Here is a 126886-nt window from a genome sequence, read left to right as displayed (position 1 = left end):
AGGATTGATGCCCAGAGTGGCTGAATTGGAGGTGGTGGAACCTTTCAGAGCTGAGTCCTGGTAGGAGGTCACTGAGTTGTTGTACACTTGAAGGGGACAGTGGAACCATGCCCTTTCCTCTTTCTCTCTTTTGCTTCCCTGCCAAGAGGTGAGCAATTTGCTCCACCACATGCTCCTGCCATGCTCCTGTGTCACCAAAGGCCCAAAGCACTGAGGCCAAAATGGTCATGGACAGAAATCTCCAAAACTGTGTGTCAGAATGGACCTTTCCTCTTTTAATTTTTCTCTAGCATTTGTTACACTAATGGAACGCAGGCTAATGCACTATGGATAGAGCCACAGAAAAGTGTTCTAAGTCCTCAGGTTGTAGCAACAAAGGCAGAGAGCCTGAAGGTTTCCACTCCCACCTTTGACCAAGCCACACAGTGTGTCAGTGGAAATGTGAGGAGACATTCTATGCTGACTCAATACCCAGTGCTCCCTCTTTTTCACCTATAAGTATTTTTAATGATAAAATAATGCCAAATATACACGATAGTACACAAAATATTATCATCAGTTCATAAGAGAGGAGAGAGAGAGAGAATCAACAATACAGTGATGAAACAGAAACAATACCATTCAGTCATGCATCCTCTCCTTTCCCCCATTGCCAATTGCCCCCCTCTCTCCATCTCTGTGTATATTCTTCTTGACCAAAATGTAAGAGGCTGTGCCAAGTGGATCTGAAACTCTCCTCTTGGATCATGCCACCACTCACTAAAGCCAACCATGGATAAGTTGGTGTCAATGGTTTCCTTTAATGAACTCTGGGAGCTCAGACAGATCCAGGGGGAGGAAGCAAAGGCCCAGTGTGCTATTTAGACTCTGAGCTTCTCTAATGAGAAGAGCTCATTCCATGCACATTTCAGCAATGCTTGATGAGAGAATATCCAGTTCTCCTATCCCATTTCAGAAAGTCTGATTCAAATGGTTTACGGAGAGGCCCAGGAAACGGTATTTTTTAAAAAGTTCCCAGGTGGTTCTAATGTGTACCCAGAGTTGAGAATTTAGTTAAAGGGTGAGTTGAAGGAGAGAATGCCCCACACATTTGTGACCAAACAGGGCATTTCCCAGGGCAGTCCCTAAATGGAACACTTTCCAACACATTTTCTATCTCAGCTTCTCTTGGGTAACTTTGATTTGCTACCACCTATGGGAGAATGGGAGACTTTCTACTCCAAAGTTCATGGTCCTATAGTAGTAGTTCATGGTCCATGGTACTAGCTATCAACAAGCAGTGAAAGGCATGGTAAGGTCATAAAGTATTCTTTAAATTACTTTAGGGTCCTTCTTCAAACTATTTTAAGAAATCAAATGGTGGCAGTTAATCTGTAGGAAAAAAAAGCAAGGGAGCTATTTGTAAAAAACATCAAGAAAAAAGGATTAATGGGACTAATTTTTGACAGAGTCCACTGAGGTTGATGCAAAGTTAGAACTTCTGGCTTTAAGAGTCTCCAATTGTCTGGGGAGGAAGACTCTTTTAGTAGTGCAGGTGCACTAAGGTAACTCCTGACCAGCTATTGACCCCACATTGACATGGGATTGACTTTTAGATGAAGCACCCCTAAATAGGATGCCACTATGACAGTTCTGGAGAGGACCAACTAAAGTCAAAAACTCCACCGCCTGACCTGAAGGAGGACTTGAACGCCTGACTGGGGAAGCTTGCTGAAGGAGGACCCCAGTTTTCAAGTCAACCATAAAACAGTAATAAATTTGGGGACAGCATTGTCTCCTTTGTTGTTCTCGGATATGGTCCACTCTTTCTCTTGAGAGTGCTCTCTGCTTGAGCCTCAATTTGCTTTTAATTTACTTTCACCTCACTTCTACTTTTAATAATAAGTTCTCTTGCATAACTTTTGGTGTATGATTTTAAATTTTCTTTTGTTGCAACACAAGAACTGAGGTTTGGCGTTTCAGCTCCCTCTTTCCTGTGACACTGAGGTGCGTAACTTTCCTTTCTCACTTCTCCACCAGCATATCTTAACACTCTCCGGGTATATCCAGATAAGAGTGAATCTCAGGACATTACCACCAAGTAGCTGCGTAATGCTAAACAAGTAACACAGCCTCTCTAAACCTGAGTTTCTTTATTCATAACACCAGGTAGCTAACAGATTGGTAGTTTTCATACTATGTTCTGAGAAGTTCTGACATTCTGCCAAGGGCATTGGTTTAAAAAATCCCTGGATCAAATGATCCAGCGGTCTTTACCAACATTCTGTAATTCTAAATTCTACAGGAATAGATTGATGCTACCACCAAAGTCTCACCATAACCATACGCTTTGAAGCCAAAGATTATATTTAGAGGGAACTGTAGAGTGAATGTTTATGTCCCTACAAAAATTCACATTGAAACCTAATTCCTAAAGCAATCATCTCTGGAGATGAGGTCTTTGGGAGTTGACTAAATAATGACAATGAATGGGCTTAGCATCCCTTTAAAAGACTTGCCCTTTTTGTCCTGTGAGGACTCAGCAAGAAGATGTCCATCTGTGAACTAGGATGTGGGCTCTTACAGGTGTCGAGTCTGCCAACCCCTTGATCTTGGACTTCCTAACCTCCAAACTTTGAGAAACAAATTTTGTTGTTTATATAAGCTACCTTGTCTAATAGTAGTTTTTTATAGCAGCCCAAATAGACTAAGACACCACTCCTGGTCTAAATCAGATATTATAAACTGACTGTCTACAAGCCAAATCCAACACAGACCTATTTTGCTTTTGCCCAAAGAGTGCTTTTTACTTTCCTTGATATCTTTCAAAGACTTTTGAAAATTGAAGCAGAAGGTAGTTTAAAATTAAAGTAGAAGTTAGTTCTGAAATACACAGAAACCAGAGATATCTGCCTCATTGAACCATTAATGTAAAAACACCTTTGCAACAACTCTGGTAAGATATAAAACAATATTGCCAATTGCTGGGACTATTGGCACATTACTGTAATCCCAGCAGCTCAGGAGTTGAAGCAGGAGGATTGTGAGTTCAAAGCCAGCCTTAGCAAGAGTTAGGCACTAAGCAGCTCAGTGAGATCCTGTCTCTAAATAAAATTTTAAAAGGGGGGGGTGGAGTTGGGGATGTGACTCAGTGGTCGAGTGCCCTTGTGTTCAAATCCTGGTACCAAAAACAAACAACAACAACAACAATTTAAAAAACAGCATTGCCACTTCAGAAGCTCCTCCTGGCCACCCCTCTTCATCATTCCTTCCTTTCTCTTCCTCAAAGGTAACCGCCATCTTGAGTTCTTACATCATAGATTAGCTTTGCCTCCTTTAAACAGTTATATAAAAGAAATAATCTAGTGCATATTTTTTGGATTTGTCTCTTTTGTTCAATAATATGTTAGTGAGATTCATATGTTTTTGGACATTTTTGTAGTTTATTTTCATTTCTTAATAGTATTACACTGTATTCGACTATATTACAATTAAAGATAGTGCACCATGAGCAAGTGGTGTTCCTCCCAGGGATGCAGGGTTGGTTCAACATATGGAAATCAATAAACATAATTCATCATATCAATAGACTTAAAAACAAGGATCATGTGATCATCTCAATAGATGCAGAAAAAGCATTTGGCAAAATACAGCACCCCTTCCTGTTCAAAACACTAGAAAAACTAGGAATAGCAGGAATGTTTCTCAACATCATAAAATCAATATATGCTAAACCCAAGGCCAGCATGATTCTAAACAGAGAAAAATTGAAAGCATTCCCTCTAAAAACTGGAACAAGACAAGGATGCTCTCTTTCACCACTTTTATTCAACATCAACCTTGAAACTCTAGCCAGAGCAATTAGACAAAAGAAAGAAATTAAAGGGATACAAATAGGTAAAGAAGAACTCAAACGATCACTATTTGCCAATGACATGATTCTATATTTAGAAGATCCAAAAAATTCCACCAAAAAACTTCTAGAACTAATAAATGAATTTAGCAAAGTTAGCAGGCTATAACATCAATACCCATAAATCACACACGTTCCTATACATCAGCAACAAATCCACTGAAAGAGAAGTTAGGAAATCTATCCCATTCATTAAAAAGGATATGTTAGTAAGATATCCCATATCCTTGAAAAAAATAAAATTCCTGGGAATCAATCTAACAAAAGAGGCAAAATTCCTCTACAATGAAAACTACAGAACACTAAAGAAAAAAATTGAAGAAAACCTTGGAAGATGGAAATATCTCCCTGCTCCTGGATAGGCAGAATGTATATTGTCAAAATGGCCATACTATCAAAAGCATTATACAGATTTAATGCAATTCCTATTAAAATCCCAATGACAGTCTTCATATAAATAGAAAAAACAATCATGAAATTCATTTGGAAAAATAAGAGACCCAGAATAAGCAAAGCAATCCTTAGCAAGAAAAGTGAAGCAGGAGGCATCACAATACCAGACCTAAAACTATACTACAGAGCTATAGTAACAAAATCAGCATGGTATTGAACCTACACAAATATAGTTTTCTAATAGCTAGACAAAGGTGCTAAAAAACATTCACTGTAGAAAAGATAGCCTCTTCAACAAATGATGCTGGGAAAAATTAAAAGCTACATATAACAAAATGAAATTAATTATCTCTTACCCTGAATGAAACTCAACTCAAAGTGGATCAAAGACTTAGGCACTAGATCGGAGACCCTACGCCTACTAGAATAAAAATAGTCCAAAAGCATCCACCATGTTTCCCTAGGATCTAACTCCCTTAATAAGATCCCTAAAGCACAAGAAGTAAAATCAAGAATCAATAAATGAGATGGTTTCAAACTAAAAAGCTTCTTCTCAGAAAAAGAAACTATCAATACCATGAAGAGAGAGCCTACAGATTGGGAGAAAATCTTTACCACGAACACCTCAGATAAATCATTAATCTCTAGGATATATAAAGAACTCAAAAACTTAACAACAACAACAAAAAACCAAAATAACCCAATCAATAAATGGGCTAAGGAACTGAACGGACACTTCACAGAAGAAGAAATACAATCGATCAACAAATATATGAAAAAGTGTTCTGCCGCAGCCTGGCTGGCTGGGCAAAATAACCTGGGGGTGACGAATAACTTGTATACGTTGATACAGCAGGAATGGGAGCCGTTTATTGTAGGACAGGAGCGGTATTTATACATTTCACACAGCTTATCTAATTAACATAAACTAGATACAGCAGTCAACCAATAAGGAATCTCCACACTTAATGACTCGCTTTTGTTACTTCACAAACCACTCCCTCTGGCATTTTGCCAGGCGCCATCCAGACTTGTTTACAGACTCTAACAGTGTTCAACATCTCTAGCAATTAAAGAAATGCAAAATTACTCTAAGATTTCATCTCACTTCAGTCAGAATAGCAATCATCAAGAATATAGGCAACAATAAATGTTGAAAAGGATGTGGGGAAAAAGGCACACTCATACATCGCTGGTGGGACTACAAATTGGTGCAACCACTCTGGAAAACAGTATGGAGATTCCTCAGAAAACTTGGAATGGAACCACAATTTGATCCAGCAATCCCACTCCTTGATTTGTACCCAAAGGATTTAAAATCAGCATACTACAGTGATGCAGCCACGTCAATGTTTATAGCAGCTTAATTCACAATAGCTAAGCTATGGAACCAACCTAGGTGCCCTTCAATAGATGAATGGATAAAGAAAATGTGGTGTATATATATTTAATAGAATATTACTCAGGTTTAAAGAAGAATGAAATTATGGCATTTACCTGTAAATGAATGGAGTTGGAGAATATCATGCTAAGTGAAATAATCGAGTCCTAAAAAACCAGAGGCTGAGTATTTTCTCTGATATGCAGAAGCTAATTCACAATATGGGGGTGGTGCTAGGGAAGAATAGTTTTACTTTAGATTAGGTAGAGGAGAATGAAGGGAGGGGATATGGGGATAGGAAGGATAGTAGAATGAAACAGACATTATTACCTTATATACATATATGACTGCATGATCCATGTGATTCTACAATATATATAATCAGAAAAATAAGAAATTATACTCCATTGATGTATTATTTATCCAAGTACATAAATGCACTCTGTTGACATGTATAGCTAATTAAAACAAATAAAACAACTTAAAAATAAAATATTACAATTTATTTAATCATGCAATTGTTACCAAAATCTTGGTCCTTGTCCCTGATACAAATTCATAACAATTTAATAATGAGGACATGGTTTTAAGAAAAAGGAAAGTTTTTTTTTTTTTTTTTTTTTTTTTTGCCTTGCTAGCAAAGGAGAAACACAGGGGACTCCAGTACTGGAGGCTGTGATTCTCACCATCAGGGAAAACATAGGGCTTTTAAAGGAGCTATTCAAAGGCTACATTCCAGGTGTGCTCTGACCTGGGGCTGGGGTGTTCCAGGTGCATCCTGATGGTGAGTTGAAATCCACTTGTTAATTTGGGAGATAGTCACTTCCTAGTTCTTCGGGTGGCATCTCCTTCCAATAAAGAACAGATAATTCAAGTTCAGGGAGGGGGAGAGGAAGAAGAGGAAAAGAAAAACATGTCTCTTTTAAAATAAGAAGCAAGGGCATTATTCAAAAGGTAAAGTGGAACACCATTACACTGTTATTGATTGACTTTCAGTTTGTTTCTACTACTTGGCTGTTATGAATAATGATGCCACAAACATTCTTGTACTTCTTTGGGGAGTCACACACCTACCCATTTTTGCTTCTGTAGCTTAAAGTGAAATTGTTTGGTCATATGGTGTGTGTGGTCTTCAACCCTCCTCCATTCAAAAGTGGGGGTGGAGAGGTAGGGGGCTAAATCCATGACCCTCATGTGTGAACTGCTTAGTGACTCACTTCTAATGAATAGAATAGCAGAAGTCACAGAGTGTTACTTCCAATACTAGGTCATAAAAAGCACGGTAGCTTCTCTTTTACATGCTCTGGAGGAAGCTAGTTGCCATGTCATGGGAACATTAGAGTAGTTATTTGGGGAGGTCCATGTTGTGAAAAACTAAGCCCTCCTGCCAATAGTCACATAGGTACACCATCTTGAGAGCCAATTTGCTAGCTGTAGTCAGGTATTCAGAAGTGCCGACATCTTGATTGCAAACTCATAAGACCATAAGACAAAAACCACCCAGCTAAACTGCTGTCACATTTCTGACATACACAAATGGTGAAAGAAATGTTTATTGTTTTCAATCACTAAGTCCTAGGATAATACATTATGCATGACCAATACATGACCAATATAGTATGCACATGTTCAGCCTTAGAAATGCCAAACATTTTTCTCAAACTAGTTATGTTTGAGATTTTTAGTTGTTTAACATACTTGATAACATTTGGAATCAACAGTCTTTTCAATAATAGCTCTTCTGGTGGGTGTATTTTAGCGCTGTGGTTTAATTTGCATTTCCCTGATGACTAATGAAGTTGAATGTTTTTTCATATAGTTGTTAGATTTTTGAACTTTTAGATATCCCTTTTGGGACTTTGGTGAATTCTTTTGTTTACTTGTCTATTCAGTTTTCTATTATTTAAATTTATAAGAATTTTTTATCCATCCTGGATATAGTAATTTTTTGTGGTTATAGATATTAAACTATCCCAATTTGAAACTTGCCTTTTTGTTCTCTTAATGATGTTCATTCATAAAAAGATATTTTTATTATTTATTTTAGTGACATTTAATATTTTATATTTTATATTGTTTGTTCTTGGTATATAAATATACAGTTGATTTTGTAAATTGATCTTATATCCAGACACCTCTTGTGTCTGATTATTTTTTGTTGATTTTTAGGACTTACATATGGAAAATTATGTAAATTCTGGTTTCATTTCAAAGATGTAGAGAGCTAGAAAGATTTGCTCATATTCTTACAACAAGAAAAACATGGACAAGCCAAAAACTAATGAAGTTTTTTGACCCCTTAAGAGAACTGAAGTCAGTTCTTTAAATAAAATCTGGCAAGACTCAGGTTCACATATGGAAAAACAGTTCTAGTATTTCATTACTTGGGGTAGATTCTTCCAGATGCCATATGTGAGGATGCCCTTAGGCCTGAGTCTAAGTAACTCCATTTTAAAAACTCCAGTTTGATGTAGTCTCACCAGGTACACACACAGAGCCCTCTAGTATAGCCTCAGACAAGTTGCTTCCCCTCACCCTGATAAACAGAGTGAAGCCCCTGAGAAGAGGGAAAGGCGAGAAGATCAGGGTGGAGACCACCAGAGCAGATGTTTCTGACCCCAGGGTAAATGACGTCAAGGAGAAATCCAGTGGTAACTGATAAGGATTGAAAGGGAGGTCAAAAAGCCCCCAAATTTAGTATAAATAATAGAGCTGATGAACAGGGATCAGGAAACAAGAATGCACTCGGCTGGAGAGCCTGACTTCCCATCACTTGTCATCATTCCTGAGCCTCTGCGTGATCCTCTATCACCTCATCTGGACCTTGGTGAGAGCTGCAACTTCTCCCTATGACCCTCTCCTCAATGGATCGTCCACTCCACGCCAGGAAAAAGCCTGCCTTGGTTCCAGACCTCATTACCTCGGTCTGAGTGAGTGTGCATCTGCTGGACTGAAAGCCTAGGACTTAAGACCTTTGAACTTAGCATGCAGAGGGAAGGTCTGTAATTAGCCTAAAGTGATTTAATGTGTTTTGCAGTGCTTAGAATTAATCTAGAATTGTTTGCTGTGAATTGATTATGTCAATTGCAGTGCCTAGCATTAAGGATTGTCGTTTTCTTGATTAAGAACCTATAGAATGAAATTGTACTGAGTAATTTGAGTGAATAAAGCATTCATTGAAAGGGGCAGAAGCCCGTGGACAGTCTTTATTTCTCTCCTCGACTGCATACGTCGCAATTTTGCCCCTTCGCAACACCATGTAAGCCAGTGTTTTAGGCAGCTTTTTTTTTTTTTTTCTGCTGTGACCCAAAGACCTGACAAGAACAGTTTTAAGAAGGAAAAGTTTATTTGGGAGTTCATGGTTTCAGAGGTCCTAGACCATAGATGGCCAACTGCATTCCTTGGGACTCAAGGTGAGGCAGAACATCATGGCAGAAGGATGTGGCAGAGGAAAGAAGCTGGGAAGGGGCAATAGGAAGCAGAGAGAGACTCCACTAGCCGGATACAAAACACATGCCTCAAAGGTCTGCTCCCAAAGACCCAGATCCTCCCGCCACTCCCCACCACCAAGTCAATCCCCCTCAGGGGATTAATGAACTGATTAGGTTAAACCTTTTATACCCCAATCATTTCACCCTTAAACTTTCTTGCATTGTCTATCACATGAGCTTTTAGGGAAGACCTACTATCTAAACCATATCAGCCAGTAACAATAATCAGCTAGAAAATTTTAATATATTGCTGAAGATTGAGTGTGGGCTAGTGCTATATAACAAACTCTTTGGAGTCAACACCTCCTTAAAGAGTTTTTCTGGAAGAATCCTACCAAGAACTCACAAGGGAAATTGGAAGAAATCCTGATAAAGTTTTTCTCACCACCCAGAAAATTTTGTTGGTTTGATGAGAGGCATAGCAATAAACCACCAAACCGGCCCACACTTATCTACCCGATTCCCCCATGGAATGGAATGCCTATTCCACAAGGACAATGGAAACAAAAATCATATCCTTAGGGCACTTGTCCAAACCCAGTCACTGGGGGAGGAACAGAGGGGACTATGTTTACCAATGGGAGAAAGGCAGGAATAAGTTCAAGGCTTAGCACTAAACATGGAAGAGGAACAGGAACACTGGTGAAGGCTTCCAAGAAGTGGGTTCATGGTGTCTGATTAAAATGGAAACCCAACCAGAACATCAGTGAACCTCTCCACCCCATCAGAAACACTCCAATACACTGTGACTAGACCATGTAGATGACTAGAGGTGTCTGGCGCACTTCCCTCTGCAAAAAAAAAAAAAAAAAATGAACGCCAACAAAGAAAAAATAACTCTTATTCTAACAGAGTATTTGAGGTAGAGCACCAAGTACAGTAGAGATGTGGAGAGACTCTGTGTGCTTAGTTCTGTCTTTGTAAGGCACATCTCCATGCTCTGCAGCATCTCTGAAACTCAGTAGGGAGAATTGCGAGAGATTCTTTCTGGGGAGCAGTACAAAGGGAAGATTTTAAAACAAAGCAGGGAAATATATAATCGAGTGGGAAGCAGACACTCAGAGGAACACTCTGGCAAACACCTCACCCTCCAACACAGGTATCACTGGGGAAATCTGAAGCCTGTGGTGCACTGAGGTTGACCATGGCAATGACAAATTTCAAAATCAACTCAACTTCCAACCAAATTAATGGAAATTCCTATATCTACTAAGGACCTCGCAGGAAAGATATACTCCTCTCCAAGCATAAAATATTTTTGCCTCAGCACTTAGTATCCGATTCAACCCTTCTGACTTGTAACAAAAAAAAAAAAAAAAAAGAGGTCTATAAAATGGCAAAAAAAAAAAAAAAACCACAAAATTCTGACAATACCAAGCATTTATCAGAAGCAGACACATATATGACAAAGATTTTGGAATTATCTGACAGGGAATTTAAATTATAATCAATATGTTAAAGGATGTAATGGAAAGGATAGACAGCAGGCAACTCTAAGAGGTAATTTCAGCAGAAAAATGTGAACTCTTACAATGAATCAAATGGAAATAGCTGTAGCTTGGATTTTGAATGTCCTGAAAAGGTCCATGTGTTGAAGGCTTGAACTGGAATCTCAGAAACTAGATAAAGATTAAAAAAAGAAAAGTTATATTTCTAACAAGACTGACAGAGTTTAAGAGGGGTTGGGAAAAATTACATGAAAAATGTCCACAATTTTACAACAAAACATATAAAAATATCCAATTTTCAAAAAATTTTCTCAAATGATAACCTACTCAGAACAGAAAACATAAAAGTTCATGTCTTACAACGCAGAAGGAGGATAGCAAAGTTGAAGACTAGCACTACCCAACTTCAAGATTTACCATAAAACTACAGTAATCCAGATAATGTGGTGTTGGTAAAAGAATAGACAAATAGACGTGAAACAGAATAGAAAGCCCATAAACAGACCCACACAAATATAGTTGACTGGTCTTTGACATAGGAGAAAGTGAAATACCAGAGAGAAAAGATTGTCTTTTCAAAAACAATACTGTAACAACTGAAAATACACATTCACAAAATGAATTTAGATATAGACTTCATGCCTTTCATAAAAATTGCCTCATACTCAAAATGGATCATAGACATCAATGTAAAATGCAAGACTTCTAGAAGATACAGGAGAAAATCTACATGGTCTTGGGCTTGTTGAGAAATGTTTAGGTACAACACCCCAGGGAAAATCCACAAAAGAAAGAATCAATGAGCTGTACTTTATTAAAATTAAAAAAAAAACTCTGCTCTATGAAAGACATTGTCCAGATAATGAAAAGAGAAGCTACAGACTAGGAGAGTATATGTGCAAAAGGTGAATTTCACAAAGTACTGTTGTGCAGAATATGTGAAGAACTCCTAGAATACAAGAAGAAAACGAAATGGGCCAAAGATCTGTCAATGTTTGCTTTACATATTTAGGTGCTCTAATGTTGGAAGCATATAAATTTATAATTGTTTTAATCTTTATAATAATAAAATTGACCCTTTTATCATTATAAAATGTTTTCTTTGCTTCCTTTGACAGTTTTTGTCTTAAAGTCTGCTATGGCCTGAATGTCCCTTCAAATATATGTGTTCAAAAGTAATCTTCACTGTGGTAGGTGAGTGTCTTATAAAAGGGATGGAAGGAAACACCTTGGGCCCTTTTTATTGTTTTACTTGTCAGCCACATGAGGACACAGTATTTCCTCCCGCTTTTGTCCCTGTTCTACCCTTTGTCTGCCTTCCATCAAGATATGGCAAGAAGACCTTCAGATGATTCCAAATGCTTATACCTTGATCCTGGGCTTTCTGATCTCCAGCAATCTCCAGAATCAATTTCTGTTCCTTATAAATTACTCAGTCTCAGGAAGTTTATTATCACAGCACAAATGGCCAAACACAGAGTCTATTTTATCTGTTATACCTATGGTCTCTCCTTTGGTTACCATTTACATGGAATATATTTTCCATACTTTCAGCCTGTTTATCCTTAAATCCAAAATTATTACAGACAGCATATAACTGGATCAAGTTTTTGTAATCCCTCAATCAGTCTATGTCCTTTATTTAAGCAGTTTAATCACAATCCTCCTGCCTCAGCCTCTCCAGCTGCTGGGATCATATGCATGCACCACCATGCTTGGCTCTTTATTTTCTTTGGTGTGTCTTCAGGTATTTTCATATATATATTCTATCTTTTGCTGAAATTCTCATTTGGTTTATGCACATTTTTCCTGAGATCACTGCACACCATTATGATAGTTATTTTGAAATCATTGTTAGCTAATCTATATACCTCTGTTTTTTAGGGTCAGTTTCTGGAAATTTATTTTGTTCCGTTGATTTGACCATTTCCCTTATTTATACATGTTTCTTATAGCTCTGTATCGTTATCTGTACATTTGAAGAAAACAACCACATCTCTAATCTTTACTGACTGGCCTTGTACAGGTAACGACTTTTACCTATCAGCCTGGCAAAAGACTGGTGGCGGGAGCAGAGAGTTGGGGGTGGGGTGGGGGCGGGGGTCTTTAAACCTTTCCTGTGGACATGTCTTCCCTCGACTCATGCAGATAGCTTCATAATTAAAGGGATTTGCTGTTTTTCTGTCTCAGTAGCTCATATCTCTGGATCCTTCTGGTGTCGTCTGCTATGCTGTGTGTCCTCTGATACAGTAACACACTGTTCATCTTTTCTGTTCTTGTAAGCTCTCAGTTATCTAGAGTATGGTACACCCATCTTGGATCACAGAGAAACCAGTTCCTTGACCAGCCCCTTGAAAAACCAGAATGTTGGACACATCCCCGACTCTTGCCTTCTGAGAGAGAGGCCACCAAGCTCTTTTGTACCACATGTCCTTTAGAGAAGCATAACACCCAGCCCTTTCCTTCAGGGGCCCCCAGGTATCTAGAGTATGCTAGGTCCTGCCAGTGCACCAAGACACCCAAAGAAACCAAACCTTTGAGCATCCCTTTATCCCCCTGAAACTCTGGAATATTGGATGCACACTCCAATCTTCCCTTCCCCTTGAGGGAAGGCCACTGGGCTCTACCTGCCTGTGTATGTATACCAAGGGCCTCTGGGTCAGTGGCACGTCACCCAGCTCTCCGCTCCAGTGGCCCCTACGCTAAGTCCCAGCACAATCTGAGACAGACAAGATAGAAGCAAATACCTCAGGCAGCTCTCCCAAGGAGTCAGAACTTTGGCTGTGTGGTCCTGTCTTCTTTCTTCCCTCAGGGAGAAGCCAGGAACTAGGAGTTTTCTCCTAACTGTGTGGTGCTGTGCTGAGGGGAAGGACCATGTGCTACCAAGTTCCCTGCTGGCTTTGATGTAGTTGGTCTTGTGCTCACCTGGTGTGGAGGAGCCTCTGAACTGCCTTCTGGATTTCTCACAGAGAGTTTATCTCTGTATTGTTGAGTCGGTGTCTCCGTGGGAGGGTGGAAGGACTGGGGTTTCCTATTCTACCATCTTGCTGACGTTTACTGTGGTTATGATTTGCATTTCCCTGATGACTAGTGGTTACAAACGTATTTTCGTGTGCTTATTGGCCATTTGTATATCTTCCTTGGAGAAATCACTATTCAAGTCCTTTGCCCCTTTTTATGCTGGGTTGTTGTTGTTGATTTGTAGGAGTTTTTTAAATATATTTTGGATATCAATCTCTAAACAGGTGTAGTTTTAAGCAAAGAGGTTTTGGGATACTTCGTTATGGATGACAAATGAATACTAAAAAATCATATACAAATACATTGATAATAATTGTTCACAATATAAAAATACTAAAAACTATACATTGTGTGACATTGAGGATAATTTTACTGTAGTGTATCTGCTTGGTGGACTATTAATATACTACCCAAAGTTTTATAATATGAGAAAAATGCTTATGCTATCTTAAGTGAAAAGTAGACTATACATTGATACTAAGAAACTGAAGAAAAATTCCATAGTTTTAATATTTATGACAAATTGAATTTATATGGATTCATGTTTGTTTTGTTTTTGTTATAGTATCTATTGTTATAAATATTTCTATATTTGTATTTACTTATTACTATGTTTATATTTATTAGTTATAAATATTGTTGTAAATATCAATATATTTACATTCCTGCTTTGCAATTGTTTGAAAGGTATACAATCCATTTTTAACTGTGTTTTTTTATCTTAATATTTAAAAAATATGCTTGAATGTAGATGAAATTATCAAAGTTAATTGCTTCTTCTCTTGGAATGGCCTACTCCCCATTCCCCATTCCCAGAGCATATTTTCATTTCATTAAATAAATCTTTTATTCTTTTTCTAAAAAAAAGGAAGAAGTCAAAGTTATCACAATAATTGCTCCATCTTTTAATTCGAACATTAACACTTCATTAACTTTACTTCTTTGCTCCAGTTAGCCATGATATCATGTTATTATTAAAAATAGTATAGATCATTTACTTCTAATAATTTTTCTTACTTGCATTCTGAATCAAATTTATAACAATTATCTAATCTTATCTCTTTATATTTAACTGCCTTTAAAGCTCAGCACTGGTTTTTATCAGCCATGCCTACTCTAAAACCCTTAGGCTCTCAGTTTTGATTCATTTCTTACTATTCTGCAATACATCTTTAAGTAATTGATTTCGGAAGAGTATCTTGGCTGTGGAATTTTTATTGTTTTCTTATCTACTTGATAGTATATTTCTGTTGATTTCACAAATAACTGGCATCTTATTTAGGATGGAAATGTTAACCTAAAACTCTCTAGGTACTGTTCTACCATTTTCTGAGATTGAGAAAAAGGCCACATCAGGGTTTTTTTTTTTTTTTTTTTTTTTTTTTAGCTTTCTCTCTCTCTCTTTGGAATTTTTAAAGTGTTCTCACTGATTTGTCTGGATAAGAATCCATTTCACAAACTTTGCTTTGATGTACTAAAATTTCAGTTTCTAAATGATGTCCCATTTAGTTCATATGAGGAAATTTCTTCTGCTATAGTTTCTGCTTGACGAATTCTGTGTTGCTACATCTAATTAATTTTCTAACGCTGCTTTTTATCAGGCTTCTATTCCAGAATATTCTTCCTCATCAAGATAATCTTTGGCCAGGGTAGGTCTGAGCTAATAGAAGTAGTCATTTGCCCTCCTTGGTTGTACAACCCTTGCAGGCTCAGTATGTCCTCCCTCATCTTAATGATGAAAATGTTCTCCAAGATGAGGCTACTAACACCCATCCACACTCAATTCATCACAGTTTTAGCCATTTTACCAAAACTTGTCTTTTTACTCTACTTAGTAGGTGCAAAGATTCCACCCCCCCCTTTTTTTCAATTTAATTTCTCAGTTTTTTAAGGGATTTTCAAGAGTGGGGATTTGGGGTCAGCCTCATCTAAACATCATGTCTGTACCCCCAAAACCACTGAATTATTTTATAAAAATATATTTAGACCTAGGTCAATGAAATTTTTTAAAAAGTAAGGAAAGGGTTAAATATCTTCCTCAAGTGTGGGCAAAGTCTGAAAAGAGGAACAGTTCCTCTGAAAGAAAGTTAACAGGCTATATGATCATTGCCGAGGAAGCCTCGCACAGGCGTGGAAGGCTGCTATTCGTATGCTAGAACTCAGAGCAGCACAGCCAGACAAAAAAGTGGGTTGATTTCCAGAACTTGGAACACAGCAGAAGCAGTCAAGATGGATCCCAGGTGGTAAGTGTGATAGAGCTTACCCTTTGCAGGGCCGTTAAGGGTTATGACCTCAGCAAAAGGCTGAGGTTGAGAACGGGACTCTGACAACCACCCTTCCTGCCTGAGAATGCTAATGTGTATTCAGGGCATGTCTAAGTTAAAGGCCCAAAGTGAAAATTCCTGGGTGGGAGAGCGCCCTGTAATGTGAAAAGTTAGCTAAAGCCCACAGAAGTCATTCTCTCCTTCTTGGAGCCTCTGCTCTAGGTTGATTCTTTTTTTCCCTTTTTTTCTGCAAGAGATCTTTGCCACATGAAGGTGAAAATTATTGAGATGCCAAAAACAGTTTATTGGCAGTCTTTTTTTTAATGATGAATTTTGGTCTTGTAATTTGTTTTACAAATATTGACTGTTTACAGACATTGATTTTAAGTCCAGAATGAGGAAAATTTTAAATGTCTACACAAATATGACAAATGAGAAGGACATGTTTTTGGTACATCATAGTCAATTTGGCCTAAGAGTGGAGGACTCACATGGAGAAGTAAAGGGAGAGAAGCCAAAGAAAAGGAAGGAGAAGAAGAGGTATCCTGGGTCCTAAGTATCTGTGGGCTCCCCGTTCATGGAGCCAACCACCTGAAGATGGGTATTGTAGTTAGACCCATGATGGTCGTGTCTGTACTGAACATGTATAGACTTTTTCTTTCTTGTCGTTATTCCCTAAATAATGCAGTATAACAACTATTTACGTAGTATTTGTGGTATACTAGGTATTTTAAGTAATACTGGGGTGATTTAAAGTATATGAGAGGATGTACATGAGTTATATGAAAATACTATGCCATTTCACATAAGAAACTTGAGTATTCAAGATTTTGGCATTCATAGAAGTCCTGGAACCATGGATACCAAGGGACGACTGTATAAGGAGAAAATACAAAATTCAGTTAATGAGTCACAATCAGGCCATGGGAGATCGGGAGATTCTGGGGAAGGTGGGGTAGTGGAAGGAGGCAGAGTAGTTGAATTAGTTTTCGTGTATGGAATATGAAAGATGTGCTGTGTACTTTACTAGTGCTGTTTCACTCAATTTTAATCTCCACGATGGCTTTTGGACAGATACTATTATCGTGCTGTTTTATAGATGAACTAAAAGTGGCTTAAAGAGGCTAAATAATTCACCCAGGGTCACACTGCTGCTAAGGGGTAGAGATGAGGTCTTTCTTGCTGAGCACCACAGGGCTTCTCCATGTTGCTGCAGGTTCCATTCCCATGGCAGGGACTCCCTGGTAGAAGTCACACCTCCCCTTCCTTTGCCTGGTGGCGGCTCCAGTCGTTACTATTCTCCAGTGGTTACTATTCTTCTTTGAAGTCTGTCATTTACCCAACACTTACTTACTGGTTTAGGAAACTGCCTTGCTGCATTTTTTTTTTTTTAATCAGAAGACTAGAATTTTATTTTCAAGCAAAGATTGCTTTTCTCTCTAGTGAAATCTTGAAATTTTATAGGCGCCTGTAAAAAATTCAGAACTTAGAATCTTTATGGAGCGACAAGAATGATGCTGCTTAATCCTAGCACTACCCCACAGAGGCTTATAGGAAAACAGGCCATTGTTTATCTGGTTCTTGTTAAGATTCTCTTTGTTTCAGTGCCTGAAAATTGGTTACGAACCAACAAGTAGCCAATAAACAACGTTAACTCTTATCAGAAATAAAAGGAATATAAATTAAAACAGGAAAAGATCTTTTTTTTTTCTTTATCAAAGTGGTAAATATAAAAAACAAAACAAACAAACAAACAAACAAACAAACAAAAGCAAGCAAGAATCCATGCTGGGGCTGGGGCTGGGGCCGGGGCTGGGGCTGGGGCTGGGGCTCAGTGGTAAAGCTCTTGCCTAGCATTTGTAAGGCACTGGGTTCAATCCTCAGCATCACATAAAAAACTAAATAGACAAACTAAAGGTATTGTGTCCATCTACAACTAAAAATACTTAAAAAAAAAAAAGAATCCTCCATGTTGCTGAGGAGAGAGGAATATTTATACTCTTATTGCCAACTGAAGTTTATATAATCTTACTGAGCAATAATCTAGTGAAATACATCAAAATCCTTTAAAAATGTATATATTCTTTAACAAAACACTTCCCTTTTGGAGAATTTATGCTAAGGATTTAATAATATGTGTCTGTAGAATTTTAGTGACATAGTTTTGTTTTTTGGTTTTTTGGCCATTGTTTCTAATAGGGAAAATCTTTGAAACAACTTACATACCTAAACATAGGTAAGTAGAACATCCATAATGGAACATCATGGAATCATTAAAATCCTGTATAGAACACTTTATAAAGTGTTAGCTTAAGGGGAAAGTAAGCAGAATGTATAGTGATACACCCAATGTTACTCAGAAATACAGATGGCTTTATTTTCTACTGTGTGCTTTTGAACTTGAAGGTTTTTAGGCAGAAAAATAAAATGAAATTTTTTTTTTTTTTTAAAAAGAAACCAAGCTAAGATGATTTTTTTACAACTATTTAGCTGTATATGATCATTCATAATCTGTGGGATTCCACTATAAGGCTTTAGTCTTTTGTGTTTAACTTTTTTCATGTCTTGACTCCTCTTCAAAAATATACTCACTCCAACCTTAACTCCTTCAGTTCTTTTAGGCCTATTTTGATAGCACATTATACTTGGAAGAGGACAGAGCACTCATTTCCTTATTTTACAGATGTGATTGTCTGGTGGTTAAGTGGCCATGCTTTGGAAAGACTGCTGGGGCTTGCAAACCAGCTCCCTTGCTTTCTAGTTGTGTGGCCTTGTAGAAGTTGCTCAACCATTGTAATGCTCAGTTTCTTGTCTCTAAAATGAAGATATAATTAATATGTCAGGTGGTGGTTGTGAGATTTTAATGTGATAATCCATATACTGATCTTAGAACTAGGTTCTGATAAACACTCGGTAACTATTGTTATTAATTATTTTTATTATTGTTGTTGTAAGGATTAAGAAACAGAAAGGAAGTGATTTGTCCAAGATTGCACAACTACTTAATGGCATTTCTAGGACTAGAATGCAGAAAGTTTCTTTACCAGCAAAAGTGTTCAGTATTGTCTGAGCCTGTCAGGGCAATCCCAAACTGGGTTCTCAGGGGACGACCTGAAACAGGTAGTGCTCAAGAATAAGGACAGCCTCCAGGGAGTAACTCTGATCACCATGGGAAGCTACATACTGGGAAGAAGGATGAAGTGAAAGAAGTCAAAGCCAAGTTGGGTTCAGGGACAAATGTGGAGCAAAGAGTATAAGAGAGAACAGGACTCAGAGACCAGTTATGGTGGCATCAGAGAGGAGAGGACTCATTTAAAAGATGTTCAAACACTAGACTTGACAGGATTTGTTTTTAACACATTTGGAGACTTGGGAGAACAAGAAGTGCCCAGAAGCATTCTTCATAAAATGGAAGACATAGGAAGTGGAGTGGGCTTGGGGCAAAGGAAGAGAGAGGGCAGAGGGTGTGTCCATTTTCTAACATGTCGAATTTAAGATGTCTGTAGAGCAGCTGAATGGAGGTATCCAAGTAGAAAGGAGATATTCAGGTGCAGAGTTCAAGAAAAAAATACAGACTAGGGTAGACATTAAGAGTCTTCAGTGTAAGTCCAGTTTATAGTTTAGATTATTGTGAGGATGACTTCCCCAGGGAGAGGGATGGTGAAATGAGAAGCCAAGATGGAAACTGGAAAATCTTGACAATTAAGGAGAGAGATGAGGCAGAAGAGCCTACAATGGAACTCAAGGAGGGGCTAGGGAGACTGGAGAAAACCAGGGAAAAAATGGTATTATGGAAACCAAGGGAGGATAAGGATGCAGGAAAGAAGAGGACGTATCCATGGGAAGACAAAGCAGATTTCCCCTTCTTTATTGAGCATACCAGCATCCAGGAGTAAGATCCACCCTAGTCAAGCTCATGTGACTATGGTTGAACTCTGTAAGCACCCCACCTCCAAAAGTGATCCTAACCTCTGAGGTAACCTCAGAATGTGATCATTTTGGGGTGGGGTGTTTACAGAGATAATCAAGTCAAAATGAGGTTGACAGGGTGGATCTTACTCCTGGATGACTGGTATGCTTAAAAGAAGGGGAAATTTGGACAAAGAAATATACATAGAGGGAAGACAAGATGGCCGCCTAGAAACCAAGGAGAGAGGCCGGGAACAGATTCCTCCCTCACAGCCTTCAGGAAAAAAAAAACAACAGAGCGGGTACCCCCATTTGGTACTTCTGGCTTCCAGGAGAAAAAAAAAAAAAAAAGTCTACTGTTTAAGCCATTCCGTTTGTGGTACTTTGTTACCCATAGCCAGAGCAAATTAATGCACTTGGTGAGAAAAATACAGCCAGAGAAACTGGATAAACACATCAGAGAGGTGGGAAGGGAACAAAGAAATGAAAAGAATTCGTTTACCTAAGTTAACAGGACAAACATATTTCACCAAGCGGAGGAGGGTAGTCACAGTGTCAGATTCTGCAGAAAGGTGAAGTAGGGAGAAGGACTGAAAATGTCAGTCCAGGGTCCCTCAGTGACCTTTGCGGCACTTCCAGTTGAGTGAGGGAGTGAACTTTAAAGAGCTGAGAACACAGAGACAGCTCAGATGGACCACGCCCGCCCGCAGAAATCTTGGTGGATAAATGGGGCCTGTTCCCTGGAGCCAACTCCTCTCCACTGTTCACTGTGAGCTGTGGGGAAATAACCTAGAGTCAGAGCAGACTCTAGAATCTTCTGTCCTGGAATCTTCTTAGTTTAAAAGCTCAGCAAAGGAGAGAAAGCTCATCACTTCTTTCTACCCAAAACAGCTTGGAAAGGATTTCAAGAACAAAAGGATTTTTGCAGCTGTCATTTGACATGTTGTGTTTTGGTTCTGAACGAGATTCCTTTCCAGGAAAGCTGTTATTTGAGGTCTCTCAGAGATGAAGATTTTGGTGTAAAGAAGAAAAAAAGGCCAAGTAGAATTTTATGATCACTTATAATTTATGTCAACCATCAAGAAAACACATACAGTAGAATTGGAGTAAAGAAGTGTTAAAACGTTTTCTTAGAAAGCTTTGAGTCAGAATAAATCTAAAATTTGCTTTCTGAAATATCAGGGAAATGATAAGACAAACAGCCCAAATTTTTCATCTCTATAATATTGGGGACCAAATTAATAAGACTTATTATACTAAACGATCTGATAAAAATGGATAAACATTTAGTTAAGTTAAACTAATTAATCAATGCCAGTCAGAAACTGGGAAAACTGGATAAAACTGAAATATTCAACTACACAAACTAATTCATCATCACCCCTATCTTACAAGTATTTTCAACCAACTAAACAAAAATATCTGATGAACTTGCTGATCTTTAAAGCACTGTGGTGAATATAGATGAAATAGTTGATGTTATTTTTATAGTCTTATTGGGAATAGAAACCAACAATTATGAAATGACAAAAGAAATTCAGTTTTAGTAACAGTTCAGTGATTTTTAACAAAGAATTATAAATTACAAAAAAGTTCATTTTCCCTAAATATTAAAGAAATGCTAATGTGAACACCAATGAGATACTTTCATTTATCAAATTAAACAGTAAAACAATCCAAATTAAAATGTGGGCAAAAGATATGTTTCCAAAGGCATTTCCTCAAAGAGGATATGCAAATAGAAAATTACCACATTCACAGATGGTCAACATCATTTACTATTATGGAAATGAAAATTAAAAGCATGCGAGATGTCAACATAGTTAAAATAATAAAAAGATAGCAATAACACTAATGCTGGCGGAATGCAGAGGAAATAGATTATGCATATATCACCACTGGGAATGTGCAATGTTATACCCACTCTGTAAAACAACACTGTCTTACAAAGGGAAACATGCACTTGCCATATGATCCTGCAATTACATTTTTAAGCATTTTCCCAGAGAAATGAACATGTATGTTCACACAAAAACTGGTACATGAATATTCATACCATTTTATTTATAGTAGTCAAAAACTGAAAACTGAAATGTCTTTCAGTGTGAATATTTAAACTATAGCACATACATATGATGAATACCAAGTAATGAAAAGGAGAGAACTATTTATATACACAAAAACTTGAATGAGTCTCCAAGGGATCATGTTAAACAAAAATGCCAATCCCCAATGGTTACATACTGCTTGATTTCATTTATATGACATTATTGAAATAGAAAAACATACTATAGAGACAGAAGATTGGAAGTTGCCATGGTTAGAGGGTAGTAGGGACAGTAGGGGTATAAGGCTATAAAAAGACAATGCAAGAAAAGCTTGGGGGTGTGGCATAGCTCTGTACCTCAATAGTGGCAGTCATTACATGTGATAGAATTGCATAAAACTACACACACACACACACACACACACACACACACAAATGCATGTAAAACTGGTAAAACCTGAATAAGTTCTGTGGATTATATCAATATCAATTCCTGTTTTTTGACATCCTATAACAGTTACGCAAGCTGCTACCACTGGGGGAACTGGGAAGGGTACTCGAGACTTCCCTATACATTTTTTTCATCTTCCTTTGAATATATAATTATTAAAAATTTTAAAAATGTAAAAATAATTTTAAAAATCCTAATGCTCATCTTTATTCAATATTAGAGACATGCCAATTGAAACATCAATAGGATATTTTCATTTATCAAATTAGCAATCACAGATTTGGGCGGTGGGTGGGTAGAGGTATTGATTCTAATGAGTAAATTATAAAAGGTAATTTGATATACTATGGGTTGTGGGGATATGAATGGGTATAACCTCTGTGGTGTGCAATTTGTTAACTTATATCTGAAGTCTTAAGATGCTTACACCAGAGGCACTCATTCTGGGAATTGCTTATTTCTCTCTGTTTTAGGGAATTTTCTTTTCAGTTCATTTAGCACCTTTGTTCCAGGCACCACGCTGCACAATAGAAAGACTTCAGAGATGAGTAAACAAATTTGTCCTCCTGAAGCTCACTTTAGTGGTAAACATATCAATGCAATACTTCTTTATTACAGTGAACTGTGCGTGCTTTCACGGGCACGTAAATGTAGCTGTTTCTGCTTGTCTGTAGGTCATGTCGTGTCTTAGATAAATGCACAGGATTAAAGGCTATTGGTGTCACATAATCAGCAGTTAATATACAGTTCTCTACTTATATACTAAGGTTGCCATTTTGGCAGAAGCATCCAACTCCCTGAACTTCAATGTCCTTCTCTGTAAAATGAGGATACCAGTACTTAACCAATGCCATGAGGGTTGTAAGAATTTATATGGATGTAATGTTTTGTGCAAATAAAACATTTTAGGACTCATGCTTTTTTCTTTAAAATATATCATTTCTTATGTTTTAAATTAAGTCTTAAATTTTTTTAGCTCTGCCTTTTCTGATCAATTCTAACAATAAAACCTGACCTATAATCTAGAGAATGCTATAATTGACCTCCTACTTATTGATAAGAGAAGGGCAGGCTAAATGCAGGTGAATAAGGTGAAAGCCAAACAACAAAGCCACCTGAACTGTAATTTATGTAAGATGGGGTACCAAAAACATTAAAACAAAATCCTGCACTGTAATTGGGTATATGAGGTTTGGAAAACTATGAGTTTTTTTTTCATAAAATTGTCTATTTTAACTTTTTAACTTCAAGTATTTATTCCTGCTTCTAATGTGTGAAGACTTTTTTGCACCTTTATTCAGCTTGGCTAACTGTTCAAATATGTACTTCTAATTTTAGTAGATATATAAATTGTCATTTTTCTTTATTCTACAAAATGTTTATATTTCTTTCCTTAATAATTTCACTACTATGGATCTAGCTCACCAAATAATAAAAGGTATTGAAACAAATGTGTGCACAAAAATGCTTACTACAGTGGTAGCTCAGTGGTAGAACACTTGCCTTGTACATGTGAGGCACTGGGTTTAATCCTCTGCACCACATAAAAATAAAGTAAAGGTATTGTGACCACCCATAACATATTAACATATATATATATATATATATATATATATATATATATATATATATATATATATAAATGCTTACTACAGCATTATTTAGTATAAGGAAAATAAGCATCAACCTAAATTTTAATCATAGGTAGATGGTTAAGTAAATTAAAAATGAAGTTTTAAGTGGCTTTGTAAAAACAAAAGACAACATAAGATTATGGAATTATAAAGAAAATATACAGAAACAAGATAGCAAGCAAATATGTCAGAACAGGTTGGTGGGATTATAAAAATGGGGTTCTTTGATAGGTGAGCATACATTGCCCTGCTAACATGGATGAAATCAAGGCAGAAAGCCATCTCGTGATAGCCTCTAAGCCAGGAGTGGCCAACATAGACTCTCAGAGAACGGAAGTGAGTGACATCAGTCTGTGGTTTCTGCCTGGTCCCATGACGTATAGACAGTGGAAGTGTTCCACCCTGCCAGTGAGGCCCATCCCCAGGCTGCTGGTCACCACACTGTTGCCCTCTATGTAAGGATGTGAGTCTGGACAGCTTAGCTTTATTTTCCAAGAGAAGTCAGAAAGGTAAACTTATTTAAACATATATTTTTTAAAAATCCCTAATTTTTATATAATGGCTCAATGTTCTAGAAGGGGCTGGTTTGCTTTAGGCTACAAGTTTTGCCTTAGCTTCTGTCAGTGCAATAGAGGGTCAAAAGAGAGTGAGGTAATTGTGGATGGACTAGGTTAGAAATATATTATATTAGGGCCCAGGCTATAGTGAGTCAGAACTAGAAAGGAAGAGGCCATGACTATATGCTCGTTAATTTATTCAGTTTAATGTTGGGAAAATGAAGATGAATCAGATAGAAATCCTATATAGAAGCTACAGCAGGGAAGAAGTAGCTGACATTTCTTACCATCTGGCAGGGATTATGGTATGTGGTATTACATCATTTAGTCTTCACAACTGCGGGAGGTAGGTACTATTATTGTCTCTGATTTCCCACAAGTGAAAACTGAGTCACATAGCTGATAACAGAGCCAGGATTCCAAACTCCAATCTAATTCCAAACCGAGGCTCTGAATAACCATGCTATCTATGTACTATGGGAGATCAGGGGAGCGAGCAATTGCATCTAGCAGCAGGAAAGATTGATGGATGAAGAGATTAGAACTTAGAGAGAAAGGTGTTGGGTCAGGGTCCAAAATAAGCTCTGGTAACCGAAGGACAAAGGCCAGTTCCAGGGAGGGAGCCAGTAGTCTTGAGCAGGAACAAAATCTGGAGCAGAGGTTGAACATTTTTAGTAGACTAAAAATATCCACAGAGAGTAGTCCAATAAAACAAAAGCCTTGAAATCTTTAGTTGCCAATATTTCAAAAATCTAGAGAATTCACACAATCTTGGATATCTAGAGATATCCTCTGGAGAACCAGAACACTGGGTAACAGGGCCCTCATTCCCACATGATAACAACTGGTGAACCTGGCAGAGGCTGCCTAACTTCTAGTAGGGAATAACTCTCCTCTTCCCCTATGGCTGGCTTCGCTCCTTTAGATGACCTGCCTGGACTCCACAGGACCTGAGGCTGACAGCCTTGCTCTCGAAAGTGAGGCAGCAACAGGTGAGAAGGAATCACCAGTGAACAAGGCAGGGGAGTGCTGGAGTCCATAGTGGAGGTGATGAGAAAGTCTGGACCTGGCCAGCTGCCTCCCTGAAGAAGTCAGCAGGTGAAGGATGGAAGGTGAAGGACATGGAGAGGCGAGACAGCAGGGAGTTGGAAGGTTCTGGAGGGCCTTGGGGAAAATATTTTCTTAGATGAAAGGAACTCTGGACAGGTTATTCATTTCTCTGAGCCTTGGTTTCTTTGACTATTAGCAAGTTGAATGGTTCCAAACTTTCAGAGGGTAAGGATTAAGTGACAAATGGAGGGATATCAAGCACATGGCCCAGAGTAGGATGGAGCACATGATGCTGTGATGGTCAGGAGCTTGTGTACATGTCATCCCTGCATCCTTAAAGTAACCACATGGGGGAAATATTATTTTCCCCATGGAAAAAGAAAGAAGGAAATTGATGTTCAGAGAGGTTTAGCAATATAAGGTCACACAATTAGTAAAAGGCAGGGCAAAGACACTTACTCAAACAGTACCAAACCATTCATCAGGCAGGTGAAAAAAAAGTACGTTGACATCTATCTGACATTCTCACATAGAAGTTAAGACAGATTCAATTCTATATCTTCTTAAGCTTGAGCTCGCTAGCTGTATGACCCTGAGCAAGTGGCCTAACCTTCCTGAAACTCAGTTTCCTCATCTGTAAAACTTTTTATATTGATCATTAAGATTAAATGAAGTAATGCATTTGTAATAGCCACAGTGCAGTAGTAGAGGGCCCACCTTGTAGCAATCCGTTTACAGATATTGGTTTCAAAAGGTGCATATGTACTGAGCCCCACTCTGGACCTGTTACTATGCCAGGTCCTAGGAAAGCAAAAGGGAATGAAATGTGCTTCCTGTCCTTGTGGACATCCGGACAGGACAGCCATCTGAGCAGTGAAATCTTAACAGAACAAGGAAACTGTTTTTAAATGGAAGAATAAACAGGGTAGTTTGGGAGTGAGGAAGAAGCAGGCAGGGTGAAAAAGAGGAGGGAAGGGTGGCAAGGAAGGCTTTACTGTGGCAGGGTCTGGATCTTGAAGAGTACAGATTTGCAGTTGAGAAGGCAAGGAAGGAGATTCAGGCAGAAGGAACACGTGTGCCAAGGTGAACGAGTCAAAAAGTTTTCAGAGATCCCTGGGAGGCAGGGTGGAGGTCAGGAATAGTGACCAGCCAGAGGGTGATCAGCGTAAGGTATGTGGGCTGGGTGATAAAAACAGAAGAGAAGGGGCTGGGGTTGTGGCTCAGAGGTAGAGCGCCCACCTAACACGTACAAGTTGCTGGGTTCGATCCTCAGCACCACCTAAAAATAAATAAAATAAAGATATTGTGTCCAACTACAACTAAAAAATAAATACATTTTTTAAAAAAGAGAGAAAAGTTAGATTCAAGTTGTGAAGGGCCTGGTGACCACTAAATTGTGGGGAGCAAGGAGTGGGTCTTTAGAGCAAGGAAGTTTCATAACCACACTCTTTTCAGAGAAAGATAATGAACTTCGATTCCCCCACCTCTCCCCTTAGTGCGTGTTATCATCCACCTATCAGAGAGAACATTCGGACTGGTGAATCTCCACAACACATACAACCACAAGAATGGGATCCTAATTAGAATAAGTTATACTCCATGTATGTGTAATATATCAAAATACACACTACTGTCATGTATATCAAAAAAGAACAAGTAATTAATTAAAAAAAGGAAAGATAATTAAGGAACCAGAAGGAGGCTGTTGAATAGTGAAGGTGAGAGGTGATCAAGACACCAAAACTGGCTGCCAAGGACTTGGAAGTGTGTATTGAGGGAGAAAGGCAAAGCAAGGGTGTCATGAACACCAGTCAAAGTGTGAGAATGGCCTGAGCCCTTCTTCCAGAGACCACAGTCATCCCACGGGACCAAAACAAAAACACAGAAAACCTCTTTTAAAAATAATCTCTTTTGTTTGCATGCAAATGGACCATGCACAGTGAAAGCCCAACTCAAATGCAATATTTCATCTCCAATTTATGAAACACGAAGATCAAATTGGTTTATGAGTGCTGCCCTTCTTAAAAATTCCAAAGGCTCACAAGAAAACTAGTCAAACAATGCAGGGCTTATATAAAAATGTTTCAGCCTTAAATAAGATTTTAGTAAAGCTCAAATTGAAGCACTTTTCCAAAGTCAGGAACAGGAAGAGCATCATCTCTTTTTACTGGAAAAATTTCTTTCAAGGAGCAACACCTCTCTGTGGTAGATCCTTAGAATCTTCCTTAAAGGAATGGGAAGGAGAGGAAGGGAATAGCAAAATTTATACCTCAATGATTTTGCACCACCAACTTGAGAACTGCAGATCCAGGTGGATGAATGCACATTTCAGGGGTCCACAAGTCTTAGGTACGTTGCTTCTGAGTCAAAGATGCCACAGGAAAGTGAGTCTCTGAGTGTGCGAGCCCCAACACTTGTTGTGAAATAGAAGCTTTAAAAAAATTCATCTTTTTTCTTTTTTAAAAATAAGCTTAGTCATATTGGTGTGTTCTGTATAACCTTGATCTGTTTTATTTTACTTTGCTGTGCACATTATATTGATACTCTTACATAAATATTTTGCATAAGGTGCTTTCACAGATCTCATGCTTCCCTAAATTTGAAATATGCTGCTATTTGTTAAAATGTGTTAGTTTTGTTATGTCTGAGATTGCCTCCTCTGCACACAGAGGGAAAAAAAGTATGGACTTAACTCTTCTAGCAACTTTTACATTTAAGATATTACCTCATTTTATTTCTTCTAAATGAGAGTATAAAGGAAATGACAGTTTCTCGGAATATGTAAGTGCATATCCCTTAAACCAACAGGCCACTTTAGAGTCAGGGCTCTAGCCTTTTGAATTTGGCTTTCAGGTTCCCAAGTCTCCCTACAGATTAAAAGGAGAGCGAACTTGGAATCAGATTTTATTTTGAGTTCTGAAAAGTGACATTGTAGATGTTGGTAGTCAGTTGATGGGTATAATTTTTAAACCTGCTGCACGTGTATTTCATTTGTCTTGGGAAGATTTTACATATTTTATTTGTAAAATAATAGGCCATATTTCACGTAAACTATCAGAGGAAATACTGAGATTGTAAGATTGTAAACACCTACTGAAGAGCTAGCATAGTAATTTCCCCTGCTGGTACCAGGGATTGAACCCAGGGCCTCACACATGCTGCGCTAGTGCTCCACCACAAGTTACACTCCAGACCTAACAGCTAGAATGTAGAATTATTAATTGCAGGGGAAGTGAAGGATGACTTAGTTCATCCTTGGCCCAGTCAGTTCTCTCTACTGTGCTATCTGTGACTTATGATTATGTAGGCACTGTGACCATTTCAAATATGAAATGAAGAAGAAACTGATACTTCCTGGAGAAGCCTGTTCCTGAGCCAGAGGTCCCCCAGAAACTTTTCTTAGTTGTGAACTACATGACATAGTTAGAATCTACCTCATACTCTTAAGACAACTGGTTACTCAAACATAAGAACATCATACCTAACTGAAGTTGCATATATTGAAAATCCCTTGGTGGCCAGTACCCTGACCTAATGAGATGGATCTCCTGCCCTCAACTACAGGCTCTTCTTTAGCTAATCCTGGATCCCTGTCTGGGGCCTATATTCAGTCAGGGCTTACTAAGCATTTGTTAAATGAATGAAGACAGATTAAAAAGTACAAATTTTAAATGGTGCAATGATCCATGGATTTTAAGTATATTTTTGGAAGATGGGAAATATTACTAAGATACAGAGATGGATAATAACAAAGAGGGACCATAAAATATGTGTCTTTATGTGTCACTAGAGTTTAGAGTTATTACCAGTTCCCAGGCAGCCCTGGCACCTGACCCCGCTCCTCTCATGAGGTGTTGGGATACACCGCAGGCAGGCAAGGTGGGAAGAGTGTTCTGCGTGTGGTCTTGTGGCTGTATCCTGTTCCCCTGTGTCCATGGGGTGAGTCACGGGTCCCTGGGTTCCCTATACTGCAATCCTTCTCTGGCTTAGCCTTGCTTCCATGAACTGTGGTCCAATTCTCCAATGGCTTCTTCAGTTCCCCCATGATGGCCCTTGTTCCATACACTGCACAGAGACTTCTGATTTTGGTTGTGGCCCAGCATGCCCCATGCCACTCTGCCATGTCTACACCAGACCACAGATCTCACTCCGATGCTGATCATAGGACAGTGGGCTCCTCACCTGCTGCAGTGGTTGTTACTAGTTGTAGGTCCCCCAGTCCATCTTTTCCCTCCTTCCCATTGCCTGTACCATGAAAGCAACTGCATGTCCAGAGTCCCTGGCACAGAGTCCCTGGCACAGCAGTACTTTTTCTAAAATGCATGCATCTTGATGACCATTTTTATCCTTTTGGCAATTTTCCCCTTAACCTACCTGCTAATACAAGAAACTGCAATCTTCAGTCCAGATCAATGCATTTTGCTGCTGAAGTTCAGGTATGTTTTCATTAAAGCCACCATGTGATTTTATTGTTGTTGTTGTTACTGGGTATTAAACCCAGGGGCACTCAACCAACGAGGCACATCCCCTGCTCAATTATTATTATTTTTTTATTTAAAAGATTTTGAGACATGGTCTTGCTAAGTTGCTTAGGACCTCCCTAAATTGCTGAGGCTGGCCTTGAACTTGAGATCTTCCTGCCTCAGTCTCCCAAGTTGCTGGGATTACTGTACCCAGCACTATTGTGTGATTTTTGAGAGAATGTGTAGACAAAGTGTTTCCATTCACTTGATAGAATCCTGCAAATACTTGTTGGTGTCCCTTGCCTTTCAGACTTTTCCTTTGAGGATCTCTAGAAAAACTGTGTCACTGAAGCCCAGGTTCCGTGTTCATAAACTGATAGAATACGAGCTAAGAAACAATACACCTTGCTTCTTTCTTAGCATGCATGAATGATGGGTATGAATTTGCATCATGAGAAAGTGAATACAAAAAGATCCCCCAGGGCAGCTAGGGAGACAGAAAAAGCCAATCTAGGATGAGCATGGCATCTGTGTGAGAGTGTGAGAGTGAGAGTCCCTCTCTGCCTCAGTGACATAAATACCAAGGCTGCAAGTTTGGGGCAAAGAAAAAGACTCAACCTTTAATTCTTAACTTATATAAATTTTGCTTTCAGTGTAGGATACCATAGCATCCCCCCTCAAAGATAAAAGAAACCCACTACATTTCTAAGAATGTTCCTCCAGAAAAATGGAACTGAAAGCTTTTTTTTTTTTTTTAATTGATCTGACCCTAAGAAAACAGTGGGGCTTTTTCTTTAATTTACCTAAGGAATTGACATAAAAAATCTATGGCTCTGCACCAAAAATATGCATAAAGTGTGAAAGCAGAGGGCAGTCCTTTTAAAAAGACTGGAGATTTTTCTAAACATTGTATGTGTGGCATTTAATTACAAGTGTGCACCATGGGGAAGTGAATCTTTGGACTGTGAAATTGATGCTAATTTTCTTTCCCAGCAGTTTAGGAACCCTCTAAAATGTCACATCATTAATTTAGTCGCTTTGCCAGGAATCAGTGCATGTGGTTAGAGTGTGTGTGTTTTTAAATTAATAGCCTTTATTTTTAGAACAGTTTTAGACTTACCAAAGGGGGAAAAATTGAGCTGATAGTACAGAGAATTCCCATCTACCCTCTACCAGGGCACAGTTTCCCCCATTTTTTTGCAAACTTGCATTAGTGTGGCGTATTTGTTCTGATTAATGAACCAATATTGATGTATAATTAAAGTCCATGCTGTATATTAAGGTTTCCTCTTTGGGTCATATAGTTCTATGGACTCTGACAAATGTATACCATGTACCCACCATCATACCATCATACTAAATAGTTTCACCACCCTAAAAATCCTCTGTGTTCCACCTGCTTATCCCTCCACATCTCCCTCCAAGCCCCTGGCAACCCCTGATCTTTTATTGTCTCCATGATGTTGCCTTTTCCAGAATATCATGTCACTGGAATCATACAATATGTGGCCTGTTCAGATTGGCTTCTTTCCTTAAACAATAAACACTTAAGTTTTCTCCACCCTTTTTCATGTCCTGATAGCTCACTTCCTTTCATCATTGAATAAGAGTCCATGTATGCATGTACATAGTTTGTCCATTCACCTATTGAAGAACATCTTAGTTGCTTCCAATTTTTTGGCAATTATGGACAAAGCTATTATAAACTTGTGTGTAGATGTTTGCAGTTATTTTCTTTTTAACTCAATTGAGTCAATGTACCTAGAAGTGTTCTTGCTGGCTTATGAAGTAGATGTTTGCTTAATTTTGTAGGAAACTGTAATTTTATCGTTTTGCACTTTTACTTTTACCAGCAATGAGTGAGAGCTCCTGTTGCTCCACATTCTCGGCAGCATTTGGTGCGGTCAGGTTTGGGGGTTTTAGCCATTCAAATAGATATGCAACTTTCCTCACCCTCACTCTCTTGAGTCCACTGTGGTCTGTGAAGTCTGGCAGCTCCTGACCTCATGCCATAGTGGGAAATGAGAATGTTTACAGAGACTGCCTAAACTGAAGGCACTGCCTCTCTGGGCATGAGCCATCGCCCTGAGGTTGTCACCCTCTGGGAGCACCAAGCAAGGGGTTCTGGAGTTCCCACTGCTTATAGGATCATACACTTCTCCACCTTCCTTCTTCTTGCATAAAACACAGGATACCCACATCATCTCCTCCATGGGCTTTCAAAAAAGCCCAGAGGAGCCTTTGACTTTGGATCTCTTCTGCTCACCCCCACCTGCACAAATCTGTTTCAAAGAAAGTTCAGAAAACAAACACTACAGAGAGTGGAAACTGTTTATCCTACACTGGAACTGCCACTTCCACCACGATCTAGAATACTTTTAGATGGCTCCCTAGCCACAGGCCACAGGCAGTCATTTAAACAGAGCAACGGACATATGGCTGAGAAGGGAAATTAGAGCTAAGTGCTGGATGATTCTAAATGCTCATGGGTGTCTGGCTCTGTCACACAGAGCAGATCCTGAAGGTGTGGGCGTGGCGTCAGGAGGGTGTGCGCCCTTTCCACCCACAGCTGGGTCTACTGCCCTAGGAGGCCTCTCCCTCTCCAGCTGCTTTTCCTTGCAGCCTTGGCCTTAGACATGAGAACATCCGGGGATGAGGCAGTGGAGGAAGAAGGCCAACACAGAAAGCAGCTTTCTGAGGTTACCAGCAACTTCCTCCTCACCAAGCACAAGGAACTGATCTTCATTCTGCGCCGCCTCCTGGCAGCCTTTGATGCTGGTGACTACCAGAGCTGCTGCATCCTGTCCGCCCCGGCTCTCGTGGCGCACAGGGCAGCCCTGGTGCTTCTGATTGGCTGATCGCTGGCCCCAAACACTGACACACAAACAAGAGTGGGTAAGGGGGCGGCCATCGGCTTAAAGCGTGAAAACAATCATGGTCAGCCGACCTCCTACAATTGTTTTAAGCTAAATGTGACCTCTGACTCATTGATGAATGTCATCTTGTCACTGCCTGCTCCAAGCTGCCGGAGCCCTCTCTGCTAGGAGGTATGTGGACTCACTCAGGGAGGAGGGTGCTGCTGGGAGGGTCCCTAGCCTGGTCTAGAGGACCTGGTTGAGCAGGGTCCTCGAGATCACATCCCACCGAACGGTGGAGGAGACTGCTGGTATTTAGCAGAGAGTGGATTTATAATATCTGCATTCTCCATATCTGGAAACTTTGACCTAAGAGGGTTCATGAGTATATTCTGGTAATTCTAAAAAACAGGACAGGGACAACTGGATGTTACTTATGGAGCTGGGGAGTTAGAAGTGGTAGATATGGGATTATTATAAAAAGGATCATGTTCCTATAACTCTCAGGTAGTGAGTCTCCGAGTCTGGCCAATGAGAAAGCAAAGCTCAAACATGCCTCCGTCAGAGATGACACAGAGGGGTCCCTGCTTGAAAGGCGAGAACAATAGTTTCCGAGGTCCTTTATATTCTTGCAGTGCTAAATCACAGCGTCAGTGAATTTCATGACACCACATGGTCCCTTATTTCTGGTGCTGGTCTTGCCACTCATCTCCCTCCTTTAACGTACTTCTATGTTACAGCCTTGGAAGAGGCCACTCACTGTAAACAGGAACTAAAGTAGGGATGTAGAAAAGGAAAAACTATAAAACAGCCTTTTAAAATAAAGAAAAAATAGCCTCTGGTGTGCCAGAATCTCAGGCACCATATATATATATATATATATCATCCTATTTAATCCTCATGGCAAGCTTATGAAATATTTAGGACAGTGTTACACCTGTGAGGAACCCAAGGCTCAGAGAGGTTAAATAACTTCCCTAAGAACACACAGGTATCAGTAGCCACAGTATGAACACTGGTCTCTGTGATTCTCAAACCCAGTTTGATATGCCCTTTGACTCATCTTTTTTTGTTTGTTTGTTTTGCAAATGATACTACTTTCTGTGATTCTTAGTATTAACATAAAACTTTCTTTTTAAATAAATTTAGTTAAAGTAAGTTAAGAGAAAAATACTATAAAAGCAATAGTCCAGATTTTACATGGATGTGAAGTGGTACTAGTAACTAGAATGACTAAAGTTTGGGAAATATAGCTTCAGATATTTTGATAGCAGCACTTTCAATTTAGCATATCTTGCATCTTGACTGTGTACAAGGAAAAGGAAGACACTTAAAAATAAGGGAAACATGAATGAATTCTCCTGTCCTCTGATAGGTGAATGATTTCATATTTTACAATAAGAAAACCACACGAACCCTTTCAACTAAAAGAAAATTGTGATTGTAAAACCCAGAGGAAACCCCCAGGTGGAGCCTATCCATATAAAGGGTGAAGTTTCCAAGATCTGCATGTAGAGTGGCTGAGGGGAAGTAAGGCCCAAGTGAGTCAGGACAAGGACCTGGGCAGCAGCCTGCGGGTTGGAGAGGCCCAGGATGGAACGTGAAGGGGCTTACAGACCCTGCTTGGGAAGAACTATCATCACCTCTTTAATGCTAAGGGGAAGATCTTTGTGGAAAGGTCAAAGAAAGAATTGGGAAAGACTCAAAAGAAAAAAGGAGACTAATAACGGAAAGCTAAACAGCTCATACTTGCTACCAGGTGATTTGCATAGAATATCTTATTTGTCTCTCATAACAATGCAGAAAGGAAAGCTATAACTAGTCCCATTTCACAGGACAGAAGATTGAGACTCCAAGGTGTCCAATAACTTGCCCTGTATCCAGTGGTCAAGCTAGAATCTGACCTGGGACCACCAGTTCCAAGCCCAGGGTCCTTCCCCGGTACCACATGTTTTGGCTGGGTGAGCTTCCTCAACCCGGCCACCAATAACCGACTTTCACTTTGTCACTTTTCATTTCTCTAGCTTTGCAGGCCACAGCTAGCCTCTAAAAAAAAAAGCAGGGGAGGCTTTCTCAGCAGGACTGCCTTGCTTCTTCTGAGCTCAAATGCTGCAGATCTCAGAGGCCCACAAATGCCGCAGATCTCAGAGGCCCACAAATGCCTACCATTGCCACCAGTACCACTGAGCATAGGGCTCTGCAGTCGCCGATGCTCCTGGGCAGATCATAATGATCCCTGTCTATAATTGAAGCCTATCCCTGCTGAAGCACTAGGTTCAGAGATCTGTACCGGGTATAAACCCACCTTTCTCACTTCTGCTTGTTACTAGTCCCAGAACTCAACATTTCCACCCTCTTCCAAGAATAGTGGACCAAAATAATAGAAGCATTCCAGATTCATACAATGCGGATTACATTAGGGTCATCGGACAATGATGGCTGCATATGGGACTTGGCTTCTAGCAGGATCCATGGAGAGGAATGAATGATTCAATCTCTGCTCTAATGGAAGACCATCTCCTGCATCCCTGGGGGCCAGATCCAGTGCCTGGCACGTGGCTGAGCTGAGCTGAGTCTTTTCCCGTGGGCTTTGAAGATTGCCCTCCTCTTCTCTACCACTCTGTCAGGGAAGGTGTCTGTCATGATTGTGGATGGGGCTGTCTTTGGGGGTTTCCTCAGGGCTTTACACTGCCTCTCTGTCCAAGGCTGCATTTGTAGTCATTCTCATCAGTGGAAATGCCCACCTGCCAGCAGAAGTTATCTGGAACCACGCAAGAACACTGGCCCGTCTGCGGTGTTGTTTCTCTCTAGTCAGTTCCCCTTTCTGTATTTGAGTTCTAGCCTCAGTCCTGAGATTATTCTTTCTCTACAAGAGGAGTCTTAGGAGGCCTGGGGAGCTGGCACTGACTCCTCCGAGTGTATTTTCAAAGCCTCGCTCCTGTGCTCTTCGGGAATGCTGCTGTGCTCATGTGTCTGTTCTCTGGGAGCTACGGTGGATGGGCATAAGTGACAGGTATGTTCTTTTGAAGCCCATGTGCCCGGGGAGCACAGCGTGAGAGAAGGCTGCATTGGGGCAGAGATGGGGCTGGTGGATGGCAAGGGGATGCATCAGAGGGCAGAAGACGTGCTTAAAACCTTTGGCCGTTGGGCTTAATTTGGAGACTAGCTACATTGGAGATGAGATATCAGAAAAATGAGTCTCTTCCAGCCAGATCCCTGTATGGGCTTTAGTGGGCCAAAAGACCGGATAAGCAGAAGAATGGAAGGTGCCACTTACCAAACAGCTGGCAGCTGCCCTTGACCTTGGAGTTCTGGGGGCTCCAAGCAGCTCTGCTCTGGGAGAACTGTCCAAGGATGTTGGCCCTGCCTGAGCCCCATGTACAATGGGAAATGTAGAGGAGGGAGGCAGTGTCACAACTTCTCTGTAATAGCCTCGGCTTTCCTGTCTGACCTTTCCTCCTCTGGTCCAGAAATGCTTATCCCCCCACCCCAGCTTCTTCCCTTCTAGCCGCCCCAACCCAATATTGAGACCAATAGGTCATTTGGAAAGAAATACTCTGGTCAAAAAAGAGCCCGGTCAGTGGTTTAACACAGTTGCACATACTGTGAACACATTTGCATTTGCAAATAGGCTTAAAATATCGCCTCCATTAATAGTGATTTAAGGTTCTGGAGAGACAGGTGAAAATAATTTTTGGCCAAGGGAACTTCCCACTCCTCTCAAATTGTAAAAACTAAGGAGATGGCCTGCTCCTCTTATGTCTAAATTCAATCTTGGGGCTAAGGTTCTGGACTGTAAATGGGTGTATTTATGTGGTCAAATTCACCATTCTGTATTATATTTGCTGAAGAGACCATGAGTGTTATCTTGTGAGCTGTCCAAAGTGTAATGGGTTTTCTGAATCTGTTATTATTCATATATTCAGAATATGTATATTGTGTGCTTACTATGTCCTAGGAACTGCGGGTTTTTTTAAAATATTTTTTTAGTTGCCAATGAACTTTATTTTATTTATTTATCTGCGGTGCTGAGAATCGAACCCAGTGCCTCACACATGGTAGGCAAGTGCTCTACCACTGAGCCACAACCCCAGTCCCACGAACCGGGTTTTCAACCAGGAACATAAATGATATAAGGAGACGCTGTGCTCTTGAAGTGGAAAATAATAAAAGCATACTGTAATCACATTAACACCACTGGGAGCAGCAGTGCTTTGAAGGAAAGGAAAGGCTCTGAGTCATGGTGCTGATTAATTACTGTCTTTATGTTTGATATTTTCACAACTCTTATTATCCCTGGATATTGGATGTCCCAACCTGGGTAGAAATGAGGATCAGGAGAAAATTATAAAAGAGAAAAAGGTGAGCCATGCCAGATTCTTTAGGAGAAAAATCAAGATGTGAACAATATGTTTCAAAAATCAGATACAAGTAGGAATTGAGGTTAGGGATCTCTGGGCTAGGGGATTGACGCTCTGAGGATACAGGAGAGAAAAGACAGAATTAAAACAACCTGGCTTAATGGGGGAGGCGCCTGGGCAGTTTTCCAGAATTTAGGCCGTTCACTTTTCATGACCAGGCAGATAAGAACATGTGAGGGGCGTAGGAAAGACAGGACCAGAGTCTGTGTGCACAACCCCTCATTGAACGCTACTCCATAGATTTGTTTCTGAACTGTTTGCACATTGGAGGGTACACAGGCTGCAGCTTGGGATATAGACAACATCTCAAATGTGTGTAGAGGAAGAAAATGTGTTTTCAGCACTATGCCTCTCTCCACCAAGGGCCCGGGACTTCATCCTCTTCCATCCAGGGATGTGATTCCTTTCTGAGTTCCTGAGTTCCATGTCTTATTTAGGTGAATTACCTTGAACTTAACTCCTTAGGGTTAATAACAAACAACAACGAAAAACCCAACCTGTTTCTCCCTTCTAACTCTAATTTGCATTTTAACAGGGGCTTTCAAAAAATGCCTGACCCCAAGGAATGAGTAATGTGGGAATTCCAAGTGTTAGATTAGGACTGGTACACAGATGGGGAGAAGGGGCTGTCCCTCAAACTGTGCCCTTAAAACAGTTAGCTTTTCTCTCTTTGACCTGGTTCTGGTTCTGAAATCAGAAAGGGGCTCCCTTAGAGGGCAGGATGGGCATAGCTACCTGTTAGTAAGTTCTCTGGGCCTGTTCCTGGCAGGCACAACCCCTTCCCAGGATGTGTACAGACCTGGATAGGCACCTATAAAATTTTGCATGATGTTTTTACTTTGGGCACTTATTGGCAAAAAAGGGAAAACTGATTTTGAAAACCATCAATATTTTAAAAAGGTAGTAAATTTTAACTCCAAAAAGTTATGATTCTAGATATACCTAAGAGAACTAGGTGTCTGTCTCAAACACAAACTTCTTGTTGGGGGACAGGAAAATCTAAAACTATTCGTATATGGTGCCCCCTCTTCTGAGCCAATGAGGGTAATGTACTTGTTTTCCCCGCGTTGGGTACTAGGGATTGAACTCAGGGGTACTTGACCACTGAGCCGCATCCCTAGATCTATTTTGTATTTTATTTAGAGATAGGGTCTCACTGAGTTGCTTAGTGCCTCGCTTTTGTTGAGGCTGGCTTTGAACTTTCAATCCTAATGCTTCAGCCTCCAGAGCCGCTGGGATTGCAGGCATGCGCTACCGCACCCAATGGGTAATGCACTCTTAATTTTAATACTTTAGTTACCACAGTATCAGAGGATGAGTAAAAGCCTCCTTTGGCTCCTTGTGGATCTGCTCAGATGTTTGCTTTTTGAATCAGTGCACATCCTTGTAACATGTACCATATTTGATGCTGCCCTCCTCATATCTGTGTGGAAATACTGTGCTTCCAAATGAACAAGGGCAAGAGCAGCTCCTGAAAGGAATCCAAGAGTTAGGTAAAAAAATTCTCCATAGGGCTGGGGATGTGGCTCAAGCGGTAGCGCGCTTGCCTGGCATGTATGTGGCCCAGGTTCGTTCCTCAGCACCACATACAAACAAAGATGTTGTGTCCGCTGAAAACTGAAAAATAATATTAAAAATAAAAAAAAATTCTCCATAGATGGAGGCTACAGAGGGATTTGCTCCAAGGAGAGATTGGAAACTGATCAGGTCTGGATTAGAGGGAGATAAAGCTGGTGAGGGAAGTGAAGCTCAGCAGGAATGATGTGTCTGTCCATAGCCAGCTATCCCTGGTGTCCACCAGACCATAAGTGTTCATGTTCTCAGTGAGACACCGCTCACTCATCTCCTCCTCATGCCCACTGCCTCTATGCTGGTCCTGCCTCTTCATCTCAGGACCACCAGCTTTACTGTTGGCTTTCTTGATCACTCTGATACCAGCCCTAACCTCTTTCCTTGGACCACTAGCTTATTTTCTTCAAACTTTCATTGCATTATTTTTATTTATTTATTTTCAGTTGTTGATGGGCCTATATTTCTATTTTTATTTATTTATCTATTTATTTATTTTATTTATGGTGCTGAGAATCAAACTCAGTGCCTCACACATGCCAGGCAAGCACTCTCCCACAGAGCCACAACCCCAGCTCATTGTTACATTATTATTATATTTTTAATATTTATTTTTTAGTTGTAGTTGGATGCAATGCCTTTATTTTATTTATTTTTTTAATGTGGTGCTGAGGATCGAACCCAGGGCCTCACACGTGCTAGGCAAGTGCTCTACTACAGAGCCACAACCCCAGCTCATCGTTACATTATTTTTTATACTTCCAAACTATTGATCCCCAATTCCCAATTTTCTCTCAAATCAGATATAAATCCTTTATCTGACTTTCCAGGCCCTGTTAAGCTCTTCTGATCTACTTTCAAAAAAATTAATTCCCTTTTATTTGTGCAAATTCAACCTCTCCTCCAGTTCAGTCAGCTTTTCTTAATTTCCCATGAAAAGGCTACAATCATTGCTGCATTTCCAAATGTCCCTAAACATGATTCTACTTGACCATATTCCAGAACCTTGCCAGAGTAGCAGAGAGGATTTTGAATGTTCCCAACGCAAAGACATGATAAAAGTTTAAGGAGATGTTTATGAAAATTATCCTGATCTGATCATTGCACGTTGTATAAATGTGTTAAAATATCACACTGTAGCCGATAGATATGTAAAATTATTATGTGTTGCTTAAATTTTTAAAAAATATATATAAAAGGGAAAAATGCGAAAGAATATTATACTAAGAAAGAACATGGAAACCACAGTTATGCCTGGCGTTCTCTGCGTAGGTGCGTGTATATCAAGAATGTGACTGAAAGGCTTAGCCAGTTCTACTCAATCAACATTTAAAAGAGTTGTTGGAAGCTTGCAGTGCTTTTCAAGGGCAGAGGCAGATGGCCATCACACCAAGTTCTAGGAAATTCATCATTGCTGATGTCACAGGAGAGCAACCCTTAGAGGAACCTGTTCAATGATGCAGTGGCCCAGGCTGAAACCCTCATGAGTACAAATATCAGAAGAAGTAGACTTAGTTAGAGCCGATACTGGGTACAACTTCATCCACTCTAACAGAAACTGACTACTGCAATCCCTCGCAGCCTGGCTCACTTTGTTCACGCCATCAGGGTACAGTTCTGAGACCAAGTCTGAGTCACCTGTCAAGGCCCAATTCAAATACCACCATCTTGTACCTTTCTGGGCCATAGGAGTGCTTGCTCTTCTCCATGTCATCTGAAGCCCTGGATCACTTATAGTCAGCTCAACAGACTATCTAGACAGGAAGGTCCTTTAAACATGCCATACTCTCTCCAATGCTAAAAAAAAAAAAAAAGAAAGAAAGAAAGAAAGAAAGAAAGAAAAAAGTTCAGGATGGGGACAGAGAGAGATGGAGTGCTTCCGTGTCTTCCTTTATTTTTCCTTTTTCCTGGAAATGATACTTTTGAATTTAAAAGTTATGGAGTTCAATTACATAACAAGAAATCCCTCCCCACAAAAGTATCTCTTCTGCATTGTACCCCACTTTTCCTTGAGCAGTGTTGATAATGGGGTGTTCATTACCTCCCAAGAAAATTGTGGCTCTCCATTAAAACTCTTCATCATCTGGAGCTGGACTCTGGCTCCTTATGACTTCCAGTGATTGGAACTGCTTGCCCTTCAGCAACAATGTGTGTGCTGTCCCCCAGGAGATCCCTTAAATGTTTTCAGAAGGCCACAGGGTGTTCACAGTCTTCTCTTCTTCAGGTTCATTACCCCGGTCTTTTTAATTGTTCCTCATTTGACATATTTCAATATTCCCTAGTGAACTGTGCTGCCCTTTCACTTGATAAACCCTAATTTTGTCAGTGTGATACCACAAGCGATGTGGTCTGATTAGCACAGAGTACAGAGAGCGAATTCTATGTTAAGACTGAATTAATTGGGCTGGGGTTTAGCTCAGTGGTAGAGCACTTGCCTAGCACGTGCAAGGCCCTGAGTTGGATCCCAGGCACTCCCTTCCAAAAAAGGACTGAATTAATTTTGGTTAGCTACATCATACTAATATTTATGTGATTCTTATATTTATTCTAGATAAGCTATTTCTCTAGCATCCACCTTTTCCATTTACATAATTGTTACTTTAAAACTTAAATACAGGTCTGTATACTTACCCTTATGATGTTAGTCTCTCTTTTTAGACTTTGTGAATACTAATTAGGCTGACCCAGTTTGGGCTCATTTTTGTGTCATCTGTATATTTGAAAATAGAAGTATAATTTCTGTTGCTTTTGTTTATAATTTTACTAAGTATATGAAAGTGAATATTAAAAATCACAGAGTCCTGTGGTACCCACTGAGGTATCAGTGTGTCAAGAATGATTCTTGGCACTCAATTGTTGAATGAATAAAGGAATCAGTCCATGAATCAACACTTTGTTCTCATCTCTTATATTTAATCCGTGCCATATTCTGTTAATTATAAACCTAATTATTTCTTCAAATACCAACTTCCCTCCATGTCTGCTATTACCATTCTAGACCAAACAGCTATGTTCATTAAGCAACTTCAGTGGCCAGCCCATTGGTCTTTCTGCATCTGGCTTCCCTACTATACATTTGCTATATAGTAACTAGAGTCATTTTTTCCAAAAGCAAAGCTGATTATGTCCATCTCTACTATAATTTCTTCTTCTCTCTCTTTTTTTCTTTTTTTGGCACTGAGGATTAAACCCAGGGTTGCTTTACCACTGAGTTACATTCCTCAAACCTTTTTATTTTCATTTTGAGTCAGCATCCTGTTACATTGCTTAGGGGCTCGCTTAGTTGCTGAGGCTGGCTTTAAACATTTTTTTAAAAATATTTTGTAGTTGTTGATGGACCTTTATTTTATTTTATTTTATTTAAATCAAACCCAGTGCCTCACACATTTATTAAAAAATCTCCTGGGCTGGGGGTGTGGCTCAAGTGGTAGCACGCTCACCTGGCATGTGTGCAGCCCGGGTTCGATCCTCAGCACCACATACAAACAAAGATGTTGTGTCCGCTGAAAACTAAAAAAAAAAAAAAAAAAAAAAAAAAATCCCTCTCTCTTCTCTCTCTCTCTCTCTCTCTCTCTCTCTCTCTCTTAAAAAAAAAAAAAAAGGCTCCTAATTGAGTTCTTACTTTAAAATGCTCTACCACTGAGCCACAACCCCAGCCCCAAGACTTTTAACTTTTGGTCCTCCTGCCTCAGCCTCCTGAACCACTGAGATTACAGGTGTGTGCCACCATGCCCATCTCTACTATAATTTCTTTAGTGGTTCACATTGCTCTCAGAATAAAGACCAAAATCCTTAACTGACCTATAAGACAAGTATGGCCAAGTTTTCCACCTTGTCTTCCACCTGCCTTCATCTTAGCCACAACCTTCTTATACCTTCTTTCATGTGCTCTCCTGCCTCACTACCTTTGTATATGCTATTTCCATTGCATAGAATCCCTTCTAGCCACACTCCCTAAAAACCCTTCATTTATTTAGCACCTATTCAATCTGTTTTATTTACCTACTTGGTGTATTAGGAATTCTCCCAAATACAGCAGCTTTAACAATGGATATTTACCCTCTCACAATGCTGTGGGTCAGAAATCTGAGCAGACCTCAGAGTGATTCTTCTACTCTTCGTGGCATCAAATGAGGTCACTTTATGGTAGCAAGCTAGTGGGTAGGTTGGCCTAGAGACACGCTGATTCAGTGGCCACCAGCCACAAGTAACTACTGATCTCTTGGAATGATCAAGAGATCCTGGGGCTGGGACTGTAGCTCAGTGGTAGAATGCTTGCCTGGCATGTATGAGGGCCTGTGTGCTATCCTCAGCACTACATATAAATAAATGTAATAAAAAGATCCATAAGATCCATTGACAACTAAAAAATATTTTTAAAAAGACTTAAGCTGAATTCCAAAGAAGCAATAACTTAACAACCTTCAAGGGAGTTAAGGAAGAGAGAAAACCCCAATTGAAAAAAAAAAAGAGAGAGAGAGAGAGAGAGAGAGAGAGAGCTCCTAATTGAGTTCTTACTTTAAAACTTTAAAATTTTGTAAGTATAAATTACCCACAAGATTTTTGAATATTCAGTATAAAAATTTTGAAGTGTTCATTAGTGATTTTTACATTGATTACTTGTTGAGATTGTATTTTAGATATACTTGATTAAATCAAATATAGTCTTAAAATGAATGTCACCTATTTTTTTTTTCATTTGTTCATCTGGTCTTATAGTTTAGAACATAAGGTGTCACCCAGAGGTTCCTATGTTAATGCAGGAATGTTTGGAGATGAATTGATTGGATGGTGAGAGTTATAACCTAACCAGTCTATCCTGGTTTGAATGGAGTAACTGGGTGGTAACTATAGGCAGTTGGGTCCCCTAGGGGCATGCCCTGGAAGGAATCATCTTCCCTGTGACTCCTTCCCCCTCTCTCTCTGTTTCTTGGCCATCATGAATGGAGCAGCACTCCTCTTCCACAACTTTCTGCCACCGTGTTCTACCCCACCTTGGGCCCAGAGAAATGGAGTGAGCCCACTATGGAATAAACCTTTGAAAGCGTGAGCCAAAATAACCTTTTTCTCCTCTAAGTTGCTCTTGTTGGTATTTTGATCACAGTGATGGAAAGCTGATAAACATAGGTGCCTACAAGAAATTTTCAAATTTCAATATGGCTCACGTGTGTGGCTTGCACTGTATCTCTATTGAACAGTGGTATAAAAGGCCAGATGGAAAATGTTTTCAGCTTTGCAAGCTGCATAGTTTTTTTACAGCTGCTCAACTCTGCCATTCTGAAAGCAGCAATAGATAATAATTAAATAAATGAGTCTGGCTCAACAAAACTTTCTTGTGTTTCAACATAACTTTATTTATAAAAATAGATGGAGACAGGCTGGGACTGTAACTCAGTGGCAGAATGCTTGCCTAGCATGGGTGAGGCACTGGGTTTGATCCTCGGCACCACATAAAAAAATAAGTAAATAAAACAAAGTTATAAAAATATGCATATATTTAAAAAATAGATGGAGCCAGGCGTGGTGGTACACGCCTGTAATCCCAGCAGCTCTGGAGACTGAGATAGGGGAATCTTGAATTCAAAGCCAGCCTCAGCAATGGCGAGGTGCTTAGCAACTCAGTGAGACCGGTCTCTACATAAAATACAAAATAAGGCTGGGGATATGACTCAGTGGTTGAGTGCCCCTGAGTTCAATCCCTGGTACCAAAAAAAAAAAAAAAAAACCACAGATGGGAGCCACATTTAGTCTGAGTATGCTGAGCCCTGATCTGGAGGATCCAAGGTTTTCTTCCAATCTGGTGGCTTGACAGAGATGTCTGGAAGGCTGGGCTCAGCTAGGACTCTGGACCCAAACTACACGTGGCCTCTTTGGCTCTGTGGTATCAGGGTAAAAGAACATTTTATATGGTGGGCTCAGATTCTAGGAAATAAGTCCAAAGAGAGGCAAGTACAAGTTTCAAAGCTTCTCATGACCTAGTTTCAGAAGTTCCAGGACATTCTTTTTATTTCATTCCTTTAGTCAAACAAGTCATGAGAGCCAGCTTGGGTTCAAGGAGACTTAGACTCCATCTCTTCATGGGAGGAATAGCAAAGAATATGTGTCCATCTTCAATCTATCAGTCATTCTCTGAATGTCAGTTAAAAGTAGTCCTATAACAGGTTCTCAGAGTACCAGGAACCTCTCTTTTTTAGCACTTACCATGGTAATAATTTTACATTCATTCATATGATCATTTGATCATTATCTTGCTCCTCTACTAAACTCTAAGCAACCACATGAAGACAAGTTCTTTCTGGTTTTGTGCATCATTGTATTCCAAGCTCTAAGCACAATGACTGGCTCAAGAAATGTTTGTGGGATGAACCCATAAATGAATGAATGAATGAACAAATGAGTGGTTAGTAACCGTCCTAGCATTGATTCCATTGATCCCACTTTTCTCCACATTGCTTTTTCAAGCCTATCATGAGACATTTGGTCAGAAGCCTCGTGAAAACTCAGATGGCTTTGCCTTCCCAGCAACCTTCTCATTTTGCAGTTCAGAAACTTTATTAAAAAAAAGGAAATAAGCCTGCTCTTTTCTGCCCAGTGCCTCAAAGATATTAATAGCTACTCTAAACATGTACCTTTGGGTTCTGGAGCTTACAGAAGTACTTCAGTGAAGCACGCCACACCCAGAGGCAAGTCAAGGCCTCAGGCAGCTGGAGTTCCTCCCGGTGTCCACTCTCCTTGCCCAGTTAATGTACAAGCTTGGCAAGCCTGACTGGTCCAGCCACAACTAGGTCTGCAAGAAGCAATAGTCCAGGCCCTGAGTGCTGCTGGGTTGAGGGCAGACCTGGTCCTTCCTCCAACGAGGTGTAGCATCTCCCATTTTGCTTGGAACAAGGAGGACTCTATAGGCCCCGGGGGGAGCTAAGTGTTCCCACTTCCACACTAGTCCTGGAGCTTGACTTGAGTTCCCTTGAGACATTCCATCTTTCTTTTTAGTACTGGATGAGGGGCCAAGGCCCACACACCTTGACATCATCACCAGAAACCTCTAGAACAAAACCACTCCTGAGTAAACTCAGTAAACATGTGCCTGAATGACTATCTGAATGAATACGCTTCCTGAGATACCAGCTCAACATTTCCCCTGGAACCCCGATTACCACTAATATTCTAGACAAAGTTGTGAAATAGGAAATGTCTTTCTCTGCTGCCCTCCAGCTTCTACCTGGGAACTCTTCTCTCGTTTCTTGTTTCACCACACCTGCACTCCCCTGTCCCACCCTATAGGTGGCCACCGTCACATGTGTCCCCTCGTCTGCTTTTGGCCTATATTAGATGCCCCCCTGCTCCTTCAGACCCAAGATATAAACCAGCCCCCTTCATTTTCCACTCCTTTTCTCTCGGGTACTCCTGTTTCCCCAGAACTCTTCTAGTTGTGCCTGAAGCCAAACCCACCTGGAAACATAATTAGCTGACGGAGTTAGAGCAGAGAAAAGCTCTCTCCACTGGGCAGATGGTGGGTGCTGTATGATATTTGTAGAATGAATGGCAGCTCAGGCCGGAAACCCCCATAATAAGAGGGGTAATTTTTGCCCCCGGCTCCCCCTAGCCCAGCCTGTCTCCCTGAGTGTCCCACTGTCATTCCAAGAGTCGCCACACTTGGCCCTGGGATGTGCTGCCCTCCTTTTATTCCAAGAGTGGATAGAATCTGAATCCATTCTGTTTGCTCCCACTACAAAGCTAAAACTGACTGAGATTTTTAAAGAAGCTGCACCAATGTTAAATAGAAGTCAGTGAGGTTGGGTCTGTTTAAGTCTCAACTCTCCACCGTTTGGTAGTTGCATGGCCTAAGGCAATTTCTTCTCACCTTGGCAAGAAAAACAGTAGTGTAATTAATCATTCACCTGACTCTTACTCATGTTCTGGGTCGGACTGGGCACACAAAGTGAGAGGAAACAGTGTGTGGCAGGTGCTCTTTGGTTTCTGGAATGAAACTTGACTCACTTGGGGGCTAGTCTGTTAAGGTTTTGAATAGTTCACCTGACAGAAGTCTCCTTTCAGAGAATCCCCCTGTAAATTCTTAGATTTTTTTAAGCTTCATGTAGTTTTACAAAGTAAACATATTTGTATAACAAAGGAATAGAATCAGCCTTGCTCAGGATACACCAATAATCAGTTTCTCCTATCATGATCCACAGAGGCGACCGAGATATTTTTATTTTTGTTTTTCTTTTTAGATATACTTTACAGTAATGTGTATTTAACATATTGTACATACATGGAGTATAACTTATTCTAATTAGGATCCCATTCTTGTGGTTGTACATGATGTGGAATTAGACTGGTCGCATATTCATATATGAACATAGGAAAGTTATGTCCAATTCATTCCACTGTCTTTACTATTTCTATTTCCCTCCTTTTCCTCATTCCCCTTTGTCTAATTCAATGAACTTCTGTTCTTCCCTCTCCGCTTTATTGTGTGTTAGCATCCACATATCAGAGAGAATATTCAACCTTTGGATTTGGGGGTTGGCTTATTTCCACTTAGCTTGATAGTCTCCAGTTCCATCCATTTACTGGCAAATACCATAATTTCAATTTTTTTATAGCTGAGTGATATTCTTTGTGTGTACATACCACATTTTCTTTATCCATTCATCTATTGAAGGGCACCTAGTTTTATTCCATAGTTTCACTATTGTGAATTGAGCTGCTATAAACATTGATATGGCTGCGTCACTACAATATGCTGATTTTAAGTTCTTTGGGTATATGCTGAGGAGTGAGATAATTGGGTAAAATAGTGTTCCATTCCAAGTTTTATGAGGAATCTCCATACTGCTTTCCATACTGCACCAATTTGAAGTCCCACCAGCAGTGTATGAGCATACATACCTTTTCCCCCACATCCTTGCCAATATTTACCATTATTTGTATTCTTGATAATTGCCATTCTGACTAGAATGAGAATGAAATCTTAGTGTAGTTGTAATTTACATTTCTCTAATTGCTAGAAAAATTAAACATTTTTTCATATATTTGTTGACCATTTATATTTCTTCTTCTGTGAAGTGTCTGTTCAGTTCCTTTGCCCATTTATTGATTTGGTTATTTGATTTTTTTTTCTGGTGTTTAAGTTTTTTGTGTTCTTTACATATCCTGGAGATTAATGCTCTATCTGAGGTGCAAGTGGCAAAGATTTTCTCCCATTCTGAGGCTCTCTCTTCAAGTTCTTGATTGTTTCTTTTGCTGTGAAGAAACTTTTTACTTTGATACCATCCCATTTATTGATTTTTGATTTTACTTCTTGCACTTCAGGAGTCTTGTTGAGGAAGTAATTTCCTAAGCTGACAAGGTGGAGAGTTGGGCCTACATTTTCTTCTAGTAGGTACAGAGTCTCTAGTCTCATGCCTAGGTTCTTGATCCCCTGTGAGCTGGGTTTTGTGCAGGGTGAGACATAGGGGTTCAATTTCATTCTGCTACACATGGATTTCCAGTTTTCTCAGCACCATTTGTTGAAGAGACTATCTTTTCTTCTTAGGTTGTTTCCTCTCCCATTCCCCTTTTTACAGCCCCCTCCCCCTTCAAGGGTATGAGTTTCCACTTCTTGGGACATCTGGAGAAAGCCATGACTTGTCGCTGTGGCTGGGGTTCATTTCTGAGGGAGCAGTGGCATTTCTGCCTTCCATGGTGCCAATAACACTGAAGGAAACAGCTTCCCAACCCAGACCCTCATGCGCTCGCTCTTGCTCTCTCTCTCTCTCTCTCTCTCTCTCACACACACACACACACACACACACACACAATGACTAGAGTTGAAAAATATTCTTCACACAGGACATTTATACTTATTTTTTAAAAATATTTATTTTTTAGTTATAGGTGGACACAATATCTTTATTTTACATTTATGTAGTGCTGAGGATCAAACCCAGTGCCTCACGCATGCTAGGTGAGGACTTTACCACTGAGCCACAACCCCAGCCCCATACTTAATTTTTTTTTAAAAAAGAGATCATGTCAACCTCAAGTATTTGAGTATCATATTTTAATAACATCACTGACAAACTCAGTATCCAAAGTTTTTCCAGAATCATGTGCCATTTACACAATCACCAGAGTGAAATTTCCTGTAAGGTCTGTCCCTGCTGGGCCAGGCCAGGATGTTGAAGGGGGTTATGATGGCTGTCCCCAAATCCTTTGAAAAGCTTTGACTAAAGAATGTTAGACTTACTCTGGGTAGTTTCAGAGGACAAAACCAGTATCAATGAAAGGAAGTAAAGGAAAGGCAGTCTCTACCCAGGGGAAGAGAGAGTTCCCAAATAGGGAAGTCCAAAATGATACTGACTTCCTTGTTAGGGCCAGTGCTTCTCCCTACTGACTTACATTTTGTCTAAGTCATAAAGATTTCCCACAGCCATATTTTTCATGTAATTATTTGAATTAAAGATGATTTATTAAATTTATGACAAAATATAATTTGAGTCTATGTCCCTGTTTAACATGTCATCCCAGAAGATTGTCTTAGGTTAAGCAGGCTGATTTTTAGTTTACAGACATGAGGGATTCCTATATTTAGGTGGGGACTTAGATTCAAAGGAGGCCCAGTCCTCAAATCCTATGTCAAATAGGATGCTGTTAGTGATTGAGCATGAGGAGATGCCCAGGAATCAATCTCACTGGCTCTGCCCTTGAGTGGTGTCAGTGTTAGTTTAACAGAGAGTGGCCCAAGGTTCAAAGCCCATTAAAATAACTGGAAGGGGTGGGGGATTGGGAACTAGCTACTGAGTTCATATGTTGAACTCCTGCTGTGTATTTCAGCAACAAAACATATTTGCAACATTGTCATAAAGTATTGATTTTCTAAATGTAAAAGAGTTCCTACAAATCAATAAGAAAAAAACCAAAGACTCAAATTGAAAGTGGACAAAATAAATGTATAGACAGCACATGATCACCTCTTGGCCTTTTGGCTTAGATCAAGTGTAGACAGCACATGAAACAGGACATTCTGCCTCTTATACATTTGAAAAAATGCCCAGATTCACATAAGAAACTCATTTTAAATGACAGTAAAAACCACCTCATGCCCATTGGTATTGCTGCTATTGAAAAAAATTTAAAAAGTGTGTTGGCAAAGATGTGGACAAAATATAACTCTGTGCACTATTGATGGGAATGTGAAATGGTGTGACTGCTGTGGAAAACTGTTTATTGGGTCCTCAGAAACTTAAAGATAATATTTCCATATGATCAGTAGTTCTACTTGTTGGTTTGTACCTAAAAGAAGTGAAAGAAGGGTCTGGAAGAGATATCTGTACACCCACATTCAGAGCAGCTGTTATTCACAACAGCCTAAAGGTGGAAGCAACTCAAGTGGCCATCAGCAGATGAATGTAGTATAGCATACATGGACTAGAATTCAGTCTTAAAAAATAAAGAAATTCTGACAGGATGGACCTTGAAGACAATATACCAAGTGAACAAAGCCAGTCGCAAAAAGACAGAGACTGTATAATACCATTAACACCTAATGTAGTCAAATTCATTGAGATAGAAGATGAAAGGGTGGTTTCCAGGGCCCTGGAGAAGGGGAGAATAGAGAGTCATTGAACAGAGTTACAGAATTGTAACTATACATTTTACATAGGTACAGAGTTAAAGTTCTGCAAAATTAAAAGACTTCTAGAGATGGATGTGATGGTTGCACAGTAATATGAATCTATTTAATGCCAATGTATATTTGAAAATTATTAAGACAGTAAATTTTGTGTTATGTATATTTTACAATAACAATAATTTTAAAAATCATAATGAGATGCCATTTTAACCTTTACTAATGGTAAAGATCACAAATTAGAAAACACAATATTGACTCAAAGAGTGTGAAAATAAGCACTCTTGTGTTTTGTTGATGGAAACATTAACATACAATCTTAAGGTAGGACAAATTTTCAATATGTGTAAAAACTAAAATCGCATTACTCTTTAACAAGTCAAGCAAGTCTACTGCAAAGAATATAGCACTCTCCTGCAATTGCAATGTGGCGTATAATTGCAACAAAGGATTGGAAATGATCTAAATGTTCCTTAGTGGGGGCTGGCAAAAAAAAGTATTGCCACATATGGTAGAATAATATGCAACATTAATGTGAGAATACTCATTACATACTGACACAGAACAATCTCCAGATGGTAAGTGTGCAAAATTATGTATAGAATGCTACTCTTGAGTTTAAAAATAAAAGGAGAATAGTTTATGGGGCTATGATTTTATTTTGCCTAAAATAACTCCAAATAGAGGCAAGAAACTGGTATCAGGTAACAATGGTCACTCTAGTTACACCTACAGAGAAAATCTAGATAATGATGCAACAGTTGAGAAACTTTCTTTCTACTGTTTCTCATCTTTTTTTTAAGTATTTATTTTTTAGTTATAGTTGGACACAATGCCTTTATTTTATTTATTTTTATGTGGTGCTGGGGATTGAGCCCAGGGCCTCGCTCATGCTTGGCAAGTGCGCTACCACTGAGCTACAACTCCAGCCTATCATCTTTACCTTTTAGATTTAGTACGATTTACAGATGTAATCTATTTTAAAACTTTAATTAAAAAAATAAAGATTATAGTCTAGAAAGAAATAAATATAACAGACACATTTAACCCAATGCCCTGCTCTGGGTGCTGTGGAGGCAGAGGGAAGGGTGCCTAGCACAGCCCATGGGATCAGGAGTGGCTTTAGACAATTTCCTCTATTGGATAAAGAATAGTCGTGTATCTTCTAAGTTACAGTTTGTTTTGTATGAACAAATCTGTGAATTAGTGGAAAGTCCTGTGGATTAATTCACCATTTAGGTTTTCCTTTTCACCTTGACTGTTAAAAAGTTACAAGCCAGCTAGGTGTGGTGACACATGCCTGTAATCCAGCAACCCAGGAGGATGAGATAGAGGATCACAAGTTCCAGGCCACCATGGTATCTTAGTGAGACCCTGTCTCAACATTTAAAAAATGAAAGAGGGTTGGGGATGTCTCTCAGTGTTAGAGCACCTCTGGGTTTGCTAAACTGGGTTTCCCAGTGTAGCAAAACAACAACAACAACAAAACAACAACAACAACAACTTAACTTTGAAAAAAGCTAAGAGCAAACTTATGCCCCACCAAATGCATGTTGGCAGATTCCTATGGTAAGCATTTAGCATTGGCTTTGTCCCAAGTTCCATTTTATATTCCTATATTTGGCTTTGTGTTAGCCAGCCTTGTGTCATGGTGACCAAAATACCCGACAAAAAACAACTTAGAGAAGGAAGAGTTTATTTGGGCTCATGATTTCAAAGGTCTCAGTCCATGACTGGTCGACTCTATTGCTCTGGGCCTAAGATGATGATGGAACTTGATTACAAATGGTTGGGCACAGAAAAGTTTCTCATGGTACCCAGGAGACAAGAGAGAGAATGCAAAGAGCCAGGGACAAAATATATCATCCCTAAGGCATCCCCAGTGACCTGCTTCCTCCAGCCATGCCCCACTTGCCTACAATTATCTCCCCACCCTCCCCCAGTAATACACTGCTTAGATTACAGATCTCATAATCTAATTGTTTTACCTCGAACGTTCCTGGATTAACACATGAGCTTTGCACGGGTGGATACCTCATATCCAAACCATAACAGGCTTGCTTTTCAACCTATTTCTAATGTTGGTTCTTTCTTTTTTCTGTGATTTCTGTGTAATCCACTTTACGCCCATTTTGGTATAAGGGTAAGAGGGTATGTGGAGAAGGAGGGAGAAAGGGAAAGAGATTATAAAGCCATGCATGTCATTCTCTTTGGCTCCATCGTGTAGAATGAGTGAAGTTATACTGTTGTGTTTCTCAGAGGGTGGTCCTTGGGCAACAGCATCCATCACCTGTGAGATTGTTAGACATAAGCATTCACAGGGTTCACCTCTACCTACTAAATCAAACTCTTTATGATAAAGCCTTGGAAACTGTTTTACATGCTATCTGGCTGATTTTGATGTACATTAAAAGTGAAAAACACAAGGAAACAAAAGAAAGATTGATTTTTAAATGTAACTACCCTCCCTGTGCCCCATTAGACCTGCTGTGTTGTTCAAAAGAAGTAATTCTAGCTACTATTATAAATAATCCCCACAATTTTATTACCTAACATAGTAAGTTTCCTTATGTTTTTTTTTCCAATATCACAGTCCAGTTTGGATCAGTTCTGGGTGAGGTATAGAGAGAACAGTTTTACTAATTTGTTCAGCTAAACAGTTCTACTCCATAGTAGAATTTGCCATTTTCTAGGACCTTGAATGATTCCTCTGAATTTCCTGCATCTAAGAAGCAGGAAGGAGGCTTTGATAGCCATGTCTGGAAGTAATGTTCATTTTTTTCTGTTCACAATTTCATTGGTTGGAACCCAGTCATGTGGCTAATATCAGGAGAGGCTGGGAAATATGGCCTATCTGTGGAACTAAGAGGAAAAGGAAATAGCTTTGGTGAGCACATAATCTTGTCTCTGCCACACCCAGGAACCCAAGTGAATCCCAGACTCCACTTCTAGGTCTGTTTTGGTGAACATTGGTTTCAGTTTCATTTTCTAACCAAGTTTTATCTTTTCTTTTTTAACCCTAGCACCATGGGACTGAGAATCACTCTGTTTGTGATGGCCTTCCTGCTTTCTGGTAAGAACCTTTTTACTGTGTGAAGTCCTAGAATCTTTCCACTATCTCCCAATGCATCTGACCACTGCAAGTCCAGGCCTGACACTTGGTGGGTCTTGTACCATGTACCAGGAGACTTTCCTGGAGGAGAAGGAAGTGTTATGACTGAGCCTGTAGCTCAGATAACAGCAGGCAGGCCTGGCCCGGGATGGAACCCTCCTCAAGCATGCATCTTCTTCCATTTCACCCTCAGGGGTCTGGATGCACAGAATAAGATGGACTGGGCTATACAGTGGCATCTGGCCATTGCACTGAGGCCCCGTCACTTGACTTCTGCTCCACACCTAATCCTTCTGGTCTTCTCTGTCTCCATTGATGGTACTCTTGGGTTCCTAGGGAATACCTGATGGACTTCCAAAAAGCCTCCTTCTGTTACACAGCATTGTGTTCCATGTCCCCTGCCTTCCCTTTTCCTCCTGTTCCTTTCCCCACCAGCCCGTGCCCATAGACAAGTAGTCCCACCTTACTATAGACCTTCGGTTATGTCAGCAGATTTACCACAAAGCTAATGAAGCTGATGCTTCAGGGCTCCCCACTCATACAAGTCCTTTCCGGTGGCATGACAGTGGCCATGGGCATTTTGCATTTGAATTATGCAACCTTTTTCCTTAATAACCTCCCAACCCCCCAGTTTTAGAAGCCTCAGACAATCCAGACCTTCCCTGTTTGCTGCTCTTTCTCAGTTTCAGTTTCTTCATCCTTGAACTGGGGTTAACAGAGGGTGCTTGCTGCACATCCTGTGACTCAGTGCCTTTTAGTTTCTCCAGGCCTGCCCCTTCCTGCTGTTCATTTTCTCCACCTGCAGCACTGAGGGGGAGGCCGTCCCAGTCATGGTGCGAGACAGAGGGGGCCAGTTTAGCCTGCCATTTGACACACAGGCCACCCCCTGGCTAACTGGCCCTGACTAACCAGCCCAGCCATAAAGTCACCTCCCCCACATTGCCACAAAACATGCCCTGGGCCACTGTCCCCATGCCTGCTGTGGGCCACAAAGGATTGGGATACCATGAAGAGATGCTCCCTCAAATTAATTGACTGCTAGCTGGGATCAACCTTTTGTGATTTTTGTTTTCTGCTTAGCAACTTGGGGCTTGCTGAGCTCATGTGTGTGAGGTTTATAAGGGTGCTAACTGATCACTCCACAGACACAGGTAATGACAACAGCTTCCACCAGGCTGTTGAACCCTGATGCAAACAAAAGACCACCAATTTTAAAACAAAAGACTCCAATTTTAAATCAAATTAAAGGAAGCTTGTATTGTGTACACAAAACAGAGAGCTGATCAGCAGCTGTCTCTCCCAATCCGGGCTAGAGATCAGCACCCCAACTTCCCAGGAACAAGGTTTTATAGCACAAAAAGTTGCAAAGGGGGGTATCTTGAGAACTTACAGATAACAGGATTTTGACAAGCATAATACAAAGGCAGATAGCAGGTTAATGATTTACATGGCATGATATTTCAAGGTAGGGAGTAAATTCAGATCCCAACATCAGAATTTATGAGGCACTGCTGAGGTTTCAGAGAGGATTGTCATCTGGTCAGGGAAAGCCAGACATGGGTGAGTTCAAGGCACAGGCAGGCATTCCAAACAAGTTTAGAAATTGCAGTAATTTATAGTAAAACCAAAATTAACTTTTCATGACTTTGTGATGAGATGGCTCCCAATCTTAAAATGGAATTAGGCTGGGTTCATCACAGGCCAGTGACCTGCTATCTTAGTTTTGGGGGTGGTGAAATAAATGTGTATGTGTGTGTGTGTGTGTGTGGAGGGGGGTGTCTTTGTGACAAGTGCCGTTCCAAGCATTTTTGTAAATATTATCTCATAACTTGCTGTTTAGTTTTTGTTATTATTCAATATTTTATTTACTGAAGCACAGAGAGGTTGTGTAATTTACCTAAGATCAACACAGACACTAAATGGCATAGCTTAGATTCACAGCCAGCAGTGTAGATGCTGCACCTGTTCCCTGAATGGTGACATTAGGCTACTTCTCATACCCCTTGCTAGAGAATCATCCATAATTGAGAAAATCTCCTCCTTGGGGACCTGAACAGTATTGGTGGACCAATGTCACTACTGCCTTATTCATATTCTCAAGTTCCCTGACAGCACATCCCCTGCCTTACCTGCAGCTAACACCTGAAGTGCCCCTAAAGCTTGGGTCCTAGTCCTTCTCATCACAGTGACCAGCCCAGCTCTTATGACCTGGGAGACAAGGAAGAAAAATACCCGGGAAACAAATTCTCAGAAAAGGCTCAAATGAGATGTCAGTTTCCCCATGAGCTTTCTGACTCTGCACATTGTAAGTGAGCAAGCAAAGCCAAGAAACCTTATCAAAACCACTCCCAGGTATCATTTTTGCCCTTGCCTTGCTTTGAAATTGCTTGGAAACTTTGTTAACTCCTAAAAAGAGTCTTATCAGTATTGAAACCTTAAAAATAACTTCTCCAAATGATACCTGTTTAGGTTTTATGGTGGGTTGAGAAGATGAGAGATGATCTTGGGGGCAATACAAATTTTAAGTGGAATAGGAAAACAGTGGCACCGATTAGAAAATAACATTGCCAGTGCTTTACAGTGTTATCTCCTTCCTCCCAGGGTGCACTTTTCATACTGGTCTAGTGGGTAGTGACCAAGCCCAGGGCAGGCATCCAATGAGAGACAGGAAATGCAAATGGCCCAGATAATCCACAGCAAAAATGCAGGGCTGAATAATTCATTTGATGACAAAGATTAAAACACTCCAGTGAAACTATTTTGTCCCCAATTGCATATTCTCCTGTGTCATAGAAATTGACACTTTATTTGCCAACCCTGCAGTTAAAATTAGATGAGAGTGTAAGACTGAAACGGGTAGGACGGGGCAGCCATGGCCTTGTAGAATCAGGTTATGCTTTGTGATTTGTATTTATAAAACTAAAGGGATTGCTAGGTGCCACTGCTAACCTCTGCTTCTGTTCTGGTATCTGAATAACACATTTAACCTGGAACCAGTGTGGTTTTGGAAAATAGAGTAGATTGAACATCTTGGGGAAGTATCTTTGTAATTTAACTTTTTTTTATTTTTAAGAGACAGGGTCTCTCTATGTTGCCCAGGCTGGCCACAAACTCCTGGGCTCAACAATCCTCCCGCCTCAACCCCGTAGCTGGAACTAGAGGAGCACTCTACATCATTTCTGACCCAGTTTGGCTTTTGACAGTTACTCTCCTCTTGTCTGGGGGTTCTCTTGGTCCTAGAGCTTCTGATTTCTCTTGAGTTACACCTCTGGTTCAAATAGTGTACCTGGAGTGGTAGTTGGAGTCTTTTTTATGTTTTATTTATTTTCATAAAGTTGGTTCAAACTTTCATTCACAACCTATGGAAAGGTCTACTGTTTGCTGCCCCCTGGATTTTTGCAGGTTCTTGTGTGGATGGTTGTGTGGAGATAACATTTCTATGGTTAGGTTGGATTCCCATGTCCTGCTGTTGTAGATGGTGGTCACTAAAACCAGGCCCTAGAAGCAAATTACCCGTTCAGACTTACTGTTCCTACAGAATTGGCCAGAGCCCAATGGCTGTATTGGAATCACTCCCTTGTGTCAAGACAGTATTTCAGGATCTTTTGAAATAAATGTACATTACACAGTAAGGAGTATCTTACCTCCAAATTAGTTGATCAATTTAATGGACTGTTTTTAGTAGTTTCCAGAGAGGATGAATGAACTGCCAGGCAAGTTAATCCACATTAAGAAGGATTAATACACATTAAAGGAAGATGATTGCCAAATAGGATGCAGGTAGCATTGTTTGAGAGGAAGAATAAAACTGGCAGAGAAAAGAAAGGCACCAATGCTGTCAGACTCCTTGAGAAAGAGCCAGAGTTTGAGACTCTGGTTCATTTTTCCTTTGTGAGAGAAAAAAATCTTAATACCACTTTCTTAACACATAAGCTGGGATTTTGGTGCCCTCAATATTATTGAGATTTATGGTGTCATAGGTCAACTTTACAATAATTTAAAGATATTAATTGGTTTTATTTTGTAACTCTAGAATCCAACAACACATTGTTCCATAAAATAGAGTAGGTTCTCTGAGGAGCTGAGCAAAAGAGATTTTTGGAGAAGGGCCAAAGCAAGCAGAAACAAAGAGCCGATTGGTCAAAGTTACTTTCCTTGAAAGGTGGGGGCAAGGAGACAGAACAATAGAAAATAAATAATTGGTTAACATCAGATTATTTTTTTGTAATGATTAAATGATGTATGAATTAAGGAGAGGGAACTTCACTTTCACACTGATTGGCCTGTTTGAGACATTTGGATGCCTCTCATTCTCCTGATTTCTTGGAAAGTCAAACAACAAGTTAGTTCTGGTTTGGTGGTGTGGAATTTTGGCATGGATGACTTCATTTTAATTTTTTTAACAATGAAAATGAAAACACTTGTAGCCCCTTCCTTTATGTCCAAGATCTTACCTTTGTAGTTGATCTATCCTACAGAGGTACACCTTTTTACATTTCCAAGCTATAAGATGAGATTCTGGGACCTCAAAATTAGTCAAACATTTTCCATATATTCTAAGAGCCCTTGCACATTCTTATGTCCATTCTTACTCTTTCTTTCATTCCCTCTTCCTAGATAGATAGATGTCTCTATTAAAAACCTTTTAAATACCCCCCCCCATTATTTAATAGTCACTTTTATGGTCTTTATTAGGGAAAAATCAGAGTAAAAATAATTATATATAATTGCAATCACCATATATGTGTAAATCCATGAATATGTTTCGTTCAATATAGTTTCATACATACTTTCTCAAGTTTCTACATACTCTTCATTTTTATAATGTTTGAAATTGCAATAGTCTTTTTAAATTCTTTTTTTTTAGTTGTAGATGGACACAATCTTTGTTTACTAATTTATTTTTATGTAATGCCGAGGGTCAAACGCAGTGCCTCACACGTGTGAGGCAAGTGCTCTACCACTGAGCTCCAGCTCCAGTCCACTGCAATAGTTTTTTGAATTAAAATGTTAACTTTGCTTTATTTTTTTTTAAGTGTGCGTCTTATTCATTTGGGTGTATTATCCCATTATCTTTTTTCATGGTTACTAAAGAGATTTTAGGATCATGATCATTGTTTTATAAATACTCTTCCTTCATTCTTATTATAAGTTTGGTATATATATATATAAAAACACACACACACACACACTTTGTGTTTATCAGGCTGTCTACAATGTTTCTAAGTATAGATTTATTTTCACTCTATTGCCACTATTTCAGGGTCTTTTGAAATATATGTACATTACACAGCAAGAGGGTCTTACCTCCTTACTTGTTTGGTACTTAAAAAATGCACTTTTGATCTGAGGACTCATGCCATTCTGCAGTTTTATAGATTCACAACTTCTATCTCTTTCAATATCACTTATTTACTATTTCTTCAATTTTCTTCTTCTAAAAACTATTAGAGCTCAGATTAATTCTTCAAGATTCAATCTATTCCTTCTTTCTTCTTTTTTTTAATCTTTCTATTTTCCTTTGGGGGAATTTCTCAGTACAATCTTCCAATTTATAATTTTCTTTTTTAATTGTATTTAATCTAGAGTTTATTCTGTTTGGTTTTGTTCTTAATCTGTATTTTTAACTTCCAAACTTGCTAACCCACATTCATAAAAATATTTTTTATTCTCTTTCAATGTTTTATAAATTTTTATATTTTATAATACACTACTTCATATTTCTTACAGAATTCTAAGCGTACACATTTTTAAATCTTTCAGAGTAAATTTAACTAAAAATTATGAATTTGGTGTCCATGGACATTGTTTCCTATCTATAATAATAATGTTAAAAATAAAGTTAAAAACTAAAATTAAATAACTAAAAATTTTAACTGACATACAAAAATTATACATAATTATAGAATACCATATGCTGCTTCAATACATTATACATACGTAATGTTCACATCAGGGTAAAAATATCAATCTTCTAAAAAATTCATCATTTAAACTTTATAGTGAAAACATTCACCATCTTTTCTCCTACCTGTTTAAAAATGTACAGTATATTTACATTATTTATAGTCACCTACTGTGCAACAGAACACCAGAGCTTATCTCCCTATCAAACTGTGACCTGGTACCCCTTGATCAACCTTTCCTTATCCTTCCTTCCCTCTATTTTGCCTAGCCTCTAGCAAGCACTTTTTCACTCTCAAAATTTATGAGATCAACTTAAAAATAAGTAACTCTTAAAGAATGATTATCAAAGATTACTACTAACTCAAATACTAACTCATTTAATCCTTAAAACAACCCTTGGATGCAGGGACCCATGATTGTTTCTGTTTTTTGGAAGAGCAAACTGAGAAATAGAGGAGTGAAGTAATTAGCCCAAGGTAACAGAGGTAGTGAGTAGTTGAACAGAGACTGAACTCATGCTGCCCAGAATCCACACTCTTAACTATAATGGCATAGTGACTTTGGCATCCTGTTTCAGAGTCATGTGGAATTCTATTGTATGGACGCATCATTATTTATTAAGCCATTTAACTTACTGCAAGTGTGTTCTTATAAACACATATCTGTATACATCCAGTTATGTGCATATTATCTTTTTGTAAAATGAATTCCTAGAAATTGAATTGCTAAGTCAAGCCTTTAGTCTATCATTGATTTTTTTTAACTTGTATCCATTTATTTATTTATTTATATTTTTTATGGTGCTGGAGATGGAACCCAGGGCCTTGTGCATGCGAGGCAACCACTCTACCAACTGAGCTATATCCCCAGCCCCAATCTATCATTAGTCTTATTACATATTACCATTTGACCTCCAACACACTTTATCAGTTTTACCAACAATGCATAAGAGAACCCATTTCTCCACACTCTCTTGAACAGTGGGTCTTACCAATGTTTTTAAATATGACCTATCGATTAGGCAAAAGCAATGTTATCTCATTGAGGTTTAAATTGCATCTCCCTGATTGTTATTGAGACATTTTCATTAATTTCTTCAATAAGTATTTACTAACTGCTTAATATTTGTAAGGAAGAGTTGTAGACACTTGAAATGCCACAGTGAGGAAAAAGGACAAATTCCCTGCTTTCGTGGGGCTTACTCTAGTGGCCATGTCAAGTGTGGGGCTGAGCTGGGAGAGAGAGGAGCTGTTAGGTGTCAGAGCAGCTGATTATATCAGCCAGAGGAGAATGAAAGAGTTGAGTTTTGAATCTCTTACTGTGATGGTGAAGCCAGAGGCTACATTAAAGAAAGGGCTGATTTCCCCTCTTTCATTTCCCCCATAGACGGGTACACCAGTCAGGGATCATGGGGACGGACATGGGTGTCATTTCATTGTTGAGACAGCCCCAAACCAAAGGATCTGACAGTTTTACAGATAGGAGGCAAGGGACCCAAGGGTGGGGAAAACCAAAAGAGGAAGATGGAAGATGATGGGGGAAGCCAGGAGTGGAAAATTCCTGGGTATTGAGTCAGAGTAGGGAAAATGCCTTGGAGGTTCCCCCTCCTCCCCACTGTGAGGAGGCCTTAGTAGAGGCACCTAAAGACGGCCTCTGTCCAAGGCCTTGGATAAAGAAACCCAGGAATAAATGCCTGGGCTAGGAGTGCCACCAGGTGAAAGAGCCTGACTGTCTAACTGAGACCCTGGCTGCAGCTCCCTTCAGAGGAGGCAGCGGCTGGGCACCGAGCCTGGTGTGGGAGGGGCAGCTTTCCCCTGAGGGCCATCAGATCAGCCTTTCTAATTGCCTATGGCTAGGCCTGGAAAACCACACCGAGGTTTGTTTGCTTTTATATATGATAATTTTATTTATGATATGTAATTGTGAGCAGTAGGATTTTAAAAGAATCTTTTGTTGCTGTCGGCCATTGGCTGGGAAACACATAGGTTCTTTGAACTCCTCAGGAGAAACAGACGATAGCCAAACAGACCATATAAGTACCCTGATAAAAAGAATGAATTATCCCAAGGAACAGTGACAGGGATACTGTCTTCAAAAGATGTTCAGAGAAATCATCCCATATGGTGACATTTGATAAGAGGCCTACAGAAAAGGAAGGGACAACCTTAAGACACAGGAAACAATCCGAGAAGACCTGAGACAGAGTGCGTCTGACCTCTGGAGGATTGTCAACAAAGCCTGTGTGGCCAGGGCAGAGTTAGTGAGGGAACAGGTCTGCAAAGCACCAGAGGCCAGACTGTATGAGGCCCTGTAGGCTATGGGAAGGACTTGGGAGATCGTCCTCAGTTCGATGGGAAGGGATTTGGATTTAATTTTCAGTGGGATGGAAAGTCACCAGAGGCTTTTGAACAATTATGCTTATATGTATGTATGTATATGTGTCCATATACATAGGCACAGACATAGATATAGGTATAGATATGTTGTGTTGGTTTTTTTTTTTTTTTTTTTTGGTACTGGAGATTGAGACCATGGGCACTCTTAACAGTGAGTTACACTGCTAGCTGTTTTTATTTATTTTCATTTTGAGACAGGGCCTCACTAAGAGGATGTCCTTGAACTTGTAATTCTCTTTCCTCAGCTTCCTGAGTATCTGGGATTTACAGGCATATGCCACCACACCCAGACAGAAATAAGTTTTTAAAGGGTTATCTTGGCTTGAGAAGCTAGACTTAGGGCAAAGATGGAAGCAGGGAGATCAGTTAAGAAGCAATTAGCAAGAACAAGTCAGGTCCTTCAATAAATTAAGGGGCACATGAAAGAAAGATGAGTAACAATAGAAATGAGAGACAGTGGGTGGTACTGTCTGATGGCATGTGCTTCCAAGGAACTGGGTTTTTCATCATACAATGATGTGTTTTACATGTTATATTGTAATTCATATACTTAGTAAATAATATTTCATGTAACATGGCATATGTTACGTATTTTATAAAATAAATATAAATATTCTATATGATGATATATAACTCTACAGAATTATGCATTTAATGTGTTTGTCTATGTAATTGAATGTGGGTGAGCAGGAAATCAGAGCAAGACTCTTCTTACCAGAAATACCATCTGGGTCATGAACATGCCTGGAAAACCATTCCTGGCCTAAAACAGAGAATGTCTTAGAGAAACACTTAAAAGATAATGTCCCCAAGGTCTCCAGATGAACACATAATCCTGTTCCTCTGATGGTTCCTTCTCTTTGCTTCATACAGAGCCGCCACCCTTCCCATAGCATATTGAAGTTCAGCTCAGGCTGTAGTACTTCTAGATCTTCTTAGCCACACCTACGCAGACCTTCTCTTGGGTATTTTCTACACATTCTTCTGATAATTATGGACATCAGTGGGTGAGGAAACCATGCATTGAGGTGGAGGAGAGGAAGATTTGAAGGGAGGAAAAGTATCTGTTGTAATCTAGAAGAAGGTATCCAGCAGGCAGCTGGAGATAGGCAACTGGAACTCTAGCAACAGTCATGGGCTGGAGATAAACGTCTATGAATTATTAACTTACACTTGGCACTTGAATCCATGGAAAGAGAGGAGAAAAAGTGAGAAATCCAACAGGCATTTGAACCAGGAAGTTGGAGATTGGGGAAGAAGAGAGAGTTTCAAGGAGAAATGCCCCCAACAGTGTTAAACATTCAGCAGTGTCATCAAATGGACTGAGGTCAGAAAACTGTACTGGGCTTGGCACTGATGGGAAGTTACTGGCACCTTTGTTGGGAAAGTTTCAGTAAAGATGTGGGGAGTAAAGGCAAATATTTCTGTTCACTTTTTCACGGAGTTTGACTATAAGGCAAAAAGAAACTAAAAACAGGAGCAGAGAGGAAGTGTTTGAAGTAACTGCTGTAAGAAGGAACAGGCCAGTGGGCAGGGTGGTTAGCCCGGGGGTCATTTTAATGAGTCTGGACTCCACAGATTTGCAATGTCAGCAGTCAGTACAATGAAATCATTTCCTTCAGGAGGGCTCAACCACTTGATTGTGAGAACAGATAGGTAGACTGAAAGTAGAGTATCCTCAGGATGAATTTTACAGAGACAGGGACACATTTATTAATTGCTGGCAAGGAATCATTGGAAAAAACATTGTTGTGCTGTCCAACATGATAGCCACTAGCCATATGTGCTTATTTAAATGTCCATTAGTTAAAACTAAGTAAGGTTAAAAATTCAGTTTCTCTCTCCAGTGCTGCAAAAAAATAAAAAATGAATCCAGTTTCTTAGTCACATTAGCAACATAGCAAATGCTTAAAAGTTGCAGTGGCTGGTAGTTACCGCATTGTTCAGCCAGGGAAAGAACATTTCCATCACCTTGGAAGTTTCTTTTGGAAAATGCTACAGGAGCGGATCTAGACTGGATAAACTTAGGTCTGGATGAAGAGGGAGAACACCAGCAGAGGGAGAAAGCAATAGTAATACTCAGAGGAAGAGGAGGTTGTGGACAGGTCCTCCCTGTTCTCCTGTATATGAAGGGGAGGACTCTAGGGATGGAGCTGCTGTAGATGATGAGGTTCAGGGTTATCATGGGAGTGGGGGCTGCTGAAAGAGTCTGTGGATAAAAACCTATGGGGTTGGCAAGGTGTTTTGTTGGTGGACACATCCATGATGAAAGCACCAAGTTTATGGCAAGAATTGGTGAAAAAGACCTTGTGTGTGATGCCCAAATCCTCACTGAGCAAGGAAATAGTGAGGATGATTAGTGACTAACGATAATAAGAGACGAACAACTCCAAATGGGGAGGTTGTTGCTCAAAGTCCCTGTGAAGTGAAAAAAAAACAAGCTGTGGTTAGGAGACAAATGGCTTCCGTTGGGTAGGACCAGATCCCAATAACAGAACGTAGGAGAAAATGTTTACTAAAGAAGTTAAGGATATAGAAGAATATATTACAGTGGTATGCAGTTTCCAGAGGGCCTAATAAAGCTTTGGAAGAAGTTTAGGAAATGAAGAGAAAATTCATGAGCACAGAAAAACATAGAGAGGACCCTTGAATGTGTCACCTACGTTTGGGCTGATGGCCAGGAAAACTGAAGTTCCCATGGGGGAACTGACATTAGCAGACTATGAGGTTTGTGTGTCATTCGCACAGTATATTGCTGAGAAGGTCCTTAAGTGTCCTAGGGAACAAACTGCTGATCAGGAAGATGTCCAGCTGAGTTCTTGATGCCCTAGCTCCTGACATCCTCACAGCAATCAGTTATGGCTAGACCATCTCTCTCACCCAAGTGCTGAAGAAGGGTGAGATTCTCAATGCTTTCCACCAGTGGAGTCCCAGTGGGTCCAGCTGCTAGAGGACCTATGCTCTGGGGTCCTAACAGTGGGTGCCTGAAGCTACTTAGGGAAAACAGACCTTGAGTCATATCTTCTCCATATGATCAGGAGGGGGTTAGCAAGATGCCTCATGTCTAGCTTTGAGTGATATCATGAAATCCAGTGGTTGGTGAGGAGCTGCAGAGTGGAACCTATGAAATACTTTCAGTTCCACTCAGAATGGACTAGAGTGATTTCCACCCCATGGTGTGGAGAGGGGATTTGAGGAGGAATAGATAGAAGTAAATCTGCCCTGTCTTCTTCTCTGATCCACTCTGAAGATGGAAACAGAGAACATCTACAGCAGCTTCTCAAATGGGAGTTTTTGTTATGATGCAGATTCTGACCCAGAGCTCTCTGGTGGGGACAGAGGTTCTGCACTTCTGACCTGGCCCAACACAGTGCCAATGGCCTGGTCCATAGATCACTCTTTCGGTTGATAGGCGAAGAGGAGAGCAATTTGATGGGGAGAAGAGAAAGTCCTGTATAACCTTTTGGAGAAAGGATTGCAGCAGAAAAGTTGGACTAGTCTATGAGTGGAGAGAGTAAGTGAGAAGGAGAAAAAGTACCGTGTGTGGGGATCTGTTGGATAAAACTCTGTAAATCAAGATAGAAGAAACTATAGATGAGATCCTTCCCAAGTCTGAAGGCACAATCAATAGCTGAGGCACAACATAAAATTGACCAATTAAAAGTTGCAACTGGGTCATCTGCCCTTTGTCATATAGCAAATTATACCAAAATCAGAATGTATTCCCCAGAGACAGTGCTGGAAGTTTCTACAGTAGGTGGCACTGTTGCATTATTAGTAAGAGCTCAGCAAAAGTGCCACAAAAGATCCAGGTTTGCTTTGCATGTAATCACCAAATTCAGTCACTCTTGCTGAGATCCTGTTTTCACTGTTCTGAGTACCTAGGTAGGTATCCCCTCCTTCACAGAGTTCTAGTGAGAGTAATATAATAGGCCATGATGTAAAATTTCCGCCTTAATGTCACCGTCCCTTTGCTGAAATCCTGAACGATGACTCTTTATTCAGAACCCACTCTGACTTCCTCCCCAAGGCAGCATCTAAGCAGGTCTCCTGCCCTGCACTTCCCTTCTCCCACTACTTCTTTGCCAAGTCTCAAGTAATTCTGTGACCCAGAAAGACCCTACAAAATCTGTGATAAAAAAAAAAAAAAAAAAACAAAACAAAAAAAAACAACCTGTGATCAATCACATTTAAGGAGTTGAGGGATACAAATCCTTCCCCATAGACCAATAATATGTCTATGTCCTGGGGGGACCAAAGCCTTTCCCTGCTCTCTCAGCACCTCCCCTGTGGATTGTGAGTTTCCAGGAGAAGTGTAACCTGGAAACAACAGGTCTGTGTCATCTGGGATTTCCCTAGTACTCCTAAAACACATGCTCACCTTCCCACCTGTCATTCACTCCCAGCATTTCACTCGTGTGTCTTAAATGGTCTCTGACCATCATAACCCCCAAACTACCCCCATTTCACCCAGTTCTCTTTCTGGTCCCTGAAAGAGCTTGGAGAGGTCACTGAGCATAGATACCTTGGCTAACTATTTGAGTCAAACTGTTTCTGTCCTGGGGAGAGCTGGTCATGGTGGGAGGTCTATAAAGGGAACTGTTTGAATTTTCAGAGATATTACTCAATGTGGCCCCCAACTAATGAAGCTTAATAAAAGGAGAAATAGCAAGCTGACTAGCAATATCAGCAATCCTTTCACCATAGTAGACCAAGAAACAAGGAGATAGGGTGGGGCAAGGAGGGCTTTGGGGGTGATATAGCAGTTATGGAGCCTGTTCCAGCTATAGTGATGAGAATTAATGTTCAGGCTGTGGGAAGTTAACAGGTAACTGAACCAACTGTCTGACTCTCAGGAATTCACAGTCACAGAACGGTACAACTAGACTCTTCTAACACTTAATCCCCCCACCCCCAGTTCTTTAAAGAGATGAGGAAACTGAGACTCATAAAGATTGCGGTTTGCACAAGGCCATGCATTCAGTTAACAGTGAAGCAAGAACCGAAGTCCTAATTGCCAGGTGTCCAGCATGGATGCAGAGTTTCAGATCTTTTTAATAAAGAGTTCTTCAATCATTGCTGATGAGATAGCACCTGATATCATATAAAAAGAAACGGAGGACTGGGGTTGTGGCTCAGTAGTAGAGTGATTGGCTGGCACATGTGAGGCACGAGATTTGATCCTCAGCACCACATAAATATAAATAAATAAAGGTATTGTGTCCATTTACAACTAAAAAAATTTTAAAAAGAAATGGAGTTGGTTGTTCTTTCCTCTTGTTTCTTCCTTTCCTAATCTCCACCTCTTCTTTTCCAGATGCTGCCTCCCTCAAGAGTCAGGCTTCTTTCAACGAGACTGCAGACTTGCCTTGCCAATTTATAAACTCTCAAAATATAAGTCTGGGGGAGCTTATAATATTTTGGCAGGACCAGCAAAAGTTGGTTTTGTATGAGCTATATTTAGGCAACGAAAAGCCTGACAATGTGGCTGCCAAGTATCTGGGCCGCACAAGCTTTGACCAGGACAATTGGACCATGCAACTTCACAATGTTCAGATCAAGGACAAGGGCTCCTATCAATGTATTGTCCATCACAAAGGACCCCAAGGAATTGTTCACCTATACCAGATGACTTCTGAGCTGTCAGTGTTTGGTATGTAGACCATGGGTGTTCAGATCCTCATCCTTGTCAGATAAGACTGCAAATGAGGAGAGAAACATTGGAGTTGGGAGCTCCATCGGCCCCAGGAAGGGATATCATGGAGAGAAGGCAGAAAACAGTCATTTCTGGGAAGTCCATTTAAAGGGAGCACAGGTTCTGGGAGTAGGGAACTGAAAGTCCCTACGTACTTTTATAGTTTGCTTCAGAAGAAGGAGCAGAAGGAATATTCTTTGGGGACAAAATAGAGCCTGCTGAACAAAAGTCATGTGGCCAAATGAAAATCATGGGTCATTGTGTCTAGCCAGAGCAGCCTGGAATCATTGCATTCATTTGCTCCTTTGGTCCAGGTTTTCCTATTCAGTAAATCTTGGCCTATAACTTCTAGTAACAGCTGACTGATTTGGGTTTTCGCCTCAACCTTTTATAAGTTGCTATGGATGATCTGCCGCACCAACCATAAGCCCAGTAGACAGAAGGGAAATAACTCAATTAAACATAACACACAAAGAGACAAACCTGCTGCTTTCACAAGACCTTGAAAAACCTAAATGTCACTACAGATTTTTAACAAATTGTCATACCATAAAATTAATGGTTTCTGTTCCATTACTTTCTGTTATATTACTGTACTTCTATTAATTTATAGATTCTGTATAGATTTGCAATCACCACTATATACAGGGTACAGAACATTTCCATCACCCTAAACAATTTCCCTTATGACATTCCTTTGTACATAAATCTAGTTTTGCATCCAGTAGTTTCATCATTTTGAAAGTGTCACATAAATGAAGCCATACATTATATAACCTTTTTAAGACTGGCTTCTCTTGTTGAGCATAATACCTTTGAGTTTTATCCAAGTTGTTGCAGGTATCAAAAATTTGTTCCTTTTTACTGCTGAGTCCCATTCTATTGTTCATCCATTCAACTATTGAAAGACATTGGGTCGTTTCCAGTTTGGGGCTGTCATGAATAGAGTTGTTATAAACATGCATTTATGGGTTTTTGCGTGAACATAAGTTCTCATTTCTCTAATGTAGATACTGAATCCAGATTAATTCTTGATGAAACAGGTAAAGGAAGATCAGCACCTATTTTGAAACCACAGAATAAAAACAGAGGCAAAAATTGACCATGAATGGGGAGCTGCTGCCCTGCAACCCTGTGTGATTCAAACTAGGCATCAGGGATCTCAGGACATTTAAATAAGTTCTAAATCAATGTTTTCAGAGTGTTACCAGGTACCACTGGAGAAGCATGTGATTTAGTTGTAAAACTTGTAAAAACAGTTTTGTTTTTTATTTCAACATGTATTAGAAGAACTATCACTTGTTTAACCTATGATTTCATTTGCTATTTAGACTAAATAAGGTCTGGCAATTCATCTCTACAGACCACATAAACTACAAACAGAATACTCAAGTAGTATGTTGATATAGCAAAAATTGGAAAAATGACATGTAAATGACTGCTATTTTAGAAATATACAATAAATTGTAAATTTATTTGAATTTATTTGTAGAACTTGAAAACTAGTTAGGAACTATAGAAGAAGAGCAAGAGATTTGGCAGTCAGAGGCCTACGTGTCAGGTCTGGGGACCACGTGCCTGTGGTCCTCATGAGCCATAAGAACAAGAATGGCAATCAAAGGCAAGAGAAACCCTGTATTTAGATCATGTGTTTTCCCTGTAAGTGGATGGAGTTGGCCTTCATCCTTTAGTATGTAATGAAGACATTGGACAGTTGAGCCAAAAAATCAGTATTCTGAATTTCTAAATCCAAAGCCCCCACCCATTCACCACTGTACTACTAGGGTTTCTAAATGAGACCAGAGCATGTCTACACCATGAAGTCGGTTAGTTTCTGGTGGGACTTTAGCTCAATCCCTTTCTGCTCTCCTATTCTGGTGACCTGGAATGTACCCCTTGGGAAACTTGGGTCCTACAAGCAGACCAGGTGTCCTGACAAAGACTCTACTCCCTGGAGTAATAGCTTAATTTTAAACCTTTGGTGAGTTCATTTCAGTCCCATCTCTCAGAGAGCATGCCCTTGATTTGGATATGCAGGAAGTAAGCATTCTTCCATAATAAACGGTTATTATATGGTCCTCCCCAAGGGCTAAGACCTATATTTTAGACACTTTGGGGTTCCCAGGTATGCCTTAATGAGTTCCCAGATCAGGCACTTAATTATTGACTGTTTTCTTATTTATGTATCTAAATTTAGACTATTTTTTCGTATCTCTATTCTGTTTCCAGCTAACTTCAGTGAACCTGAAATAAGGCCACTTTCCAATATAACAGGAGATTCTGGCATAAATTTGACCTGCTCATCTAGTCAAGGTCATCCACCACCTTTAAGGATGTATTTTGTTCTAGAAACCCAAAACTCAACTGTTGAGCATGATGGTGTCATGGTGATATCTCAGGATAATGAAACAGAACTGTACAACGTTTCTGCCAGTTTGTCCGTTCCGTTCCCCGATGACACGAGCAATGTCACTATCACCTGTTTCGTATGCACGGCCTCAGGGACGCTTAAGTCTCCACCGTTCAATACAGGTAAAGCTGCTTCCCTAGGCTATTTCTTTCACTAGGTATTATACACAAATGCTTGAGGCAAATCAGCCAATGTTCCCAGCTTGCTAGGAAACCTCCTACCAGGCCATTTTATGATAGTACTAGGGAAGATCAAAGTGGAGGGCTCCTGATGCATCTGAGTGATGCAGAGTCCAGGAGCCCGTGAACCTGTGGTGCACTTGAAGGAACAGGTGCTTACCCCTGAAACTGACCATCCTTTGGGCTATCCTTGAATGGAGGATTTTGAAGGTTTGGGCAGGAAATGCAGAAATTTCTCTAATTCTAACCTTAGAATTCTTCCTTTGATTAAAACACACACACACACACACACACAGAATGTTCATACATATAGTACTCATTAGGAATATAGAACTCTTCTAGACATTGTTTATTATGGGATAGAAACTAAAAGGTATGAGATGTCCTCCCTGTTCTTGAGGATCTTCCAATACAATAGAACCTGAACTCCATGGTGGGTACATATGGAAAACAGAATTCTAAAAAGATTGAATCAGAATCTAAATTATATTACATGGAAATATATGACTAAATTTAAAACAACCAATAATCAGTTTTAAGGGCACTCACGGACAGGCAAGGTATTTGGGGGTTAGGGAAGCCTTCCCAAAGAGGTGAGACCTTATAATACCATAAAAGATCCGTGGGCTTAATAAGTGTGGTGAGGAGAGGGGAGGGGATTCCAGATGACAGACTCTCAAATTAGTTGTGACTTCTTGCTTAGAAAAATTCGGAGATAGTTCCTAGGCTGAGCAGGTGAGAGGACCACAAGAATTAGCTGATCTGACATAAGGGCAAGAGATACACCAAAGAAACACAGAAATGCTTGTGGCATGTTCATGATGTACTCTAGGAACTGATCCAGCCGGAGGAAGGGCTTAAATTAAGCAGCACCCACTAATGGGAGCCTGATGTCTCAAAGTCCCAGCTTTGCCTCGGAGAGTACACATCTATATTTGAGGCCCCATTTTGAGGAACAGTAACTGCAAACTTCCCTCCCAGAATAAAGGCAATCTGCACCCACACTGTTCCCATCACGGTTTGATCTTAGCCTGACCTCTCCTCCCATTCATCTGCCTTCTGTTGGCCTTGGCCCTTTCTCTGGTCTGGCCCTTTGCTTTGGCCCCTCTGATGACTCCCACCTGACCCTTTGTTCCAATCCCTGGATTTGCTGCCTCCTTGCTCCTAGTATCTCGTTCAAACATAATTGGCCTCCAGACTTACTCTCAGGAACATCCCCAAGAGCTAGTCCCCACAAGCCACTTTTACAACAGTGTCGGTCCCTATCCTGGACTAATTTCTTCCACTCAGAGAGTTCAGCTTCTGAGAGTCCAGTAAAAGGTGGGTCACCCAGCCCATTCTGGTGGCTTTAACCGCAGCCTCTCTTATCCTGATAGAAGCCTCTCAAAGTTCTGGGTGAAGTTCAGTACCTTCCTATAGCTACCAGCTTCTCCATTCAAGACTTACCTTGGACCCTCCATGTGGCTCCTGTTTACAAAGAGCAGGGTCTTGCCACGATGGCCTTATTGTGGCTTAAAATTCTGCAGCTTCTCAACGGCTGCCCAAACTTTTCCAGGTACCGCCATCTTCAGAAATGTTTTAGTCCAGCTCTAACTGCCTTGGAAAGATAGGGTTTGTCTCTCTGGGTCCCTGTTCTATGGGTTGATCAGAGATAGGTTAGACCTTGAGCCAAGGAACTTTTTCAATGCCAACAGGTAGCAGTATCCATATTGAAAATAGAACCCCCTCTACTGGGACTGCCAACCAGGTTCAAGTGTAATAAACTGGGACATACTCAACAGGTATTAAATGTGGCCCTCAATGCTAACAACTTCTCTCCTTACTGTACCAGGCACAGGGCAAGTGTCCAAAAATTGTATTAAGCTAACGGGAGACCAGCTGATTCTATTTTTTTCTTGCGGTTTGGGATTAACTACAAGAACTGTTCCCCCAAGCTGCCTAAAAAGTGAGCCACTCAATTTTCTAGCCCAAAACCTATTTTTCAACTTCCCAGAAATGTAGGAGTTCCTATGCAAGGAAGTTAAGTCCTGACCTCCAGGGAACTGATTTTGACCCTGACTTCTCAGGCAGGAAAAAAAATATCAGCGGGGTTTTCTTGTACATAAAATTCATGTTGAGGAAGCCTGCTGTGACCTCAGTGGGAGAAATGACCACACAAATGTAAACTGGAGGTGGAGGGCCTGTGAGGAATGTTCTGTTTTTTTCCAGGTGAGAGGAGTCTAGAACCTGATGTAGAGATGCCAGTGGACAGGGGGATCCTGACAAGGGACTTCACATGGACGGGGGAGCAGGGCACTGTCTGAATGAATGCAATCAGAGCCTCAGCACAAATATTTTACCCAGATCCCTGTATCATGCCCCAGGTGACCCTCTCCTTTGAGATCATGGTCGGTGTCATCCCCACCTTGGGGAGGGGAAGGCTGCTCAGACCAAGCTCAGAGATGCTGGCTTGATTCTTAGGTAGCTACCAAGGCCCTGAGCCTGGGGATTCCTATGGCCTCATATTGTGGATTCCCGGCTCCTCTGGCTCCCTGGGCACTCGAGTCCTGGGGAAATGCTGGCAAGCACATAAAGAAAACAGCAGCAAATACAATCCTTTTATAAAAGAGTTGCTGGCTGATTGAAATGTGTGGTCATTTCTAGTTCTTTCAACGGACTCCCCGGCTCGTAAAGACCAAACATACCTGGCTGCCTTTGGACTCTTGATCATCTTGAGCATGATATTTGTGGTGGTGTTGTGTCTAAAAAAGCAGAAGCGGCGGCGGAGGCAGCAGCACCAGCAGACTGCCGGCTCTTCTGAAGGTGATTAGTGAGTATTTGTCATCTCTGCAGATGCCACCTTGCAGCTACTTCCCCATCAGCTGCCTCTGGAGCTCGTTGGCTGAGCCCAGACTGGCCAAAAAGTCAGTGACTTGTTGGAGGAAAAGGTTTTCCCTTGGGGTTTGGAGGGTCCACAGGACTCTGCAGGCTGATGGTGTTGCCCTGAACTTTTAGAAAAGGCAGCATTTTGAACTGAAGTCTAAACATGCACTTTGGGTTTCTAGCCAAAGCTGACTATTACTTGCTTTACCTCCCTCACTACCACTCACCTTATTGTGACAATAATTTTGATAAAGTGAAGTGGTGAAAACAATTGTAAACAGTGGAGGTTATGGACTTGGTCGTGTTCCAGCAAGAGTGTTTGCTAGATGACAAGACTTTGTTTTTTCATTTCTAAAGGTCTAGGCTTCCTATGAAATAAGTTAGATGCATTGTTCACCATTGACTTGCAAATAATATATTAATTTTTTACTGAATACAAAGTGCTACATATCTATTATCAAGTCTACCCCAAACAAAAACCATCTCAACTCCACTCCAGAGAAAAACATGGTTATGCAGACACCATTTTAGGCATTTTCTAGATTTTCCTATTTATAAATCTATGTTATTATTCATAATTGGGATAATATAATAAGGATTATTTTCACATGTTATATAATACCATCTGACCTGTTTTCTAACTTTGTTATGCCAAATGTAACAAGACAATTTTCAATGTCATAAATATCATTATACAGCATCATTTTAAAGAGTAGCAAGATATTCCATTATGTAGCTATGCCCTAATTTATTTACTGACCAACCCCATTTGTTGGATGCTTGGGTTCTTCTAATAGCTTTGCTACTACTATAAAACGCATAGCATGGAATAGCCTCCTCACTGATTTCTGTTGTCGTGTCTAATGAGGGCAAAATGGTGCCGGACTCTATAATAATTCCATGCCTATTTGTGGTTTGGGCTGGTCTGAGTAAGATAAGATTGGACTTTATATCCGTAATTGCCTCAGTAGTAGTTTGGTTGGTGTTGATAATGAAGATAATAATTTGTGATAGAAAGCACAAGAGGAGTAATGCTTTTGGCCAGCATTGTATTTGAGATTTCAGTGTACATATTTTAAGATCTATTTGGAAAATAGATGGATGACATTTAGGAAATAGATGGATGGCAGTAATTCATTTCATTCTGCTGTATTTTGAAAGGGGGAAATTAGGGGAGAAAGGCATGCCTTGAAGTAGAAGGATGACCATTAGAGAAGAGGGAGGGAACAAGAAAGAGAGAGAGAGAGAGAGAGAGAGAGAGAGGAGGGGAGGGGAGAGTGCATGGGGCAGGGGAAAGGGTGTTGGGGAGTGAAATTGATCAAATTATATTTTTATGTATGTAAAAATGTGACACAATGAAACTCCCTATTCTATATAATTGAAATGCACTAATTTAAAAACAAAAAAGAAATAAGAAGACACCTTAATAATGATAGCTTTGGGGTCTTTTGGCTAAGATCACGTACAGAGTTGCTTTCATAAAAAAAAAATTAAAAAGAAGGGGAAATTGAGGAATAATTTTCAAATATCAATAAACTACTACAAAGCTTTATAGCAGAGTCACTCAAACTATCAAAGTATGGAGTGAACTGAGCCATTTCTATGAAAAAAAATATGTGAAAGTATAATATTCAGAGCACAGACATTTCATGCATCTCCAGATTTTGACTTTTCAAGATGAAAGTTTTGAGCTTCTCTTTCTTTCAATCTCTTTCAATTTCATTCCATTTAGAATGACCCAAATATGCAGAAGCAATCTTCATCTTGGGAGTAAGCTATTTCCTAAATTTGCTTTCACGTTGAAATGATCAGTTTACAATTGAAACAAAAAAGAAGGGATTGAGAAAAAGAGACTAAGAATATTTCCCTGTAAGATACATAGAAAATTTTAGGACACTAGATAAGTGAGTTAAAAGAGGATGCATGTGTATGCAAGATAGAAATTGAAGGAGGGTTAAAGAAGCTATGTGTGTGCACATAAAATGGTCACTTTGTAAAAGGCAGAAGACATAACTGGGCATGCTTATAATGGCCCACGCCTGTAATCCCAGCAACTTGGGAAGTTGAGGCAGGAGGATTCCAAGTTCAAGGCCAGCCTTGGCAACTTAGTGAGACCCTGACTCAAAAATCTCAAAATAAAGATGATTGGGGATGTGGCTCAGTTGGTAGAGCGCTTTGAGTTCATTCCCTAGTGACACCCTCCCACCCACCCACACACACACACACACACACACACACACCCACACACACACAGAGGCAGAAAACAAGAGGCAATTGTGCATATGTTACCCTCAAGAAAGTGATAAAGATATTGGTAGGAAAAAGTTGTACAGTCAATTACATGTGCCAGCTAGTTTGGCAAAAAAAAAAAAAAAGAATTCTTGATACCTGTGGAGGGAGGCATGCCACATACAAACATCATGTAAGTACAAGATGTTTGTAAATTTGAGTTCTGTAGCCTTGGCAATATCTACCTTCACTTTGTGGCTACTTCTGGCATTGGCTTTGTGATAAGTAGAATATTGACCCTAACGTAAATGTCCACCTCCACCTCCTAAACCTTCGAACCTATAATATGCTATCTTACGTGACAAAGGGGATTGTGCATTGACAATTAAGGTACTGAGCCTGAAATGAGGAGATTAGCCTGAATTATCCAGGCAAATCTAATCTAATCACATGAGTCAGAGACCCCAGGTTTTGAACTTGGAGAAAGAAACCCATAAGCCAAGGAGGGTGGACCACCTGTAAAGGCTGAAAATGGCCTTCAGTGGTCAGTCAGCCAATAAGGAAATAGGGATATTAGCTGTACAGTCACAGGGATTTGAATTCTGTCAACAGACATGGAAGCAGTCATGATTCAACCACAGAGATGAAAGCCTATTGATAACTAGTAGGAATTTCTTCAAAAATGGAACTTCCCACTAATCTAACATTAAACCTTTTCTCAGAGGACATAGTCCTCAAACTAAGCATTAAAAGTCACATCCAGGGCTGGGGTTGTGGCTCAGTGGTAGAGCGCTTGCCTAGCACATGTGAGGCACTGGAGTTTAATCCCCAGTACCACATAAAACTAAATAAACAAAATAAAGGTATTGAGTTCATTGACAACTAAAAATATTTTTTTAAAAAAATGGTCACATCCAGATTTTGTTTGTTAATTTTCTATGCCTCAACTATACATATTTACCTTATTAGGCCATGTCAATAAATAAAAAAGAAATGCCAAGGTTATCCTAGTTGGTTTCTAATCCCTCCTTCCCCCTCCTCCTCCTCCTTTTTCTCCTTCTCTCTCTCTCTCTCTCTCTCTCTCTCTCTCTCTCTCTCTCTCTCTCTCTCTCTCTCTGTCAAATAGGACATATAAAGAACAAAAACCTGTAACTATGAGTTACTGTCTTTGTCCATCAGAGTTGCCCCCATTGGTTTACCCACTTGGGACTTGTTGGCTGAAGCCTGTGTATAATAGGACTAAGCAAAACCATCAGGGGTTACAACCAGCTCCCTGGAACAAACAGAAGAGTCTCATCTCTCTCAGCAATGATTTCTTAAAAGCCAAGTGTCTTTTACAAAATACATCACCTTTAGTCAACATTTAAACAGAAACCTTCACAGAGTTTAAAAACCGAAAGTTGATGATATCATCTCATTTGCCCTTCAAGATGCTAAATTGATAATCAAATCCAAAAGTATAGAAACAGATTTTTTTTATTGTCTGCTTTCATTTTTAAATAGGGGCTTTTTAAAAATACATGATTTTGTAATAGGTTTGAAAGAATAGTTTAATAATTCTGTGTTGGTCTACAGACATCTGAAATATATTCAGCTCTAAGCACCACTCTTATTTTTTCTTAGAAGTGTCAATGTTTTCAAGAGGAACTTTGAAAATAATAGAACCTAACCCAGATCTATAAAGTGTCTGGGAGCTCAGTAAAACAAGACAGAGCTCACGTGTCTTAGCTCCTTCTGTGTTGCTATAACAAAATACCCAAGACCAGATGCTTTATAAGAAGTTTATTTTGGCTCATGGTTTTGGAGGCTGAAAAGCTCAAGCTTTGGCAGCCACATCTGGTGAAGCAGATAGCCTCACATAAGGCAGGTACATGACAAAGTAGTGCATATGGAAGAGCACGTGCATAAGAGGAGACCAAGGGAAGGTGGCAGGCTTTGTAGCAACCTGCTCTTGCAGCAACCAACCCAGTTCTGTGAGACCTAACCCACTCCCATGAGATGGGCATTAATCTCTTCCAAGGGTAGTATATAACTACCTCCTAGTAGGCCTCACATCTTAACATTACTCCACCTCTCATGACCCGTACCCTGGACACTGGGATTCCAGCACATGGATCTTTAGAGGACAGACCCCATCCAAACCACAGCAACTGAAAATGTTGAGCTGAGAAAAAAACCCAAAAAGAAAGACGTGCTGCTTCAAATATCTGAAGAGCTGACACAGGATACAAAGATTACACTTACATGGGTGGCCCCAAAGGACATCTCAGTGAATGAAGGTTATAAGAAAGTCCAAGGAAACAAGAGACACTTTTCTAACAATTAAAAGTCTTAAAATTGTGTGGAAGAAATGGACTTCTGCATTCTTCCACAGATTCACTACTACAAGAACTGTCCTTCTGCCATGAAAAAATAGAAATCAGTAAAAATAAAAAAAAAAGTAACAGCTGGTTTCAGACCTTAGTCAACAGGCAGCAGGAAAAAAAAAAAAAATGTAGCCCGAGAGAAGGAAAGGTGAGAGGAGCCCTATGATTGCCCCCAATTTACTGCCTACGCTCCAGGCTGCTCTTAAGTAGGGGAAGTCCTGGTACCAAAACTAGAAAAGGACATTGCAAGAGGACTCAAACAACCCTGTGAGTACAGATGTCAAAATTCTTAACAAAATTATAACCCAAAATCTAGCAATATATTAAAAGCATGCTACACCAGAATCAAGAAAGGCTTATTCTAGGAACACAGAAAAGCTGAATATTCAAAACCAATGAATAAAATTCACCACATTAGCAGACTAAAAGAAAAACCATGTGATCATGTCAAGGAACACAGAACAAAGCTTTTGACAAAATTAATACTCATTCATAATTTTTAGACAGGAAGAAAAACTCTCATAAAAGTAGGAATTCAAGGGGAATCCTTCAACTTAACCAAGGACATCTACCAAAATTCTTCCCTTACCATGATATTTTCTGGTAAAGCCTGATTGCTTTCCCCCTGAGATTGGGACTAAGACAAGGACATTCACTCTCACTGCCTTTGTTCACTGGAGGAACTGGCCAGCACGCCAAGATTAAAAAGAACAAACAATGAAAGGCACACAGACTGGAAAGGAAGAAGAAAAATTGTCTTTTTTTTTTTTTTTGGCAGATAACATGACTGTGTTTGTAAAAACGCCTATGATCTATATCTGGGAGGAATATACCATGGATTGAACTCAGGGGCGCTCGACCACTAAGCCACATCCCCAGCCCTATTTTATATTTTATTTAGAGACAGGGTCTCACTGAGTTGCTTAACTCCTCGCTTTGAACTTGAGATTCTCCTGCCTCAGCCTCCCGAGCCGCTGGGATTACAGACATGCACCACCTCACCCAGCACCTATAATCTATTTAAAAGCTATAAGAGCTAATAAGTGAGTGTAGCAAAGTCACAGGATAAAGGTCAAGATACAAAATCAAGATCTATTGTATTTCTGTATAGTAACAGTGAACAATAAAACTCTGAAATAATGTTTAAATATAATTTACAGTAGCACCAGATAATATTAAAGTTTGGGAATAAATTTAAGAAAGAAAACACAAAACCCATATGCTGAAACAAATTTAATGAAATCAAGTATAAGACCTGTATACTGAAAGCCACAAAGCAGTATTATTGATGAAAATGAAAGCCAACCTAAATAAATGAAGATAGAAGCCACATTTACGGATCAGTAGACAAAATATTGTTAAGATATCAAGTGCCCCCAAATTGATTAATGGATTTAAAGCAATCTCAATCAAAATCTCGAAAGAATTTTTAGTAGAAATCAAAAAGCTGGTTCTAAAGTATATGGAAATTAAAAGAAGCTACATGGCCAAAGGAATTCTAAAAAATAAGAACAAAGATGAAAGACTTATGTCACCTAATTTTAAGATCTACTGTAGAGTTATATTAATTGAGACAATGTAATATTGTTTAAAACTAGACACCTCAATCAATGGAACAAAACAGAGTAAAAAAATAAATTCACATGGTTAACCAATTTGATACAGGTGCCAAGGTAACCCCATGAAGTGATGGTGTTGGGAGAATTAAAGAGCCACATGGGGAAATGTGAACATACAAAAAAATGACTGAATATGGATCATAAATGCAAATGTGAGAGCTAACATTTAAAAGACTTCTGAAAGTAAACATAGGAGAAAATCTTTGTGGCCTTTGATTAGGCAAATCTTCTAAGATAGTTCCCAGAAAACCCAAATCATATCATATAAAGATAAAATTTATAAATTGGACTTCATCAAAATTAAAAACAAATTTGGTCTTTTTTTGTTTTAACAGATACAACTTTTTTAATACCTTTATTTTATGTATTCACTTTTTGTGGTGTTGAGGATTGAACCCAGTGCCTTGCACATGCTAGGCAAGTGCTCTACTACTGAGCCACAACCCCAGCCCACATTTGGTCTTTGACTGTGTTAAGAAATCAGAAAGTGAAGGGGCTGGGGTTGTGGCTCAGCGGTAGAGCACTCACCTAGCACATGCGAGGTACTGGGTTCAATTCTCAGCACCACATAAAAATAAATAAATTTTAAAAAGTTAAAAAAAGAAAGAAAAGAAATACCCAATCTTTTAAAAAAAGAAATCAGAAAGTCAAGCACAGGCAGGGAGGAAACATAATGTTTGCAAAATACCTATCTGATAAAGAATGTATATCTAGAATATATAATTATATATTACTACTGATTAATAGGAGATAGTCCATCATTTAACAAAAGAACATATTCATACAATGAAAAAATTTTAAGCTATAGAAATAATGGGCTCCTGGTAATATGCAACAACACAGATGAATTTCTAAAGTATTCTTCTAAGTAAAGAAGCCAGGCACAATACTGTACATTATACAATCCCATTCATATTTATATCCTTTTTATCGAGATTCAAGAAAAAGCAGAACTAATGTGACATTAAGCAGATCAGTGGTTACTAGGGGAAAAGATATTGATTGAAAGAAGGCAGGAGGAAACTTATACAAATTTTTTTTTCATGATTTTGATTGGTTACGTAACTGCATACTTAAAAAACTCACCAAACCGAATGCTGAAAATTATTGAATTTTACTGTTCATTAATGTGAAACTGTCAATGAGAGGAAGTGTTCAAATGACTCTATTTGTAGTAAAAATTGAGTCACAAAACAAACAAGGCTATTGTTGAGAGGATTTCCGTGGTCCCTAAATTCCTCCAAGGGTGCCCAAGTGAACAACACTTAAGACTGTGCAATTCTGAGTGGGACAACAGTACGGAGACAACAATTAGGAAAACCTAGAGGAAATACATCCCAAACTGCATCTGCAGCTAAGTCTATACAAATAGTAATTATGGCTTGGGAGTTCTGACTGGCTACAGAATTCCATTAGGCCTGTGCATGCAACAGTGGGTACTATCTGTTTGGTGGCATCACTGGGCATCAACATCCGTTTAAGCATCAACATCTTACAAAGTCCTTTTCCTTCACCTTCTAAACTTGCTTGAAAAAAAAAGAATTGGAAATTCTTTTTTTTTTTTTTTTTTTGACCACGAAATGATTGTTAAAACAAAAGGTATTAACCCTTCCAGTGGTATTTTTTATTTCAGGAAGGATAGAGCTTTAATTGGAAAAAAAAAATCGATGTCCAACATTAACACTTAAAACACAGGGATCAAGAGAAGGTTTTTTGGATGCAAGGAGCTCCTTTCCTGTCCCTGTGAAATGGCCTCATTTCAGTAACCATCTCTTTCATGCATGAGGCCATCACAATGTCTGAGTCCTATGACTTTAAAATCCCTTCAAGTTTTTCCTGTTTTCATATGTATGAGGAATACAATTTCTAAGGTTGTTTTTGGTCTGTTTCAGAAACCATCAAAATGGAGAGTGAAGAGACCAAAGAAAGGTGAGTCCTGACCCTGCAGCAATTGCTGAAAGAGGTCTGATCCCCCGAGGGTCTATGGTTTGAATAGTCTGGAACCTGAGCCTGCTGAGACCTCTGCAAACAGGAGCTCACGGGGGAGGGAGAGGAAAGTGAGACTGGTCAGTCAAGCCACGGTCATGTAAAAATGAATACCCAGGGTTCTGATGAGGTGAGCATGGGCTGCGTCTTATTCACCATGGTAACTCAGCTCCTAGCACAGTGCCTGAGCTAGTGAATGCCCTGCATCTGTGGGATGAATAAAAGAAGAATTGAGGAATAATAATACGTTCTCTTCAGCCTCGGTGCCTTTGCATCTGCTGTGCCCTCTACTTGGAAGGTTCTTCTGCCACTGCTTCACCTCATTCTTCAGATCTTGCTCAAGCAGCACTTTCTTAAAGCCCTTCCCCAAACTAGATCATGTCCACCTGTTAGAGTGTCTTGTGGATCCCTGGACTTTTTCTTCAAAATGGCAGATTATACTCACCTATTTGTGAAATTATCTTATTAAACTCTATGAAGAAAACTAAATTAAACTCTACGGAGGGCAGAGACCTATCAGATAAGACCATCATTGCACCACCAGCACTTAGCACAGTGCCTGGCATATGGTAGGGGCCCAATCAGTATTTGTTAAATGAATGAAAGAATGCATGAAAGTTCCTGATTATAAATCCTTTCACAACATAATATAACCAGATTGTCTGGACTCCCATCCCTTTTGAGGAATTGGGCTCTCCAGAATAGCAAGACTCTGACTGCCTGGTCATAGGGTCAAGCAACCCTCGATCAAAAACCTGGCCACAGAGACAGGGTCATGACCCCCAGGGCACTGAAGCCACCAGAGTGCTCTGCACTAATCCAGTGATTCTAGCAGCAAGACTAATTGGGGAGCCAGGGTACAAGGTCCTGCCTGTCTTGTCAGACGCAGTTCAGAGATGGTCTAGAAGAGCCTATAATGAGAAGACAGCGGAGAATCAGCACAGGGCTGGGACAAGGCCAGACAGAAATGCAAGCTCAGCCGGACACAATGGCACACACCTGTGATCCCAGTGGCTCAGGGGCTGAGGCAGGAGGATCACTAGTTCAAAGCCAGCCTCAGCAAGGGCGAGGAGTTAAGCAACTCAGTGAGACCCTGTCTCTAAATAAAATACAAAATAGGACTGGGGATGTGGCTCAGTGGTCGAGTGCCCCTGAGTTCAATCCCTGGTACTCCCCCATGCAAAAAAGAAAAAAAAAAAATCCAAGATAACCGTTGAAGGAGGCAATGATGACGATGTAGACCAGGGTTCTTTTCTCCCACCTTCTCCATCTCTCTCTTCAATAATTTGTTTCTATTCATTGTTATTACGATGGTCCCCTTTGTCTGCCTTATCACTGAAACCTAGAAAAATAAAGTGGTATTACATGAAATCTCACCCAATCCTCTTTTTTTTTTCTTCTATTTTTCCAGAGTGGAAATCCATGAACCTGAACAAAATGATGAAGAAGTTCAGTGTATTGTTCACTATTCAAAGACATCTTCAGGCAACCATGATGCTACACACTTTTAATTAAAGCACAAATTCCATATAAATATTCATGTCCCTTTTGCTCTGTAAGTTTTGGGGCAGCCTTTTTTGATTCCTTGCTGGAGATGAGAGAACATGACCCTTAACTAATGGGGGCTCCAAGACTCCTTCTGAGTGAAATACCCTCCCTAGAATATCAGCTCTGTTCCCGGTGCCAGGAAGCAGATTGGAATTTTCTATCTGCTCCTTTTACTTTCAGAGCGCACTCACGGGCTGAGCCCACCTGAATGACTCCTTGCCTGGAAATAATGTCTAGGACCAGCGCCTCCGACTTCAGATCGGATCCCTTTCTTAGTTTTACCAAATTTGTTTTTATAGGGAACTCCTAGTTCTGAGAACAGTTACTTTTATCTGCCTCCAAACTCTAAGGTGGTGCCTCATTTCATTCTCTGAACTTGGAACTGAACAACTACCTCTTCCACCGGAGTAGGAGTTATGTATCTTACAACTTTCTCGTGTTCGTGTTAATATTTTAAGATATAAAGAAACAAATACTGTGAGAATGTAATTAGCATGTTCTGAAGAAAAGCCCACCACTTGTAAGGAATGCTTTCCCCCTTCAGGATGGTAGAGAATACAAGGACCTAGTTAGAGTACAGGCCACAGTGAGGGGAGCACCTCCATTTTGGGAAATCAGGAAAGATGAAGAGAAACTAGTTCTGGATCCTGGAGCCGTTTCTGTCTGGCTTGCCGCTGTTATTGGGAGGATTCACCTGCCCAATAAGCAATTAAGCAAGTGTTGGCAGAGAGCATTGAGGAAGCAGAGAAATGCTGCGTCTCATGAGCCCTATTTTCTCTGGAATAAAAAAATGACTCAGATGCAAGAGAGACCACCATGCTCTTGGGAAAACAACAAAAGATTTCAACCAACAAGATACACATGAAATAAATGGTTTATCGGGTTCTTTGAGAAGTCTCAAAGAAGCCACAGATGGACAGTCTGTCCAAATGGACTTAGACAAACAGAAGTTTCCCTGGTGGTCAGTGAGGGATTTTGATGATAGCCGAGTTATTGTGAAGTTTCATCGGATTGGAAGCAGAGCTGGGGAGGAGAGCGCTCACCTGGATGACATGAGTGGACAAGGCCAGGACTCTTCCAACCCATGGTCAAGAGAGAGGAGCTGGAGTGGAAGTAGGAAGGCCAGGCTGCAATCCTTAGCCGGTGGACGTCCTGAGGGATATGAATGGCCCACAGCAGGGCTAGCCAACTGAGGACCATTTGTGTTGGAAACAGTGACTGGAAAACTGGATACAAGCAAGAGAGAACCCAGCAGAAATGAGTTGGAAAGCCTGGCTGTAACGGTGGCATAGCAAAGGAGGGACCAGCCTCAGTCCAAACCCAAAGGGATCTTTAGGAGGCCCAAGTCTTACAAAATTGTTCTTTATATTTTCCATAAAAGGCTGTGGAGGGTTGTGGACTGCTACCAGAGTCAGGCTGATCCTTGGGATATTACCATCCGTGCATCCTGCCCCTGCCTGCCCCTAGCTGGTTGGTTTCTAGTATGTTTTGTATAAAGTAGTTATCAATAAAGAGTTTTGGTGCAATTATTTAAGCCTGCATCTTCTATAATACCCAAGACTTGTAGCCCGATGTCCCCCTGGGTCCTCTTATGCACTTCCTTTCCCCAGCATCTTTGTAGCTGGACGTCTTCGGCTCCTTCTCTCTTCCCCCTAACCGTTGCAGAAGGGGAGCTTACGGACCCCTACATATTTATCTCAGTGGTGGAACTTTGAAAAACAAGTGAGAGAGGTTGTTTCTGAGGACAACTAGGAAATTCCGAATAAGAAGGATACCTGCTTTTACGTTTGTAACCTTTCACACTCAGTAATTTTTAAATGATGTGCTCACATGTACGTTAAACAACTGTTTAATATAAAGCTATTTCCTGAAAATACTCTGACTATAAAATCATGGTTATAAAAGCATACACAGACATAGAACTGTAACATGTGAGAAGGGCCAGGAAGTTTCTGAAAGAAAGAAAACTAGACTCTGTGAGGGCAGGGATATGACGGGCTTTATCAGTGGATCCCAGGCAACAAAGGCAGTGCTTCAAAACATATTTGTTTAAAGATTGAATGAAACATGGACACGCCCTTTGGTGAAGGCATCACTCCTCTATATACTAAATTCTCCAGGCCTGCTGAGTTACAAGTGTGGGGGAAAGAAAGAAAGAAAAAAAAAAAAAGAGAGAGAGAAAGTTGAATGGGGTCATCGGTTATAATAGCACCTAGTTTGGTGACTGCGTGTTTACCGTACCGTGTGCCAGCTGCTCTTCTAAACCTTTGAACTCATTATGCCTTTTAATCCTCACAGCCACCCTGAGAGGTCGGACATGGGATGGCCAACCCATTTTGCTGAAGAAGAAAGCTAAGCTCAGAGATGTCCAAGTAGTTTATCCCAATGTGGTTCACTTAGTAAGTGGGGAAAGTTAGAAAGTAGAGCTGGGGAAATTGGGAGTCACTCCCCCATCCCCACACCCCACTGTATTTCTCGGCCTCTCTAGCTATGACAGTTGTGTACAGGTTGAACGTCTCCACTGCATCTTGCACTGTACCACCTCAGCCCCTTCTTTTCTCGGGCCCCTATTTACTCCTTGCAAGAACACAGTCGTCGCTCACTACCCGGCTGTCCTACCCTGCCAAACGAACAGGAGTCAATAGTGGAAAAAGCTCTCCCTCCCATTCCTTTCGCTGAGCCACACCACCCTGACCTCCAGCTTCTTTGTCTTTCCATAGACACACTCTGCCTATGTGTGTGCATGTGTCTGTGTATTCTCCTTATTTGAGCAAATTTGTTTTTTCCTACACCAGAGTCTAAGAAAATCAAAAGTCTCTTGCTAGGATCATTAAGAGAGACACCAGGTTTCACGGTAACACTTCATATTAAAAACATACAGCTATATTTTATCAGTTTTCAGTCTTGCCCATATGCTAGCAACTTGTGGGGGGGGTCCTAAAAGTGAGGTTCTGATGCAGCCACATCAATGTTTATAGAAGCTAAATTCATAATAGATAAACTATAGAACCAACCTAGGTGCCCTTCAATAGATGAATGGGTAAAGAAAATGTGGTAAAGGTACATAATGGAATATTATTCAGCCATAAAGAAGAATGAAATTATGGCATTTGCCAGTAAATGGTTGAAACTGGAGACTATCATGATAAATGAAATAAGCCAATCCCTAAAAACCAAAAGCCAAATGTTCTCTCTGATATGCAGATGCTAACTCACATTAAGCAGTGGGAAGGGAAGAATATCCAATGAAGTGTATTGGATATGACAAAGGGGAATGAAGGGAAGGGAGAGGGAATGGGAATAGGAAAGACAGTAGAATGAATTGGACATAATTTTCCCATGCTCATATATGAATACACGACAAGTAAAACTCCACATCAGGTACGACCACCCCCAAATGGGAAATTGTACTCCATGTATGTATAATATGTCAAAATATATTCTACTGTCATATGTAACTACAAAGAACAAATAAAATCTTTCTTGTTAAAAGTGAGGTCCCATTGTCCATCTGTTCACTCCAGGAAGAGATACAGACAGACATGGAGTCCTGCACCATCCTTAGACACAAATTTCCAAGCCTGCTCCAATCTGAACAAATAACACCCTCAGTCTGGTGAACAGCTGCCATTCTGAACTGGATCTTCTATCTCCTATGCTCCATTTAATGGTCTTTCTTAATTTACTCCCTGCCTTGAGGGAACATATCCTCTAGAAGTCTTCTTAGAAAGAATAGAGGAGAAGTAAATTTAATGAGATTTGGGGAACCTGAGCATGTCTTTATCCTACTTTCCCACTTTATTAATAATTCGGCTTGCTATAGAATTTGGGGTTGGGAATAATTTTCAATATCTATATCTTCCAGTGTTGCTATGGAGCAATCTTCAAATATTCTGACTCCTTTTTATGTGTTTGATTTTAGGAACTTCTCTCCGGTGTTTTTGAAATTTTGTCATAAAATGTCTTCTCATCAATTGTGATTAACACTTAGGTGACCTTTTCTACCTGGAAACTCGGGTCCTTTCCTCTGTGGAATTTTCCTGAATTACTTCCTTGATCATTTTCTCCTCTCTGTTTCTCTAATCTCTCACATTAGAATGTTGGATTCCTGGATGTTAAGTCTCTTCACTTGAGTCTCCTGTTTTCTTATCTTTCTTGCCTGTTGTTTGTCTTTTTGTCTTTTGTTCTGTTTCGTAAAGATTTCCTCGACTTTGTCTTTCAAACTTTCTTTTGAATTTTTAATTTCTGCTACCATGTTTTATTTCTGCTACCATGTTGTTGTTCTATGAATATTTCTTTTTACAAGGAGGCTGTTTTTAATGACTGCAATATCATCCCGTAACTCTCTAAGGATATCAATATAGGGCATTTGTTTTAAAGTTTTATTTTCCAAGTTGTTCCTTCTTGTGATCTATATCATTCATATTAAAAGATTCCTCAGATATTTGATGATCCTTGATTGACTGTTCATGCTTAAAAGTGGGGGAATTAAATTTTTTTTATTTGTTCTTTTTAGATGTACATGACAGTAAAGTGTATTTTGATATATTGTACGTACATGGAGTATAACTTGTTTTAGTTAGGATCCCATTCTTGCAGATGTACATGGTATGGAGTTTCATTGGTCATGCAGGAATTAAAATTTTGTTTGGAGGATCTGAATGGATGGATGAACTTATCAACTTCAGCTTCACTGTAAGGGGATCTGGGGTGGTCCTTTGTTGGGAAACCATCTCGTCATCTTTTCCATTGGGCTGGTGTTTTTTCACTCTTGTTTGGAAGGTAGAAGTCTGGCTTCCAGAATTTGGGTGCCAAGTGAGGAAAGAGGGGTGCAGGAGTTAGGTGGGGGTGGGGCGCCTGCCATCTTTGTGCATTAGTGTATGTAATCCATGTGTCTTCAGCATGGCAATCCCATCCTCAAATGTGTGAGATGTTGCCCAATTCAAGCTCTCTGCTTTATCTGCTCCAGAAAACAATATTCCATATTTCTGCTGGGGTTAGAGAAGGAAATTGCCCAGTGGTAGTATGAAATAGGAGCTTTGGCTCTAATTGCCATTCAAACAACTGTCACCTATTCTCCTTATTTTAGCCCTTATTCTTCTCCCAACCTTAACTCTAAATTGTCTCCAGTTCTGCCATTCCTGAGTCTTCTAGGCATCCTGGGCTGTCAACTGGGTTGTTTTCTAGGAATTCCCACTTAGGATTTCAAACACTTGTCACTACCATTGCTTTTCCTATTCTTGAACTTGCTAATTTTTGCCATTTAAATTAAAAAATAATTTTTCCTTAGTTTTAGCAGAATTTTAGAGGATAATGAAATTGGATGTGTGTATTTAATCTTCCATCTTATCTGAATTAATTTTAGAACTCTACCATGAGCTACCTTCAACCTAAAACTCAAAATCATCAACTTCAACTTTAGTCAGCTCCTTACCAATCTTATTTTACCTTCTGTTTCTATTGGGAAACCATGAACCTGACAGATTTAATTAATAATCATTCTCCAAATATAGCTTGTATTATCTTCACTGATGATCTTCTGTATCTCCAGAATCCCTCACTCTCAATTAATTACATTCTTGCTCATTTTTAAGCACAGCTTAAGCACATCCACCTCTATCAGGGCATATACCTCACTACTACCATGTCTGCATACAGTTGACACCATATCCTTGGGTCACAATACATCTTCTAACAGTAATTAGTGTCTGTCCCAATACTCCTCTATCCCACTTAAAGCCATACAGAAAAGTTTCAGGTTTCCCAGAAGCAAGTATTTTTGTGTTGTACACAGAATTAATCCTAAATCTCTTGGTCTGGGTAGTTTCATGTTATATGTTCCAAATTTTTTCCAAGTATCCTGGTATCTGACCACCAGTTGCTGCCTGTCCTTGTTGCCTATGGTAACCCCAACACTTAGACCTGATAACCAGCTCTTCCTCCCAAGTTACAACCTTGGCTTCCCACTCTAAGTATGACTTGGATTTAGAAACAACAATCAAACAAAAATACTGCATTTGGCCATCTAGGATGATTCTCCTATAGGACCTATCTCATCCTCCAGGACCCATTATTTCAGAGCATTCACATCGACCAAGAGGCGGGATGGTAGAGCAGGTGTGGCTGTCTACATAGAAGCCAAAGGTGTGCCATGCATCGACCCCTCCATTTTAGTAGACATCTTTATTAACTAAAGCAAAACCTCTCATTTTATGACATCATATACTTTAGAACTTAAAAGGAGTCAAACAGTCCTTGACCCTCCCAAGAGCTGAGGATGGGGTACCACAGGGATTGGGAAGCAAGGTCTAGAGAGATGGGGAGTGGAAGACAGGCTCACTCAGAGATTGGCATGCACAACGGTGTGTGGAGTTTGGCAAAGTTAATCCAGAATAGAAAAGGAAAAACATCAGAGAGGAATGAAAATTTACGGGAGATGCTTTTGGAGAGAGGGACCATAGGAACTTTCTGTACTTGATCTGAATGAGAGGGAAGAAATCTTAAAACATGATGTTGGGAAGGCTGGATAATTGGGGCACAGTTGGCAAAATGGAAATAGTATTATAAATCACAGACTTCCATTGTAGAGTAAAAAGATCCTTTTCTCTGTCATAGACTCAACACAAGGTTAGGGGAGAGATTAACTTCAGGCATGAGTGACCAGAGGCATAGATACAGACCAGGAAACAGAGGCTAGTAGCTTCATATTACAGGCTGCCAAATAATTAAAACTCTTTCTTAAATTTGTATTTTGTGGGCCATAACATAGGCCTGGAGCTTATCATTAAAACATGCCAGAGTATAGTGACTATGCCGGGTGGTAACACAAACTAGTTACATGCTGTTTCTACCAGTCCACCTTCCACTTTTTAACTGCACACATCAAGTATTTGCCCTCAGGCTTCGGGCCACTTAAGAACATTTGAGCTATGTCCACTCAGTGGCAGAACATTGAGTCCATTTCATTTGAAAAAAATAAAAATAAAAAGCCAAGCAAATCCGTTCTTTCACATTTTCTATTTTTACCGGTTTACTGTTTTCTCCTCCAATTTTTTATGCATTTGTTGAACTCTCAGACTTACAGTCCTAGAGTGATATTTGAGTCTCTTATTATCAAATCACAAAGAAAGAAAAGAAGGAAGGCTTCCTTTAATGTCAAAAAATAAATTCTGTTCCTGTGTCCAAACCAGCCATGCATATTAACATGTGCAAATGTCCTTACGGTTTAAAGAATCTTGACTAGAGAAAAAAGTATTGGAGCAAGAGTTAAAGAAGCAGATCAATAAGAATTTTAAGAATTTTTGTTCTCTCTGAGGAATTGCTGATTTACAAAAATTACTAGAAATGGTTTGTTTTCAACAAGAAATATAAGTAAGATATCAGGAAAATATTGATTTTTTTTTTTTTTTTTTTTGGTATTAAGTGCTGGAAACAATCAATAACTCTTCCCAAACCTGCATAAGAGAGTGGCCTTGCATCATTGTCCACTCTTGTCATCATTCACATTTACTGAGCACAGTGTGTCTCCAAGCACTGTGTGCTCAATAAACAGGTTAAATACATTATCTTGGGAAGATAAAAGAAGAGATGTATCATCTTGCAAATCTAAGAAATCGTTTTGAGAAGAGGGAACCAAAAGAAAGTAGGCTAAGTCAAATATTGTAAGAATTTAGGGAAAAGCTAGAGTGTGACTCAGTGGTAGAGTGTTCACCTGGCCTGCTTAGGCCGAAGGTTTGATCCCCAGAACTGCAAGAAAAAGTCTTGTTTGTTTGTTTGTTTGTTTAATCTTACAGAAGAAGAAACATTATGAGAGCAGCAGAACAGTGAACCTCTGTTTCGTCATCTTAGGGCAGGATGAGGAAGTACAATTCATGACAAAGGCCTGATAACACAGCTCAGATAAGCCATCATGTGGAGAGAAACAGGGTCCAGAAGCAGGGGATAGTAGGAATCATTAACCCTAAAGAATGAGAGAATCCAGGCATGTTGGATAGAGGGATCACAGAACTGATGTCCAGGGTGGGTAAGCAGATTTTGAGGAAACCAGAATATCAGTTCAGTGTCTGTGTCTTGTGTCACCTGAACAAGGCGCCAGTCCTAAGAGAGGAGATCCGTGACAGGGATCACAGTGGGGTTGTGAAGAGCCTGTTTCCAGCTGCACCTGAAACCCTGTTGCTGGACTTTTTAGTATGTGAGCCAATACCTTGTTTTTCACTTACTGTCCCTCTTCTCTCCTCCCACCCTGTTTTCACTCCATAAGTTAGTTGTATTCCTCAAGTCGGGCACTGCATTCCACACAACAAAAAATGTCCGGAGTGATGTACAAGTCTTGGCCTGCCTATTTCTGAAGGCATAGTGAATACTTTCAGGCCACTCTCTTTTGCTCTCTACAATTTCGTTCTTGGCTCAGGTTTTCTTTTCATGTTGTCCTCCTTCTCTCCCATTACTGGCAGATTCCTCCATGCAGCTGGGAAAGATGGCCACAGATAGCTCCAGCTGATGCTGTCCAGAGCCTCCTCTCTGTTAGCTCCAACCGAAGCATCCTTGAGAGGATGCTGGTTGGGCTTGGCTTGAATCACAAGTTCATCCTGGAAGCAAGCATCCTGGCCAGAGATTTTTTACCTTATTAAATAGACCCACGCATTGCTCTCCCATGATCTGGCAAAAAATCCTAGGGAAATAGAGTCAACCTTAAATACATGGAATGGGGGAAAGATGCTCTAATGAATATTGTTAGTCTCCCCCATCCCAGGTGCCGTTTACCTGGCCAATACACCATCCCCAGATGTTTGAATGACTGGTAACCCAAAGCTGTCTTCTCTTTGGGACTTGGTTTTGGTCAAACAGCAACCTCCTCTCTTAATTCTATCTTTATTTAAAATCTGATTTTGTTCATCATAATTTTTGGATTTTGGATTATGATTATTCATAACTGAGTTTTTGGGGGCACCCCCTTAAAACTTTACCCTTCTCACCTCATCCTGGTCCTAGCTCTGGCTAAAAAGCTATACTCCAGTCCTTCATCACATCTCTGGGGACAGCCAATGATTAACTAGGGGTTCAAAAGGTCACCATCCTTGCCTCAAGGTAAAGCTAACTCTGTAGCCAAATTAGTGTTCAAGAGCTCCCTGCGGGATCAGGCTTCAAGTTAGTCTCCAGATAGGAACACATTCTTGCTGGTTTTATCCATGCCAGATGACTGCCTGCCTTCCTTATTCTCTTTTCCTGAGAAAATTCTGCATAATAACTTGCATAAGATTCCCTGCCTCAAGCTCTGCTTCTAAGGGCACCTCCCTGAGCCTTAATACCAGGCAGTGTCCTACAAAAAGATACTGAGAGTGGGATTTTGTAGTTGGATGACCAGCTGGATGACAATAAGACCAGCTGTTGATACTGGATGCTGTGTGCTGTGGTTGGAATGTATGTGTCCCTCCATGATTCATATGCTGAAAACCTAATACCCAATGAGATAGCATTGGAGATGGAGTCTTTTAGAAAGTGATCCAATCAAGAATGTTCTGCTCTCATGAGCGGGATTAGTGTTCTTTTAAAATAGATAGAAGGGAGTGCTCTAGTCCCCTTTGCTCTTCTGCCATATAAGGACAGCAACACGGCCTTTTATCAGACATTGAATCTGATGGTGGCTTTATCTTGGACTTCCTAGCTTTCAGAACTGCTAGCAAAAAAAAAAAAATCTGTTGTTTATGAATTACCCAGCCTAAGATGTTTTGTTGTAGCAGCAAGAGCAGACTAAGACATCATGATTACTAAAACATTTAGTGAGCTATAAGGAGACACAGGTATAAGAGAATGGACTAACGGATACAATATCCTAAGCCAGTAGTTCCAGGGTCCTGCATATTAAAGTTGCCTGGGACTCTCTTAAAGCACCTGTGTCCAGTCACATCTAAGACTAATTACTTGATGATCTCTGGGGGTAGGACACAGGCACAGTATGTTTAGGTGTTCTTAGGTAACACCTATGTGATGACAAGTTTAGAAACTACTGGCTCTGGCAATTGAGTGTGGAGGAAAGAGGTTACAAAGAAGGCTATGGAATTGGAGAGCTTTTGGTAATCGTACTTAGTCTTCATAGAGAGAAAAATCACAGATTCAGATGAATCAACAACTTGAAGCAACGTGTGAGAATCTCCTTAACAGCATTTAAAGACTCATTTCCTACAGCCGGAGAGAAGTTATGGCTGAAGATTGGGCCAAAGATTTATTGAGGATTTTCAGTGGCCTGAACCTCTAGATCTGCAGAAGTGACTGACTCTTTCTTAATATAGGATGGGGCCCTTCCATTGCCTGAGGACTAGAGAGGGGTGTCCAGTGAGGCAGTGCCCTGCAAATATGTTACAGATAGCATGCAGAATGCCAAGTTAAATTCCGATTTTAGATAAACAATGAGTCATTTTTTTAGCACCTTAGTCTCCTGTATTTTTATTTGCTAAGTCTGGTGACTTTATAGATAAGACAATGCTTACCCTCTTCATCATCTTCCCCCACCTCCCATCTGGCCACCAAAGCTTTGTAAAGATCAAGTGGCAGTGAAATCTGATTGGGGAAGTATGAAGCTTGCTAGAGAGAGAGAGGGAGACAATGCCAAAGAAGCTGTAGGCTGGCTCACACACAGTGGCAAGAACTGAGGAAACATGGCTGGGATTGAATCCTGGGGATGCTGGACCAAGAGACGAACAATAAAAATATGAATAACACTTGGCAAGCATCCTAGGTCATATTCAGATACACTGCTGAGGTGGCTCCTGGAAGACAGAAAACATCATGGCCCGTGGTAAATGAAATAGAGATGCCAGAACTGCTATGGCAACTGGAGGTAAGGTTGGGAAGGTTTCCAGAAATTGGAAAGTGAGAAGAAGCCTACTATATGAAATGGAAAACCCATCACTATGTGTTTCAGGAGGACCTGACCTGAAAGATCCTCCATTAACCAAGGCGGTGAAATGGAAAAGAACCAAAGGAACACCATTTTGTTCTGACCTGACTTTATTTTATGCTTGCTTAAAATGTTTTCTTTTCAGCCCGCTGACAGCTGTATCTATGTCGACAGTACAGTAGGACCTTCCCATGTCCCTGACTATGGCCCTGATGTGTAGGAAAAATGACTCTGAAATGTATCATCAAAACAATTCTCTCATGTAATCAAACTGTATGTCTCAACAAGGTCTTTTCTGACCTACATCTGACTCAATTGTCCTTGTGGTCTTTGTGGTTTTTACCTTTACAAACTGTATTAGTCAGGGTTCTCTAGAGGAACAGAATCAACAGGAAGTATAATTATAAAAAGGGGATTTATTAGGTTGGCTTATGAGACCAGAAGCTGGATAGTCCACAATGGTCGTCTGCAAGCTGGAGAACAGGAAGAAACAGTAGCCGCACAGTCCAAGAGGCTGAAGCCTCAGAACAAGAGGGATCAATGGTGTTACCCTAGTCTGAGACCAAAGGCTTCTGGAAACTCACAGGAGAATCATTGGCAGAGTCCACTTTGGAAGAGTGAAGAAGTGAGAGTCTGATATCCTCAGACAATCGCAGCAGCAATCAAGAAACATTCAATAAGAATCTGGCTTGCATCTGCTGCTGCTTCCCTGTTCTTTCAACTTTTATTCCATCCGAGTCAGCATCCTATTGGATGGTGCTGCCCATGCTTAGGGAGGGTCTCTATTTCAGTTGGCTATCTCACTTGCCAATTCCTAAACATACCCTCATCAACATACCCAGAAGCCTCTTAACCATTGGCATCTCTTAATTCAATCAAGTTGACAATTCAAATTAACCATTACATAAACAATTGCATAAACATTACACTCCCAAAATTCAAGTGCTGAGAGTTCTTTGAGGCACTTGCCTGCTCCCACCTACTCGCCTGGCATGCTCTTTAAAGGACTTTTTCCCCTTTCAATTTGGCTCAATGTGTGTGGTGGTCTGTAATTCTTGATCACTCTGTAACAGTGGTAAGAAATGTGCTGGTGAGCCAGAGCAGTGGCAAATGCCTATAATCCTAGCAGCTCAGCAGCCTGAGGCAGGAGGATCATGAGTTCAAAGCCAGCCTCAGCAACTTTTCGAGGCACTAAGCAAATCATAAAACATAAAGTGGCTGGGAATGTGGCTCAGTGGTTGAGTGTCCCTGAGTTCAATCCCTGGTACACATCCCTCCCCCTAAAAAAAAAAAAGAAAAAAAGAAGAAAGAAATGTGCTGGTGAGAGGAAAACAAGCATTTCTGGAAGTCTAGTAAATATGTGCTCTCTCTAAGCAGAATGAGAGTGAAAGGTGCTGTTACGGATTAATAGGGATGGCAAAATCCTGGAACATCAGGGGCCAGGGGAAGCACCTAAGCATCAAAGATGTTGCTTATAATTAGTGTGATGGGCAGCAAGTTGGAACAGCAGCCAGGAGCCCCAACCTGCAGAAATGCATAGAGAAGTCTTGTAGAATATGGTATTTCTAGGGGCAACATGGATAGCCATCAGAGCCCTATTTAATATATATAATCAAAAAGGATCAAGATTGGAAAAGAAAGGTAACAAATCCATCATTCCCCTGAGAGGTAACCTTAACCCTGCCTTTGTGATAATTCTTTTCTTGTTTGATTTGTTTAACAGCCTATGTGTGCACCCTGAACAATATAATTTGTCCCAGTTTCTAAATTTTATATAAATGAAAGCGTACTATGTTTTCTTCTGTAACTATTTTTCTTCACTCAAGATCTGTTTGTGAGATTCACAAGACTGTTGTATGTGCCTATAGGATCTTCCTTTTTCACTACTCCATGTCATTTCCATTCTACGAATATCCTATAGGAAGCCAGCTTCATGGGGCATTCCATCAGGACAGTCACATAGGGCTGCACACTCAGAAGGGCCTGTTCTTGGTTTCATAATTTTATCTTTGACTTTGTGTTTTATAAAGGAAGTCTGCTGGAACAATGCAATATATGCTGGGGGCTTGGAGTCTCTAGAATCCCACCTCCTGGGATTGGTCCTGTCATCCAGGGCCTCCTTCTCTATGCCCCTCCCAGAAACTGCTGCCACCATCCACCATTCTGGGTGAAGGTTTAGAAAGGGACAGGATGGTGAGCTGCATTATCTCGGGAGGGGAGAAATCCCTTCTCCAGACTGGCAGTACCATGGTGCATTCAGAGGTGACATTGGGTGGGGGGCAAGACTCTTACTCAAAATTTTGCTCTATATGTGTAATATGAAATGAATTGCACTCTGCCATCATGTATAACAAATTAGAAAAAAATAAATAATTTAACTTAAAAAAAAGAAACTGTAGTTTGTGATCTTTTGTGACTAGCCTCTTTCACTCAATGTGATTGAAAATTCACTCATTCTGGATGGATAATTGAATTTTTCTCCAGTCTTACACACAAGCCCTGGTGGACATGTACACAAATGTGCCTAAAATTGCTGGATCACAGGATATACTTAATTTTCGTCCTATTAGATAAAGCCAAAGTATTTTCCAAAGTGATGACAATTTAAATTTCCACCACGACGTATGACAACTACCACTGCTCCGTATCCATAATGAACTCTGGGCATTGTCAGAGTAATTTTTTCCAAGCTAATGGTTGCATGATAGTATTTCATTTGTAGTTTTAATTTTAATTTCCCTAATTCCACCCTTTCATAGGCCAATTTGCTGAATAAATTTTCTCAATTATAAAACACCTGTTAAGTCTTTGCTCCGTTTTTTGTTTTTGCTTTGTTTTTTAGTTTGGTTTGGGTTTTTGGGGGTTTTTGTTTGTTTGTTTGTTTTTAGGTTCATAGGTGTTTATACATTCTGATTACTAAGTGCTTTGTCAATTGTATGTTTCATATATCCTCTCCCACTCTATAGCTTGTCTTCTTATATTTTTTATTCCTTGTGTCATCAGGTTAACAGAAATTCTTCTTTTTATTCAAAAGTATCAATCTTTTCATTGATAATCAGTGCTTCTAATGTCTTGCTGAAGAAACCAGTTGCTACACCCGAAACTACAAAGATAATCTCTTATATTATCCTCTAAAATATTTTTGTTTTTTCCTTTCATATTTAACTGTCACCTATTGTGTAGGTATGAAGTAAATGTCCCAAGGAGTTTTATTTTTCAATACATATACCCAATTTCCCAAGCACTGTTTATAAACTCCTATCACCTTTCCTATACTGCTCCAACATGCTTTTTCTATCTTACGTCACATTGCATATATACATCATGTTAGTCAGATTTCCGTTACTGTGACAAAAAAAAACCTGAGAAAATCAACTTAAAGGAGAAGAGATTTATTTTCACTTACAATGTCAGTTCATGGTCCCTTGGTCATGTCGCCTTTGCCCATGACAAAGCAGTATATTATGGCAGTGAGTGCGTGGTGGAGGAAAATGCTCACCTCTTATAGCAGGGAAGCAAGAAAGGAAGAGGTGGGATGGGGGTCCCAATACCTCCTTCAAGGGCACACCCCCAATGACCTTAACTTGCTTCCACTAGGTCCCACTTCTTAAAGGTTCTACATCCTCCCAATAGCAACACAGCTGGGGACCAAGCCTTCAGCAAATGAACCTTTGTAGACATTTACAATTCAGACCATAGCATGCAGAGAGTTATTCGGGGGCTGCCCATTTTGTCCATTTTATCTACTTTCTATTCTTTTTTTTAAAATATTTTTTTAGTAGTAATTGGACATAATACCTTTATTTTTTATTTATTTTTATGTGATGCTGAGGATCGAACCCAGGGCCTCAAATGTGCTAGGCGAGCGCTCTACCACTGAGTCTCAACCCCAGCCCCTACTTTCTATTCTTATGCCCAAACTACACCATCTAGGACTTACTAAAACGTCTTAAATTCTAGTTGAGCAACTCTTCTCACTTTGTACCTCAGCCATCAATAGTTTCATGTATATTTATAATCAGCATAACAAATTCCAAAAATAGATCTTTTTGAAATTTGGCTGCTGTTGTGTTACATCTATCAATCGATTTTTCTGAATTGGCATCTTTTTACACTGTCATGTCTTCCATCCTATGAGTGTGGTAGAACTCTCCAATCAGGTAAGTCTTCTTTAATGTCTTTCAATAAAGTGCTAAAATTTTCACTGTGGTGATCATGTTTCTCTGCTGATAGATTTAGTTCTTGGCACCTGATGTGATATTTTGAGATTTATTTCATGTCATTTCTTGGGTAATACAAGACCCACAGAACATTTCAATACCATTTAAACCTCTAACAATTCACTTTTTTTGTGTGTGTGTCACCATGACACATTGCTATTGTTTTATATAGTCAAATTTCCTTTAGATTTACACACATACTTAAAACTTTGACTATTTTTTTCTTTTCACAATGCAGTCTTTACCTCTGGGATCATTTATATCTGAAACACACTCATTCGAATTTCTTTTGGCGAAGGTCTGCTATTGGAAAACCTCTCTCTATCTTTGTTTGTTTATCCATGTTCTTCATCAATATAAAATTTCATGTTGGCAACTATTTTCTCAGTGTATTAAAGATTATTCTATCTCCTTTTAGCATTCTGTGTTATGTTTAGAAGTCAACTGACAAGATGTTACTTCTTTGAAAGCAAACTTGTCTTTTTTTATCTCTGACTTTGAAAATCCTTTCTTTGTCCTTAGAGTTCTGAAGTTTCATTATGATGTGTCTAGGTATGGATTTGTTTTTATATCCATTACTCTATTTCATTAAGACTCTTGAGTCAGTGTTTGGGTGTCTTTTTCTCTTTCCAGTGAACAACCAGCTAACATCTCTTTCTATATTATTTCTCTTTCCTGCACAACACTGTTAAATTATTTAGAACTTCCAAATGCTATCCTCCTTTTCTCTTAATTCCTTATCTATACTCCCCAGAATTTTTCTTTCAACTTTTTTCTGTCCCATCTTTTAATTCATTATATTTGTCTACATCTAATTTTCTATTAAACATTTCCACTGAGGTTTCTATTTTAATCATTAGTTTTTCATTGGTTCTTTTCAAATATTTTTAGTTTTCTGTAGATATTTCTTAAGTCTATTTAATCTACTATAACAAAATACCATAAACTAAGTGATTTTTAAACAACAACAACAAAAAATTCTCACAGTTCTGGAAGCTGGGAAATCCAAGATTGAGGTGCTAACAGATTCAATATATGAAAAGGACCTGCTTCCTCGCTCACAGGTGGTCATCTTTTCAATATGTCCTCACGTGGTGCAAGGGACAAAGGGATTCTCGGATAGCCCCCCTTTTTAGTTTATTTTGACACATTCATAAATGCATATAACATAGTTTTCTCCATTTCAGTGCCCAGTACTGTCCCCTTCCTTCTACCCCTCCCTCCCCCATCCCCCTTCCTCTTCTCTATTGAACTTCCATTTAGTTGGTTAGTTAGTTTAATTGGCATATTCCAGCCTCATATAAAATTGAAATGAATTGTGATATAGTCCTACATGCACTTTACATCTCTGATCAACTTCATTCCCCAGGTCTTCCCCTTTGCCTCCCCTCTTCCCTCTCCTGGGGTCCCCTGTTTCTGCTCTACTGCTCTCCCTTCTATTTTTGTGAGACCCCCTTTTTTTTATTCCTTTTTTCATTCTAGCTTCCACATGAGAGAGAAAACATTTGACTCTGGGCTGAGTCTGGCTTATTTTGCTTAGCATGATGTTGTCCAGTTCCATTCATAAACCAGTAAGACATAATTTCACTCTTTTTTCTTTAATTTGTTCTAATCAGTTATACATGACAGCAGAACTTTACGGCTGGGTCAAACTCCATTCTGTGTATATACCACGTTCATCTATTGATGAGCCCCAATCCCGTTCATGCGTCTGCTTCCCTCAGGACTAATCATCTCCTAAAGACCCCCACAAAATGTGATCACATGAACTTGGGAGTGGAGAGAAAGCATTCCGTCTGTAGCAAGATGTTTTCAAACATAACTATTTTATCACCAGGAAAGATAATGTCAATATCCCAAATCTCTGTGCATTGGTTTCTATATGCCTTGTTTGTTTTGGGACATGGTTTTCTTTGACTTTGTAATGATCATTGTTCTTGAATTTGTAGAACTACTTATGACCTAAAATGAAAATGTCTTTCTCTATAAAGGATTTTTTTTATTGAAAAAAACTTTATTCAAGTTCATGGCCAGGTGATCCAAGGGACATGAACTCAAGCTGAAAATTCACTTGAGATAGATCATTTCTGGTCCTCTTTTTCCCGAAGGCAAAATCTTCAAGTACATACTTTGATTATGTTAATGTTTTTTTACCTTCTATTTATGTCTGTTATGATTTCACTAATATGAATAAGCCATATATTCTTATCTGTCAGTGTGTGTATTTCTCAAAAAGCAAGATTTCTGTGACAATTTTTGTAGGAAACACAACATCTGAGTTCATAAAACCCCAAATTATCTTTAGCTTGCCGAGAAACTTCCTAAAAGACTCAGTTTATTTCTTTATATATGCAAGGAAAAATCTTCAGGACTCCTGAGTAAAAAGACAAATTAGCCCATATTAAAGTATTAAAAGACAAAAAGCCCATATTATTTAAATCTAAAAAGTTAGTTTAACCCTTTAGAATATGTAGAAATGCCACATTTCTATGTCACTTACTGTATTAATTTCCACAGAAGTGGTAGCTTAGTACATGGAAAACTACTCTCTCGGTTCTGAAGGCTGTAAGTCTGAGTCAGCAGGGCTACACTTCCCCTAGGGTTCTGGAGGACAGTCCTTCCTCGTCTCACCTAGATCTTGGTGGACCCAGATATTCCTTTGCCTATGGCTGTGTTGATCCAATTTCCCCCTCCATCTTCACATGGCCTTCTCCTCTGTGGCTATCTTCCCCCTATCACTTGTCAGGACATTGGCCATGAGAATTAAGGCTCACCGCAGAAAATCCAAAATGATCCCACCTCCTAAAGATTTAATCTCTTCATTGTACTTTGCAAAAGCTCTTTTCCAACTATTACATTCACATGTTCTTGGGGTTAGGACTTGCCCATATGTTTTTGGGGGCCACCATTTAACTCACTGCACTTACTATCTTACTTCTCCAGGGATTGAACCCCTTTTTTCCTTGAAGCTGTTTCTGAGGAAGGACATCACTTACTGAATTTAGGTTATTTCCAGTAGACACCAAAACTCATACCCACTATTTGCAGATGAAAATGAAATGGTGAGATCTGTGAAATAATTTTGTCATATTGGTTTCTATTCACATTGTTCATTTATCTAATGGCTGCATGGCAATTTTTACATGATTCTTTGTGTAAAAAGAACCATTCTTTGTGGTTCCAATAGAAGAGATAGATTTTATTTTATTCATTTTTATGTTTTAACTTATTTTTTAAATTACAAAAATATTTGGTGGCTTATAAAAATGTCTTGAAATATTGTACAAAATCTTTTAGTATAGGTAAAGAAATAAAAGGAAAATTTAAGCAGGCAAAATAAAATGGAATCAAAATAAAAATCCACAATGTTCATGCAAATGAAAAAAAAAATAGGTGCTAGAGGAAGGCTGCAATTTGAACCTGAGTTTCAAAGCTGGTAACGAGAAGTAAAAAACATGACCAGGTAAAGGATTGTCTGTGTCTATAAACCATGATACACACACACAAAAAAAAAGTTTCCTAAGATTTTGAAAAGAAAATATCATGAGGTATTATCAGATAGTGTCATCAACAATATCTCAGTAGTAAATACAATCATGAATTTTATGGCTTCAATAGAAAACAATGACACAAACTGAAGCAATTTTATATAGATGAATAATGTGATCCAGAAATTAAGGGCTCTGGTGGTCAAACTAGAACCAAGGATAAGATACTATCTGGAGAATAGTTTGCATGTCTTCTGTGCAGTGTTCTGAGAACATTAATCTCTCAAAATCAAACTTTCAATCATGATTCATGGAGAACTCATGGTTCTATTTTATCATAAATTTGTAATACATTTGGATATTCAACCAAACAAAGGAGCTAAAGTTACCATCCTCTTAAAAAGTTCAGGACTCTGGTCAAAACCCACACTTCCAGATGTGGATATCCTGCCTCCACATGGACCCGGGCCAATACAATGCTTGTGGCAGAGAGCTATGTATTTTTTAAATCATTTAATGCTATAAATAATGCATGAAAGTTTTCTTGAAAAAAAGATGAAACATTACAGAGAAATCAAAAGTTCTCTTTGACAACCATTACCCTCAATCCCTGTCTTATTTCCAGTCATAATTGCAGTTGGCAATTTAGTGGGTGTACTAGTTCATTATTTCTTGCATTTGCATGTAGGTATATATGCAAAGTATGTAGTGTGTATAATGGTTTTTGTACAAATATTCTACATAAAAAAACACAGCATTTCTATTTGCTTTTTCCTCCACTCAACAGTGTATTCTGGATTTCTAGCCATGTCCATACCTATAAATCCACTTCATTCCACTTTATTCCCCCATTGATTAATACTAGTTAGAATACTAGTTAAAATACCAACATTTTTAATGGCAATCCTCATATATGCTTTTTTGGCCCACAAGCAAGCATTTCTCTACCATTAGGTTTTTAAAATTTTTTTTAAATTTCTTCATTTTTAGTTATATCCTTAGGTTTTGAGAAGTGGAATTATCAGGTGGAATTTTAACTTTTTTACAGGCACTGCCAAATTTTCCTCTGTATTAGTCAACTTTCCATTAATATAACAAAATGCCTGAAATAACAACCTGTAAAGAGGAAAGATTGATGGTTTCAGAGGTTTCACTCTATGGTTGATTAGTCCCATTGCTTTGGGCCTGTGGTGAGGCAGCACATCATGGCAGCGAGAGTGTAGTGGGGCAGAGTTGCTCATCTCTTGGCCAGAAGCAGAAAACATAGGAATAAGAGGGGACAGGCTCCCACTGTCTCCTTCAAGGGCATTCTCCTAAAGGTCGGAAGACCACCCACTACATACTTCTTAAAGGTTCCAATAACCCAACATGGGCGTTTGAGGGACACTTAAGATTCAAACTATAGCACCCTCCAAAATGGTTGCACCAATTTACACTTCATGATCATATCCGTTTTCTCAGGTCCTCAGCAATGCTGGACACTATCCATCTTTTAATATTTTTATAACCCAAGGATGAAAATACCATCTTCTTGCTTGAATCTGCAGTTCCCTGATGATCAGTGGAGCTTTTAAAATTCATTCTCAGTGAACATTGATGTTACCTCTCCCACCGAGTTCTCTTAATAATTCCTTTCTCTTTCACTTACTAACATGTGAGAATCATTTTATACATATATGACACAAATCATTTGCCTCTTATACATATTTTAATTATTTTGTTTTGTCCTTTAAATTTGTGGCACCATGTAACATACTAAGGTTTTTCCTCTCAGTGTAGTCAAATTATCAGTCTTTGCCTTTATTTCCTTTTAGTATCTTATTGGAAAAGTATCTGTCTAGAGAATACACATTTTTTTTTTTTTTGCACAGAAGTCAGAAGCTGCCTATAAGTTCCTTATTGATTCTCTCTCCCCTCCTGATCATTTCCATCCACCCTACAGTATGCAGGACACGTCTTGTGGGACATAATCCCTGGTTCTTCACAGGAATAAACAGTTTCCATTCATTAATTTATTCAATTAATTCTTATTGAGTACTTCCCCAGGGCCTGGCACAGTACTCAGCCCTGATATACAGCAGTGGATAAAGGAGGCAAGACCCTTTATGGATTCTAGTGGAACAAAAATACATTGAACAAGTAAGTAAATGTGAATACCCATTGCACATTAGTAAGTAGGGGAGAAGAGGGGCAGGGAGCTGTGAGAGAGAGTGGGTGCTGCCTAGCTCACCTCCAGGACAGCTCTCCTCACACGGCATTCTGTCTGATCCCTGTGACCTTCACACCTTGGCCACCAACACATTGGTCTTGACACCTTTCTTCTCGGAGCCATCTTCCCCAACAGGGACAGATCCGGATTTGCCCACATTCCTTGTCCCTGGGGTGGCCTGCTGACTTAGCATGATGTGAGTCACTCTTGCTCTGAGAAATGAAGTTCTGAGAAAACTGAGCCAACCAACAGGTGACAGAAAAATAAAACTCCTAACGTAAGGGATTTGGAGCACGTAGGGGTGGAAAAATCACTCTGGAGTTGTCAGATGAACCTGATTCAGATAAAATATACTGTGCTTGGATGAACAAACAGATAGTGAAGTAAATAAGAGTACATTTTGAGTACTGCTTGGAACCGTGACACGTAAACACCTCCTATCCCTTGAGAAAGGGCCTCAGGTAATAATACAGATCTTGTCACAAAACCAAACCTAGATATATGAAAAAAAAAGAGAATACTGAATCAATGAATCCACATTTCCCCTCTCACCATCATCTGATAAATAAGCCATCATACCCTCAAGGTTCATGATCTTAAAAGAAACCCTAAAATGGCAAGAGAGGGCTTCCCACTGTCTTTCTCACGTGAGGGGCCTGGCATCTACAGTCAAATCTCTGCTCCACCAACTGAGTGATTGTGGGCAGGTTGTTTAAGGTCACTCATTCTGTCTCAGTTTCGTCCTGTGTACTCTGCAAATAATAATAAGTTTTCTAGAGTATGAATGCTTATTATATGATAGGCATTATAATTTTATGATTTATTGTTTTTGGCACCCAGCTTATTGCTTAGCACAAAAGTTAAGTGGTCCCTAAATATTTCATTGTTTGGTTAAAGTAGTGAGGGTGCTCTCAACTTTCAGAGAAATGGGGGCTGGTCACTGTGGCCCACAGATTCTCTCAGAGGGCTAGGATGTGTTTTGCAAACACTAACCCTGGACTAAAAGACATTAAGAAAGCCAAGTCCTGCTGAGGCCTCCAAGCATAGAAAAGAAAGAAAAGAAAGGAGTCCCTCCATTAACCTGGCCCTACTTATCTTCCACCTTCCAAGGCAAACAACAACTTGGATATTTTTTTTAAATATATATATATATATATTTAAAACTGTATATATATATATATACACACATTTGTTTATTTGACATTTGTTTATTTATTTATTTTTAAGTGACATTTGTTTATTTATTTATTTTTAAGTGATGCTGAGGATGGAATCCAGTGCCTCGAACGTGCTAGATGAGTGCTCTACCTCTGAGTCACAACCCCAGCCCTTGCAATTTGGATATTTGTTGTTTAAAAATACTGAGAATGCTTATGAACATTTCTTGGTCAAGTTTAACTAAAAGGAAAATTCAAGCCAACTACAGAGCCTTTACTACCTGCCCAATATATAAGGTTGCATGGCATTAGCTTTATCCAGCAAGGCATTGACCTGGTGCCAGGTCCTACCTCCAAACCCAGAGCTCTCTTTCCCAAGCAGAGCTCGATCCCACAACTCAGAGTCTCAAATCTTGACTTTCCCAACAAAACAATCATTTCTATTCCATCCTCTGCTTCTCCTCCCCATGCAAAATGCCAAATAAGGAGCTGTGTCAGATGACAGCATGGGGCCTGCTCTGAGGGCCACCATGTCTGACTGCTACCCTGAGTGGACAGTGGTCACTTTAGCTCTGCTGGTGAACTCTAGGCCACTATGTCTGACTGCTACCCTGAGTGGACAGTGGTCACTTTAGTTCTGCTGGTGAACTCTGCTGGGATAGAAAGGAACTCACAATGAAATGCAGTCAGAGTGTGACAGGGAATGAAAAGGGATTCTCTGGGAAGAAGGACATTCTGCAGGTTTCTCTACCTGCAAGGGTAAAGTTCATTCTAGAAAACATGACATTTATGATACACTCAATCCACAGATCATCTAAAACCCAAGGAAACTGGCTTTCTACCACAAAGAAAAATGAGGTCAATATTTTTTTTCCTCAAAACTACCTAAGCAACTATTTAGAAAGGAAGTTTGAAACATATAATTATAGTTTTCTTAGTAATCAGCCATCAACAACTTTACAAACCAAGGAGTTAAGGCCAGAAACAAAGAAATCCACCCAGATATGAGCTTTTTGCATCACTGTTAAGGTTAATATTGTGATAATAAAAAAGTTAATCCTGGTTTCACAGCTGTGGGGTAAGATGAAAAGCAATAATAATAATAGTTTATATCCTGAAAGCTGAAGACAAGGCCCCCTAATCCCAGACTGCCTCATCCTGATGAATAAGGAAGTTGTGCTTATTAACAGGAGTTTAATAAGATTGTTTCTTTAAATATCCTGAAGACACTGTTCGCTTTCCTCACCAGCAGCAAACTGTGGTGGGCAGCTCAGGGTCATTTCCTGTCCTGTCCTTGAGCCTGTGGGCATGGCTGGCCAGGGCACAGAGTCATACGACTCATCTTTCTTCACCACATGGATATGAGGGCAGCACCATTTGCAGGAAGACATAATTTTGTTTTATTTTGACTAATGTGGTTCTGGGACAGCAGGAGGCTAAGGCTGGAGAATTTGATTTCCTGTCTTGCCTGGGGAAATGGGCTCAGCAGGGACCCCCCTTTAGTCTCAGAAGGTACCTCTTACCAAGATGGCTGACTGGAGGCCCACCTGGCCACAGCAGAGAGCCCAAACCCTTCTGGCCCAAGCCAGAGTACAGTGCCCTTGGAAGCCCTGCCAACCACAGTGGGCACGAGTGAATCAAACTACCCATATTTCCTTAGTTTAACGATGGCATATAACTTTTTTTCACTGAGAGGGGAAAAAAACACATCACCATTTTGACAGTTGCACCAAAATCCCACTGAAGGGAGAGAACAACTAGTCAGCAAGAGTAATGTACATACATTTTGATCCTCTTTTTCACAGTTATTTTCAAACCTCCACCCACTCCCTGCCCTACTCCTCACATTCCTAAGTGTTCAGTAATAGTCTAGTAGAGTCATGCATTGTTTAACAACAGGAATACAGACTGAGAAATGCACCTAGGTGATTTTGTCACTGTGCAAACATCATAGAGCATACAGTACTTAACACTCATGGTGTTGCCCACTACACACCCAGTACATATGGAATAGTCTATTGTTCCTAAGCTATGAACCTATACAGAATGTTACTGCACTAAATATTGTAGGCAATCACCTACTTACTGTAGGTATTTGTGTATATAAACATTTCTGAACATAGAATAGGTACAGTAAAATACTAGGTGATGTGATTTTTTTCAGTTCCAATATAATTTATGGGTCCATCAACAGCGAGTCTTGACCTAAATTTCCCTAAGTGCTGCATGACTGCATGTACAACACCTTGTATTCCTGAAACCTTGGGGAATAAAGGAGGAAGGATGCTGCCTGTGCAAAGTGAGACACAGGAGAGAAAGCACAATAGCTGAAGATGCTCAAAGAAATAGTAGAAGCCAGGAAACAGTAGAAAGGAAGGCTTCCTGCAGGGTAGGCAAATCCAGAGAGAGTGGCCACCAGAGAAATCCTGCTGAGCAGGCAGATGGGGGCAGACAGCCTTGGTGCGGTCCATGGAAAGCGGCTTCCCAGGTGGTAGATATTTGCGTTCAATGAATATTTGCTCAATACATTCGCAACAATACTTCCTATATAATCTTGTACCCTGGCTTCTTGTGCAAAATACAATCTCAGAAGCACTTTCTATGTTAAATAATACATTATCTTCATAAATATTCTTTTCAGTGGTGTCACAATAGTCCACAGAGACAACTTGTCATGATTAATTTAACATTCTATTAGACTTTTAAATAAATTCAAATTTTTAACTATTAAAGAAATTGATGCTATGAACATCTTTAAGCAAGAAGGTTGGTTTTTTTTTTCAATTATAGTTAGGATTATTTCCTCATAATAAGTTACCAGCAATGGTGGTAGGACTGTGAATTGGTGCAATTACTGTGGAAAGCAGTATGGAGATTCCTCAGAAAACTTGGAACAGAATCACCATTTGACCCAGCTCCCATTCCTTGGTTTATACCCAAAGTACTTAAAGTCAGTACACTATAGTGATGCTGCCACATGAATGTTTATAGCAGCTCAAATCACAATAACTAAATTATGAAACTGAGATGCCCTTCAACAGATGAATGGATAAAGAAATTGTGGTATATATATATATATATATACATACACACACAATTGAATATTACTAAGCCTTAAGGAAGAATGAAATTATGGCATTTGCTAGTAAATAGGTGGAACTGGAGAATATCATGTGAAGTAAAATAAGGCAATCCCAGAGAACTAAGGGCCAGTGTTTTCTCTGATATGCAGATTCTAATTCATAAAAAGGGAAGGAGCAGCTAGGGAAGAATAGAGGTACTTTGGGTTAGGCAGAGGGGAGTGAAGGAAAAAGAGGGGGTTTGGAGGTAGGTAAAATGAGTCAGACACTATTACCCTATGTGCATATGAGTACATGACCATTGTGATTCTACATCATGTACAACTAGAAGAATGGGAAGTTATTCTCCATTTTATAAAATATGTCAAAATGCATTCTACTGTCATGTATAACTAATTAGAGCAAGTAAAAATTTAAAAATAAAAACAAATTTAAAAAGAAAAAAAAATTACCAACAATGGAATTTACCAGGTTACAAAGTATGGAGTTTTTGAACTTTTAATAAATATTGATAAAATGGTTTCTACTTCCAGCAATCCTGATGGGAAGCCCAGTTTCTCTGCACAAAGAAAGTTCCCTATTAAATACCACTTATTCTCCAGAGGGAGATGTTCTTAGGACTAAAGGAGTTTTCCCCTGTATTTTTTACTGGTGCATTATAGTTGTATACAATGGTGTGATTTGCTGTTACATTTTTGTATATGCACCCAATATAACAATATAGTTTGGCCAAGATCATTCACCAGTTTTTCCCTTACCCTCCCCTCCTCCCCCACCCCTGTCCCCTTCCTCTACTCTATTCCACCACCACTCCCCTCCCCCTGCCAATTTCCTTTTCCTTTTTCCTCTCTAGCTTCCATGTATAAAAGAAAACATATGACCCTTGACTCTCTGAGTTTCGCCTATTTTGCTTAACATAATGTTCTCAAGTGCCATCCATTTTCCTGCACATGACATAATTTCATTCTTTTCTTTATTTGTTCCTTTTAGATATACATGACAGTAGAGTCTGTTTTGACATATTTATACAAACATGGAGTATTTCTTATTCTAATTGGGATCCCAGTCTTGTGGTTGTACATGATGTGAAGATTCATTGTGGTGTATTCATATAGGTACATGGGAAAGTTGTGTCAGATTTATTCCACTGTCTTTCCTATTCCTATCATAATTTCATTCTTTATGACTGAATAAACTCCATTGTGTACATATAGCATATTTTATTTATTCATTCATCTGTTGATGGACACTTACACTGGATCCATAGTTTGGCTATTATGAATTGTGCTGCTATAAACATGGGTATGCCTGTATCACAATGGTATGATGACTTTAAGCCTTTAGAATAAATACTCAAGAGTGGTATAGCTGGGTAGTAGAGTGGTTACACTCCTGGTCTTTTGAGGAAACTCCACACTGATTTACATAGTGGTTGCACTAATTTATAATCCCACCAACAGTGTAAAAGTGTTCCTTTTTCTCCACATCTTCTCCAGATTTATTATTATTTGTATTCTTGATGACTGCCATTCTAATTGGAGTAAGATAAAATCTTAATGTAGTTTTGATTTGCATTTTCCTAATTACTAAAAATATTAAACATTTTTTCATATATTTGTTAGCCATTTGTATTCTTTTGAAAAGTGTCTATTTAATTCATTTGCCCATTTGTCAATTGGGTTTCTTTTGCATGTGTGTTAAGGTTTCTTTTTTTTTTTTTTTTAGTTTTTGATATATTCCAGATATGATTTATCTGTCATAAGAGTAGCTAGGGAAGATTTTCTCCCATTTTTAGGTTCTCTCTTCACATTCTTAATTGTTTCTTTGCTTTGCAGAAGATTTTTAATTCGATGCCAGTCCATTTATTAACTTTTGGCATTATTATCTAAGCCTTAGAGGTCTTACTAAGAAAGTTGTTGCCTTACTCCTGTATTTCGGAGCATTGACTCTATGTTTTATACTAGGAGTTGCATAGTTTCTGATCTAATTCATAGGTCTTTGATCTATTTTGAGTTCACTTTTGTGCAGGGTGAGAGATAAGAATCTTATCTCATTCGTCTATATCTGTACGATCAATTTTATCAGCACCATTTGTTTAAAAAGGCTGTCTTTTCTTCGATGTATGCTTGTGGCACCTTTGTCAAGATCTGTGGAGGTCCCTGGGTCTTCTATTCTATACCATTGGTCTACTTGTCTGCTTTTATGGTAGTATCTTCCAGTATTCGTTACTATAACTCTGTAGTATAATTTGAAGTCCAATATTGTGATGCCCCCAGCAATTGCTTTTTTGGCTTAGAATTGTTTTTGGTTTTTCTGGATCTGTTATCCTTCCAAATGAATTTTGGTACTATTTTATCTAGTTTTGTGAAGAATGGCATTGATATTTTGATGGGGATTGCACTGAATCATTGTTTTTGGTAGTATGGCCATTTTAATATTAATTCTGCCTATCCATGAACATGAGAGGTCTTTCCATTTTCTTGTGTCTTTTTCAATTTCTTTCTTCAATATTGTATTGAAGTTTTAATTGTAGAGGTCATTCACCTCCTTGATTAGATTTAATCCTAGGTTTTGCTTTGTTTTGTTGGCTATTGTGAATGGGATGGTTTTCCTGATTTCTTTCTCAACAGATTCATCATTGGTGTATAGAAAAGCTATTGATTTTTGCATGTTGCTTTTGTAACTTACTTTTCTGAATTTGTTTGTTAGCTCTAGCAGTCTTTGATGGAGCTTTTTGGATCTTCTAAATTTGATCAGATAATTTTCAAACAGTGATAATTTGACTTCTATGACTGAAGGTTTTTAGAGGTTACACTTTTATGGTGAAATTACTACATCACTAAGTTAAAGTATGTATATTTGAGTTTTTAGCAGATACTGTCAAATTGCTTTCCATCTAGCCATGAAAACTTCATCAAACCATGAAACTTCATCTACCATCAAAACTTCATCAAACATGCCTGGAAGTATTTATTTCTCCACACTGTCTCAACTGTGAGTATTATCATACTTAAAATAATTTTTTTGTCAATCTGATGCCCAAATATCTTATGCTTATTTTATTTTACATTTTCCACAATTGCTAGAGAAGCCAAAAGTTTTTTTTTATTGTCAACTATTTATAGTTTTCATCTATGAATTGCCTGTTTGTGTATCTTGCCCATTATTCTTCTAAGAGTGTTCATATTTTATTTATTGATTTGTGTTGGAGCACAAATTCAACTTCAGGCAGTATAACCCAAATGTGGAAAATCGGAACTGAGATTTACCTGAACTGAATGAGATTACATCTCTACCACCATGCAGCATGAGGCCCTGAAACACAAATTAAATTCACTTATAGAAAAATTTCTGAAGTTGCATTTTCATTTTTACACATGAGTTTGTAAAACTTCCCCCAAGGCCTACTTCACAGTTAACGTGTTGTACACAGAGTTGGTGGCTGTCATGTGTTCTTGATGTATTGTGCCTTCTATCCAGGTAAAATATTTATTTTTTTACATATGATAGTTTTAGACTTGAATTCAGTCTATTATTAACATATCTTTCTTTTTATAAGTATTTATCAAGTATATATTTTATTCCCTTGATATTAAATCTCCCATGTCACTTTATTTTTGGTGGGTCTTTTATATATATATATATATATATATATATATATATATATATATATATATATATATATATATATATGGATTTCTTCACATTTGCGATTTCCTGCCTTTTAATTATTTATTATGATTGGTGACATGTTGGCTGTATCCCAGTGATATTTTTTTATGTTGTCCATTTACTATATTTGATTGTTTGGTCTTGTTTTTCTATTTCCTGGTTCTGTTGCTTGATCAGGTTTTCTTTGTTCACTTTTATTTTCCTTTAGTGGCCTTAGAAAGCCATGTCCTAGCTCTCCTTTATTGCCACCATAAAGACAGATGAAGAACATTTGCAAATTGCTCCTTTTAGCTCTGTTCCATCTCTCTGACAGTCCCCAGGAGCTCCTCCAACACGTCCTCCTTCTCCAAAGTGGAAAAGGAGGTGGCTTGAGAGAAAACATGGAAACAAACAGGGAATCAGAGGGAAGAAAGGGAAGCAGAGATCAAAAGAGGGCGTATGTCCCCTGTGGCACCCTGTCCCAGTCCCACCAGTTCCTAAGAAGCTTCATTTGATGTCATGACTGGAGTTGGGAAGGGGAATGAATATCATCATGGAATCAAAAGCTGGAGGCTCCAGAGAGATGTTTGGACTTGAAGACTCTGTCTCTTTTAAAAGTGACTTTTGTCTGTCCTAAGATTTTGCCAGTTCAGCTAAATGCAGGACTCCATCGTGTGTTTTCTCTCATATTTTCATGCATATAGTTATCCCTCCCCCACCTTTTCCTATGGAAAAGGAAAGGAATAACTTCTACAAAACTAATTTCTAACAGGCTATCGATGCTGAGTCAGGAGAGACTAGGGGAAGGAATGGAAAGAGGACAATAGAGCTCAAAGTGAAAGAGTTTAGCTACGGAACAACCCTAGCTAGTAAGCGTGAGGGCGGAATCTCTGTTGGGTTGGGGCAAAGAGAGGAAAACTGAATTTCTTCCACTCACATGCCTAGGCAGTTGTTTACCAGTGACAGCAAAGGCAAAACTATTTTAGATCTATCTTCACCTCTATCTTCTCACTTAAGTAAAATATTCTTTTCAACAGAAAAGGGTAGTGTTGACATCAAAAAGAAAGTCTGAAGGCGTATGGAGAAATAATAAAGAATCTCAGGGAATTTTATTCTAAGGAAGAATATGATCTAATATTCCCTGTAAGTACACTAAGAAACAGTGAAGAATGGATAAAGAAGACAAATACCTACTCTCAAATGAGGGCCAATGAATGGATTCAGAACACACACACACACACACACACACACACACACACAAACAAAAACCAAATAAGTTAGTATTGATTTCAAGTAAAAAAAAAAATTCTAAAATTGAGGCGGGGTGGGGGGATTAAATTCAGGGGCACTAGACCACTGAATCACATCCCCAGCCCTTTTTTGTATTTTATTTAGAGATGGGGTCTCACTGAGTTGCTTAGCACCTCACTTTTGCTGAGGCTGGCCTTGAACTCACAATCCTCCTGCCTCAGCCTTCTGAGCCACTGGGATAACAGTAGTATGCCAACACACCTGGTTAAATTGAGCAATTTTCAAAAAGTATTTAGGATAAAAAGCTGTACTGAGGTTGAACCAAACTAATGTCCTTCCTTTTCTTTCCTGCCCCCCGCTAGAATTACTGGGTATATAATGGGAAGGCTGTTGTATGTATTAAATTCCTTGGGTAAGCAAGTCTTTTATGATAGGAATGTTACTTGGAGGGATAAATGAGAATCATGAATACTATGGTTAGTGATTTTTGCAGCTGGTTGAATAGGTATATCTAAAGAGAAGTGGTGAAGAGATTGGTGTTTACTTAGAAGGATCCTTGAGTAAAAGGTTTCAGGGCCTCGTCTTTAGTTTCTAGATTTTAGGTTAGTTGAATAACATTTTCTTAGTCACCCAGGAGTTAATTTATGACATGATTGAGAATTGAGATGAACTCAGTGAACTGGAATGCTAGGTTAAAATTCAGCAGGAGCAGAGCCAAGCTTTGTGGGGGCCTAAAACTTATAGAATTTTAAGGGTCTTCTTTAAACAAAAAGAATACAATATTATGAATGTCAAAAAAAAAACCCATCAAAAGTACAAAGGTGAATTTTAGCATGAGAAAGAAGTTACCAGGGCCTTGAAGTTAGGTCCTTTATTCAGAGAAGCTTACTTTAAAATATTTCATGATTATAATCTGGCTTCCCCTCCCCACCTAAAGCACCTACACCTCTCAGCATCTCCCAAGGTTCAAAGGTGCCTACAACTGAGGCACCCTGAAGCTTAAGCTTTATTAGCTTCAGAGGATAATCACCTCTGGAAAAAGTTTGGCACTTATGCTAAATGTTTAAATTTTATTTTTGAAATATAAGAGAAAAAAAAGCATGACTTTGAGAGATTTGTGTAAAAAAAAAGTGTTTAGGGATTTTGTCTGGTCACAATCTTACTGTGATGTTGTAACATAGCAAATAAAAGCAAGCCAGTTCAGGAGGGTAATATTCTGATTTTGATATAGGTATTGTTCAAATTGGTTCTTGGAACTCAGATTGAAAGAGAACACTGGCAATCCATAGCCCCATGCAGAGAAAGCAGGCAACGAGAGTCTCTAAGCAAGAGTCTTCTTGAGGAGACCAAGATGGTGGCGTAGGAGGTGGTTACAGATCCCACCTCCTCCATAGCAGGAGAAAAGTTATTCAGGTAGGTGACAGAGGGTAGGCATGGAAAGACAATATCAGGCTATCAGAGACTTAGAGAAACTCAGACATTCTGGTTCTTAGAACAGAAAGCAAGAAAGAATTTATTAATCCAGAACCAGCCAAGTCTGAGAGGAGGGGTGATAAATAGAGAAAGAAAAAAAAGGATGGGCGGGGGGCGGGGGGGGGTGAAGAGAAAGAGAAAGCTGACAAGTTGCCTCAGAAACAGCAACAGAAAAGAAATACAGACTGAATTAAGCTGGGACCGAAGCTGCAAAGTGAGCTGAGGCATAAGAAGTGTTCATTAGTGGAGAACCCTGGGCAGCCACTTTGTGAATCCTGCCTCATGAGAAACTGGAGCTCTTGGCTTTGGGGAGGGAGGAAACTCAAGAGCCACCTCAGGCACCAACAAGGAGACTGATTCTGTATTGTTTATGAGAAAGGAAGTGGGATTTGCAAGGAATAGATTTCAGCTCAATATAAGTCCATTCAAATCCATAAATATTTATGGTGCCTATGATATTCCAGGAACTGTTTGGGGCATTGGAGATAAAGGAGTGACCAAGGGGACAAAAACTTCTCAAGAGTTTACATTCTTGCAAGAGAGACAAACAACAACACATAAATATATCAAGTAAATTCTTGATATATAAAAAAAAAAATTCTCTAACTTTATTCTTCTTTAGGATTATCTGGGCTCCCCTAGGCCCTTTGTATCTTCATATGTTTCTTTAGAATCAGATTGTACACACACGCACATGCCGAACACAAACACACACACACACACACACACACACACCACTAACTTTGGGGAGAATTACATTGAATCTATAAATGGATTTTGGAGAATATGGCCATCCTTAATCTTTAGAATCAACCACGTCAGCTCTTTCTTATCCATCAAACAGTAAGGTGATAATAAATCCCAAGAAGAAAAATACACCAAGGCACAAGCAATGATCAATTAACAATAAAATTTTATAGGATGCCAAATATAATTGCATCCAAAAGCACCAAATACCTAAGAATAAATCTAGCAAAATATGAACGAGACTTGTAAAGAGAAAAATAGAAAGTCACTAGTGAGAGAAATTAGAGAATACTCAAATAGAAGATTATGTTATGTTTATAGAAATGAAGATCTAATGATTACAAGGCTGTCTGTTTCTCCTAAATTTATCTACAGATTCTCCTAAGATTTAGAAAGTGATGCATATATGTGATGTGTGTGTGTGTGTGTGTGTGTGCACGCACACACTATTGACAAGCTGATTCTAAAGATGTATGTAAATTTTTTTTTTTTTAAGAGAGAGTGAGAGAGGGAGAGAGAGAGAGAGAATTTTTTTTTTTAATATTTATTTTCTAGTTTTCGGCGGACACAACATCTTTGTTTGTATGTGGTGTTGAGGATCCAACCCGGGCCGCACGCATGCCAGGCGAGCGCGCTATCGCTTGAGCCACATGCCCAGCCCCTGTATGTAAAAATTTAAAATGGGGACTTCTACTTATGAAAAGTCACTATTAAGATAGCGAATGGAAAACAAAGAATTGGAAAAGATATTTGCAATAACTATAGTTGACAAGGATCCTTCACCTAGAAAGAACACTTAGAAAGAACACTTACATATTGATAAGAAAAGAAGAGATCACCTTATTGTTTACAGAGTGGGGAAGGAAGACGGATGAGGACAGGCATTTCATTAAAGAGACTATTGGGGCTGGGGCTGCGGTTCAGTGGTAGAAAGCTCGCCTAGCACGTGCGAGGTGCTGGGTTTGATCCTGAGCACTACAAAAAATAAATAAATAAATAAAGATATTGTGTCCAACTACAATTAAAAAATTTTTTTAGAAAAAGAGACTATCCAAATAGACAATAAACATAAAAATACTCAATTTCACTGGTCAATAGGGAAATGTAAATTAAAACTGCAATAAGATACCACTTCATACCCATCAGAATAATAAATAATCTTAAAAAGATTAAGATTAAGTCTTGGTGAAGAGATGGATAAATAAAAACTCTCATTTTCTGCTGGTATAAATATAAATTGATAGGACCACTTTGGAAAATTCTTTGGCCATATTCCAGTAATTCTACTCCTACATCTTACCAAACAGAAACTTAAGGACATATACACCAAGGAACATAACAAGATTATTATACAGAAAATTATTCACAATGACTCAAAACCAAAAGCAACATGAATGTCTATAAGTAGTAAAATGGATCAATAAATTGTGATATTGTCATGTAATAGAATATTACACAACATAGAAAAGGGAAATCTACCATATGATGTAGTTGGATCTCATAAACATTGTTGAATCAAAGAAGCTAGACACCAAAATAGTATTTAATAAATAATTTCTTTAACATAAATAATTTGTGATGTTGTAAGTCAGAATAATGGTTACTCTCTGGGGGTCTTACAAAATGAAAATGAATATAAAGAGGGTCTCTATAGTATTGTTCAAGATTTCTAAATATATGTTGATTTCAATAAAATTGATTAATTAAAACAAAACAAAACAAAAAATAGGCACCTATGTGAGTTACTAAGCGCAATCTGAGAGCAGTTAGGGGGTACCTGTGAGAGGGCAGGAAAACCCTGAAGTAATGACAGGAGACTAGGAACCCAGAGGAAAGGCAGCCAACGATAAGCTCACAGTAGCTGAGTTCCCTGTGTGTTTTTTAAAAGAGACTGTCTAATATTCACTTCTAAGTTGTTTGCTGTGCTGTGATTTTCCCTAACCGCTCTGTGACCCCATCCACAACCCAAATTTATTGGTCTCAAACCATCAGTAAAATTTACAACACCCTTAAAACAAAAACAAAACCAGCAAACCAGGGTAAGGAACTTGTGATAGAATTGGATAAAAGAAAAGCTACATCATTAGAGGACAGGAATCCCAGAGGAATGCCTCTCTGAAGAGAGTGAAGAAGTGAAGGGGAAGAGGGTTGCAGACTGAGATGAGGCAAGGCAAGGACTCCAGGGCAGGATGCACTGGGCACGCTCAGAAATCAGCAGGAAACCACTATGTGCAGCCAGGAAGGTTTGGAAGAGGAAATCAGAGAACAGTGGGGGCCACCTGCTGCTGGCCTTAATGGGCCATGGATCTTATGGGATCTTACTCTGAGTGAGATGGAGGCCATAAGACACATGATAGGGTTTTATGCAGAGAAAGATCTAATACAAGCTAGGTTTGAAATGTATTATTCCAGTTGCTTTGGGAAGAATAGCCTGTAGGGCGGCAAAGGGAGAGCAGCTGGGAGGTTTGCTAAGACAGAGCCAGTGCTGGCTTGGATGGGCCTGCCATGGTGGAGGTGGGAGAGAGGCTGGCTCTGGATGTGTTTTGAAAATGAGGCCAGAAGACTGCAGATGGGTCCGATGTGATGGGGATGCCTGAGGAAAGAACTTTCTAACCCAAAGAGCTGTCTGCACTGAACAAGTTTCCCTCTGTACGGTTAACTCCAGTGCCAGCCATGAGTCCTGCCACAGGGCTGTCTGAAGAGCCTTCTTTCTCTATTTTATCTGCCAACTAAGCTCCCAGGAGACTTTCTGTTCTCAGCAGGTCTGTGTTTCTAGGAAAAAAAAAAACAGTCAGAAAAACAGTGACTATTTTTTCTCTGTCCTCACACTACACTCAACACTGAAAATTTCTTTGACTGCCCCGCCCCCCAAAGGGTCTTCTCCCCACCAGTGAGGAAGCAATTCTGCAGCAGGCAGCAGCTGGGTGTCCTCTAACTCAATTAAATTCTGGCACTACCTACTTTGAGATAGCAGAGATAGATGGAGGGGCCAGCCCCCAAGAATGCTCATCCAACTCCACTTCCCTCCCTCCCTCTTTTTCTGATAGGGTCTTGCTAAGTTCCTGAGACTGGCCTCAAACTTGTGATCTTCCTGCCTCAGCCTCCCAGTAGCCAGGATTATCAGTATGCTCCAACATGCCCAGAGCCTCCCCACCCGACTTTTCATGCCAACTGCACACCCCTGGTTGTTTTACTTGTGCTTCTGACTCTCTGATTATAAATCAGGGTACCCACAACCCCCTCCTCGGGTTCACAGAACTCAGGAAACAATTACATTTGCCAGTTTACTATAAAGGAAATGGCAAAGACTTCTGATAAAGAGAGGCATAGGGTGAGGGATGGGGAAAGGGCTGCAGAGCTTCTGTGCCTCCCTGGACATGCCAGCCTCTAGGAACTTCCACATCTTCATCTCTCTGGAAGCCTTCTAAACCCCATACTTTGGAGGTACTTATAGACTTCCTTGCACAGGCGTAATTGCTAATAGAATGGGCAGGGAAACCCAGCGAGGCCAGTCTGCTTAGATTTTTCAGTGGTGCTTCCTAGAGGGGATGGGGCAGGACCCTATGAAATGGGGAAGTTAGAGAATTTTTTTGTGGTTAGCTAAAGGCAGGGGAAGATTAGGATTTTACAACCCATCTTGGGGAAGGAGTTATGAGCCAGGAACTGAGGGGTGAAGTCAATACATAGGTATGTTTGTGTATGTGTATATCTTGATCTTCTTGTACTCGGTTGAATTGTACAGTTGTCATATAGATACTGTTGTCGTTCAAAGACAGCTTGGAACTCACCTTCAAGAATTGTCCTCAAAGTGATAAATGTAATTTACTCCAAAATCTGTCTTTCCAGAAGTCAGGCTATTGGGAAGCTCTGCTGTCAAGAATTAGATTCTCCTGGTTGGCAGGAACTTTAAAGCTTCTAGCCTATCACACTGGAGTTCCCATAGCATTATTTCTGAGCAGCAAGCATTCTAACCTCTGCTTCAAGCCCTGTAGTGAAGGGAATGTGATTAACCCCCACTGCACACACACACACACACACACACACACACACACACACACACACTGTGGACCTTCACCATCTTCCACATAGCTCTGATTGTTAGAAATTTGTCCTTCATTTTGGACTGAAACTTCCTCACCATACCACCTGGTCATATGGGAATGTAAGGCAGAATTTTCCAAATTTCAAATATCAGTGGTCCTATTAGTTCCTTAATATCTTCCCTTTAAACTACCCATTTCCCCCTACTAAGTACATATACATTAAATGGAAGCTCCATTTCCTTTTAAATGGAAAACCTATATCTAGAAATTAACAGCATAGGAAATAGGAGATGGAAGAGAAAATGATGATATTAAATTCTACTTAAGAATTGTTGCCTAGCAAAGGCCCCGAAAGAGAAGCAAGCTCTGTTGAAATAAGAGATTAGAGACTGGGGTGTAGCTCAAGGGTAGAGTGCTTGTCCAGCTTGTGTGAGGCCCTGGGCTCTATCCCCAGCATCACAAAAAGCAAACAAGAAAGGAAATTAGCAAAAGTTATAGAGATGTAAAAATAAATACCACAAAAATTATTCTTCTTCCTTAGTACAAGCCAAAAGAACAAGAGAATTGGAAGGGACATAACTTTTTTTTCATCTTGCAAACCATTGCTACTAAATGTAATTGTCTGTGTGCCACTCAAAACCATCTCTTGTGGAAGATGTACACACTGGAACATGTTGGCAAAGTGACCAGGCCCCTGGACCGTGTGCTGGCTGCAATTGCACCCTTGACTCTGTGACTCCTAGCTGCATGGTCCTTGACACTGTAAACTCTGTGTGCTTTCATTTCTTCATTTTAAAATGGAAGTAACAAATCTCTTCAGAGTGACACTCTTTTAAAAGACAGTGCCCAGATTTGAATATTATACCTAGGTGTAAACTGACTGTTGAAAAGAATATTAGTTCAGCCTAGATGTGGGATCTTTAGGGTTTGGGGTTGAATTAATTCAGCCCTTGGGCACTGACAAGGTTATGCTTGTAGGCAACTAAAATCTCCAAACTTTTTGATACTTACTGCCACTGAACCAAATATCCCATTGCAAACATGTGTTATGTGGGGGGAGCCCAGGGAGGACTTGCATTTACTCTTATTAGCTAGATTCCTCCCTTCACATTACTCCAGGGTTTGAACATTTTCTCAGCTCCTTCTTCTACCCGGCATTTGAGGGAAAATAAGCCAAATGGACAGAACTGGGCAATGATGAAGATGTTTCTGACACTCTGGATGTGAGTCTGTGGTTCTATGAAGAAAGGAAATGGGAACTTCTTGCTGAGTATCCACCATGTATCAGATACTTTTAAAAAATTTCTCGTTCAATATACAAAGAACCTCTTAAGGTAGGTGTTTATCTTCATTTTTACAGAGAAGGAATGTGCATTTTAACTTGAAGTTATAAAGCATGGTAATGATTCAATTTTCTACTTTTTTCTTAATTTTTTTGTAAACACTTTTATAAAGTTATTTCTTGTATCCCTCCCCTCTTTTTTCCTGAAGAAATAAATAAACGCTACCTCCTTATTCTAAAAAGGATCCAAGGCACTTCTGTCTTGATGTTTACTGTTTTAATGATTGTATAATATCCTATTAGGTCACGCTGCCATTTATTCAACCAATTTCTTACTGGTGACAGTTTGTTCTCTTTGCTTTTTGTGGCCTTTAATATTATTTTCAGTCATAAATGATCCTGCCACAGGCATTGGCACCTGTTACTTTGCTCTCCAACGGTGGAATTACTGCATTAAAGGGGATGGAGATTAGCTTCGAGGGGAAATAACAAAGACTGGTTTTCTACCAAAGAAATTAATTTTCTACTTATTCAGAAAATATTTCAGTGTTGTGATGGGTGGCAGGCCCGGTGCCAGTGATGGAGACAGGGATGAGTTAGGCTGGTGCGGGTTTTCCAGGAGTACACTGTTGGGTAGAATAGAGGGAGGGGCGCAGCGGCCAGGCCAGGCATCCAGGGGTGCGCATCCATTTGCACAGAAGCTGTTTGTGAGCAGCTGGCCCAGGCAACCCTGGACCTGTGTCTTGCAGAATGAGTATGAGTTCGGGCACGGGATTTAAATGTATTATACTGTGACTGTCTGACCTTTTATCAGGAAAAAAAAAAAAATGTATCCCACCCTTGGCATATAGGACCTTGGTGGCGTTGCAAGCCCCCAAAATCTTAAGCTTTCTCCCTCACAGGGGCGGTATCTGCTATCTGAGGGCCAGGAACCCCCCGCGCGGCACTGAAGACACAGAAGAGGACTTGAGTATTAGGCCTGCGGTCCCTTGGGGACCAGACCCGACTGGTGGCCTAGGAGGAGGGAAGCGTCCCCACAGCTCCTGGCTCAGGAGAAGTCGGCTCAGTTCCCTTTGGCCAAGGAGCCGGCAAGGGAGTCCGAGCTGTCGGTGGCAGGTGATACAGAGCAGCCCGCGAGTGGGCTCGGAGCGAGCGGGGATCGGCAGTCCCGGACCCCGAGGGGGCAGGCGGGCGGGAGCGGGAGAGGGGCGGAGCTCTGAGGCCCGGGCGCCGCGGCCGCCCAGAGGGTCTGCGGGGGCTCCTGTAGCCCGACCCGAGAGAGCGCGCCAAGAGTTCCAGGTAGTGGCGCGCCCCTCCAAGACTGCGACCTTGGCTTGGGGACCAGGACCTTCGCGCCACCCTGAGCTCAGTCCTGAGCTGATCTTCGTGGAGACCCGCAGCCGAGAGACCAGAGCTGCCCCTGTGCGAAGGAGCCCCAGCAGCGGCGCCAGGTAGGACCGGGGAACGCAAGGAGAGCTGAGTGACGGAAAGCACCCCCAGGAAGGGAGGGACTCTGACGGAGTCTGGGGGCTACGAGGCTGAGAGACTAAACAAGGGGCGCACATCCAAGCATCTTGGACCTGGGGGCATTGGGTGCTGGGTGTGGGGGGAAACCAGGGTCAGGTTACAGGAGCAAGGTTTCCTGTGCGGGACTCTTTAGTGACCCCCCAGAAGGGCTGTGGGGTTGTCTTCGCGAATGAATGGGAGTGTGCACTAAGACGCAGCTATTAGTTTGGTGTCGTGCCTCTGCCTTATTTCTGCAGAAATTAGGTCAGAAAAAAACTTTGCGTGTGTTAACGAGGGGATAAGTTGCTTTCTAGAGTTCATATGTGTGTAGGGAAGGGAGGGCCACAGCATCCGCACCCATCTGTCTGGGCCATGAGTTCTTTCGCAGGAATCCTGGTCCAAGCCGCCAGATGCCTTAGAGACCTTACCTCAGTAGCACCAAGTTACGGTATCAGCCCCGTATTCATTGAGGAGGGGGGAAAAAAGAAAGTACCAGATTGATGCAGTCTTCTATTATTACTCTGAGATTGTAGTTTTCAGTTGCAATATATGTGCATTTTTTAAATCCCCAAATAATGCAGGGTTCACCATCTAGGGACAATACCTGTACTAGCATTGATTGGCCTGTATGTATGCCTCCTTCTTTATCCATATGCTGTCCAGCTCTGCTCCTTCTGTCCCTTCCTTCTGATTCTTTATTCACCTCCTGTCTAATGAAGAAGATATGTCACTGCCACTGCCCACATTCTTCAATCCCCAGTGTTCCTCCTTAGAACACCTCTGCACTCTCCAGCCTCTTTCAGAGAGGTGGTCTTCAGGGTAGGGAGCCCACTAATGAGAAGACAGCTCATTTAGTTGCCTTCATTCTTCCAGCAATTTGAAGAAAGGCACGTTGAGGAGAATTCCATGACAAGTTCCGTACCCACCAGTTCTTTCCCTTACACTGGACTTTCCAAGTGCACTTGAAGCAGATTTCAGTACTGAGAGGAATTAATGAGGAATCATTCCTGAAATGCTCCAGAATTTAACCCCACACGGGTTCCTATTCCTCAAAGCAGCACTTTGCCACGAATATACCTTCCCATTGCCTTTCCCCTCTCCACCCCAGAGTGGTGTGCCTTGGATTTTCCCTTTATAGGACCCTGGGAGGATGAATAATTTATAGTAGCCTCTGAAGGCTACCCAGGGAAGGAGCTCAGAGACATAGCTTTGTGGTAGAGAAGGGGGAGGGGAAGATGCAGGAGTTGGAGGGGAACTGAGAAGTAGTCAAGGAGGACAGACCAAGACCCCCAGTGGAGAAGAATACTGGAGGAGGGCCCTGTTATTTAGGAACAGCCCCTGCATAAAAAAATAAACTCTTTTCCAAGACCTTTTCTATGCTAGGCCAAAACATCTTAAAGTGTGAAAAAAAAAAAATTCAACAAATCCACTCCTTTTGTCTATATGATAAAACAGAGTGGTTGAAATTGTTTTTACTAAATTGACAGGTTCTTTCAGAGCTGTGTAGACTGTTTAAAATAGCCTCAATGCTGCACTGTCATATTTCCCTTAATTTTATTCCCTTTTTTCCATTGGCACCGCCTTGAACTGGAGATCATGCACGTCAGAAAGTTCAGGCTGGTTAGAAGCTCTCCTTTTCAAGAAGACTTTGTAAATGGGGAGGAAAGGATTAGAAAGTCAAGACTCATCCTTGTGATGGGATAGGGGAATAATGAAGAGGAATGGGGTGAGTGCAGGTCCAAGACTGACAAGGATTTGGGTATAATCCTTAAGTGAACCGGACAGTGGTTGGACAAGAAGTGAAACATCATCATTCCTCCAAAATGTGTATAGAGTGTCTTGCCATGTGCCAGTTACCAGGAACAAAAGTGAGTAAAACCAGGCTAGATGCTTTAGAGAGGCAGCTATTAGTTAAATCACTTAAGTATTAATTAATCATTACAAACTAAGATAAAGTCTGCAAAGGAAAGAAACGAAGTTCTTTGAGGGTATATATAAATCCAACTTGAGATCAGGGAAGGATTTCTCAAGTAGGTCTTCCGTGGGCCAAGGTTCAAGGGTGGTTGAGAATGACCAAGATATATTTGGTTTTGAGGTTAGGTAAGATCAGGTAGACATTGCATTTGGCTACTGGTCATCAAGAAGACTGGCTGCCATGTAGCATTTACCACACTACATGTGCAGAGTTGGCATTTCTGACACAATAGGAAAGAATGCTTTGTTATCACAGCCCACGAGTGTTGTCAGTAAGTGATCGATCGTGGCTCTTCATTGCTGTGTTCTTGCTTTTAAGTTAAATGTTTAGATTAACTTAATTCTTATAATTTTGTTTTATTACATACAATAAAATACACACATTGAAGGTTGAGTGCTAATCATCCAGACCGCCACTGACAATGTGAATATGTAGATATCCCTGATGCCAAACTTGACTTACTCACTGATAGATCAGTGTTATCACTGAATAGCTTCCCAGGTGATAAACAGTTGTGGCAGGTGGACTGTAACATCTTCCTTCTATCTCTATTCCCATTCTAATTAGGAGGATGACAATTTTTCCCCCAATGCTGGGGATAGAACCCAGGACCTTATACATGCAAAGTACACATTCTACCACTGAGCTACATTCTCAGCCCTTGAATATTCTTGACAGGGAGGGCTTCAAATTTTTTAAAAATATATATTTTTAGTATTTTTAGTTGCAGATGGACACAATACTTTATTTATTTTTACGTAGTGCTGAGGATCAAATCCAGTGCTTCATATGTGCAAGGCAAGCGCTCCACCACTGAGCCAGCCCTGTCAAAATTTTTAGTTACCCTGAATCTACAGTACTTCTTCAAAGCCTCATAGACAATTCTTTAATAAGGACAAAGATACATATTACCAACTGCATCAATGCTGTAAGTGAAGATATAAATCTCAACATGTAGTACATGGGATGTTCTAACCAAGCAATGTGTTTCATGTTCAAACAAATATTTTCACTCATTCAACAATATTTGTGGTAAAACTCTGTGCCCAGAACTGTGTTAGATACTGTGGATAAAATGGATTAGGGAGACACAATCCCAGCATTTAAGGAGTTCTTCAAAGTCTAAGAGAGGAGTTGTACTCATTCATGTAAGGCTAGTGAGTACTGTGTGTGCTTTAATGGACGCATCATAGGGAGAAGAGTAGTCAATTCTACCAACCAAAGAAGGAGGTCAGGAAATGGTTCAAAGAGGTGGTAACACTTGAATTGAATATTGGAGGATGAGACATTCCAGCAGGTAGATAAAGGGAAGAGGGCATTAGGGGAGAGAGGTTTGTGTACAAAAACAAACCAACCCCAGAGGCATGAAACAGCACATCAAGTTCTAAGACTTGCAAGTGGTTCAAGAAGTAAAGAGGGACTCATGGAGCCATGAGACTAGAAAGGTGGACAGGCTAGCAAGATGATTACAGTGTACACTGAGAGTCATAGAGACCCAGGTTTTAAGTTCTGCCACTTTCTAGCTAAGAGACCTCAGTCAAGCAGTGTAGCTTCTGTTAGTAACTGTCACAAAGGTATAAATTCCCCTCATAGGATCACTGCAAAGATTGACTCAGGACACACAGTACCCAACACAGACTACACCCAGTGATCGTTGACTGTTATTTTCATTATTGATCCTAGGACAAAGTAGCTGCTGGTGGGTTTTCCATACAGGAGTGACTTAGCATTTAACAGAGGGCAATCATCTGCCTGCAGGAGGAAGGGGGTACATCTAAAGCAGAGTGACCACATAAATGTATAACCAGCTAGACTGTGGTGATGATGGCCTGAACCAGGATGGCGTTGGCAGTGGCCATGAGAAAAAAATGCTCAATGTTTCTTCAGCATAGACTGGACCATGGAACTCAGCTGCTCACTGCATGTGGTCTGAGAGGAGGAGGAAGAGGCCTGGGATTCTGGTCTGTCCTCCTTCAGCTCTGTCATCCAAATAATCTTGGGATTAAAGAAAAAAAGGAAGCTAGATATCAACCTGGAGTTCTTGATTAGTACCCAAAAAACTGTCTTTCTGATTCAGAAGATCCTTTGACAACTTCTGTGTCAGAATATAACATAGGATCCAGATCCGAGTGAATGAATATTAGACCTCACCTCTTTGTCACTTCTGTCAAGGGTCATGTATAACCCTCACTCACGCCCAGTGCAACTCTCTCCTCACATCAACCTCACTTACTTTTTTCTCCTTTTCTTTCTCAAGCGTCCTTGCACAGTCCAGTAAACATCGGCTGAGATGCTTCCGTGAACTTATTGAAATCATTGGGAATTAGAGGGCTTAGGTGGTCCCTATGTCAGAATGTAGTGCGCGCTTGATAACCACACTATCTACTCAGAAGGCAGAAATCAATCCAGATCTGTGATGGCATTTTTGAAAAGTTGCTAGGAGATTTATACCTGCTTCCACCAAAGGTAGACACTGGAAAGTGCTGATGATATGTGGTTTTGGATTCAGTTCCTTGAACAACTTGAAGTTACAGAAATGAGCAGACATTTTAAGCAGGCAAAACCAAATGAGTGAGGTGGATAAAAGCAAAATGAGAAAAATGAAGGTCAGCCTCTGCTATGGACAGTCTGGTTTGGTTAAAAGTGTGCTTTATGTCTCTGTGACCTTGAGTAGACATTAACATATCTGAGCCTTAACTTGTACCGGTAGACAGCTCTTGGATACTGTAAAACTATGGTGATGTCTCCTTCAAAGTTTGGTTGTGGGAATTAAATGAGCAATATGTGGAAAATGCTTAACATAAGGCCTGGAGTGTGGCTAAGTGCTTAACTGGTCCCCAAGGTCTTTCTGTACACTGAAAAAGCAGGAAGAGTAAAGATTTCTTAGGCTAAGTAACCTGAATTAATTTGCTTTTATGTATTTCTCTGTAATTGATTTTTCCCCCTGGAAACCTGTTTTCCTCCACCCTCAGTAAATGCTTATCAGAGATGATGGAGCAAAGGTAAAACGATGCCCGCAGAGAGGAAACTGTCACTCTTCTGTCAACAAGTTTTTCATGCACTCAAGCAAAATTACTACCCAAGAATGGGGTTATTTCATTTCTTTCTCCTGTATTTTATGGTGGTAGAGTCCCTGAT

The 126886-nt window shown here is 39.9% G+C and overlaps 1 protein-coding gene across 2 annotated transcripts; it reads left to right on the top strand.

Moving 5' to 3' along the window:
- The first annotated feature begins 15752 nt into the window (after window positions 1-15752).
- Cd86 (CD86 molecule) lies at window positions 15753-84220 on the top strand. 2 transcript variants are annotated; one of them, XM_076868290.2, is made up of 7 exons: window positions 15753-15869; window positions 53484-53533; window positions 67193-67528; window positions 69800-70102; window positions 72803-72961; window positions 81128-81164; window positions 82633-84220. In XM_076868290.2, the coding sequence occupies exons 1-7, from the start codon at window positions 15856-15858 to the stop codon at window positions 82730-82732; spliced, it is 999 nt and encodes a 332-aa protein (XP_076724405.2). In that variant the 5' UTR covers window positions 15753-15855; the 3' UTR covers window positions 82733-84220. The 2 variants fall into 2 exon arrangements, with proteins under 2 accessions (XP_076724405.2, XP_076724404.2); XM_076868289.2 differs by lacking the exon at window positions 15753-15869 and adding an exon at window positions 32961-33048.
- The last annotated feature ends 42666 nt before the right edge of the window (window positions 84221-126886 follow it).

Source organism: Callospermophilus lateralis, chromosome 10 (genome assembly GCF_048772815.1).
Source record: "Callospermophilus lateralis isolate mCalLat2 chromosome 10, mCalLat2.hap1, whole genome shotgun sequence".
NCBI classification, from domain to species: domain Eukaryota; kingdom Metazoa; phylum Chordata; class Mammalia; order Rodentia; family Sciuridae; genus Callospermophilus; species Callospermophilus lateralis.
The sequence above is the reverse complement of the archived record's forward strand: the minus strand, read 5'-3'. Positions and strand labels throughout refer to the sequence as shown.

Bases quoted from the DNA above. Each gene is read 5' to 3' on its own strand.
- Cd86 (XM_076868289.2), top strand. From the start codon at position 32,996: ATGTCATCTTGTCACTGCCTGCTCCAAGCTGCCGGAGCCCTCTCTGCT. The intron at 33,049-53,483 runs GTATGTGGACTC...TTTTAACCCTAG, and splicing joins GGAGCCCTCTCTGCTAGGAG to CACCATGGGACTGAGAATCA. The intron at 67,529-69,799 runs GTATGTAGACCA...TTCTGTTTCCAG, and splicing joins TTCTGAGCTGTCAGTGTTTG to CTAACTTCAGTGAACCTGAA.